This window comes from Notolepis coatsorum (genome assembly GCF_963971535.1).
Source record: "Notolepis coatsorum genome assembly, chromosome: 1".
Classification (NCBI taxonomy): domain Eukaryota; kingdom Metazoa; phylum Chordata; class Actinopteri; order Aulopiformes; family Paralepididae; genus Notolepis; species Notolepis coatsorum.
Window position 1 is genome coordinate 120,680,995 of NC_140165.1, and position 127,988 is coordinate 120,808,982.

Genomic DNA, 127,988 nt, shown 5'->3' on the forward strand with positions numbered 1-127,988 from the left:
AATAACACATGGCGATATACTAAAAAGCTATTTATAATTTTTGGCTGGTAAAAAATTTGTATGGCTGGTAGTTTTTAAAATCTACCAGCCAAATGGCTGGTAAGTCAAAAAGTTAAGTTTGTTCCCTGCACATTATTCGTTTTTGCAGCTGATCATTGGCTAATTAGCTATCATGCTTCATACCACGTTTCAGACCCTGTTGAGCTATCGCTCTGACTGGGGACGCTGAGGGCATGTTGAATGTGATTTGACCAAAGCAGAGTATACACACAGACAGTGGAGCTGTTTGCAGAATGCAGATAGCGAGCATTTTGACTTGTTGCGTGGTGGCGATGTCTCGCAGACAATAAAACTACAAGTATAATTATATAATATATATATTTTATAAAAAAAAATAAAACGTTTTTTTTTTTTTTTTTTTTTATAAAACCAAAAACTATCGGTATTGGCCGATATGGCTCATAGGCGATCGGTATCGGTGGCAAAACACGTGATCGGGACATCCCTAATGTGTAGCAGTGGGATAGTGTGTACCAGGGTTCGAAATTAACGGGGGCTTGGGGCATTAATGCCCTTGAAAATGGACAAAATGCCCTCGGTTAAGGGGGGCACAAAATGCCCCTGACAGTTTACTAATTATATATATATATTTATCCGGTAATGGAGCATCTGTGTATCGTACGATTCAGATGACGTGCAAATAAAAAAAATCATTTGGCGGAGCCGGGAGAGGTGAGCACTGGCTGCAGGCAGCAGCAGCAGCAGCACTGCAGCCAGGTGCTAGTCAGTTTGTGTAAAAATGGCAAGCACAATATAAATCAATCTTCATTACGACTTTAAAAACATAGCCATTAACATTACATAGGCCTACACACATCTTGCCATAGCGTTAGCAGTTTGTACAACACAACGCATGTTGAACTATGGTAGCCCGCATACAGTCAATGAAATGTTACCATAGCTACTAGCTAGCAGAGGAGGAAATGGGAGTCTGAGAGGCGGAGTGTTTAAAGACAATGATAGGCGTTTATTCAACATCCAAGAAGGCTAACATACAACTGTCAACTGTTTTACTAACTCCAACCGGGACTATTGCCGCTTTCCCACTGCATGCCATCACCTCCTACGTTGGCGGAGAGCGTTGATAACATTGCCTGAGCTGGCGGTCCGTGACACTAAAATGTCCGTGGGGACCCGGCGCCAACCCATAGATAGTTCCAACTCACCGAATTACGTAATCCACCACAGTTGCACTCAATATTTAAATAATGTTAGTCTAAATAAATGTAGACAGATGCATAATAATTTCAAGCAGAAAACGAATCTTTCCATTAAGAACTGACAATCAGGGAATTTAAACATGGTTGAGATTGTTTTTTTGTGTTTATATTAAAGAAAGGAAAGTCTAGTGCTGGCTGAGCATATTGTTTGTTTGCACTAAGTTAATACTTTGACAAATGTAGCCTATATTTTTCAGTCAGTTCGGTCTTTGTGTGCCAAACATTATTTAAGGCTGTAAACACTAACTATTTTTTGTATATATATAAATGAGAAACATGTTTAGATTTCTGAGTGTTAACGTATATCGAACCGAACCGAAAACCGTGACCCCAAAACTGTGATACAAACCGAACCGTCCATTTTGTGAACCGTCCCACCCCTACCGTTTATCATAAAAATTCAGTGCCCCCAAAGAAAAAAAAGCCCCCGAAAATCAATTAAGGGGGGCAAAAAAAGTCCTTGACATTTTTTATTTTATTTCTAACCCTGACTTATATGTAAGCTATTGAATGTGTTGTATATTATTATTGAGACATTATTAGGTGGAGTGGTCGCTCTCTTGGGGTGTTTGTCTTGGGGAAGAGTGGGGAGCTCTCAACAACTACTAGCTATTGACTGTTACTAGCTAGCTAGCTACTAGCTACCAGCTCCAGTGCTCCATGCAGACTGGAGCAGCTAGTTGGTTGCTGAGTGGATCGTAAAGTTCTGTTCTGTTTATCAAGTGAAACCAAGCTACTTCACACCAAACCCAATGATGCTGCATCTGATGTGTGTCAACACAGGTGTTACAAAGGGTCAGATTAAACCGAATATATATATTTATTGCCTGAGATCCCATGTATAATATTTGTATATCGTTTGATATCCCTTGTATATTCTTTGTACATATACACGGAATATCCCTTTACCTGGTACAGGACAGACCATAATATTCGTTCTCCTATTGGAAGCGATCCCCTAGGCGCCAGTGACTTACCCCCTAGAGCTGACTTGAAAGCTACCGACATGACTTGTCTTAACATGCCCGCTTCTGCCCATGAATACGGCTACCGAAAGCAGAGCGGCACTATTTGTCCACCGTACGTATAAATATGACCAGCGAATACAGAACTTCCTTTTTCAGTTCGCCTTCAGTTCAGTCTGGTTCAGTTACCAAGTAAAGCCTTACCCACTACGCAACGTGCGGTACAGCAGGGCTCGTATTGCCTCAAATAGAGTCGTGTTTATCCTACTACGTTTGTTTAACGTATCGTTCGCTACTTACTAGTAAAAGCCTTCATTACGAGTCAAAGACCACGTGAAGTGGGTAATTGTGTGTCTACATAGAGCACTTATTGCCGCGTGCTAATAAGGATAGTAACGTCAAATTCAACCGTGGACCACCGCGCACCACGGAGGATATCTACATCGGTGCCAGCAGAGCCACCTTCTGGCAGGATTATTGCTTTTGACTGTGGCTGCTGGAGCAGAGAACCGCCTACCCCGCTGCTACTGTGGGATCTACACCTGCCCATGAGGACATCACTCGAGCCCGTCTCTGTCGGAGCAGAGACTCCACGGCTTCATCTGCGGCGCGCACCCTAGGATTACAGCTGCTGCTTTCCCCGCTGACACAGGGGTGATATCGCCTCCGTGGACCCTTGACTTTCATAGAGCATTGCCTCCCCCTGCTGGCTTACAACCGGTAGTACACCCCTTCCCAGAGTACAATAGAGAATTCCTAATATTCAGTATTGACTTGCCTACGCACATTCTTTGCCTTACAAGTGCATTCAAATGATAAATGTAATAATACCTTTTGATGTAATAAATATTCTAAACAAGTATTTGTGTGGAAACCGTGTTATTGTGGAGAAGTTCTCATCATATACCTGTGTACGGTATTGGCCAGTAATGTACATAAGACGGTAGTAGTTTAATAATACAGTCAGGGAATTGTACCCCTCAGTTACAACAGGTATGGAGATGTTTGTGTCTGTTTCCTTTGAAAACGTTGTTATGTAATCAAAGGCTGTAGGCCTAGTAGCCTTATAGCTAATCCACACCAGTTCATAAGGCGAGTCTGGCTAGTGTGATTGTTATTATAACACAACAGAGTTACATGTTGTTCTAAGGTGACTAAAGCCGTATTTGAATGTTAATGATACTGTGTGATTATAATGTGTTTTTATTTTCATATTTGTTATAGAAGTGAATATGGGTCATATTTAATATTTGTTAAGATTGTTTATCGAATTTAATTTAGTTTCTGCCAAACAGAATATACAGTATAATAGTGTAATTTGTAACACAGTATTTTCGGATGCCTATGAGGTGAAACCAAGCAACTGCACACCAGGCATCTATAGCTAAATGAGCTTCGCAGAGCATCAAATATATTGTACAGAGGGTGGCCTTCAAAAAATTGGTGTTCAATTTAGTATTAGTTCGCTTGGTAATAATGATCTCCAAGGAATCAGGAGGGAGGCCAATCACTGAGCCAGCCTTTTTAATGATTTTATTTATATGGTTTTTGTCACTGACCGTGATGCTACCCCCCCCCCCCCCCCCCCCAGAGCACAGCATAAAACAGGACACTAGCAAGGAGACCTTGGTAGAACACATGAAGAAGTGACCTGCTGATATCAAAGGATCTAAGCTTCCTCAAATGAAAAAGCAGAGACTGGGCTTTCTTGAACACAGAATCTGTGTTCTTCTTCCAGTCCAGCTTGCTGTCCAGGTGGACACCAAGATACCTATAGAACTGGACTATCTCCATTTCTGCCCCCTAATGATGACAGGAGAGACATTCACCGTCTTCCTACTGAAGTTGATGACTAACTCTTTGGTCTTTTTGATATTAAGTTAATTGGCATCACACCAGTGGACAAATTAGTCAATCTCCTTTTTATAGGCTTGGTCATTGCCTTTGTTGATGTGACAGATCAGAGCAGTATCATCTGAGAATTTCTGTATATGGCACATGGCCTCGCTGTGTCTGCAGTCCGCAGTAGGGCTGTCACCATTCGTCGACCTGGTCGACAAGTAAATGTAGTCGATTTGCATATTCATGATCGACACGTCGTATTGTTAATTGTATGTGCCTTTTGCGGTGGCAATGGCAGACGTTCAAAGTCATAACATGCGAAACGTGTAATCTAACTAATGCAGTGAATCACATTCAAAATAGAATTAACTTCTCTTAGACCACTATTTGTGATTCTGCCTAGAGCCAGGACTCGACAGTCACATAGCTTCCATGTTTCGCTCCAGCTGGAAGGGAGGTGCTGAGCCTGGCTGATACCCACACTTTACAGTTTAGAAGCAGCTTGGCAGCTCTTCAGTAGAGCCATATGGAATCTGCGATCACGGAATCGCGGAATTGAGCAATAAAAATGGAATCAACTATAAAAAATGTTTTTTTTTTTTTTTTTTTTACTTTTTTTTTAAACTTTTTTTTTATGTTGTGGGACTTGTACAGCACTTTGTCAGTGCTGTAAAGTTTAAACCTTTTTAAATCTTAGACAAACAAAACACTTTGCTTTCATGAAATATTGTAAGCCGTCATTTGAGGCTTTATAAAAGCAGCACAATGAACACAAATCTGTCAGTGCCGAGTCCGACCTCATCTTAAATAACAAACGGCATTGCTTGTTGTAGTTAACAAAGAGAGGCAGAGTTGATTTTGCAAAAATATATATAATTTTTTTTTTTAAATAATCAAAATTTATTTTCATATTCGAATCCCATGCCCATCGAACGAAGCTTCGAAGTATTTAAGACAGCCCTATTAAATGGACTGTTATATCTTATTAAATTGTGGACATTTATTCATTCCCACTATTTCTGATGGTAAAATGAGCGTACAAAGCAAAATACAGAATTCTGAAATATTAAAACGGAAAAAACGGAATTTGGAAAAAAAATTTATGGAATTTGGAAAAAAATTTAACGGATTTCATATGGCTCTACTCTTCAGCCCTGCGTTCTACAGCCTGTGATAACTCCTCTTGGGAGTCGCGCTGTTTCTATGTAAACTCCGCGAGCAACAGGTCCAATAACTGCGTCTTTAACATGCTTTATATCCTCGCCATTACTATATGCCAGTCGCGTTTAAACACCTTTTTAACTAACTTTAGCTGCTAATTTAGCTAAGCTAGCTCACAGGCACAGGAGAAATCAGTTTCATGGAGTTCTAATAGTGAGGAAAGGGGGGGGGGGTCTCTTTCTCTCTGTACGTTCAATGATGATGATCAATGTAGTAGCCAAAATGTACACTATAAAAACGAACTTGATAGTTGATGATAATAAATATTTCACTTAAAAATTGTAATGATGTTATTGTAACATCATTAAATCTGCTATAATCTATCTAATCTATTCTCCCTCTCGTGTGTGTGTGTGTGTGCATACATTTACTATATGCTACTCTTTTTCACATGGATTAGGCTAATTAGCTTTAACAATCCTGATTCCTGAGCCTATTTTATTCAAAAGGAAGATATGTAAAATATGTATAATATATAAAAAATACATTTTAATCGTATCTCCTGTGCTGGCACAAGCACTACCGTAGCGTGGAGTGGAGAGATAACACAATACATATAATAATTCATGGAAATATACTGAAAAGCTATTTATGGCCGGTAATAATCTCTGGCTGGTATTTCTTTTTATCTAAAGCTAAAAAGGAGGATACACATTAAACATTTTGAAATATTCAATTGAAATAGATTTATTTGGGTAAATTAATGGTTAATGTTTAATCAACTAGTCGATAAAATAATCAACTGATTAATCGATAACAAAATAGTCGTTAGTGACAGCCCTAGTCCGCAGTATAAAGTACAAAGAGGAAAGGAGCCAAAACTGTTCCCTGATGGGCTCCAGTTTTTGTCCAGATGGCATCTGATACTATATCATCCAGCCCAACAAACTGAGGCAGAGGAACAAGATATTTCATGCACCAGGTGCTGGTTGAGTTGTGCAGTTTAAACTGGATATTTCTGTTTGCTAGGATATGTGGCTGGATTGTATTGAAGGCGCTAGAAAAATCAAAGAACATTTCCCTAACAGAGCTGGCAGACGATTCAAGGTGGCTATACATTTGATGCAACATACAAATCAGTGCATCGTCGACTCCTACACTCTTCCTGTATGCCAATTGCAAGGGGTCTAAATAAGGTGCCACCTGCTCCCTGAGGTGGCCCAGCACAACCCTTTCAAAACACTTCATGATGTGGCATGTCCGAGCAATAGGTCTCAGGGTAGTGAGGCTATTACGCACATTGTTCTTTTTAGGAATAGGGACAAGACATCATGTTAACCACATTGGAGGAAAAGCAGGTGAAGACAGAGATAGAGAGAAAATTATGAAAAACATGGCACAACTGGTCACACAGACCTTGAGGGTGCAGTATAAATACCATCAGGCCCAGGGCCCTGTTTACCTTGATGGAGCTTAAGCTCCTGACGAACCTCTTCAGTAGAAATTACAATAGGGGGACAACTGTCCTCAGGGCTGAGCCAGAGAGGAGAGGATACTCTCCTGCTCAGCTGAGAAATAAAAGCTGAGTCGCCACACACACCAGTACAAGAATCAAGAGGTTTATTTGTCACATACATACCAGGGCATACAGTGAAATGCGGGTGGTCTTGCCCGCATTGATTGTGCAAAATACAATAATAAAATAGAATAAAATAGGCATAGAAAAAATTAAATAGATAAGACACAAGATATGCATGGTAAAAAAAAGACATGCTAGGTTCCTGAGAAACTGGTTCTTATATACACCACTATGCAATTTACAATGTTAACTCTTAATGTATCTAAACTATACAGTACCTCCTTCTTTTAAAGTGTTTCTAAAGATTCAATTTTTTAAAGTGACATTTTGTTTCAAATGATTTTTTTTGCGGTTGCCGCATGAGTGGTGTGTGTGTGTGTGTGTGTGTGCTCATGTGTATTTGTGAGTGGAGAGTTCAGTGTTCAGTGTTGTGATGGCCTGGGGGAAGAAGCTGAGTCGGAGACAACACAGACGTAACACACAGGTTACATTTGCATCCTAAAATGGCTTACCTGAGCTTGGTCCACCTTGGTTGGGCTCCTTGTTCTCATGCAAGGCTCTATAATGCCTCAGCGTCGGTGAGGTGTTATTGTTGTATCCAAGTTCTTTTGAACACAACAGACACTTCACCTTTTAAAGTAACAGAAATTAGAACAAGGGATACGCTGTGTTGTCACATTTATTAATATTATTATTATGTGCATACTTAGGAGAGAGATCAGCTCAGTTAGTTGAACAGATAGCAAACAAACGTGCAATAAACACCTAAGTGTTTGAACGGATCTCGGCCTGTCTGTCCGACATCTCCGCCTGGATGACGACCAACCACCTCAAACTGAACCTAAGCAAAACAGAATTGCTCCACCTGCCGGCCAAATCCTCCCCCCTGACCGACCTTTCCATCACAGTCGAGAATGCAGCTGTGACCGCGTCCCCGACCGCCAAGAACCTTGGTGTTGTCCTCGACGACCAGTTGAACTTCTCTGCTCACATCGCAGCGACAACCAGAACCTGCCGATTCCTCCTGAGCAACGTCAGAAGGATCCGCCCCTTCCTGACAAAAGAATCCACCCAACTCCTCGTCCAATCAACAGTCATCTCCCGCCTCGACTACTGCAACGCACTGCTCGCTGGCCTCCCGGCCACTGCCACTAAGCCTCTTCAACTCATTCAGAACGCAGCGGCCCGCCTGATCTCAAACCTACCGAAGTCGGCCCATGTCACCCCACTTCTTAGGGACCTGCACTGGCTCCCCATTGCTGCACGAATCCGCTTCAAGGCCCTCGACCTAGCATACCGTGCGGCAAAGGGAACTGCTCCCGCCTACCTCCGGTCAATGGTCTCTAACTACACACCCTCAAGACCCCTACGCTCTGCTTCTTCTGGCCACCTCAGACCTACTCCTATCCAAGCTCCGGGAGGGTCATCAAAGAGAAGTCGCCTATTCTCAGTCCTTGCCCCACAATGGTGGAATGAACTACCCACCCCAGTTACGACAGCCGAAACACGTCCAATCTTTCGCCGTCGACTAAAGACGCACTTCTTCAACCATTATCTGAATTAAAAAAAAAAATTTAAAAAAAATCTAACCCTAACTAACCATACTGTCATGCACTTGTCCTAATAAACTAACCTACACTGTAGCACTCAACACTTTGACGAACATTGTTACTCAGCTGATAGAGTTGTGCCCTTCCTGATGGCTTGTCGTACAGAACTTGTAAGTCGCTTTGGATAAAAGCGTCAGCTAAATGACTAAATGTAAATGTAAATGTAAGTCGACACAATGTGAGGTCATAGGTAGGGATGGGTACCGACCGAATCACGTCTGTACTACAGAGTACCGATTCACGTGAGAACCACCGGTGCCAAATACATTTTTTTAAAGTCCGATGACGTTTCGTTTACAGCGAAATGAAACCTATGAAGTGTTCCGCACGTTCACGTCAACGTTCACACGGACAATACACGCTTACCTAGGATTTGACTTGATTCAACAACGAAGCAGTCGGGGCAATGGCAAGCCGAGAACGGTCGCAAGTGTTGTTACACTTTAAAAAGCTAGATGCAGACAACGCTCGCTGCAATATTATATATTATATACAGTATATATTAACAAATTGTTCTAAATAAATAATAATGATAATAAATTATTTGAAGTTTGGATTTTTTCTTTTACAACACGTAGATAGATAACATTTTTAGAGACTAAAGTGCAGAAAAAAGGTACCGTTGGGTATCGGTATCGATTGGTTCAAATGTGAAAGGTACCCAACCCTAGTCATAGGAGACTATTGCGCTTCGTTGCCCCTTATATCTCGAATATATATATTTTTACTACACAGTTCTGTATATCTGCATGTCATAAATGTCCTGATGAATTGAAAATGGGGGACCCCGATGTAAACAAGACAAAACAATTTTTCTGGTCTGCATCCTTTTAGCAGTTGTTTTGTATTGAGCCGTACTGTATTGTATAGGGATGCACGATAATTATCGGAAGAAATCCGGTGTGGGTGGATTTGGATGAAGGGCGCTTGTTTTTATTATAGCCTCCTCCCATTTTGCCAGTACTGTGGTAAAACTGATAGCGTGTGGTTTAGGAACAGGGAGTTTTTCACAAATCCAGCGCTCCCTTTCTTGGCTGTGACATAGTCACGTTACATTCGGAGACAGACAGTCGATCTGCCAATGACGTCCCACCGCTTGCACCCACCTCTTCTTCTTACCACCAATCAGAAGCTCTCGTTCGTTTATTTACCTCCGGATTGTCAGCCATTACTCTACTCGGAGCTAACGTTATCTCCCCGCCAGCCACATTGACAAGTACCAGCGCTTATACATTACTGGCAAATGTCTTGTTGCACTTGTGGCATCGACTTTAGTAAAATAGACCCAGACTTTTGAACGTTTCGTTCTGTCCGCCATTATGAGAGCAGAGCTGTCTGTACTCGGCAGCGCAGCACCTGTGTGTGTGTGTGTGGTGTGTGTGTGTGTGTGTGGGAGGGGAAGAGAGGAGAGAGCACAGCACAGCCCGCTCCCCGCGCAGGCAGAGACACAGAGGCAGGAGAGATATAGACAACGGCCAACAAGATTCGTTTGCGACGTTTAAATTCCTAAAAAAAAAACTCCATAATTTCTCGAGTACCGATAGCAGTACCGATGACGTCGGAGCTTATAAATACTACTACTAAAAAAAAAAAAAAATTTATAAAATATATATATATATATATATATATATACATTTAAAAAAAAATATTATAATACAATAAATATCGGTTATCGGTATCGGTTATCGGCTTGAGGAGCATAAAGTTATCGGTATCTATATCGGTGTCAAAAAATCAATATCGTGCATCCCTAGTATTGTACCCATTCTGCAATCTGTTAATAAAGTTTTCAATCAATCAAGGCTAAGCCTTAAATGATTAGCTCTGAGCTAAGCCATGACCCCATTGCTTCATATCTTCAGTATACAATCCAGTTTACAGCATTTGAAGGTTAAACGAAATACGCCTCTCCATAATGCAGAGAGACTATGTTATTTATTGTGACCCCAGTCTTGTGTGTACAGTGAAAAGATGTAACGTTAGACCAGTTCAAAGTACTTCCCAGATCTCCTGTCCGGCTTCTCCAGGACTGTTCGCGCTTTTTGTAGAACCACTGAGCCAATGGATATGACAAAATGTTGACATAAAAGCAGTGGGCATGGCAGACGGAGAACATAAACTAAGCCTTTTTGCAGACGATGTCATGGTGTACCTAACGCAACCCACACAGACAATACCAAAACTAATGAACGTACTAGAAGTATATGGGACGCTTTCAGGTTATAAATTAAATATCCTGAAGACTCAAATTCTTACGTTAAAGACTACTATGACAGACAGATATGACCAAATCAACAGAAAAAGGTATTTCCTACTTTATCTTTCCTTTCAGCCATAGGCCACAACAGGATTAACGAGCAGCATCAAGGCTGCAATGCCAACAGTTGTCTTGGTGCTGGGCAGACTGAAAGGTTATAGGGTGGCAATATGATGGATACTATAAGACTTGAAAGAAACAGACAAAAAGTGATCTTAATTCATGATCTTGATCTGATAGATATATTACAAACAAATGATCAATAGGCTACTCTTTGGCTATTACAAACTAATGATCAATAGGCTACTCTTTGGCTAATCAATACATGGATTAATTGACATGTATAATTGATATTGCTAATATAATATCCATTCCATTGAATATATAATTTCAGACTGAATTATCTGTACTGGTGGGCTGTGTACTCTTAATTGCTCCAAAAAACAACACAAACTAGGAACAACAATGATATTGTTACAAGGACAGATACAACCACAATGTCATATTGCAGGCAACTGCCTCTTGGGATTTATCTCAGTATTTTTTTAATGTTGGCCAGTTTTCAATAACCGCCCTTGGAGCAGATTCACTTTTAAATCACATCAACTAAATTTGGAGCATAAAACATTTTGAGAACTTGAGAAATACAAACTGAATGAATGCAAAATCTGAACTGTTCATTGGTGTACTTCTCTCTTCTCCAGGTACAATTGCTGCATTGCTCCCCAACAACAAGCAGAGATATGAATGAGTCAAGGCCTCACTGCTGTGACCAGTGTGGAAAGAGCTTCATCCAAAAGGCTGCTTTTCTAAAACACCAGCGCATTCATACAGGAGAGAAGCCGTACTACTGTGACCAGTGTGGATCGCGCTTCAGTCACTCTGGACACTTAAAGATACACCAGCGCATTCATACAGGAGAGAGGCCCTACCTCTGTGACCAATGTGAGAAGAGCTTTAGTAGCTCTGGAGACTTAAAGAAACACCAGCGCATTCATACAGGAGTCAAGCCGTACCACTGTGACCAGTGTGAGAAGAGCTTCCGTGAGTCTGGCCACTTAAAGACACACCAGCGCATTCATACAGGAGACAAGCCGTACCACTGTGACCAGTGTGAGAAGAGCTTCAGTGAGTCTGGCAGCTTAAAGAGACACCAGCGCATTCATACAGGAGACAAGCCGTACCACTGTGACCAGTGTGAGAAGAGCTTCAGTAGATCTGGAGACTTAAAGAAACACCAGCGCATTCATACAGGAGACAAGCCCTACCAATGTGACCAATGTGAGAAAAGCTTCAGTGCCTCTGGCAGCTTAAAGAAACACCAGCGCATTCATACAGGAGACAAGCCGTACCACTGTGACCAGTGTGAGAAGAGCTTCAGTGAGTCTGGCAGCTTAAAGAAACACCAGCGCATTCATACAGGAGAGAAGCCGTACTACTGTGACCAATGTGGATCGCGCTTCAGTCGGTCTGAACAATTAAAGACACACCAGCGCATTCATACAGGAGACAAGCCGTACCACTGTGACCAGTGTGAGAAGAGCTTCAGTAGATCTGGAGACTTAAAGAAACACCAGCGCATTCATACAGGAGACAAGCCGTACCACTGTGACCAGTGTGAGAAGAGCTTCAGTGAGTCTGGCAGCTTAAAGGAACACCAGCGCATTCATACAGGAGACAAGCCGTACCACTGTGACCAATGTGAGAAGAGCTTCAGTAGATCTGGAGACTTAAAGAAACACCAGCGCATTCATACAGGAGACAAGCCGTACCACTGTGACCAGTGTGAGAAGAGCTTCAGTGAGTCTGGCAGCTTAAAGAAACACCAGCGCATTCATACAGGAGACAAGCCCTACCACTGTGACCAGTGTGAGAAGAGCTTCAGTGCCTCTGGCAGCTTAAAGAAACACCAGCACATTCATACAGGAGACAAGCCCTACTACTGTGACCAGTGTGAGAAGAGCTTCAGTGAGTCTGGCCACTTAAAGAAACACCAGCGCATTCATAGAGGAACCTAGAAACTCAACATACTTCACAACACATTCATCCTGGACAGCAATCCAACTAATGTGATCTGCATCGGAAGGACTTCTGGTTTGAATAGAGGCCTTGCTCTCTACTCCTCTCTTCCAACATGGCTGCCTGTAACCAGACACGCATAGGGCCCAAGGGGTGCTTGATTATTTTCGATAGAGATTCTATCAAATATGTGCAAAATATAGATGCAAAACAATGCATTTTTAAGTTTTGAAAGATTGCGTCCCTCCCAATTATTCTTTGACATCTGTAAGCTTTGCAATAGGACTCATGAAATACTGCATGTGGTTTAGAGGGGTGGCTTCTAGGTAGAGCAGGGCATGGCGCAGAAAGAAACAATATCTACGCCTGTGTATGAAGATCATCATTTAAATATTTATTTAAAATAAAATATATAGACTACCGATAGCAGTACCGATAATGTCGGAGCTTATCAATACTCAGTTTTTTTCTAATTTAGTACCGGTTCCCGTTTACACAATCATCTTTTATGCTAGTTACCCCTTCCCCTTGACTTACTGGGGTTGTAACACAGACTAAAGAGAACGTTAAAATGATTGTTGATCCATGAAAGACAGTAGCAGTATGCCGTAACTGAAACATACACTACAGCAAAATGCTGACACAACTGAACCCTTACTTCAGTGATACAACGGGGCCATCTTGTGGCCTAATGATGTAACTGCGTAGTTCAATTATGAGAGAATAATTTAGGGCAATATCCACCGGCATTACACCTGAACAATGTGGTGGTCGAATTTCTCTGTTGTGTATTACAAGCCTTATCTCTATTACTTATCTCTAGTACAGAATAATGGTGTCTAAGGCGTTTTATGCTGCCTGCACGTGATCTGAAACCTGTCTGCTCTGCACAAGGCAGGGCATCTCGTCGATACGGCATGGTGGAGGTGTGCCAGCTAGCAGGGAGAGGCTACCATGTGACACGATGACCTCTGACCTCCTCTCACCACCCAGCACATCACCTGTTTGACCTGCTGCCCTCTGCCAGGCGCTTACAGGTCCATCACAGCTCAACTACTAGGAATGTGTGCCCACTAAGTGTGTGTGACTCTTAACCACCTAAACCTGCACGGACAACGTATGACGTATAGCATGCCAGTTAGGGTACCTTGTGTCTACTGCACCTAGTGTGTACTGTGTACTTTTACTCTTACTCATAGTATATATTAAGATTCTAATGATTTGTTGCCTATATTTACTGTAATGTTTAATATAACTGATGGTGCATATAGACCCTCATCTGCACCTTGTTTACACTGTTAATTCAGTTTCAGTTTATTTAAAAAGGACAGTACACATTAATCAACAGTACTGTAAATGTGCCAGTTATAGCCAGCTGTCTTAATTCGCAACTGTAGTCCTTTTGGCAAGATGTTACCATACACCTAAAACAGAAGCATTTAAAGTACAACACAATCCAACATGATAATAGTAAAAGCAATAACAAAATACACAAGGAACTGATTAAAAGTGGGCACATGTTTGATTTGTTAATAGCCAGGTATTGAGTTGTTTTGTAAAGGTGTGGTAGGTAGCACAGTATCTTATTTCAGTTGGTAGGATGTTCCAGAACTGAGTGGCTCTGACTGCAGAACAGGACTGACTGAAGGAGCTGCACCTAAACGGCACAGTACAGTCCCCTCTCTGGGGAGATCTGCACCTAAACGTCACAGTGCAGCCCCCTCTCTGGTGAGATCTGCACCTAAACGGCACAGTACAGTCCCGGCGCCATGGGCGGGCATTAGGGGGCCGGGCCCGCCCACTGAGTCAGCTGTGCCCACCCTGGTAAAAAAAACGCCGCAACTAAGGCCAATTTAATTCAGTTAGCATTTGAGAAGGACTTAACAAAAAAGTTCAGGAATGAGTGTAGGGGCAGTGTTTTAAGAAGATTTCACTCTGTCCCCAAACACTGCTTGCCTCTCTACTAATGATGGTGAGTAGCCTGTGGAGGAATTTTGTTTGCTTTTTTATGCACCTTATTTTTGTCAGTTCAGTTCAGTTTGTCAGTGAATTCAGAAGTGTTGAATAAATGGAGACTTTTCAAAGATATAGAATAGAAATGTATTATCCTGAGGGAAATTTGACACTGCAAATCACTCAACATTAAACATTTAGACAGAACAAGTCACAAATAAGAATAACAAAACAAATGGCCTAAGAATAGAATAAAATGAAATAGAATAAAAGATAACAGTAAATAAATACAGTAAAAATATACTGAAGTCTACAGTAGGTGTAATAATGCACAGTGCTGTTTAAAAATTAAGAGTCCAGGAAGATGGTAATTGTCACTCTGTGCTCAGTGATGCAGTGAGGCACAGTGATGCATTGTATAGTCTGATGGCTGTCGGAATGAAGGACTTCCTGTGCCGTTCAGTGCTGCATTTAGGTAGTGTGAGTCTATAACATGCTCCTCCTGTCAGCCAAGTCTGTGTATAGTGGGTGGGAGGGGTTTTCCCTGATGGCCTGGAGCTTAGCAAGGTTCCTCCTCTCCGCCACCCTCGCTAGAGTCCAGCTCCACCCCAACCACGCTACTGGCCTTCTTGACCATCTTATCCAGCCTGTTTGTGTCCCCTGCTCTCAGTCCGCTGCCCCAGCAGGTCTGTTATATATATCCGTTCAGTCTGTTTTTGTATAAGTGAAAGTTCTTAACACTTTGGCTGCCATGGGTTAAATTCATGATATACCATAGATTGCCAGCTCTATTTGTCTATGGAGAAAGTCCCCTTCTTTGCAGGGCTATAACTTTTTAAATTCTATTGCTACATTGCCATTATTAGGGCCCATTCAAAGTCCTATATGTATTGTTCATTGTGTAGCAACGTTAAACTTTTTCATTCACATATTCATAGTAAAGTATGGTCTAATGTATAAGTATGTTTTCATCTCTTTCTGCAGCTTTCTCCAGAACGTGATATATAGCCCCAAATGCATTATATTGATGATGAAATACAGTTTGATGGCAATCAGCGCGATATAAAAAATTCCAACTAGACGTACTTCTAGAAGTTACTACACGTCATCTGATGTTGACCGGATGGGCGAGGGGGCGTTTATAATTCCGTGGGCAGCGTTATACCAATCATCTAATGTGGGTCAAATGTTGATAATAGCAGTTAGTATCGAAGACGGTAACGTTACACGCTAAAACTCACCCCAGTCTCCGCGCGCCGTTGGGCGATCATCGTAGAGTAGAAATTTTATCATTATGGGATGGCGATTTACCCGGTCCATCTCCAGCTTGTATAATGGTATATACGTCCAAATCATGTTGTTTATCGAGTTATTGGCAATCGTTCGCTAGCGTGACGAGCCAGAGTCCCGGGACATGTACCGAGTGCCCGGAAGCAATACGGCCGTCCAGCCTCTACTGCGCTTCCTGTTAAGCGATTGCGCCGATCGGCCACCAGATGGCGCTCCTGAACCGCCAGAGAGCTCAGTGGGTCCTGCTGGTGGATCTCAGGCCAGCGGAGGGGAAATATGAATCCGATTCCAGATTTTTGAAATATTGATATTAAAGACGCTGTAAAGCGTCATCGGCAACTTGAGCATGGCCGGGAATGACGCTTTAACACGGCTCCTGGCAGCCAAAGTGTTAAGATAGAGAGAAATTCGATTTTTCAATTGCCTCTCTGCTGTTTAGTTCAGCACCGTGGGCAGCGCCAAGCAAGCCACAGCGCCGCTGTCCCAGCTGAAACGTATAAAAGGGAACGTGTTGAAAAACCATTGTGCCCCCCCGAGAACATTTTATGCCCCCCCACTAATTTGTTTCTGCAGCCTGGTCGGTACAGTCCCCTCTCTGGGGAGATCTGCACCTAAACGGCACAGTACAGTCCCCTCTCTGGGGAGATCTGCACCTAAACGGCACCACAGTACAGTCCCCTCTCTGGGGAGATCTGCACCTAAACGGCACCACAGTACAGTCCCCTCTCTGGGGAGATCTGCACCTAAACGGCACAGTGCAGTCCCCTCTCTGAGTAGATCTGCACCTAAACGGCACCACAGTACAGTCCCCTCTCTGGGGAGATCTGCACCTAAACGGCACCACAGTGCAGTCCCCTCTCTGGGGAGATCTTAATGTGGACCTGTTATATTGTTTACACTATTTACTTTTCTCATATTTTTATATTCAAATAAAATTTGACTTCCTGTCTTTATATACATTGTCTGGTATCCCGTTCCCACTTGATCTAATCAGGAGAGAGAACTCCACACTGCAAAAAGATAAGATATAAAAACTATTTTTAAGCAAATGTGTCCTAGAAACAAGTGAAATAATCTACCAGTGCAGTAAGAAAATCTGACTCATTAACATTATCTAGGGTTCTCTCTCCTGATTGGATAAAGTGGGAACAGGATACCAGAAAATGTATTTTCTGTTTACTGCAGAGCTGAGGGACTGGGAGACCCATGTTACTGTCCAGACACTCTATAGCAGTGATGGCTGTTGGAACGTAGAGCTACTTAACACTTATTTTAACAAAAAAAAACACCTTACAGGACCTTTTAATTGCTCGGGTTGAAAGATATTTTCAGGGTAAAAGGTTTGGCCTTGAGCTTATAGGCCCACAGAAAAAGTCCTTAAACGCCTCCGTCTCTCAGTTCGGGGTCTGGATCAGTCTGAGATGGAGGTTCTAGGCCCAAATCGAGTCGTAGAACAGCCTCTCACACACACCGTTAACCAGTAGATCTGATCATCATACGGGTGGCACTGGCAGAGTACTGAGCCAGGCCCTTCCACGTCAGCCAGAGGAGGCCCGACGCACAGCCCAGGTGCTCCCCGGCAGGGGGCCAGAGGAGGCCGGACGCCCAGTCCAGGTGCTCCCCGGCAGGGGGCCAGAGGAGGCAGGACGCCCAGCCCAGGTGCTCCCCGGCAGGGGGCCAGAGGAGGCAGGACGCCCAGCCCAGGTGCTCCCCGGCAGGGGGCCAGAGGAGGCAGGACGCCCAGCCCAGGTGCTCCCCGGCAGGGGGCCAGAGGAGGCAGGACGCCCAGCCCAGGTGCTCCCCGGCAGGGGGCCAGAGGAGGCAGGACGCCCAGTCCAGGTGCTCCCCGGCAGGGGGCCAGAGGAGGCAGGACGCCCAGCCCAGGTGCTCCCCGGCAGGGGGCCAGAGGAGGCAGGACGCCCAGCCCAGGTGCTCCCCGGCAGGGGGCCAGAGGAGGCAGGACGCCCAGCCCAGGTGCTCCCCGGCAGGGGGCCAGAGGAGGCCGGACGCTTTTTACTGTTCCGCAACTGTAGCTACTTCCGGGGTAGGCCTGATTGGCCCCGACAGGCACGTGACAGGCGCGGCCACGCCCCGCGCCACGCGGCCGCCTCAGGACGCGCAACTTTCTCTGCCGCGCGGCACGCTCTGCGGCAGCATTATGTAGTAGTAATACGCCCTTTTTCACTATCCAGAAATAGCTCAATTGGCAGCGCTGCATTGGTGTGGATCCTACCGTCTGTTGCTGGCGAGTTCGATTCCCTTCAATTATTTTATTTTTTTTTTTACGTGCATTCGTTCGCCGTTAAGTTTAGGCATGTTAACTTTAAGCATTGTTTCGGAGTTGGTTAAGGTTAGGCATTGTTTCGGAGTTGGTTATGGTTAGAAAGGTTAAGTTTAGGCGCTGTTAAGGAGCTGGTTAAGGTTAGAGTTTGTCTTAGAGAATGGCAATATTCTTTCGGAGTTGGTTATGCCTTATGGTTAAGGTTAGGCATGGTTAAGGTTAAGGTTAGGCATAGTTTCGGAGTTGCTTAAGGTTAAAGGGTTAAGTTTAGGCGCTGTTAAGGAGCTGGTTAAGGTTAGAGTTTGTCTTAGAGAATGGCAATAGACAGCCTATTTCCGCGTGACAGCTCTCAGCAGCCTCGTTGCGCGTCCTGAGGCTGCCACGGGGCGTGGCCGCGCCTGTCACGTGCCTGTCGGGGCCAATCAGGCCTACCCCGGAAGTAGCTTACTGTTGCGGAACAGTAAGGCAGGCCGGACGCCCAGCCCAGGTGCTCCCCGGCAGGGGGCCAGAGGATTTTAAACATCAGTTTGCGCGTAATTTCGTATCATCCAATTCAACCCTCCCCTGTCATGAACGCTGTTTCTTGCCTCCCACAAGCCGGCTGCAATGTGGACTAAGTCATACATAGCACGAGTCCCCTCCGGTACTTGAGGTAACAGCAGTCGCATCTTTTCACCTGCGCAGCTCGATCTCTCAGTGGCGAGGAGTAACGCGTGGGAAGCTCACGCTGCCCCCGACACTTCCTGATTCTACTGCGCAGGCGCACCAACCGACCTGTAGGAGTCGCTGTCCACAACGCCCGATCCCCACCCATCAGTTTCCCACCCCCTAATACGGCCAATGTGTATTAGTACGGACGACCAGCTAAACTGAAAGCAATTTTATTCTTTATTCTTTATCATTATTATTATTATTTAATTTTTTCTTGTTTAACTGTGGATTCTTTTATAATGGTATAAATTATTATTTGTGTAAATTAGGTTGTACACCGACCATTAAGTAAATACTTGTTAGTTTAGGAATAAGGGGCAGGTAACTATAAGATTTATTCTTCTTCCTGCTCCTTTTGTCCATGGAATGACTATTTACGATTGTGTAATGAAGAAACTATGATTGTATGATTCCATGTGGCAAATAAAAACTCTGAACTGAACAACACAATCTCATGTCTTTCAAGGTGTTGAGCAGAGAAGATGCTCCCAGCAGGTCGGGGTCTCAGTCAGAATCCCGGGTAGCAAGCAGTGATACCCTCTCTCTCTACCTCTCTCTCTCCATCCTCCCTCTCTTTACCTCTCTCTCTTCTCCCTCCTCCCTCTCTCTCCCTCCTCCCTCTCTTTACCTCTCTCTCTCGTTCCTCCCCCTCTCTCTCTCGTTCCCCCCCTCTCTCTCGTTCCCCTCTCTCTCTCTCTCTCTCTCTCTCTCTCTCTCTCTCTCTCTCTCTCTCTCTCTCTCTCTCATGTGGAACACCCTACCCACAGCCGTAAACTAATGTGAATCCCTACCCTCCTTTAAAACCGCTCTCAAAGAGCACCTACGGGTGGTGGCAATTAGAAACTGGCCCCGGTAAATGTCAAACCCTCCAATGTACAGTTGCTTCCCCCTAGAATGTATATATCTTTTTTTAGGATCTCTTTCTCTGAAACAGTACTGTATATTTGTATATCTGTATGTCATAAATGTCTTCAAATGTCACAATCAAATAAAAAGAAGAAACCTACTTTTCCGGACAGATCATCTGAGCTCCACTGTGTTTAAATCCAAATAATCCTCTGCCATTGTTGTAATATGTCATCTGTTCTCTAGTTCAGTCTGGTCGTGAAGCAAAATTCTCTCTGGAAGTGAAACTGAAACTTAGCAAGGATAAGTTTAAAGGGGCAGTAAGATAAGAGATAAGATAAGATATTCCTTTATTAATCGCCTTGGGGAAATTCCAGTGACACACACATACAGCTCATCGTCTCATTAATAACAACATATCACAATCATTACATTTTTACAGTAACAACGGCACAACATAAATTCACACAGACATGTACATTTGTTGACACATGTCATCTACAGAATGCCTGAGACGCCATATGCGATAGTCGGCTGCAACAACAACAAAGTGTCTGAAACAAAGTGTCGTCGCGCCAGGTGGCGGGAGGGAGGGCGGAAAAGACCTTATGTATAAATACGTCGCAGGTGGATACAGCAGCACTTAGTCCACAGTTCATTCAGTTCATCATTCGTTCAAAGTAACGTTAAGTGTTACCCCAATAAGTTGAAGCCTTCACCACGATACAACGTGCTGTGAAGTGGGCCCGTTTTGCCCCGAAATAGAGCCTTGAGACCGCGTGCGAATTGATAGCTGAAGTGTCAGAGTTTAACGCTGTATCGTCGAGTTCGACCTATTCTATTATTAAGTAATAGTCTATTATGTATAGTGTATCGTGCGGCTACCGTTCTACAGTGACCAGCATTACCAACGTTTCATCGTACCGAGCTAGTGTGCTTATCCAGGCTGGGCGGCCTAACCTTGTGCCGTCATCCGAGGAGCCCTAGACGAGAACCGTGTGGATATGTACACTGGATAACCTACACCGACGACTACAGAGCCCTTTTCGGCTGGATTATATTGCTTTGGTCCTGTGGCTGCTGGAGCAGAGAATCGTCTACCCCCACTACCGTGTGGGATTTACCCTGTGAGGAGCACCGTCGAGCCCGCCTCTAGGACTCTGAGGCTGGCTAGCTTTCATCCATGCGGCAGTGCATACCGGAGAATAGCTGTTGCTTTGTCTACGGATCAAGGGATTATTGCACCGTCTCCTGTACCTGGAGTCTCCTTATTCCTCGTTGATCCAGACTTTTGCTACCGACAAATCCTCTCCCCTGCTGGCTTACAACCGGAGGGAACCCCCCTAGTATCTCCAGCTGACCTACGAGTGTACCTTATATAATTCTTATGCTACAGGTGGTATTAATGATCCCCTTCGTAATATGCTCATGGACTTACGCTCTTGACCTATTCATGCACATTCTTCGCCTTACAAGCGCAACTCTAATTCTTAATAAATGTAAGATAATCTTGGTGCTCTTCTAATAAATATTACAAACAGTACTTTCCTTGTTAAGCCGTGTTATTGTGTGGGTGTTCATCTCATATACATGTGTACTGTATGGCCAGTAGTAATCTACATAACTCAGTAGTGGTTTAATGATACCATACTTATTCAATACAGTCAGGGAATTGTACCCCTCAGTTACAATTGGTCCTTCGAGCCGGAGAGTATCAGTGTAATATTTAATATAATATTAATATTGACATGGCCAGCGGTGAACACTCCACAAACGGCTCTCCTAAGCTAGAACGCCCGCAGCGCAGACGGCAGCCACCTCCTTACCTAGAGGACTACGCTGCCAGTCTACTACCTAGCTTTATACAGACGTTAAATGCGGAAAAAGCGGATAGTAAAAGCATGTCAAACCCTACCGACCAGGCGACCTTGCCAGTAGAGACCCTAGTGGGTTCTAACGTAACTGACCAAGCTCACGGGGGGGAACAGGAGGGACATGACATGACTATATCCCCAGACAACGTCAACGGGACGGTCCCCGGAGAGCTCCAGGATAAAGAAAGCGCTCCAGGGACAGAACCCGACCCACTACCAGAAGAGAAGCGCACCCAGGAGACGGACCTCGAGGCGCGCCCAGAGAACAGATCTCCAACGAGCACTGCCAGAAGCCGATCACCTCCGTCGGTGTCTTCCCCCAGCGAAGCGGACAAGATGCTGGCGCAGGCATTCATCGCCACCCTGGCAGCCTCCACCGAACGCGATCGACTTCAGGGTGAACGCGATCGACTTCAAGCGCAACAGACGAGCGAGCGCGAACAAGCTGCAGACCAACGAGAGCGCCTTCACGCGCAACTCCAAGCGCAAGCCCTCAGTGAACGCGAACATTGTGCAACCGAGCGAGAGCGCTTCCAGGCGCAACAAAGGAGTGAAGACGACCGCATAAGACTGGAGACCAGACGCCTTCAGACGGAAGAGAACATTGAAAGAGGCCGCGCCGAAGCGCAGCACGCGCCGCCAATGCACAGCGCAACGCCGCCAATGCACAGCTCCACGCCGCCCATGCCAGCGCCAATGCACAGCGTGACGCCGCCAATGCCCACCGCGAAGCACAGCGCGACGCCGCCCATGCCCAGCGCGAAGCAGAGCGCGACCGGCTGCAGGCGCAGATGGTAGAACAATTGATCGCCATGGCGACACCCCCTCTCTCCGCACGGAGCTCCCGGAGATCATCACGACAAGGGTCTAGGGCACATTCCCCTACCCGACCAAGCGACCCGGGACCCCGCCAACAGGAGGATCCTGTCCACGTCTCCGAACCCCCTCCCCGGCCGGTCCATACGAGACCCAGCAACCGGGAAGAACCGGCCCACGTCGCCGAGAGACTGACTAGAAGACTCCAGGACCTAGCAGAGGAAGAGGAAGAGGAGGCCCAGTACAGCCCCGACCAGCAGCAACGTACTCTGGACCAGGAGGCCCAGTACAGCCCCGACGTCAGCCCCGAGGCCCTGCGTTACAGACCCCCGACTCAACTCAAGGGTGAGTTTGACGCACCGCCAGCCCAGAGGAACAGCACCTGGGTACCCGGGCTTTGGTACCCACCAAGTACCAACCCACGACAACACGTACGGGGAGACTCGCCCAGGAGGCCTCTTCCCCAACGCTCACCGATGTGCCAGCCATCCATGGCATCGTACCTTGGCACACAGACGTTCCCGGATTTTACACGCGAGGACAGAGCACAGTACATTGAGCTACGGATGTGCTTAGAGACTATGATGTCCGACGTCCCCGATGAGACGTACAAATATGCTATCCTCCTCAAGCACCTGAAGGTGCCCAGAGCGCATAATATAGCGCTGGCATATTCCAACTCAAGTACCCCATACACCGCGGCTCTAGTAGCCCTCGACCAACGTTATGGACGCATATGGGACTACGTGATACAGGAAATAAGAGATATCGACCGCCTCCCCCCAGCCAGAGACAATAGAGCATTGGATGACCTCTCTATCAAGGTACAGTCCCTGGTAGGGATGCTGGGGTCCCAAAAGGAGAAAGGGATATATGAACTGTATGCTAACTCTAATGTAGAAAAGATATTAGAGAAGCTCCCTCCCGCCCGCCAAGAGCGCTTTCGGCGGCAGAGAGACCACCGTGACCCCAACGGCCCAGAGGCATCCCTCCTAGACTTATCTGATTTCCTCGCCAGGGAGGTCAGCAGCCTACGACTGGACACGTTCGTGTGGAGTGGACCAAGCCCAAGAGATGGACCTCGGGGATCAAATGATAACCGCCGGTCGGTGACCGTTATGCACCAAGCCGAATCAGTACCGCAGCACAAGAACCACAACACCCCCTCGACGAAAGAGGAGTGGAAGATTGAATGCCAGTACTGTGAAGGGGAACATCGGCTGTATCAATGTGACACTTTCAAGAAGCTGACCACGGACGAGGTGAGTCAGTGGATCAAAGACCACCGCCGCTGCTTCCGCTGCGCGCGCAGCCATATGGCAGCTGAGTGCCGTTTGAAGAAGAAGTGCAGCAGGTGCGGCGGCGCCCACTTGGAGGTCCTGCATGACATCAACAGGCGTCCGCCAGGACAACAAAGTGGGCCCGTCACGGTAATGTACCAGGCCGAGGCGGTGGCACCAGTACCGAAGATCCACCAGACCGCCCCCTGGTGTCCCGACTGCTACAGCAGACACTGGGAGTCACGGTGCTACTCGGACAACCGCGAGTCGGCACCACTCCAGAAGATCCAAGGCAACCCACCAACAGGAGTGCTCCACATAGACCACGGGAGCCCCCGAGTGCTCATCAAACTGGTCAGAGTGCTCCTGAGCTACGAGGACAAGGTCCTGGACACTTACGCCGTCCTAGACGATGGGTCTGAAAAGACTCTCCTCCTCGCTTCCGCCGCAGCCCAGTTGGGCCTGCGGGGTGCCAAAGGAACAATGACAATACGTACCATCAGAAGAGACCAGAAGACCATAAAGGGTGAAAATGTCTCCTTCAAGATAGCAGCGGTGGACCAGCCCGAGAAGCAGTATAGTATCACTAACGTCTTCACCAGCCACGACATAGGCCTGTCGCAGTACACCTACCCCATCCCACAGCTGATGGCGAAGTACGTGCACCTACGCAGACTACCTATACCGCTTATCGACGGCGCCACACCGACCCTGCTCATAGGCTCCGACCACGCGGACCTCATTCTCCCAATTGAGGCGGCCCACATCGGACCCAAAGGATGCCCAGTCGCGGTTCAGACCCGACTGGGGTGGACGCTCCAGGGCCCCCTCTACGGACTTGACAGTCAACCCACGTCTACACGCTGCCTACACACAAAGGTGAGCGACACCGGCCACTCTCTCGTACAGCCCGTTGAGAGGCTATTGACATTAGGCGAGAGGCCTGTGAGAGAACCGTGGGCACAAGAGGGAGTTCCGAACTCCACCCCCCTCAGCTGCGCTCCAGACGTAGCTGACCTCGAACCCAGCACCCCAAGCGACTCCTTGATGGGGCGGCCGGAACCGGCCCCTCCTCAGACGGGGTACAGACCAAACAAGAGGAACAGACGGAGGATGTGGAGGCACAGCCAAGCACAGATCAAAGCAGTCTCAGGCCCGCTTCCTCCTAAGCCCCCTACCATCCCTTCCAGCCCGTCAGAAGCGGGTCAAGGACGGGGACAACTTAAAAGTGGACACAATCGTCATGATCATAGACCAGTCACTACCCCGAGCTGCGTGGCCGGCCGGCCGCGTAAGCAAAGTGATCACCGGTGCCGACGGAAAGGTCAGAGCGGCAGAAGTTCTCGTCCAGGGACGGACATACACCCGACCCGTGGCGAGGCTGATAGAGTTGCCAAGGCTCCATGACTCCCTTGATGACGACCATGACCCACTGACTTTGTGAATTGCCCCACTCCTCACAACGGACATTGAGTAGTGGACAAGACGGTTAATCTGTCTCTGCTTATCTAATTAGGTGCGGACTAATTAGGAGGCGGCTGTTACAAAGGGTCAGATTAAACCGAATATATATATTTATTGCTTGAGATCCCATGTATAATATTTGTATATCGTTTGATATCCCTTGTATATTCTTTGTACATATACACGGAATATCCCTTTACCTAGGTACAAGCCAGACCATAATATTCGTTCTCCTATTGGACAGCGAACCCCTAGGCGCCAACGGCCATACCCCCAATGTCTAGTTCAAAGCCACCGCCAAGGCTTGTCTCAACATGCCCAGGTTTGCGCAGTAATACGAGACAGAACTGAGGTTGGCACTAGATTATTCACCTTACGTATAAATACGTCGCAGGTGGATACAGCAGCACTTAGTCCACAGTTCATTCAGTTCATCATTCGTTCAAAGTAACGTTAAGTGTTACCCCAATAAGTTGAAGCCTTCACCACGATACAACGTGCTGTGAAGTGGGCCCGTTTTGGCCCGAAATAGAGCCTTGAGACCGCGTGCGAATTGATAGCTGAAGTGTCAGAGTTTAACGCTGTATCGTCGAGTTCGACCTATTCTATTATTAAGTAATAGTCTATTATGTATAGTGTATCATGCGGCTACCGTTCTAAAGTGACCAGCATTACCAACGTTTCATCGTACCGAGCTAGTGTGCTTATCCAGGCTGGGCGGCCTAACCTTGTGCCGTCATCCGAGGAGCCCTAGACGAGAACCGTGTGGATATGTACACTGGATAACCTACACCGACGACTACAGAGCCCTTTTCGGCTGGATTATATTGCTTTGGTCCTGTGGCTGCTGGAGCAGAGAATCGTCTACCCCCACTACCGTGTGGGATTTACCCTGTGAGGAGCACCGTCGAGCCCGCCTCTAGGACTCTGAGGCTGGCTAGCTTTCATCCATGCGGCAGTGCATACCGGAGAATAGCTGTTGCTTTGTCTACGGATCAAGGGATTATTGCACCGTCTCCTGTACCTGGAGTCTCCTTATTCCTCGTTGATCCAGACTTTTGCTACCGACAAATCCTCTCCCCTGCTGGCTCACAACCGGAGGGAACCCCCATAGTATCTCCAGCTGACCTACGAGTGTACCTTATATAATTCTTATGCTACAGGTGGTATTAATTATCCCCTTCGTAATATGCTCATGGACTTACGCTCTTGACCTATTCATGCACATTCTTCGCCTTACAAGCGCAACTCTAATTCTTAATAAATGTAAGATAATCTTGGTGCTCTTCTAATAAATATTACAAACAGTACTTTCCTTGTTAAGCCGTGTTATTGTGTGGGTGTTCATCTCATATACATGTGTACTGTATGGCCAGTAGTAATGTACATAACTCAGTAGTGGTTTAATGATACCATACTTATTCAATACAGTCAGGGAATTGTACCCCTCAGTTACAATTGGTCCTTCGAGCCGGAGAGTATCAGTGTAATATTTAATATAATATTAATATTGACATGGCCAGCGGTGAACACTCCACAAACGGCTCTCCTAAGCTAGAACGCCCGCAGCGCAGACGGCAGCCACCTCCTTACCTAGAGGACTACGCTGCCAGTCTACTACCTAGCTTTATACAGACGTTAAATGCGGAAAAAGCGGATAGTAAAAGCATGTCAAACCCTACCGACCAGGCGACCTTGCCAGTAGAGACCCTAGTGGGTTCTAACGTAACTGACCAAGCTCACGGGGGGAACCAGGAGGGACATGACATGACTATATCCCCAGACAACGTCAACGGGACGGTCCCCGGAGAGCTCCAGGATAAAGAAAGCGCTCCAGGGACAGAACCCGACCCACTACCAGAAGAGAAGCGCGCCCAGGAGACGGACCTCGAGGCGCGCCCAGAGAACAGATCTCCAACGAGCACTGCCAGAAGCCGATCACCTCCGTCGGTGTCTTCCCCCAGCGAAGCGGACAAGATGCTGGCGCAGGCATTCATCGCCACCCTGGCAGCCTCCACCGAACGCGATCGACTTCAGGGTGAACGCGATCGACTTCAAGCGCAACAGACGAGCGAGCGCGAACAAGCTGCAGACCAACGAGAGCGCCTTCACGCGCAACTCCAAGCGCAAGCCCTCAGTGAACGCGAACATTCTGCAACCGAGCGAGAGCGCTTCCAGGCGCAACAAAGGAGTGAAGACGACCGCATAAGACTGGAGACCAGACGCCTTCAGACGGAAGAGAACATTGAAAGAGGCTGCGCCGAAGCGCAGCACGCCGCCGCCAATGCACAGCGCGACGCCGCCAATGCACAGCTCCACACCGCCCATGCCAGCGCCAATGCACAGCGTGACGCCGCCAATGCCCACCGCGAAGCACAGCGCGACGCCGCCCATGCCCAGTGCGAAGCAGAGCGCGACCGGCTGCAGGCGCAGATGGTAGAACAATTGATCGCCATGGCGACACCCCCTCTCTCCGCACGGAGCTCCCGGAGATCATCACGACAAGGGTCTAGGGCACATTCCCCTACCCGACCAAGCGACCCGGGACCCCGCCAACAGGAGGATCCTGTCCACGTCTCCGAACCCCCTCCCCGGCCGGTCCATACGAGACCCAGCAACCGGGAAGAACCGGCCCACGTCGCCGAGAGACTGACTAGAAGACTCCAGGACCTAGCAGAGGAAGAGGAAGAGGAGGCCCAGTACAGCCCCGACCAGCAGCAACGTACTCTGGACCAGGAGGCCCAGTACAGCCCCGACGTCAGCCCCAAGGCCCTGCGTTACAGACCCCCGACTCAACTCAAGGGTGAGTTTGACGCACCGCCAGCCCCGAGGAACAGCACCTGGGTACCCGGGCTTTGGTACCCACCAAGTACCAACCCACGACAACACGTACGGGGAGACTCGCCCAGGAGGCCTCTTCCCCAACGCTCACCGATGTGCCAGCCATCCATGGCATCGTACCTTGGCACACAGACGTTCCCGGATTTTACACGCGAGGACAGAGCACAGTACATTGAGCTACGGATGTGCTTAGAGACTATGATGTCCGACGTCCCCGATGAGACGTACAAATATGCTATCCTCCTCAAGCACCTGAAGGTGCCCAGAGCGCATAATATAGCGCTGGCATATTCCAACTCAAGTACCCCATACACCGCGGCTCTAGTAGCCCTCGACCAACGTTATGGACGCATATGGGACTACGTGATACAGGAAATAAGAGATATCGACCGCCTCCCCCCAGCCAGAGACAATAGAGCATTGGATGACCTCTCTATCAAGGTACAGTCCCTGGTAGGGATGCTGGGGTCCCAAAAGGAGAAAGGGATATATGAACTGTATGCTAACTCTAATGTAGAAAGGATATTAGAGAAGCTCCCTCCCGCCCGCCAAGAGCGCTTTCGGCGGCAGAGAGACCACCGTGACCCCAACGGCCCAGAGGCATCCCTCCTAGACTTATCTGATTTCCTCGCCAGGGAGGTCAGCAGCCTACGACTGGACACGTTCGTGTGGAGTGGACCAAGCCCAAGAGATGGACCTCGGGGATCAAATGATAACCGCCGGTCGGTGACCGTTATGCACCAAGCCGAATCAGTACCGCAGCACAAGAACCACAACACCCCCTCGACGAAAGAGGAGTGGAAGATTGAATGCCAGTACTGTGAAGGGGAACATCGGCTGTATCAATGTGACACTTTCAAGAAGCTGACCACGGACGAGGTGAGTCAGTGGATCAAAGACCACCGCCGCTGCTTCCGCTGCGCGCGCAGCCATATGGCAGCTGAGTGCCGTTTGAAGAAGAAGTGCAGCAGGTGCGGCGGCGCCCACTTGGAGGTCCTGCATGACATCAACAGGCGTCCGCCAGGACAACAAAGTGGGCCCGTCACGGTAATGTACCAGGCCGAGGCGGTGGCACCAGTACCGAAGATCCACCAGACCGCCCCCTGGTGTCCCGACTGCTACAGCAGACACTGGGAGTCACGGTGCTACTCGGACAACCGCGAGTCGGCACCACTCCAGAAGATCCAAGGCAACCCACCAACAGGAGTGCTCCACATAGACCACGGGAGCCCCCGAGTGCTCATCAAACTGGTCAGAGTGCTCCTGAGCTACGAGGACAAGGTCCTGGACACTTACGCCGTCCTAGACAATGGGTCTGAAAAGACTCTCCTCCTCGCTTCCGCCGCAGCCCAGTTGGGCCTGCGGGGTGCCAAAGGAACAATGACAATACGTACCATCAGAAGAGACCAGAAGACCATAAAGGGTGAAAATGTCTCCTTCAAGATAGCAGCGGTGGACCAGCCCGAGAAGCAGTATAGTATCACTAACATCTTCACCAGCCACGACATAGGCCTGTCGCAGTACACCTACCCCATCCCACAGCTGATGGCGAAGTACGTGCACCTACGCAGACTACCTATACCGCTTATCGACGGCGCCACACCGACCCTGCTCATAGGCTCCGACCACGCGGACCTCATTCTCCCAATTGAGGCGGCCCACATCGGACCCAAAGGATGCCCAGTCGCGGTTCAGACCCGACTGGGGTGGACGCTCCAGGGCCCCCTCTACGGACTTGACAGTCAACCCACGTCTACACGCTGCCTACACACAAAGGTGAGCGACACCGGCCACTCTCTCGTACAGCCCGTTGAGAGGCTATTGACATTAGGCGAGAGGCCTGTGAGAGAACCGTGGGCACAAGAGGGAGTTCCGAACTCCACCCCCCTCAGCTGCGCTCCAGACGTAGCTGACCTCGAACCCAGCACCCCAAGCGACTCCTTGATGGGGCGGCCGGAACCGGCCCCTCCTCAGACGGGGTACAGACCAAACAAGAGGAACAGACGGAGGATGTGGAGGCACAGCCAAGCACAGATCAAAGCAGTCTCAGGCCCGCTTCCTCCTAAGCCCCCTACCATCCCTTCCAGCCCGTCAGAAGCGGGTCAAGGACGGGGACAACTTAAAAGTGGACACAATCGTCATGATCATAGACCAGTCACTACCCCGAGCTGCGTGGCCGGCCGGCCGCGTAAGCAAAGTGATCACCGGTGCCGACGGAAAGGTCAGAGCGGCAGAAGTTCTCGTCCAGGGACGGACATACACCCGACCCGTGGCGAGGCTGATAGAGTTGCCAAGGCTCCATGACTCCCTTGATGACGACCATGACCCACTGACTTTGTGAATTGCCCCACTCCTCACAACGGACATTGAGTAGTGGACAAGACGGTTAATCTGTCTCTGCTTATCTAATTAGGTGCGGACTAATTAGGAGGCGGCTGTTACAAAGGGTCAGATTAAACCGAATATATATATTTATTGCTTGAGATCCCATGTATAATATTTGTATATCGTTTGATATCCCTTGTATATTCTTTGTACATATACACGGAATATCCCTTTACCTAGGTACAAGCCAGACCATAATATTCGTTCTCCTATTGGACAGCGAACCCCTAGGCGCCAACGGCCATACCCCCAATGTCTAGTTCAAAGCCACCGCCAAGGCTTGTCTCAACATGCCCAGGTTTGCGCAGTAATACGAGACAGAACTGAGGTTGGCACTAGATTATTCACCTTATGTATAAATACGTCGCAGGTGGATACAGCAGCACTTAGTCCACAGTTCATTCAGTTCATCATTCGTTCAAAGTAACGTTAAGTGTTACCCCAATAAGTTGAAGCCTTCACCACGATACAACGTGCTGTGAAGTGGGCCCGTTTTGCCCCGAAATAGAGCCTTGAGACCGCGTGCGAATTGATAGCTGAAGTGTCAGAGTTTAACGCTGTATCGTCGAGTTCGACCTATTCTATTATTAAGTAATAGTCTATTATGTATAGTGTATCGTGCGGCTACCGTTCTACAGTGACCAGCATTACCAACGTTTCATCGTACCGAGCTAGTGTGCTTATCCAGGCTGGGCGGCCTAACGTTGTGCCGTCATCCGAGGAGCCCTAGACGAGAACCGTGTGGATATGTACACTGGATAACCTACACCGACGACTACAGAGCCCTTTTCGGCTGGATTATATTGCTTTGGTCCTGTGGCTGCTGGAGCAGAGAATGGTCTACCCCCACTACCGTGTGGGATTTACCCTGTGAGGAGCACCGTCGAGCCCGCCTCTAGGACTCTGAGGCTGGCTAGCTTTCATCCATGCGGCAGTGCATACCGGAGAATAGCTGTTGCTTTGTCTACGGATCAAGGGATTATTGCACCGTCTCCTGTACCTGGAGTCTCCTTATTCCTCGTTGATCCAGACTTTTGCTACCGACAAATCCTCTCCCCTGCTGGCTTACAACCGGAGGGAACCCCCCTAGTATCTCCAGCTGACCTACGAGTGTACCTTATATAATTCTTATGCTACAGGTGGTATTAATTATCCCCTTCGTAATATGCTCATGGACTTACGCTCTTGACCTATTCATGCACATTCTTCGCCTTACAAGCGCAACTCTAATTCTTAATAAATGTAAGATAATCTTGGTGCTCTTCTAATAAATATTACAAACAGTACTTTCCTTGTTAAGCCGTGTTATTGTGTGGGTGTTCATCTCATATACATGTGTACTGTATGGCCAGTAGTAATGTACATAACTCAGTAGTGGTTTAATGATACCATACTTATTCAATACAGTCAGGGAATTGTACCCCTCAGTTACAGAGAGGGTTAGCTTTATTCTGCTTCTTGAAGAAAATATGCAATCCACTGATTAGATCCATTTAGAGTTGATTTGAGTATAGTCCGGCAACCGGCACGAAGCAGAGCATAGCAGCGTCGGGCTCCATGGAGCAGTAGAGGCGGCGGTAGGAACGGCCTTGAGGAGCCTGGGGAGAGGAGAGAAATGCGACTGTCTCTGGGAAGGGCTGGGAAGGAAAAGGAAAAAAAAAACAAGGATGCCTGAACACAGAATGACACCAGTATCACTAATTACCACGGTAAGCCTATAGAAACGTATTCTATTTAATAATAATAATTATCATAAATATAATATACATTTTAAAAATGAAAAAGAAAAAAAAATTACAAAAAAATGATATTAATAATAATTATAAATATTAGTTTTCTGTTGTACCAAACTCATACCGAACCGTGACCCCAATACCGAGGTACGTACCGAACCGTGGCTTCTGTGTACCGTTACACCCCTACTAAAAAGGGATCATACCCAACTGGACCAATCTAGACCACCATTACTAGTAATTAAAAAGAATATTGCACACAAACGCAGCACTGCACCTCTACAGAGCACACACACGGCACGTCTAATAAATAGGAAGCATCACTGCACTGCTGGATAAAATACACAATAAAATAAAGCGGTCAGATGGCACAGAGGTAAAAATGGAAACTAATTAAAACTCTAAAAAGGAAATCACTTGACGCACAGAGAAGTTAAAAAGAGGAAAAACAGTGGCTGCCCTACAGGCCGTGTCGGTCCAGCCTCCAGCTCCCAATTGCCAGCCAGCAACTGTGCTCCCAGACACCAGGATGGTTGGCCACACAAAACACGTCTTAAAAACCTGTGGGGCAGCACAACCTCCTCTGCAACTGTAATCACTGCAGACCTCATAGGAGAACGGTCTCTATCGCTCACAGCGCCACCCCCACTCAGTGGCTGAATTGGAGTATTGCGACTTGACTGTGATATACATATACAAATGATTATAATTCTATTATTATTATAATATTATTATTATAATATTGAAACATAGCAGCAAATAACTCAGTAGTGCAATACTGAGCATTCTCTCATGTTCCCATTAGACTTCATAGGGTTTAGCTTAGTCGACAACACAGGGCAGTTCTACAAACAGGCTTGTACATACTGTATGAGTAAATTAATAACTATACTGTATTGTTCTTTTATTTTTTGCTCACACAATATCTTAACAATATAAAACTCAAAAGTAGCCACTGCAGCCGTTATCACGAGCTCTGCTCTTCTGTGTTCACATAACTTTCCCAAAACAGTACTGTCATAAATGTCATGATTAGATTAGATTAGATGATTAGATTAGATTTTTATATCTGTATGTTGTGTATGTCAGAAATGTCATAAATTGAAAATGGGGGACCCTGATGTAAACAAGACAAACGTCTTTCTCTGGTCTGCATCCCCTTAACAATTGTGTGTATTGAGCCATACTGTATTGTTTTATCCATACAGTATGTTGTCTACTTGACCCTCAAAGTGCAGATTGATGCATTTAAAATTCTAAATGTTCAACATTTTCACCGGACCACGCCCCAAATGTGTCCCCGCCACCTTTGAAAACAAAATGACGCCCTTGCATGTATACACAGTGGGTAATATCCTGGGCCCCGTTCCCCGTACCTGGATAACTGAGTTAGCCGGATAACTTTCGGTCAAGTCTGACTTAAGCCGGACCTTCCCGTTCCCCGAAGCTCGATTGTCTAAATCACCATGACAACAGATCAAAAAGTTTGAGCCTGGTCGGGAGCAGGGTTAAGTTCAGTTAGCCGGATGAACCATGGCCACGCCCCCGCAAAGAAATCCCAGCTCCCTTCCTGAAATGATTCTCACAGTCTAGAGATCCCATTTATACCATTCTGAATTACGTTTCTGTGCTTCGTTTTCCTAGAGGGGGCTTTTGAAATGTATAATAATAGAACTAAATGCTGATAATAAATCATATTGAGCCTATTGATTTACTTTGTCCTAAATAAAATAATGCACGTCATATACGGCGCTCGGAGTCGCGATACACGCTGCATGTGGTTATTTTAATAAGTGTCTATGCGGGGATTGTGGATTTTGTGTGATATTGTAACTGGGATTAAAATGTCTGATGAGATGCGCTGTTTGACGGATTTGAGAAATTGAATGAGCCGTTGACGTCCCATTAATGCATTTGAGAATAAAGAGATAAAACTTCATTCAAAAGAAAGAATATTCTAAACACGGATCTCTCCTCCATGGATAAACAATGAATTTATCCCGTCTGGCACAGTGGCGCAGCGGTAGTGCTCAATCCTGGCAACCGGGCGACCGGTGTTCGAAACCCCGCCTCTCCAATATAATTTTTTGGAATATAATATTAATGATTATACGCAAAAGTAGCCTAGTTTTAAGTTAAAATATTATAAATCTACATGCATTGAGGATGTCATTCTTTATATAGCTCTCAACGTGCACCAAATTGAATTATTCCTACATTGCAAAAAGAAGGAAAAGACTAGGTTTCGAACCCGGGCCGTCTGCGTGAAAGTCAAAAGAATAGACCGTTACACCACAGTGGAGATAAGTAAAAGATCGACCATACATCAATCAATGGGTAAGAGAGCCGTATCGTTATTCTGTATAACAGTTTAACTAATTATTTTCGCTAGCAAGATCTCATTTGATTATTCAATCCAGCAGGCAAGTTTAAAGAAATATAATCTGATTGATTGAGGTAATGAGGGACTTAAAATTAGCCTATAGATAACGCATTTAACTTGTCGGCGAGGCGATTGAGCCGTACTGCAATATGTTAATAAAGTTTTAAATCAATTAATCAATCAATGCCGTTAGAGAATCAGGATCTCTGCTATCGATACGTACTGGCTTTTCAACTGAAGCGGCCGCGCGCACTTATCCTGGGTCTCAAGTCTGGTTTGAGTTAACGAGACTGAATCCACCTTCGAGGAACAGGAAAATCCCGGCTTCAAACATCGGGTTAACTGAATCTGGATAATGGGACTCTTGATCGACTTAGTTGAACCAGGTACGGGGAATAGGGCCCTGGTTTCCTTTCCATGCTAAATATGCTAAAAGACCGCAGGCTTCAAAGGCTGTTGCCAGGTAACCAGACATGAAAGCAGTTAAACCCAACAGTTATCGCTGGTTGGATACCAACTTTGAAATCAACGAACAGACAGAAAATAACAACAACTTACTGTATCACAAAACTCTATCACAAAAATGAATGTAGTGGAGACACGTAGCCTATATATCGTGGATGGAAGCCATCTGTGAAATGCCATTTTCATACATTAAATATAACTTTAATCTTGAATTCAATTTTTTTGTTTTGATACAAATGCACTGACAAAAGGAGAAGATTATTCACAGCATTTGTCAAAAAACTGTCAGAATAAAACAAAGCATGGGGGGGTAAAGACTGAGATGCCAGTATTTAAAAACCAAAGTCTTCGGTTTTAGAGTGAAAGGTAACATCGAGTTGACTGCAATTCAAATGTCCAAGTTAATTTCTGTCAAATTGAATTAAAAGAAAATATATATCCCCATTTTCAGCAAATGGATCGTTTATCTCAACATACACAATATCTAGGAAACCGTATATTTATATCTAGGAAACCATATCTTCAAGCCTTTAGACAAATTAGCTTACCGTCTTCTCCAGAGAGAGGCAAGAAGATAGATACCAGTCCTCCTCTTAGCACAATGAATGGAAGCGGACATGACCGGTTAGCCTTTGGTAGAGGTGTTAGTTGGACAATGCCTAGGCTAACCGGTCATGTCCGCTTCCATTCATTGTGCTAAGCTAGGCTAACATGCAGCCAGATAGCTTTCTACTGAACGCACAGAGAGGAAACTGGTATCTATCTTCTGGTCTCTCTCTGGAGAAGACGGTAAGAACGTTTCCCAAAATGTTGGCGTGTTCCATTAAAGTAGCGGTACAAAGTGTTGCACGGTGTAATAAACTGTGATAACTTGCCATGTTGGAAAGTCATGGTAAGATATACGGTTAACTTGTAAAATACTGGTAAGGAATACGGGCCAGTTCAATCATAGAGCTGGTGTATTGAGTCAACAACAACAACAACAACAACAACAGAAAAGGAAAACTGAGCAAAAAGAGGAAAATATATTACATGAAGAAGTAAAGTCATTTTGTAAGAGTCCGAGAAGTTAATAATAATATATATCTTCACAACTGAATAAACAAACTGTCGTCAGAGGATAACTGGATCCTGGAACACTGTTTGAAGCTAGAGAGCTACCGGGAAATAAAGACATTTCATTGCTGTCGTTTACAAAGGCAATGGCCCGCAATTTAGTTAACAAACATCCTAGGCTTACGTTTTGTTCACAGTGCCTGCAAATTATTTTTTTGATTTTATGATAACTTAACCCTTTCACTACCACACTACAGAAGGTTAAACCTTTCACTACCACACTAGTGTAGTGTTCACCTTCTGTAGTGTGGATGTGAAAGCGTTAACCATTTGTCGTGTATTGTCGCAGTGAAAGGGTTAACCCTTTGGTAGTGTGGTAGTGAAAGGGTTAAGATGGAATCATTCTTAGGATTACAGTGAAATGTATTTTGCAGGCTCCGCAAACAAACTCCCCCTCTTCTGAAATGGCACAGTGCAGCTTTAACCCTTTCACTACCACGCTACCAAAGGGTTAACCCTTTCACTGCGACAATACAGGAGGTTAACAACCAACACCACCACTACTGTTCTTGACCCAGTGTAGCAACTCCGTGTTTCTTTCTTCAATATAGAAACACTTACTGTTGTGAAGGATCAGATTAAACCGAATATGTATATTTATTTATATATATATTTAATTGTATTTGTATATCGTTTGATATCCCCTGTATATTCCTTGTACAATATGCATTGAATATCCCCGTTTCTACTAAACAGCCCATAATAGTTTCATTCTACCATTGGACGAGAACCTGGCGCCAGGTTGCCATACCCCTAGGTCCAAGTTCAATCGTGCCGCCTAACATGTCGAGGCAAACCCCCGGTTCCGCGCAGTAATATGTCGGGCGAAATACGTGTGGTACTATTTGTTCATAGCGCATATATATATGGCGCTCGTAAAGTAGAACTTTCTTTTAGTCCAGTTCTTTACCCTCCAACAGAGTGACAGACGCAAAAGCCTCCCCACGAAGCACGTGCGGTGTAGTAGGGCCTACTTGGCCCAGAATAGGCATTGAGATATCGTGTAGATTAATAGTTGAATGGTCATAGTTTGGCACCATACCGTCGAGTTGGACGTATTCTATTAAGCTAATAATAGTCTATTTATGTATGGTGCATCGTTCGGTTCGAGTTCTACAGTTATCAGTACCCCCATCGTTCCTGACGTTATCTGGACGCTTATCCAGGCTGGTCAGACCCCTAGTGGTGATTGCATCCGAGGAGCTCCGGGTCAAGAGCGACTGGACCTGTATATTGGATTACTCTACCCGACGACGGCGAGCCTTCCACGGCTCTTGGATTATGCTTTGTGTGCTTTGATTATTCCATGGATAAAGGCCAACACTGTCGAGTGTTGGAATTACCCCCTGGAGAGGACTCCAGGTGAGGCGGCGCTCTACACGTGAGGTCGCACCACGTCTCTCCGTTGTGGACCGGCAGATACCGTTCCACAGAGGGTCCAGCTGTATTCGTCTGCTGCCCGAGGTTCTGTGGGCACTGTGTCTAAGACTTTGGATTCTCCCAAGACACCGTCGGCCAGATGGGATACCGCCAGCGGCTTCTCTAACCCCCCCCTCCTACTGTCTTACAACCAGCGGGACCCCCCCCCCCCCTTAGTGTATCCAGCTATAATCATTTAAGTACCATCGCTATCGTTTCCTAAATATTCCAGGTTGTATACTTACTCCCTGCGCAACCAGAGATTGGACATTCAATGTTGATTTACCTACGAATACTCATTTGCCATAAAAGTGCATATCCAATATTTCAAATCATAAATGTAATTAAGTGAATGTTGTATACACCCTTTGCTGTATTAAATATTCGATTTGGTACATTTGTGTTGGTTCATTTCATCAGGTGGGAAAGTGTTCATCATACTTATATCTTGTACTGGGTGGCCAGAAGTTAAAGTACATGAGGTAGTGGTATTAAATATCATATCTAACAATACAGTCAGGGAATTGTACCCCTCAGCTACACTTACTGATAATATACTGATAACTCCATATTGTCAGATCGAGATATGAAATAAATGTACTTGTAAAAACTCTGCTGGTCCCTAATAGAGATCTGAATATCAAAAAGGTGCACATGACACCCAGGGCAGGGCTTCACGTCGGGCCTGGGGGGGTGAGGGGGCAGGCCTTCAGATCTGACCTCGGAGTGGGGGGGGCAGCTCCAGGGTCTCGGCGATCTCCCCTAATTCATCCAGCAGCTCTGTGAACGCAGGTCGTCTGAAGGCCTCCACCTGGGTGAGGAGGAGAGGAGAGCGGAGATCACTTCATTCAATTCAATTCAAAAAACTTTATTAGTCCCGCAAGGGGCAATTTAAGGCATGATATGACAAACAGCTGCATTTCTATACATTCAAGATAGAACAGGACAAAACAGGGACAAGAGACATACATGACACTTCAAAGCATAAAAGACATGACACTGCGAGAACGGGATCCCTACATTGTTGATCTGTCAGTCCAATAGATAAATAAATAGATTCGGTCGGTATAAAAAGTGCACTTTCGTCAAAAATATTAAAATCAAGGGGTCAAAGGGTGCACGTTTGTAAACGGACCTTTCCTTGTACTGTGGCCACCAGTCGAATGGCCTCTGGAACAAACCCAAATTTCCTTCGGTTTGTTTTGCAGGCAGGCTGTCTAAAGCGCTTTCCTGAGGGCAGCAGGTCAACACACATGAAGGACATGTGTGGAGTCATCAATTATCTTATGTGCTTTCTTGAGCACTTGAGCTGTTAAACTGCATTAGGGATCTTTGTGTTCTGTCGATCATTTTGGAGCTAAGGTTGACAACACCTTGCAGTTTGTTCTTGTCTCTTTGACAGAGGGATGTGAACCAGCATACAAATGAAAATGTTAAAATACTCTCAATAAAGGAAGAATAAAACATTGTCCGAATTCTCTGGTCGACTCCAAAGGAGTTTAGTTTTTCGAAGACAGTACAGACGCTGATGAGCCTTTTTTATGATAACATCTGTGTTGTCACTCAATTTAAGTTTGTCATCAAACACAGTTCCTAAGTATTTGTAGTTCTGGACAATTTCCACCTCAGCTCCGTGGATGGTTGTTGGGGTGACTTCTATGTGTTTTGGTGAGATAATAATTTCTTTGGTTTTGGATACGTTTAGATCCAGAAAACAGCCATCACACTATAGTTTACAAAGTCTTGCATTATGGGTCCGTGTGATTTATCTGACTGACTGAGAAGAGATAGGATAACACTGTTGTCAGCAAATTTTACAATATGGTGATTTGTATATTTGCTAAGACAATCGTTTGTGTATAAAACAAAAAGAAGTGAAGAAAGAACACAGCCCTGCGGTGAGCCAGTGGAAATTATAATTGATTTGAAACTTTTTCCATTTATACTTACTGTCTTCTGAGTTCTATTGGTAAGAAAACTGATAATCCATCTGATGTGTTGGTGATCGAGGTTAAAGTAATTTATACGTTTTTCTACAAGTATGTGAGGCTGCATTGTATTGAAGGCTGACGAAAAGTCAACAAAGAGTAATCTTGCATACGTGTTCTTTTTTTCTAAGTGCTCATGTACAGAGTTCAAAATAAATAACTTGGCATCATCAACACCTCTCTCGGGTCTATATGCAAATTGCATGGGGTCAAGAGCTGATCTGGTTGCATGATTGCATCAGATTTCACAATGTTCTCCAGACTTTGCATTACTAGTGATGTTAGGGCTGTAGGCCGCAGGTCGTTGAGGATTTGGCGTCTGCTGATCTTTGGAATTGGAGTGATGATAGAATTCTTCCAGAGATCAGGAACCACTGCTGAGTCCAAGCAGAGCTGGAAAAGTCTTTGAAACACTTAACCCCTCGTTCCCCGTCTCTTAAATCAACCACAGCACCACCTGCTGTCAGGGAGCCACTGGCACCATCTGAGAGAACCCTGTGAACTTCTGTTTCATGGCGTGTTAGTTTTACCTCTCTCTCTCTCTCTCTCTCTCTCTCTCTCTCTCTCTCTCTCTCTCTCTCTCTCTCTCTCTCTCTCTCTCTCTCTACCTCTCTCTATCTCTCTCTACCTCTCTCTATCTCTCTCTACATCTCTCTCTACCTCTGTCTCTGTGGTCTCTCTACTCACCAGACAGCAGCTGGATGCTAGCTCCACCACCCGCTGAGGACAGCCAATCACCAGCTCCCTGAACGCACTCACATTGAGGCCGTAGTCCTGGGAGAAGGTAACACAAAGCAGGCATCATGTGTCTGTCAGACAGACAGACAGACAGACAGACTGTCACCCCCCTGAACTCTAACATGATGCACTAATAACTCACCCCTGTCCCCCTCCTCCCACACTGTGCAACGTCCTCCCCCTCAAGTGCGATATCCACCCACTGCCGTCTGACACTGGGATTGTTGTTATTTGTGTATTGTTATTTTGTATATTGTTGTTATTTTGTATATTGTACAGTATTGTAACATTGTCTTATTGTATAGTATTTAATGTTTCTTGTATATGTAACGGGGAAGCCCGTGAGTATATCCACAGTCACAGAAACAGGGGTGTTGACAAGTGACTGTGGCATTACGGGCTGGTGAGTTAAACTCACTTCCTCATAACAGGGTTAACAGACGCATAGACGCATAGGTACGGTACATAGCAGTGGATTCACTTCTTAGTGCAGCGGCCTGTGTCGTCGCCCGCGGCGCGGGAGCTCCCCTGTTCGACTCCCCCTCGGGACATTAACATTTAACATCAACACAACGCAGACCAATACGATCCGTCACATATAGTATCTTATGTTTCTGTATAGTATTTTATGTTTCTTGTATGGTATTTAATGTTTCTTGTATAGTATTTTATGTTTCTTGTATAGTATTTTATGTTTCTCTTTTATCACTTGTGTGATTTTATTACTGCACCTTAAATTTTTTTCCGAAATCTCGTCGTATGCAAATATAATGACAATAAAGTACTAATCTAATCTAACATCGCGTGGCCACTTTTCTAAGCAGGGTGCATGCATTCGTACGAATCGACCACGTGATTCTGTGAGGTTCTGCCGGTACCTGTGTCCTGGGTAATATCTCTGGGTCGGCAGGGATGCGGGCCAGTATTTCACACAGCACGATGCCAAAGGAGAACACGTCCACCTGGGAGATACACACACGCAGACAACGTGTCAGTCCTGAACTGGAGCAGCGACCAGTACACTCCCCCCCAAGGTTCATCTGCTGCGACCAGTACACTCCCCCCCCAAGGTTCATCTGGAGCAGAGACCAGTACACTCCCCCCCAAGGTTCATCTGCTGCGACCAGTACACTCCCCCCCAAGGTTCATCTGCTCATCAGTAAGTAAGTAAGTCAGTAAGTCAGTAAGTCAGTAAGTCAGTAAGTAAGTCAGTAAGTCAGTAAGTAAGTAAGTAAGTAAGTAAGTAAGTAAGTAAGTAAGTCAGTCAGTCAGTCAGTCAGTCAGTCAGTCAGTCAGTCAGTCAGTCAGTCAGTCAGTCAGTCAGTCAGTCAGTCAGTCAGTCAGTCAGTCAGTCAGTCAGTCAGTCAGTCAGTCAGTCAGTCAGTCAGTCAGTCAGTCAGTCAGTCAGTCAGTCAGTCAGTCAGTCAGTCAGTCAGTCAGTCAGTCAGTCAGTCAGTCAGTCAGTCAGTCAGTCAGTCAGTCAGTCAGTCAGTCAGTCAGTCAGTCAGTCAGTCAGTCAGTCAGTCAGTCAGTCAGTCAGTCAGTCAGTCAGTCAGTCAGTCAGTCAGTCAGTCAGTCAGTCAGTCAGTCAGTCAGTCAGTCAGTCAGTCAGTCAGTCAGTCAGTCAGTCAGTCAGTCAGTCAGTCAGTCAGTCAGTCAGTCAGTCAGTCAGTCAGTCAGTCAGTCAGTCAGTCAGTCAGTCAGTCAGTCAGTCAGTCAGTCAGTCAGTCAGTCAGTCAGTCAGTCAGTCAGTCAGTCAGTCAGTCAGTCAGTCAGTCAGTCAGTCAGTCAGTCAGTCAGTCAGTCAGTCAGTCAGTCAGTCAGTCAGTCAGTCAGTCAGTCAGTCAGTCAGTCAGTCAGTCAGTCAGTCAGTCAGTCAGTCAGTCAGTCAGTCAGTCAGTCAGTCAGTCAGTCAGTCAGTCAGTCAGTCAGTCAGTCAGTCAGTCAGTCAGTCAGTCAGTCAGTCAGTCAGTCAGTCAGTCAGTCAGTCAGTCAGTCAGTCAGTCAGTCAGTCAGTCAGTCAGTCAGTCAGTCAGTCAGTCAGTCAGTCAGTCAGTCAGTCAGTCAGTCAGTCAGTCAGTCAGTCAGTCAGTCAGTCAGTCAGTCAGTCAGTCAGTCAGTCAGTCAGTCAGTCAGTCAGTCAGTCAGTCAGTCAGTCAGTCAGTCAGTCAGTCAGTCAGTCAGTCAGTCAGTCAGTCAGTCAGTCAGTCAGTCAGTCAGTCAGTCAGTCAGTCAGTCAGTCAGTCAGTCAGTCAGTCAGTCAGTCAGTCAGTCAGTCAGTCAGTCAGTCAGTCAGTCAGTCAGTCAGTCAGTCAGTCAGTCAGTCAGTCAGTCAGTCAGTCAGTCAGTCAGTCAGTCAGTCAGTCAGTCAGCGCCCTTCTGAGCACAGAGTGCTTCACAGCATTTCTTTTAACACATCAGTAGAAAATACAATACAAAAAAAAATACAATACAAGAAATAATACATGTGAAGAGAAAAAAAAACATTAGAAATGAGCTAAAACACCAGAATAGACAACGAAAAACAAAAACTAGAACAAAACAGACGTGAACAGAGAGAAAACGGCTATGGGTGTTCAAAAGGCCTGCCTGTAGAAGTGGGTTTTTAGCTGCCTTTTAAAGATGAGCTCTGAGGGAGCGGTGTTCAGGGCTAAAGAGAGGAGGGCGTTCCAGAGCCTTGGGGCTGCAGTCACCGTGAAGACTCTGTCCCCCTTCTGTCTTGAGTCTGGTCCTGGGCTCCACTAAAACGAATGTGCATCATATTACAGTATGATGCAAAATGTCCCAGATTCACACTTAACCTCACAACACCTCACCAAGTGAAATGGAGACGTGTTAAGGCCTGTGAGTAGCATGCTGCACAGACAGGGGAGTTACTTGTGAGGCCAAGTCACGACGCCGCTGGTCGTCATAATCTTCACCTAAAAGGTTGTTTATGAACCCATCCCTTACCATAACCCTACGCTTAACCCATCTGTGGAACCTCCCACCTAAAATACAGAGGAGACGGATGACAAATAGAGATATTTAAAAAATAAAATGGTGATCACTGATTTGCAGCGTGGCCATTTAGTGGGCGACCCACAGACATATAGTTTGTCTCTATGCCAGGTGCTTTCCTTTTTTATTATAAAACAGTGGACAATTTAAAATGTAATTTTTCAACATCTTTAGGTCCAACGGGCCCCGATGTCACCCGTACACTGAGCTTGTCTGTCTGCCCAGGCTGTCTGTCTGATCAGGCTGTCTGTCTGCCACTGGCTGTCTGTCTGATCAGGCTGTCTGTCTGCCACTGGCTGTCTGTCTGAGCAGGCTGTCTGTCTGCCCAGGCTGTCTGTCTGCCCTGGCTGTCTGTCTGAGCAGGCTGTCTGTCTGAGCAGGCTGTCTGTCTGCCCATGGCTGTCTGTCTGAGCAGGCTGTCTGTCTGCCCCTGGCTGTCTGTCTGCCCAGGCTGTCTGTCTGCCCTGGCTGTCTGTCTGAGCAGGCTGTCTGTCTGAGCAGGCTGTCTGTCTGCCCCTGGCTGTCTGTCTGCCCAGGCTGTCTGTCTGCCCTGGCTGTCTGTCTGATCAGGCTGTCTGTCTGCCCTGGCTGTCTGTCTGAGCAGGCTGTCTGTCTGCCCTGGCTGTCTGTCTGATCAGGCTGTCTGTCTGCCACTGGCTGTCTGTCTGAGCAGGCTGTCTGTCTGCCACTGGCTGTCTGTCTGAGCAGGCTGTCTGTCTGAGCAGGCTGTCTGTCTGCCACTGGCTGTCTGTCTGCCCCTGGCTGTCTGTCTGCCCAGGCTGTCTGTCTGCCACTGGCTGTCTGTCTGCCCAGGCTGTCTGTCTGAGCAGGCTGTCTGTCTGCCCAGGCTGTCTGTCTGCCCAGGCTGTCTGTCTGAGCAGGCTGTCTGTCTGCCCAGGCTGTCTGTCTGAGCAGGCTGTCTGTCTGCCCAGGCTGTCTGTCTGCCCAGGCTGTCTGTCTGCCCAGGCTGTCTGTCTGCCCTGGCTGTCTGTCTGCCCAGGCTGTCTGTCTTCCCAGGCTGTCTGTCTGCCACATGGCCATGGCTGCGTCTCTGACCCTGGTCACCATGGCGATGGAAGAGGGACAGTGTTTGTAATGAAGCTGTTGAATGTAGAAGTGTCAGTGTCTACCTTCCGGTCGTATGGTTCTCCTCGGAGCATCTCGGGGGCCATCCAGAAGGCTGAGCCCACCAGGGAGAGCTTCCTGCCGGGGTCTTGGACCGGCGGCTCCACCACCTCCCTGGCCAGGCCGAAGTCAGTGACCAGGGCCTCCCGGCCTCGCGACGTCACCCTGATCAGACAGTTCTGGAAGGTAGAGAATAAAATGGACAATAGTTGTTAATATTATTGTCAGCATCGATGATGAACAGGAAATCCCCATTGTAAGTTTCAAGTTCAAGTTTCTTTATTAGTTGTCGTTGTCATACAAAAATACAGAATACTTTTATATGAAATGCTTTTTTCTGTTTTGCTCCTGAGAGTGTGCTAGATAAAAAATAGATAAAGTATAAAAATAGAAAGTCAAAAGTACCTAAACAAGTGTAAACAAAAGTGTTCAATATACATATATACAATATACAATACAGAGTAGAAGAAATGTGTAACTGAGTTACAGTACAATATACAGTACAATGCAGAAATGGGATGAGGTACAACTTAGGGGAGGGTGCAATGAGGTATGAGTTGTAGTGCAAATATCTGTATTTTATGTTTATTTAATTTTATTCTTAGTCTTATTTTTATTCTTATTCGTGACTTTTGTTTTGTCCACCTAAATGTTCACTGTTTACTGTGAGTGATTTGTAGAACCAAATTTCCCTCTGGATGAATAAAGTATTTCTATTCTATTTCTATTAACATAGAAGGCAGCTTTCTGATGGTCTAGAGAGGTAAAGAGGCCAGCCAGTAACCAAAAGGTCGCCGGTTCGATCCCCGCCACTGACAGGAGGGTGTATTCCAGCTGTGAGCTGGTGACTGAAGGGTGGCTGGTGTTACAGTACTTCTACGATGCCCACCATCCTGCCTAAGTGCCCTTGAGCAAGACACTGATCCCCAAACCTGCTCCAGGGGCACTGCACTATGTGCCACCTTGCACTCTGACCTCTCTGATGAAATGCATGTGTGTGGGGGACTGTGTGTGTGTAACTATATGCGACAGTGGCTCAGGAGGTAGAGTGTTCTTCTGGTAATTGGAAGGTTCCCGGTTCGATTCCAGCGCCTCCCAGGTAGCGTGTCGAAGTGTCCTTGAGCAAGACACTTAACCCCTAATTGCTCCCGATGAGCAGGTTGGCACCTTGCATGGTTGCCTCCGCCATCGGTGTGTGAATGTGTGAGTGAATGGAGCAAAACATTTTACAGCACTATATAAATGCATCCTCTTCAGCTTTCAGATTGTTTTACAGGTACATTACAATTGCATTGTGATATTCTGCCAGCAGAGGGCAGTGTAGGACTACTGGACTTGCATGGCAAGTGAGGGTGGAATTGGGAGAACCGGGCAAATTAAACACATCATCAGCAAGCACGATTTTTGTTACATGGCAAATTGTACTTGACTTTATTGCTTCTTATTAAACACTTTTTTCTTCCTGAAAATGAAATCACAGCAGACAGAAGTACCTGAGATAAAGAGGAGAGATCCAGCTGTCTTTACAAGGAACAGTGCAACTTGTTCCTGTTTGCGGACGACTCAGCCCTGCTGGTCTCTGACAAGAACAAATTGCAGGTTGAAAAAACCCTCAGCACGGAACTAGGCAAAATCTGCATATGGCTCGCTGATAACAAACTATCATTACACATGGGCAAAACAGAGTCTATTCTCTTCGGTTCAAATAACAAACTCAGCAAGACCGACGGCTTCTCAGTTACAGTGGGTGACAATATTGTCACAAGGAAAGACGAAATTACCTACCTGGGTTCCATCCTAGAGGCAAATCTTTCCTGTGACAAAATGGCATCCAATGTAATAAAAAAAGTCAACCAACGAACTAGATTCTTGTACCGGATCTCCTCTCTGGTAAACAAGAATACCCTGAAGACTCTGGCAGGAGCACTCATTCAGGGGTACTACGACTATGCGTGCACCTCATGGTACCAAAGCACCTCAAAGGCGCTTAAAACAAAATTACAAACATCACAAAACAAACTGGTCAGACTACTACTTGACCTGAACCCCAGAACCCACCTCACCCCTGCCCACTTTGCCAACCTAGGATGGCTTAGAGTAGACAACGGAGTACAGCAACTTGCAATGGGCCTGGTCTACAAGATACACTATATGACCGGGGTGCCCATGTACATGTCAAAATACTTCCCAAAGGTCAGTGAATACCACAACCACTACACCAGAGGAAGCTCAACAAATCATGTTAAACCCAGATTCGGCTCAAACAAGGGACTAAACACGTTTCGCAATTATGCCACAACAATGTGGAACGCCCTACCCAAAGCTGTAAAGGAATGTGAATCCCTGCCCACATTCAAAACCGCTCTTAAAGAGCACCTACGGGAGGCTGCAATTCGAAACTGGCCACCGTAAATGCCCAAAACCCCCACCACCTCCTATAGACAGTCTCCTCACCACCGCATGTATATATTCCCTCCCTGCCGTATGTATATTTCCCTCCCACCCACCCACCCCCTCCTAATGTACAGTCCCCTCCCCATCATATGTATATACTCTGTCAGGATCTAGGGGTAACAGTACTGTATATTTGAATACCGTTATGTCACAAATGTATCAGTACTAAATACCTATATGTCCCTATGCCATAAATGTCATGTATGTTGTGTATGTCATAAATGTCTATATGAATTGAAAATGGGGGACCCTGATGGAAACAAGACAAACGTCTTTCTCAGGTCTGCATCCCCTTAACAATTGTATGTATTGAGCCGTACTGTATTGTACCCATTCTGCAATCTGTTAAATAAAGTTTTCATTCATTCATTCATTCACTCCTCCTCACCTACAATACCACACTACAGAAGGTTAACCCTTTCACTGCCCACGACAAAGGGTTAACCCTTTCACTGTGACAATACAGAAGGTTAACCCTTTCACTACCACACGACAAAGGGTTGACCCTTTCACTACCACACTACAGAAGGTGAACCCTTTCACTACCACACTACAGAAGGTTAACCCTTTCACTGCCCACGACAAAGGGTTGACCCTTTCAGTAACACACTACAGAAGGTTAACCCTTTCACTACCACACTACAGAAGGTGAACCCTTTTACTACCAAATTAACCGTCTGTAGTGTGGTAGTGAAAGGGTTAACCTTCTGTAGTGTGGTAGTGAAAGGTTAACCTTCTGTAGTGTGGTAGTGAAAGGGTTAACCTTCTGTAGTGTGGTAGTGAAAGGTTAACCTTCTGTAGTGTGGTAGTGAAAGGGTTAACCTTCTGTAGTGTGGTAGTGAAAGGTTAACCTTCTGTAGTGTGGTAGTGAAAGGGTTAACCCTTCTGTAGTGTGGTAGTGAAAGGGTTGACCTTCTGTAGTGTGGTAGTGAAAGGTTAACCTTCTGTAGTGTGGTAGTGAAAGGGTTAACCCTTCTGTAGTGTGGTAGTGAAAAGGTTAACCCTTCTGTAGTGTGGTAGTGAATGGGTTAAACTAATAAAAATGTATGAAAAATACAAAACAATAATCAGACGAGAGGCAGACACACAGAAGGGGAGATGTACGGCTGTGTGTGTGCGTGCGTGTGTGTGTGGTGTGTGTGTGTGTGTGTGTGTGTGTGTGTGTGTGTGTGTGTGTGTGTGTGTGAAAGCAGGCTGTGTACCGAGGACTGACGGCTCAGCATCTGGCTCCCATTACAACAGGAACCACTGGAACCTCTCTCTCTCGCTCTCGCTCTCTCTCTCTCTCTCTCGTCTCTCTCTCTCTCTCTCTCTCTCCACTTAGTCAGTAGCCTGTCATTATATTTCTCTCCCAGACCTGACCGCTAAATTTAGCACTGGTCCATCACCTCCATGCAGAGAGAGAGAGAGAGAGTGAGAGTGAGAGAGAGAGAGAGAGAGAGAGAGAGAGAGAGAGAGAGAGAGAGAGAGAGAGAGAGAGAGAGAGAGAGAGAGAGAGAGAGGAGATGAGAGACGAGAGAGAGAGAGAGAGAGAGAGAGAAGAGAGAGAGAGAGGGAGAGAGAGAGATTTAAAAATATGTGAGCTCTTATAATTTGTACGTGTGTAAGGTGATAGTGTAAGGCCTAAGAGAGAGAGAGAGAGAGAGAGAGAGAGAGAGGCCTAAGTGTTTGATTTTGATATTCTGGTAATAGATAAAAGTCTCAGTTCCAGTAAAAAGGGGTGACAGAGAGCTAAGACTAGTACATTCTAGTAATATACAGAACTAACTGCCAGAAACAGTACAGCCTGTCCACCAGACCTGCAGCGACTTGGTTTAATAAGTTTATCTGAAACAAGGAAGTGACGAAGCCTCGTGGCCGCGAGCGTTCCACTAGTTGGATTTACACTGTCCAACGTATTTGGACTGAATCCTCGACCAGTCTTTTAATGAGGTGTCACACGGAACAGAGACATACAGAGGCTCCCGGGCAAAGAAACTGAGCTCATTTATCCCCTTTGAATACATGACAGTTTCTCTCTCTCGTGTTGTCAACTCCCTGGCCGTGAACCCTGCCCTCCCCTGCCCACTGTGAGCTCAGCACCTGGCCGTGAACCCTGCCCTCCCCTGCCCACTGTGAGCTCAGCACCTGGCCGTGAACCCTGCCCTCCCCTGCCCACTGTGAGCTCAGCACCCGTTTGTTCTGCGCTTAAGATAGATGGCCGGGTGGCCGCTGGCCAACACTAATGACACCGGTAGGGGATCCCGGCAAGAGGAACAGTACACCGTAGAAAAGACCAATTATTTCAGTGGTTATTAAATGCCGCAACCGAGGCCGGAGCCAAATCGATTAACCCCCCCCCCCCTTGTGGCCCCCTTGGGTGATGCGGTTGAATGTCAGTAGTACGTAGAAGAAAACGTCATTGGTCACAATTATCATCCATCCGGATGAGGTGTGGGGCGGTTGTGAGGGAGAGGTCACTGCCCACTACTTTGTTGTGACACACAGTGAGATGTGTGTGTGTGGCACGCTGGCACTGGCGCACAAAGGAAGCATGTTTACGCGGTTTGAGAGGATTAACATCACAATAAGCTGCTCTTGTGTTGTGCATTACTAATGGACACTTCTACAGAGCCTGGCAACCAGGAGACACACACAGTTCCACCTCCCACCTCCACCTCCCCCCTCCACCCTCCCCCTCCACCCTCCACCTCCACCCTCCCCCCTCCACCTCCCACCCTCCACCCTCCACCTCCCACCCTCCACCTCCCACCTCCCACCCTCCCCTCTCCACCTCCCACCCTCCACCCTCCACCTCCCACCTCCACCCTCCACCTCCCCCCTCCACCCCCCACCCTCCACCCTTCCACCTCCCACCTCCCACCCTCCACCTCCCCCTTCCACCTCCACCCTCCCACCTCCACCCTCCACCCAGCACCCAAATCAGAGTTCTATAATATATCCCTCCCCACACAAACAGAGAAGAGTCTGTGTCTGAGTCTGTGTGGCGTGGCTGACAGCCCTACACTTATGCTGCTTTGTTCACAACAGTTTGACATAAATTAGCCAACCGGGATGTTATTGCAGGGAGAGAAAACGCTTTTTTTTATCTTCTCTAACTCCGAGCCCGGAACTTCGCCCCGGCCCTCTCGGCGATGCTGACGTCACGTGAGATCATCATCAAAGTGAGATCCATCCTCGAGCAAAATGAAAGTCGAAGGGAGGGAAGCGTATCCTGTCTCCGTAGTTCCGTAAGATTGAGGGGATGATTATTGCCTGATACTCGAGATGGAATTGTCTTCTGTTTCACTAGAATAACTTTAAAGTGTGCTGGAGCGGGAATCCTCTGGTTCTGGATCCAGGCGAGCTTGGGGGACAGCAACATCATAATGCTTAGATAGACGGGCTAAAATAGAGCAGCTAAAGTCCCTTATCTTAGAGTTGAGGTCTATAAAGTTAAAATAGAGCAGCTAAGGTCCCTTATCATAAGAGTTGAGATCTCAAAAATGAAAGTAGAGCAGTTGTGTACTTCTCAGGGGAGATTTAAAAAAGCCTTAAAGGATAAAATAATTCAGGAGTACAGTTATATATTCGTACTGGCCAATCGCGTCTCGCTCTTTGCCATATTGAGATATACCTCATCTCCAGTACCTACTGTACTTCATTAACGAAAACAATGCACCCATGCACTTGACCAGGCCCCGCCCCAGTGTCCCCCTATGAGACACCGGACATGGTCACACTCGCCCTTCCTCTTTTTTTTCATGAACTAGCTGTTATGAAATGCAGAGAGAAATTGAACAATGTTGGGTTTTTGCCGGAGATTTTCCAGCCCCTGGAATCTTCTCGGCACGTTCCAATGGCGCGTCGGCCCTGTCCTGGGGTTTCCTCGTCTTCTGACAGCGGATCAAGGGACGTCGCGCGGCGGCTAGCTGTCAGGCTAAGTCGCGCATAGGTAGGGTCTGCGCCACCAGGCATAACAATGCTGGCGTTAGTGATGCTGCTCGTTGTCCCGTGAGACAACCGAGTTGTGTATTGGCGCAAGGGGCAGGATATCTGGGTAAACGTTGTCGTTTTCCCGGTTATCCTGGAGCTCGCGGCTAACGCTATGCTACGATGCTGGGTTGCGTGAACACTTTGGGCAACGCACATGTACTTCCGCGTTTCTCTGATTGGCCGAGCGCGCGCATGCGCATGAGCCGCGACGCGCTCCTCAGAGGCAGGAATACTAAGCTCCCCCTACGCAAGAACTATGGGTTTTCAGCGAACTACGGGTTTTCAGCCTCTCCTCTCTCCTGGAGTTTAGCGCTCGGCCAATCAGAGAAACGCGGAAGGCGCTCGGCCAATCAGAGAAACGCGGAAGTACATGTGCGTTGCCCAAAGTGTTCACGCTGCTGGGTTACTGTTCTGTTTGATTCCCCGCTGAGGGCTGTCCTTTTAAAAAAAGGTCTTCCCTCCTCTTAACCATTCATGCTGACGGTCAATCGGTGTCTACTGTTGGGAGTGTTGACGGGGGCTTGTTTACCTTTTTCATGGGTGAATGGGCTGAGGCCTAAGGCTGGTGTGCTTTTTGTGAATATTATGAATGGTGTGCGAGACTGGTGTTTCTCTGGTCTGCATCTCCTTAACGTTGTGTGTATGGGCTAGCCCATTCTGCAGTGTGTTAGTGGAGTTTTAGTTCATTTATTCATTAACCCCTTCATGGGTGCACACCACAGTGGAGGTTGCTGGTTGCAACCACCACTGGTGCTCCGTGCTTGTGAAGCAGGTGGCATCAGTCCTTTGCCTCTGGCATGTTGGAACAGTGCCCCGCCCGGCCGACGCCATGAGGTGAGTCGGCCCGGCGGGTGGCTGGTGGGCTGTTAGGCCTATACCGCCACGGTATAGAATTAGCAGCGATTAGTAACTTTGTTCGAATTGCTGTTTTTTTCTGTCAAAAATGGTGTCGGGTGGCGGGGCCTTGAAGGCCAGCCGACGTCGAAACATCGCGCAAGGTTTTGATGTTATTAGCTTTGACCTAACCGCAAGCTATAACCGCAGGGAGGGCTAGGATGCTGTCAACGCTTGTTTACAGACATCTTGGTTGGATTAGTCTCCCTTTGAGGGGGTGAGAAGTTAAAAATAAATGTTTCCCTCCTCAGGGCTCCCCTCTCCGCAGAGGGACTTTGGTCTTTCCGCTGGAGCGCGGGCGGTATTTGACCTAGACCCCACACCTCCTCGCGCAGCCAGAGGTGAGAGCACGGCCTCGCCAGCGGCTGTGGCGAGGCCCTCAACCAGCGGCCATGCTTCCCCCGCCTGTGGTACCCTGGGCACAACGTCAACAGGTGACCGCAAGGCCGACAGCCTTGGCGGTCGAAGGATCGGCTACATTAGATGAGCACGCCCTAAAAAACCGTCGCCGTCTAGCTGTGTGCAGCTCGCTCTCCGGTCACTCCCCCCCCCCAACACCAGCGGGATAAGGGCTCTGATTTGTTTCCTTTGGCTGCGGGCCGCGTGTCTTCAATGAAGCGCAAGCGGCCCCACGTTTCGCTTCTCATGGGGACAGGGGCTGAGACTGGGTCTGTCCATGAGAATGTTGTACTGTCAAGCGGCTCCCACGCCACACGTTCTGCGTCTGTGTTTGGTTGAGCCTGGTGTTACATCTGTCAACTACAAAGGTTGTCAGCAGGGGGGCTCGAGACCTCTTGAAGCAAACAGTGCGGGTTCCCCCGGCCTCGCCTTCGCCAGGCCGGGTATCACGTTAGTGCCTCCCACTCCCGGAAGACCGGCAGTGGTCTGGCAGGCGCGCGTGATTTGGGTGGTAGTAATATCACTGCAAGGCTACGGTGTGTAGGAACCCACCCTATCGGGCAGTGTGGGGGCCTCACACCTTGCATGTCCAGCTGCAGAATAAGTCCTCAGTGGTCCATGCTGGAGGGGTGTTCAGTGGGGGAGCTTTTGTCACCTGGTATAATGTCAGCTTCTCCCGTATCAAACCGGCCCTTTCTGTCACGGTCCCCCTCGTGGGTAGTGTCAGGGACCGATGTCCCGACTCCACGGAACGCTCTGCTCGCACGGTTAGCGGGTCCAGGGTTGGCTACGCACAGCGGGCGGGACCGGGCCGCCTATCTACAGTTCCTAGCGGACCAGCGCCAAATGGCGGCGGGTGCGTTTTTGGAGTATCATCACATATGGCTACAGCAGTACCATATGTCGAGGTGGATGGAGAGAACGCTGAGGCAGGGACTTGTGTTTACACAACCCCACCCGTTTTCAGGTTTGGTACAGACCCTATTGTCAGGGTCACCAGCAGTGACGGCTCTGGCCAACGAGATCCAATCTCTGTGGCCGAAGCAAGCCATCGTCGTGGTCCCAAAGGAGGATGTGATGCGTGGCGTTTCCTCCCGGTATTCTCTGGTGCCCGAGAAATCTGGAGGGGGGGGGGTGTCAGACCCATGCTGGACCTGTCCCATGGAAGGTCCAGCATTTTGGACCATCTCCCACCTGTTGAACACTGTCAGGTGGGGGCCTGGTTCTCCTCCATAGACCTGTAGGATGCGTATTCGCATCCCCGATCTTCCATCCTAGGGCTTATCTACGCTTCCTTTGCAGGGTTTAGCGTATGAGTACCAGAGGCTGCCGTTCGGCTATTCTCTGGCTCCCCGCATCTTCACCAAGGACGGTTACGACGCTGTCCGTGATGCGCCTGCTCGGTATGATGGCATCTGCTCATTCCGTGGTCCCTCTTGGCCTCCTCTTCACCTCATGAGGAGGATACAGAGGTGGTTTTCCACTATGGAAATAGACCCGGTGAGAGGCAAGTGGAAGCGGCTAAGGTTCCCATGGGCAGCAGGCCTGCGGCCCTCACCAGGGGGGTCCCCATGGGCAGCAGGCTGTCACACGTCACAGTCTTCACCGATGCCTCCCTCACTGGGGGGGGGACGCGTCGGGCCAACGCAGTAGGGGGCAGCTGGCAAGACCATGCTGCCCGGTCTGCGCTACATTCAATGTGTTGGAATTGAAGGCAGTCCTTCTGGTCCTCAAACAGTGTTTTGATCAGGATGGACAATACGACGTCAGCGTCGTATATCGACAGACAGGGAGGAGTACGCTCCCCCCGTCTGCACCAAGCGGCGGTCGGCTGGCTATGGGCGTTCTCCATATGCGCAGCCTGAGGGCTCTCCACATCCCCGACAGGGTGAATGTGGGTGCAGGTGTGATGTCGCGGGGCGGTCCTCACCCTGGCGAGTGGGGATTACGTCCGGACATAGTCGGGAAGGTCTGGGACCGATTCCGTGGCCGCCCGGGATTCTGTACGTTTTTCCCCCCATACATCTGATAGGTCAGTTGTTGGTGCGGATACGTCGGGAGCGCAGGACCTTGATCCTGATCGCGCCGGACAGCTGTGTGGTTCCCGGTCCTGATCCAGCTCTTGATAGCCCCGCCGTGGCCTGTTCATTGGTCGTCGCGGGCCCTCTCTCAGGCGCACGGGTCTCTGTGGCAGTTCCCTGTGCTGGGCCTGCTGTTGATGGTTTGGCTGTTGAGAGGGTGAGTCTTGAGGGGATGGACCCTTCTGTGGTCGACACCATCCGGAACGCGCATGCTCCCTCCACTATCGCGGTTTACGCGGGTAGGTGGTGTATTTTCCAAGAGTGGTGTAGAGTGGGGGGCTTGGACCCGGTGTCCTGCCCCCTGGACGCTGTCCTTTCCTTCCTTCAGTCTATTTTGGATAGACTGTCGGTTTCGACGGTGAGGGTATATATATCCTCTTGTCGTGTGGGGTTTGAGGGCGTTACGTTGTTCAACCACCCTCTTGTGAAGCGTTTCCTGCTTGGCGCTCTGCGCCTTAAGCCGGTGGAACGTTCTCTGTCTCCGAGTTGGGACCTCCAACTGGTCCTCGGCCGGTTGTCTGAGGCCCCGTTTGAGCAGGCGTCTTTGGAACAGCTTTCAAGACTGCGTTCCTGCTGGCCATCACCTCCGCTAAGCGTGTGGGTGCGCTTTGTGCTCTCTCGTGCGGCCTGAGTGCTTGTCTATTCAATAGCGGTGCGACTCTGAGGCCTAATCCAGTCTTCGTGCCAAAAAATATCCGGAGCTCTTTTCGCTCCAGGGATATTGTGGTTCAGGCGTTTCATCCGCCTCCTCACGCTGGTGAGTTAGAGGCGAGCCTTCACCTGTCGTGTCCAGTCCGGGCTTTGGGGGTTTACCTCAGCCGGACTCAGGACCTCAGGGCTACCGACCAGCTCTTTGTTTGTTACGGTGGCTCTCGCGCTGGTAAGGCGCTGTCCAAGCAGCACCTGTCACATTGGTTGTGCGAGGGCATTGCCCTTTGCTACACGTTGGCTGGGCTGGCCCCCCCTGGGGGTGTCAGGGGGCACTCCACTCGTGGGGTGGCAGCCTCTGCCGCCTTGTTAGGGGGGGCCTCGGTGGAGGACATCTGTGCTGCGGCCTCCTGGTCCTCCCCGGGTCTCTTCGTTAGGTTTTACCTCATGGACATGACTGGGGGTTTTGTCTCCCAGGCGGTTCTGAGGTCTGGGACCTCCCCTGCGTCCCGCCCTTCGGTGGGTTAGCAGGGGTGTGTGGGTGTGGGCCACAATGTGTTGTGTCACACGTGGTCCCGCCTGTGCTGTGCGTTTTTAGGGGTTCCCTATTTTCCGCACTTTGGTGGAGTTGACTGCCGCCCCCTCTTCACTAGAACGGGCGGGTGGACGGGACTCCCCTCCCCCCTGGTGGTAGGGCTTGCGGGTCCTCAGGGGGTACATTTGTCGGGCCACGCGTCTGCTCTGCCCCATATCTCAATATGGCGATTGGCCAGTACGAATATATAATGAAAGGTTATGTATATAACCTAGTTATATGAGTACTGGCTGAGCGTCTCGCTCTTAGCGCGCCCTGAGGTCCCTTGATTGGGTTTTTCTTGATGGAAAACTTTTCCCGAGGAAGGGCGAGTATGACCATGTCCGGTGTCTTATAGGGGACACTGGGGCGGGGCCTGGTCAAGTGCATGGGTGCATTGTTTTTTTTAATGAAGTACAGTAGGTACTGGAGATGAGGTATATCTCAATATGGCGAAGAGCGAGACGCTCAGCCAGTACTCATATAACTAGGTTATATACTTAACCTTTCGTTTTGAGTAAAACATCAAACATTAGTTTTTTCTTTCAAAAAATTATATCTTGCAGCATATTTTAAGTTTTTCTTTCTTATATTAAAATATATTTAGTTTTTAAGAATTTGTAAAGGATAGGCAAAAATAAGCACGTGCTTCAGCCTATTCCTTTTTTTCGTTCGTTGATTTTGGATTTTTGTGTGTGAGCTTGCCTTGAATATGTACATTTGTGATTTGCTTTACATTTTTTATTTTTTTTTAAGTCCACACAGGTGTGTTTGATTTGTCTGTAAACAAGACCGAAAAAAAAACGTCATTCGTTCATTCATTCATTCATTCATTCATTCATTCATTCATTCATTCATTCATTCATTAATTCATTCTTCATTCATTCATTCATTCATTCGGTTAAGATCTCTTATCTTAGAGTTGAGGTCTCTAAAGTCACAGTAGAGCAGCTAAAGTCTCTTACCTTAGAGTTGAGGTCTCTGTGGTAGATGTTCTTGTAGTGCAGGTAGATCATCCCCCTGGCGATGTCACAGGCCAGGTCCACCTTCTCCCTCCAGCAGAGGGGGAGGTCCTCCCGAGCCAGCAGCTCCTCCAGACACCCCCCGCTCACGTACTGGAACAGTCCAACATATCATCCTGGTTACTATGGACCTCCTTCATGTAGTGGTTAAAGGGGCATTTCACCCATAATATATGCAATCTGATATTTTTTTCTTTTCCTCAGTAAAACGGTTATAAATATATTGTTTAGATTATAATGCGTCCTAATAGTTAAAAAAAAAAAAAAAAGCCATTTTCACTTTATATAAAAACTCATGAACTTTAATATTTCTATAGTCATTGGTGCATGCAAAAAAAAACACAGTATAGTTTCATTATAGTCTCAACTTGAAATGACTTGTTAACGCTCCTTATCAGTTTATTTCAGTGCTTCACACAATGCCTGCACTCACACGTGCAAACAGCGGTGACTCACGGGTGTTAGAACTCACCTCTAGGATGGGGTAGAGTTTGTCCTCCTTCACGCATATCCCAAGGTATCTGGTAGTGACACACAAGAGACAGCAGGGTGGATTTTAAACCTCAGCCCCCAACCCCCTTCAATGTACAGTTTCTTCCCCCTCAAATGTATATATTCTCTTTTAGAAACTCTGTCTGTAAATAAACAGTACTGTATATTTCTATATCTTGTATGTCATAAATGTCTGGATGTAACAGTACTGTATATCTGTATATCTGTACGTCATAAATGTTATGATGAATTGAAAATTCATTTTCGAACATGTAAATTGAGTTATGTTTTGCTTTTGTTTAGTTATTTATTTAGTTTGAGTTATGTTTTGATTTTGTTTAGTTATTTATTTAGTTTGTATTCATTTACATGTTCGAAATAAAGATTTCAAATCGAATCAAATAAAAAATGGGGGACCCTGATGTAAACAAGACGAAAGTCTTTCTCTGGTCTGCATCCCCTTAACAATTGTATGTATTGAGCCGTACTGTACTGTAGGGCTGGACGGTATGGTCTAAAATGTATATCACGCTATAATTTGAAGCATAGACGGTAACGGTATATATCACGGTATATTAACTTATCTTAAAATGTCTATATACATGCTTCTGAAGGGGTAAAACACTGGCAGCTATTACTGTACTATTGTATTACTAGGACATATTTCACATAGTACAGAGGTATTTTAAGAACATTTCTTGTGCAAAACTGCAATAGAAAAATGCAAAACCTTTTCTCAAGTGTCTGCTGGCAGGTAACGCATATCTTGGATCGTGTTTTGACCATGTCTTTAAAGCCCTTTCGATCGACAGTTTGAAAAGGAACCATGTCCTTACACAAGTAAACAGTGACAGCGTTTGCTATGTCGGTCGACCGCTGGCTTTTTTTGTCATTGTTGAAACATAAATAATAATAAAAAAAAAAATTGCTGCTGAGCTATATACTATAGCTAATGTCCATCAATATATTCCTTTGGAATGAAATAGGTTCAAGAATCAAATCAGGATTGTTAGCAGAGAGAGAGAGAGATGGAGAGGGAGGGGGAGAGAGAGAGAGTGAGGGGGAGGGCTGCTAGGGGAGGAGCCGGTGTTGGCTTGCTGAGGCTACATCAACAGGCTGCTAGGAGTAGAGCTAACGTTAGCTTGCTGAGGCTACATCAACAGGCTGCTAGGAGTAGAGCTAACGTTAGCTTGCTGAGGCTACATCAACAGGCTGCTAGGAGTAGAGCTAACATTAGCTTGCTGAGGCTACATCAACAGGCTGCTAGGAGTAGAGCTAACGTTAGCTTGCTGAGGCTACATCAACAGGCTGCTAGGAGTAGAGCTAACGTTAGCTTGCTGAGGCTACATCAACAGGCTGCTAGGAGAGCTAACGTTAGCTTGCTGAGGCTACATCAACAGGCTGCTAGGAGAGCTAACGTTAGCTTGCTGAGGCTACAACAACAGGCTGCTAGGAGAGCTAACGTTAGCTTGCTGAGGCTACATCAACAGGCTGCTAGGAGTAGAGCTAACGTTAGCTTGCTGAGGCTACATCAACAGGCTGATAGGAGAGCTAACGTTAGCTTGCTGAGGCTACATCAACAGGCTGCTAGGAGTAGAGCTAACATTAGCTTGCTGAGGCTACATCAACAGGCTGCTAGGAGAGCTAACGTTAGCTTGCTGAGGCTACATCAACAGGCTGCTAGGAGTAGAGCTAACGTTAGCTTGCTGAGGCTACATCAACAGGCTGCTAGGAGTAGAGCTAACGTTAGCTTGCTGAGGCTACATCAACAGGCTGCTAGGAGTAGAGCTAACGTTAGCTTGCTGAGGCTACATCAACAGGCTGCTAGGAGAGCTAACGTTAGCTTGCTGAGGCTACAACAACATTTAACATTACTTAAGATTTTAGCGCAACGTGGGTATTCCGGAATGGCGAGGATGCAAATCATGTTAGACCATTGGACCCGTCGCAGAGTTTACATTACACATAGAAACTGACCCGTCGCAGAGTTTACATTACACATAGAAACTGACCCGTCGCAGAGTTTACATCACACATAGAAACTGCGCGACTCGCGAGAGAAGTTGTCACACAGCTGTGTGCAACGCAGGGCTGAAGAGCTAGTTTGCTTCTAGAATTGAAGGTCTGCTCTGTTCTGTGTCTATTATGAAATGACAATTGCGCGTTGACGCGACCACTACGCAAAGCCTCTGTGCTCCTAAATAATTTTTCCAGTTCGCACATATCTATTTTTAGGGGGAAATGCGAGTGAAATAGTTGCACTGTGGAGCCCTGTCTTGGCGGGCTAGCGTTGGCTCCGCTCCTGTCAGCCCCCTCCCTCCACACTGTGTTGCTCTACCGGTCACAAGGTATAGTCAAAATCCATACCGTTTATACCGTATACTGTTTATACCGTCCACCCCTACTGTATTGTACCCATCTGTTATACAAAATTTTAATTTTCAATCAATCAGCCTGAAACAGTCCGTCTGGGTCCATGTAGTTGTTATTGCTGTGTACTTGTCAGAGAAACAGTCCGTCTGGGTCCATGTAGTTGTTATTGCTGTGTACTTGTCAGAGAATGTGCTGTGAGTAAGTGCTTTTCACGCTTTTTTCAGAACTTCTTCAGCTTTCAATATCCGTTATTGTTTTAACTTACTGTATGTTTTGAGTGTGTATCAAACTGTATCAAACACAAGAAAAACTAAAATCGGAATCGGATTTGTACAGGTTTTTAGTGAAGTAGACACTGCAATTGAACATCAATTTAACTTTGCACAATGTACATTTTGAACTTGGAACTATTATGCAACTGCAATAAAGTTTGTGAACCCTGGTCTTTTAGATTTATTCTTCTTAACACATTGTGCGCCATAAACGGCGTAAGTCGTTATTGCCCGCCATGCGTTGAACGACAACAACGGCGTACGCCGTTTTTGGGATCAATATTACATTTTTTCGCCATGGCATTCATAATTCATCCAGCCAACGTCCGGACTCCAGCGGGACCCTGTATGAGATTGCAACGCCTCAATACCGCCGCCTGGTGGATGGTCGGCGAGTTACACTCTCGCCAAAACAGGAAGTGGCGATCGGTGCGTCGAGGAAATCCCTCCGGCAGTCACATCTTGTTACGGGACTCCAGACAAACACTATAGTGCATTTGGATCACTTTCATAACGCAATAATCAATATGATTTCGGCGTTTATTGCGCCATACAAACCAGAAATGGATGTAGGAGATCGGCGTCAAATAATTGGGATCGTTCTCCTCCAGTCTCATCGGCGCACGGTAAGAGGACACTAACGTTATTTTCAGCCCGATTGTTTATTAATTTCACTGCAAACCATCTGATCAGCGTATCAACCCATAGTAAATAAAGCCGTTACTGACGATCAAGGAATTATAAACGACCCCCCCCCCCCTTTCCTTCACGCATGATGAAGCATAATGTATACCGATCATATACATTTGAATTTTTTAATATAGCGTGTATAGGAAAGAAACGCCAATCGATAATCTATATGCTTCAGGGCCTATAACTACTGTAACTGAGGGGTACAATTCCCTGACTGTATTGAGAGTATGGTATTATTAAACCACTACTTAGATTATGTACTTTAATTACTGGCCATACAGTACACGGTATATATGGTGAACACCCACACAATAACACAGCTTAACAAAGAAAGTCCTGTTTAGAATATTTATTAGAAGAGCAGCAATAGTAGATTACAGTATTGAGAATTAGGGTCGCGCTTGTATGGCGAAGAATATGCATAAATAGGTCAAGAGCGTAAGGTCGCTTTCACACAGGGGCTGTTTGGTCCGGACTTTCGGACCAGAATTCGATAGTCCGGTTTTTCGGGTCTGTGTGAATGCGCGTCGAACTCGGTCCGCGGACCAAGCAGGCGAACTCTAGTCCGCCTGAAAACGTAGGTCTCGGTTCGGCTTCATCGAACCAAATGCGAACCAAATATAGGAAGTGATTATTATTACCACTGCTCGCAGCACTCACTGCAAAACAAGCACACTGCATCTAATCTCTCTATCTATCTATCTATATATGTCTGTGCATCTTGGGAAGAAGGAAGAAAAAACGCGGCTTATTATTATTACCGAGGCGCGCGGCTTATTATATTATTAAAACAGCTACTTGTGGGCACTCATAAAAACACCGTGGTCTACAAGTTGTTTAGCGAGAGGATGGTGGTAATGTGCTTCAATAGAACAATGGATCAATGCCATGTCAAAACTCGGCTCCGCTGATCTGGGCTCCGCAGTACACACACACGCGCGCACACACAGGATCGCAGCCACACACACATTTCCACTGTCCAATAGACAAGCGCCCTTTTCGACCGCGTGACATTATTCAGAAGGTCTCGGTCCGTCTCACAGAAACCTGTGTGAAAGCAGGCGAACCAAATGAAGAATGCAACAATGTTGCAACTTCACCCCCAGAACCGCACCGAGTCCTCCAAAACTCTATGTGAAAGCGACCTAAGTCCATGAGCATATTAAGATGGGTATAATTGAATACCACCTGTAGCATAAGAACTACATAAGGTACACTCGTAGTCAGCTGGAGATACTAAGGGGGTTCCCTCCGGTTGTAAGCCAGCATGGGGGAGGAATGTTCGGATGCAAAAGTCTGGATCAACGGGGAATCAATAAGCTCCAGCTACGGGAGGCGGTACATATACTCCCCTCGATCGGCAGACAAAAGCAGCAGCTATAATCCAAGTATGCGTGACAGCATGGATGAAAGCCAGCCAGCCTCTTCCTAGAGACGGGCTCGAGTGATGCTCCTCACGGGTAGATCCCACACAGCAGTGGGGTAGACGGTTCTCTGCTCCAGCAGCCACAGTACCAAAAGCAATATAATCCAGCCGGAAAAGGCTCTGCATTCGCCGGTGTAGATTCTCCTGTGCACGGTACTTCACATTAACTATGTTGAACTTGACGTTATTTCACTAAGCTCTGACACTTTTACTATCCTATTCGCACGCGGTTCTAAGTGCTCTATTTAGACGCAAAAAGGGCCCACTTCACAGCACGTTGTATCATGGTGAAGGCTTCAACTTGTTGGGTTAACTAACTGCTGTATCCACCTGCGACGTATTTATACGTAAGGTGAATAATCTAGTGCCAACCTCAGTTCTGTCTCGTATTACTGCGCAAACCTGGGCATGTTGAGACATGTCTTAGCGGTGGCTTTGAACTAGACATTGGGGGTATGGCCGTTGGCGCCTAGGGGGGTCGCTGTCCAATAGGAGAACGAATATTATGGTCTGGCCTGTACCTAGGTAAAGGGATATTCCGTGTATATATACAAAGAATATACAAGGGATATCAAACGATATACAAATATTATACAAGGTATCTCAAGTAATAAATATATATATTCGGTTTAATCTGACCCTTTGTAACAACTACTGTTTATGGAATTACAGCAGAAAAGATTAAAAACATACTTATATTCTCGACGCTAGTAACAACAATGTATCAATGAAAAAATATAACGTTCCCACATCCTGAACGATAGATAATCGATGTTGAATGGGCCATAGTAATGTCAATATAGCAATACAATTTTAAAAGTTATAGCCCTGCAAAGAAGGTAAACATCTCCATAGGCTTTCAACGGTGGCAGACTGGCTATATTGATGGATATAACCCATGGCGACCAATGTGTTAAGCTCCTTTTTACTCACTTTTGTCTAGGCGGAATTTTACCTTGGTGGTTGACCTTGAAGCAGGTAGAATTCTACCTGTGTTCATTTCCTCAATAACCCCCACAGTTTTTGGATTACCGTAATATATGTGAAGGAAGCTCAGCTCCTTGGCTTTCAGACGGCGCTGAGCTTTAGCGCAAATAGTAAAGGGTTAACCTTCTGTAGTGTGGTAGTGAAAGGGTTAACCCTTTATCGTGTGGCAGTGAAAGGGTTAACCTTCTGTGTTGTACAATACTTATTCTGTTCAACCACAATCCAAAAGCATCCAAAATGTAACAAAGCCTCAGATTGGCTCCACACAGCACACACATAACTCAGCAAAGTAAAGTATCGAAAATCGTTTTTTGGTATCAGTCAGTATCGGATCCCACGTATATTATCGTATTGGCATTGGTATCGAAAATTATCAAATGACACCCAGCCCTAGGCATGACTACAGCAAGATGTACAATTATTCAGTCATGGAAAATCCTTATTCCTCGGGCATATGAAGAATTTGACAGTGTCGACTCGTAATGCATTCTGTGGGTTCAGTGATCCAGTGTCGTAATGCATTCTGTGGGTTCAGTGATCCAGTGTCGTAATGCATTCTGTGGGTTCAGTGATCCAGTGTCGTAATGCATTCTGTGGGCTACAGTAAGCAGAGACGCTGAGGTGAGTCATTTTTTTTTAAATCCAGAGGTTACTTCTAGTTCCTGGTTTGCTGATACTAGACTGATTCATGCCACATCACCCCCATCCCTGCGTCCCTGCACTCACTGGCTCCCGGTAAACTACAAGGTGCTGGTGTGTGTCCTCCTACAGAGCCCTCCATGGGCAAGCCCCCCCCCCCCCTAAACATTTATTTATTGTATTTTTACTGATGTTTTAAAATGCTGTGAAGCACTCTGTGCACTCATGGTGAGAAGGGCGCTATAAAAATAAAGTTTTATTTACTTACTGATTAGACTAGTCACTAGACTAACCTTGTGATATTAGACTAGACTGACCTTGTGATATTAGACTGACCTTGTGATATTAGACTGACCCTGTGATATTAGACTAGACTGACCTTGTGATATTAGACTAGACTGACCTTGTGATATTAGACTAGACTGACCCTGTGATATTAGACTGACCTTGTGATATTAGACTAGACTGACCTTGTGATATTAGACTGACCTTGTGATATTAGACTGACCTTGTGATATTAGACTAGACTGACCTTGTGATATTAGACTAGACTGACCTTGTGATATTAGACTGACCTTGTGATATTAGACTAGACTGACCTTGTGATATTAGACTGACCTTGTGATATTAGACTGACCTTGTGATATTAGACTAGACTGACCTTGTGATATTAGACTGACCTTGTGATATTAGACTAGACTGACCTTGTGATATTAGACTGACCTTGTGATATTAGACTAGACTGACCTTGTGATATTAGACTGACCTTGTGATATTAGACTGACCTTGTGATATTAGACTGACCTTGTGATATTAGACTAGACTGACCTTGTGATATTAGACTGACCTTGTGATATTAGACTAGACTGACCTTGTGATATTAGACTGACCTTGTGATATTAGACTAGACTAACCTTGTGATATTAGACTGACCTTGTGATATTAGACTGACCTTGTGATATTAGACTGACCTTGTGATATTAGACTGACCTTGTGATATTAGACTAGACTGACCTTGTGATATTAGACTGACCTTGTGATATTAGACTGACCCTGTGATATTAGACTAGACTAACCTTGTGATATTAGACTAACCTTGTGATATTAGACTAGACTAACCTTGTGATATTAGACTAGACTAACCTTGTGATATTAGACTAGACTAACCTTGTGATATTAGACTAGACTAACCTTGTGATATTAGACTAACCTTGTGATATTAGACTAGACTAACCTTGTGATATTAGACTAGACTAACCTTGTGATATTAGCCACAATAGGGTATCGGCATCTATGGAAAGCCTTTGTTTTATTTTCTGTCTTTTTCACACAGTGAAGGGTGTTAGATTTCTTTACTGATAAAAGTATATCTTAACCCTTTCACTACCACCAAATGTCCACATTTCTGTATAAAGAGATTTCTGTATACAACCATTGAACTTTAAAAAACCTGTGATGAAAACAAACCTGAACATAATGTATGTCTCCTCTTATGGAGCCACCCTGGGCTAGACTGCTAGAGCAGTGGTTCCCAAACTGTGGTGCGCGCACCCCTTGTGGTGCGCGAGCGCCCTCTAGGTGGTGCGTGACATGAAAAGGCTAATGGTGGTAAAAAAAAAATATTACAATAAAATTTCATACAAATCTTAGTCAAACCTTTAGTATTATGGATATTAAACATGCTGGCAGAGTACATGCATCCATGTTGTCGTGAACATTTTAATTAAATAAGGAAATTCCCTATCCATAGTCGCCGTGGGAAGAGATAAAATAGAAAATTTAATCTGTGCACGGCGACCAGCAACAATTCTTTCTAACAGAAACCCATTGGGGGGTGCGTCAGCTAGGTCGGGAGGTAACAGGAGGTTGGGAACCGCTGTGCTAGAGGAAGAACTAAAATATTGTGAAAACATAAATCAATTCAAATCTAGACAAAAAAAAAAATCGATAGGTACAGAAGGGAAGAAGAGCTTTAATTGCATTTAATTAATAAAAAAAAATACATATGATACTGTATTGTACGTTATATCATATTACATTATATAATCATATTATAATTAATTTGTATATTATATTAAACAATATTTACACTACAGTGTTTCCCTTATATGCATTCAGCAGCGGCGCTTTATAAAGTATATATAAAGTTTAGTAGTCGAATTGGTTCACATCACAAGGCATTACCAAATCGACAGAACAAAACCCACCAGAAGCAGATTCTCTGACGTCAGGAGTGTGAGAACATCGGCTTCCACAAACACCAGAGAGAGAGAGAGAGAGAGAGAGAGAGAGAGAGAGAGAGAGAGAGAGAGAGAGAGAGAGAGAGAGAGAGAGAGAGAGAGAGAGAGAGAGAGAGAGAGAGAGAGAGAGAGAGTGTGATAACTCGGCCAACGTGACCTTGCAAAGTGTCTCAAATCAGATTGCTTAGACAAACACTGCACCCGTCTGGGCTTCACACAAGGCATCGCCTCTTTAGATGGTGAGAAATGCAATGAACGGCGCCAAGGTGCTATTTCATTAGTGGGCTTTCCACCCCGCTCCCACCCAACCCGAGTGTGACGTAACAGCAAAATGGCCGCCGTGTGATTATAGTCAATCGTTTTCATCATTTTAAGTAAGGGGCTATTAGACAAAGGCGCTATAGACAAAGGTGCTATAGTCGAAGAAACATAACTGTACATATTTTGCACATAATCTGAGACATAGTGGGACACATATCGCAAAACAGTTTTGCACACATTCATTTAGTTTGACAGTTATTGAGAGGTAATGAGTTTGAATACATCGTTCCAGTCATGTCATCCGGGGACACCTTGAATCGTTTTAATTACAGCTCAATGGAATGATGTAGATGAAAGAAGAGCAATAGGGATTGCTATTTCTTCACCTCCGTAATTTCATTGAGCTGTAATTAACACAAAAATTCAGTGTCCTCCGATGACATCAATAACCGTCAAGTTAAATGATTGTTGTTGATAAGTCGGGCTTGTTGATAAGTAGGGCTTGTTGATAAGTAGGGCTTGTTGATAAGTCAGGCTTGTTGATAAGTAGGGCTTGTTGATAAGTAGGGCTTGTTGATAAGTCAGGCTTGTTGATAAGTAGGGCTTGTTGATAAGTAGGGCTTGTTGATAAGTCGGGCTTGTTGATAAGTAGGGCTTGTTGATAAGTAGGGCTTGTTGATAAGTAGGGCTTGTTGATAAGTCAGGCTTGTTGATAAGTAGGGCTTGTTGATAAGTAGGGCTTGTTGATAAGTCGGGCTTGTTGATAAGTAGGGCTTGTTGATAAGTAGGGCTTGTTGATAAGTCAGGCTTGTTGATAAGTCGGGCTTGTTGATAAGTCAGGCTTGTTGATAAGTAGGGCTTGTTGATAAGTCAGTCTTGTTGATAAGTAGGGCTTGTTGATAAGTAGGGCTTGTTGATGAGTAGGGCTTGTTGATAAGTAGGGCTTGTTGATAAGTAGGGCTTGTTGATAAGTCAGGTTTGTTGATAAGTCAGGCTTGTTGATAAGTCAGGCTTGTTGATAAGTAGGGCTTGTTGATAAGTCAGGGTTGTTGATAAGTCAGGCTTGTTGATAAGTAGGGCTTGTTGATAAGTAGGGCTTGTTGATGAGTAGGGCTTGTTGATAAGTAGGGCTTGTTGATAAGTCAGGTTTGTTGATAAGTCAGGCTTGTTGATAAGTCAGGCTTGTTGATAAGTAGGGCTTGTTGATAAGTCGGGCTTGTTGATAAGTCAGGCTTGTTGATAAGTAGGGCTTGTTGATAAGTAGGGCTTGTTGATAAGTCAGGGTTGTTGATAAGTCAGGCTTGTTGATAAGTAGGGCTTGTTGATAAGTAGGGCTTGTTGATGAGTAGGGCTTGTTGATAAGTAGGGCTTGTTGATAAGTCAGGCTTGTTGATAAGTCAGGTTTGTTGATAAGTCAGGCTTGTTGATAAGTCAGGCTTGTTGATAAGTCAGGCTTGTTGATAAGTAGGGCTTGTTGATAAGTTTGTTGATAAGTTTGTTGATAAGTAGGGCTTGTTGATAAGTAGGGCTTGTTGATAAGTAGGGCTTGTTGATAAGTAGGGCTTGTTGATAAGTCAGGCTTGTTGATAAGTCAGGCTTGTTGATAAGTAGGGCTTGTTGATAAGTCAGGCTTGTTGATAAGTCAGGCTTGTTGATAAGTAGGGCTTGTTGATAAGTTTGTTGATAAGTAGGGCTTGTTGATAAGTAGGCCTTGTTGATAAGTAGGGCTTGTTGATAAGTAGGGCTTGTTGATAAGTAGGGCTTGTTGATAAGTAGAACTTGTTGATAAGTCAGGCTTGTTGATAAGTCAGGCTTGTTGATAAGTAGGGCTTGTTGATAAGTCGGGCTTGTTGATAAGTCAGGCTTGTTGATAAGTCAGGCTTGTTTATGAGTAGGCCTTGTTGATAAGTAGGGCTTGTTGATAAGTAGGGCTTGTTGATAAGTAGGGCTTGTTGATGAGTCAGGCTTGTTGATAAGTAGGGCTTGTTGATAAGTCAGGCTTGTTGATAAGTAGGGCTTGTTGATAAGTAGGGCTTGTTGATGAGTCAGGCTTGTTGATAAGTAGGCTTGTTGATAAGTCAGGCTTGTTGATAAGTAGGGCTTGTTGATAAGTCAGGCTTGTTGATAAGTAGGGCTTGTTGATAAGTCAGGCTTGTTGATAAGTAGGGCTTGTTGATAAGTAGGCTTGTTGATAAGTCAGGCTTGTTGATAAGTCAGGCTTGTTGATAATCAGGCTTGTTGATAAGTCAGGCTTGTTGATAAGTAGGGCTTGTTGATAAGTAGGGCTTGTTGATAAGTCAGGCTTGTTGATACGTTTGTTGATAAGTCAGGCTTGTTGATAAGTAGGGCTTGTTGATAAGTCAGGCTTGTTGATAAGTAGGGCTTGTTGATAAGTCAGGCTTGTTGATAAGTAGGGCTTGTTGATAAGTCAGGCTTGTTGATAAGTAGGGCTTGTTGATAAGTAGGGCTTGTTGATAAGTAGGGCTTGTTGATAAGTCAGGCTTGTTGATAAGTCAGGCTTGTTGATAAGTAGGGCTTGTTGATAAGTCAGGCTTGTTGATAAGTAGGGCTTGTTGATAAGTCAGGCTTGTTGATAAGTCAGGCTTGTTGATAAGTAGGGCTTGTTGATAAGTCAGGCTTGTTGATAAGTAGGGCTTGTTGATAAGTCAGGCTTGTTGATAAGTCAGGCTTGTTGATAAGTAGGGCTTGTTGATAAGTCAGGCTTGTTGATAAGTTAGGCTTGTTGATAAGTAGGGCTTGTTGATAAGTCAGGCTTGTTGATAAGTAGGGCTTGTTGATAAGTCAGTCTTGTTGATAAGTAGGGCTTGTTGATAAGTAGGGCTTGTTGATAAGTAGGGCTTGTTGATAAGTCAGTCTTGTTGATAAGTAGGGCTTGTTGATAAGTAGGGCTTGTTGATAAGTCAGTCTTGTTGATAAGTAGGGCTTGTTGATAAGCAGGGCTTGTTGATAAGTAGGGCTTGTTGATAAGTAGGGCTTGTTGATAAGTCAGGCTTGTTGATGAGTAGGGCTTGTTGATAAGTAGGGCTTGTTGATAAGTAGGGCTTGTTGATAAGTCAGGCTTGTTGATAAGTAGGGCTTGTTGATAAGTAGGGCTTGTTGATAAGTAGGGCTTGTTGATAAGTAGGGCTTGTTGATAAGTCAGTCTTGTTGATAAGTAGGGCTTGTTGATAAGTAGGGCTTGTTGATAAGTCAGTCTTGTTGATAAGTCAGTCTTGTTGATAAGTAGGGCTTGTTGATAAGTAGGGCTTGTTGATAAGTAGGGCTTGTTGATAAGTCAGGCTTGTTGATAAGTAGGGCTTGTTGATGAGTAGGCCTTGTTGATAAGTAGGGCTTGTTGATAAGTCAGGCTTGTTGATAAGTAGGGCTTGTTGATGAGTAGGCCTTGTTGATAAGTAGGGCTTGTTGATAAGTAGGGTTTGTTGATAAGTAGGGCTTGTTGATAAGTCAGGCTTGTTGATAAGTAGGGCTTGTTGATGAGTAGGCCTTGTTGATAAGTCAGGCTTGTTGATAAGTAGGGCTTGTTGATAAGTAGGGCTTGTTGATAAGTCAGGCTTGTTGATAAGTAGGGCTTGTTGATAAGTAGGGCTTGTTGATAAGTCAGGCTTGTTGATAAGTAGGGCTTGTTGATAAGTCAGGCTTGTTTATGAGTAGGCCTTGTTGATAAGTAGGGCTTGTTGATAAGTAGGGCTTGTTGATAAGTAGGGCTTGTTGATGAGTCAGGCTTGTTGATAAGTAGGGCTTGTTGATAAGTCAGGCTTGTTGATAAGTAGGGCTTGTTGATAAGTCAGTCTTGTTGATAAGTAGGGCTTGTTGATAAGTAGGGCTTGTTGATAAGTAGGGCTTGTTGATAAGTCAGTCTTGTTGATAAGTAGGGCTTGTTGATAAGTAGGGCTTGTTGATAAGTAGGGCTTGTTGATAAGTAGGGCTTGTTGATGAGTAGGGCTTGTTGATAAGTAGGGCTTGTTGATAAGTAGGGCTTGTTGATAAGTCAGGCTTGTTGATAAGTAGGGCTTGTTGATAAGTAGGGCTTGTTGATAAGTAGGGCTTGTTGATGAGTAGGGCTTGTTGATAAGTAGGGCTTGTTGATAAGTAGGGCTTGTTGATAAGTAGGGCTTGTTGATAAGTAGGGCTTGTTGATAAGTAGGGCTTGTTGATAAGTAGGGCTTGTTGATAAGTCAGGCTTGTTGATAAGTAGGGCTTGTTGATAAGTAGGGCTTGTTGATAAGTAGGGCTTGTTGATAAGTCAGTCTTGTTGATAAGTAGGGCTTGTTGATAAGTAGGGCTTGTTGATAAGTCAGTCTTGTTGATAAGTAGGGCTTGTTGATAAGTAGGGCTTGTTGATAAGTCAGGCTTGTTGATGAGTAGGCCTTGTTGATAAGTAGGGCTTGTTGATAAGTAGGGCTTGTTGATAAGTAGGGCTTGTTGATAAGTAGGGCTTGTTGATAAGTAGGGCTTGTTGATAAGTCAGGCTTGTTGATAAGTAGGGCTTGTTGATAAGTAGGGCTTGTTGATAAGTAGGGCTTGTTGATAAGTAGGGCTTGTTGATAAGTAGGGCTTGTTGATAAGTCAGTCTTGTTGATAAGTAACGGCTTGTTGATAAGTAGGCTTGTTGATAAGTAGGGCTTGTTGATAAGTAGGGCTTGTTGATGAGTAGGCCTTGTTGATAAGTCAGGCTTGTTGATAAGTAGGGCTTGTTGATGAGTAGGCCTTGTTGATAAGTAGGGCTTGTTGATAAGTAGGGTTTGTTGATAAGTAGGGCTTGTTGATAAGTCAGGCTTGTTGATAAGTAGGGCTTGTTGATGAGTAGGCCTTGTTGATAAGTCAGGCTTGTTGATAAGTAGGGCTTGTTGATAAGTAGGGCTTGTTGATAAGTCAGGCTTGTTGATAAGTAGGGCTTGTTGATAAGTAGGGCTTGTTGATAAGTCAGGCTTGTTGATAAGTAGGGCTTGTTGATAAGTCAGGCTTGTTTATGAGTAGGCCTTGTTGATAAGTAGGGCTTGTTGATAAGTAGGGCTTGTTGATAAGTAGGGCTTGTTGATGAGTCAGGCTTGTTGATAAGTAGGGCTTGTTGATAAGTCAGGCTTGTTGATAAGTAGGGCTTGTTGATAAGTCAGTCTTGTTGATAAGTAGGGCTTGTTGATAAGTAGGGCTTGTTGATAAGTAGGGCTTGTTGATAAGTCAGTCTTGTTGATAAGTAGGGCTTGTTGATAAGTAGGGCTTGTTGATAAGTAGGGCTTGTTGATGAGTAGGGCTTGTTGATAAGTAGGGCTTGTTGATAAGTAGGGCTTGTTGATAAGTCAGGCTTGTTGATAAGTAGGGCTTGTTGATAAGTAGGGCTTGTTGATAAGTAGGGCTTGTTGATGAGTAGGGCTTGTTGATAAGTAGGGCTTGTTGATAAGTAGGGCTTGTTGATAAGTAGGGCTTGTTGATAAGTAGGGCTTGTTGATAAGTAGGGCTTGTTGATAAGTAGGGCTTGTTGATAAGTCAGGCTTGTTGATAAGTAGGGCTTGTTGATAAGTAGGGCTTGTTGATAAGTAGGGCTTGTTGATAAGTCAGTCTTGTTGATAAGTAGGGCTTGTTGATAAGTAGGGCTTGTTGATAAGTCAGTCTTGTTGATAAGTAGGGCTTGTTGATAAGTAGGGCTTGTTGATAAGTCAGGCTTGTTGATGAGTAGGCCTTGTTGATAAGTAGGGCTTGTTGATAAGTAGGGCTTGTTGATAAGTAGGGCTTGTTGATAAGTAGGGCTTGTTGATAAGTAGGGCTTGTTGATAAGTCAGGCTTGTTGATAAGTAGGGCTTGTTGATAAGTAGGGCTTGTTGATAAGTAGGGCTTGTTGATAAGTAGGGCTTGTTGATAAGTAGGGCTTGTTGATAAGTCAGTCTTGTTGATAAGTAACGGCTTGTTGATAAGTAGGCTTGTTGATAAGTAGGGCTTGTTGATAAGTAGGGCTTGTTGATGAGTAGGCCTTGTTGATAAGTAGGGCTTGTTGATAAGTCAGGCTTGTTGATAAGTAAGGCTTGTTGATAAGTAGGGCTTGTTGATGAGTAGGCCTTGTTGATAAGTCAGGCTTGTTTATGAGTAGGCCTTGTTGATAAGTAGGGCTTGTTGATAAGTAGGGCTTGTTGATAAGTAGGGCTTGTTGATAAGTCGGGCTTGTTGATAAGTAGGGCTTGTTGATAAGTAAGGCTTGTTGATAAGTAGGGCTTGTTGATAAGTCAGTCTTGTTGATAAGTAGGGCTTGTTGATAAGTAGGGCTTGTTGATAAGTAGGGCTTGTTGATAAGTAGGGCTTGTTGATAAGTAGGGCTTGTTGATAAGTAGGGCTTGTTGATAAGTCAGTCTTGTTGATAAGTAGGGCTTGTTGATAAGTAGGGCTTGTTGATGAGTAGGGCTTGTTGATAAGTAGGGCTTGTTGATAAGTCAGTCTTGTTGATAAGTCAGTCTTGTTGATAAGTAGGGCTTGTTGATAAGTAGGGCTTGTTGATAAGTAGGGCTTGTTGATAAGTAGGGCTTGTTGATAAGTAGGGCTTGTTGATAAGTCAGGCTTGTTGATAAGTAGGGCTTGTTGATAAGTCAGTCTTGTTGATAAGTAGGCTTGTTGATAAGTAGGGCTTGTTGATAAGTAGGGCTTGTTGATAAGTAGGGCTTGTTGATAAGTCAGTCTTGTTGATAAGTAGGGCTTGTTGATAAGTAGGGCTTGTTGATAAGTAGGGCTTGTTGACAAGTCAGTCTTGTTGATAAGTCAGGCTTGTTGATAAGTAGGGCTTGTTGATAAGTCAGTCTTGTTGATAAGTAGGGCTTGTTGATAAGTAGGGCTTGTTGATAAGTAGGGCTTGTTGATAAGTCAGTCTTGTTGATAAGTAGGGCTTGTTGATAAGTAGGGCTTGTTGATAAGTCAGTCTTGTTGATAAGTAGGGCTTGTTGATAAGTAGGGCTTGTTGATAAGTAGGGCTTGTTGATAAGTCAGGCTTGTTGATGAGTAGGCCTTGTTGATAAGTAGGGCTTGTTGATAAGTAGGGCTTGTTGATAAGTAGGGCTTGTTGATAAGTAGGGCTTGTTGATAAGTCAGGCTTGTTGATAAGTAGGGCTTGTTGATAAGTAGGGCTTGTTGATAAGTAGGGCTTGTTGATAAGTAGGCCTTGTTGATAAGTAGGGCTTGTTGATAAGTAGGGCTTGTTGATAAGTCAGGCTTGTTGATGAGTAGGCCTTGTTGATAAGTAGAGCTTGTTGATAAGTAGGGCTTGTTGATAAGTAGGGCTTGTTGATAAGTAGGGCTTGTTGATAAGTCAGGCTTGTTGATAAGTAGGGCTTGTTGATAAGTAGGGCTTGTTGATAAGTAGGGCTTGTTGATAAGTAGGGCTTGTTGATGAGTAGGCCTTGTTGATAAGTAGGGCTTGTTGATAAGTCAGGCTTGTTGATGAGTAGGCCTTGTTGATAAGTAGGGCTTGTTGATAAGTCAGGCTTGTTGATAAGTCAGGCTTGTTGATGAGTAGGCCTTGTTGATAAGTAGGCTTGTTGATAAGTAGGGCTTGTTGATAAGTAGGGCTTGTTGATAAGTCAGGCTTGTTGATAAGTAGGGCTTGTTGATGAGTAGGCCTTGTTGATAAGTCAGGCTTGTTTATGAGTAGGCCTTGTTGATAAGTAGGGCTTGTTGATAAGTAGGGCTTGTTGATAAGTAGGGCTTGTTGATGAGTCAGGTTTGTTGATAAGTAGGGCTTGTTGATAAGTCAGGCTTGTTGATAAGTAGGGCTTGTTGATAAGTAGGGCTTGTTGATAAGTAGGGCTTGTTGATAAGTAGGGCTTGTTGATAAGTAGGCCTTGTTGATAAGTAGGGCTTGTTGATAAGTAGGGCTTGTTGATAAGTCAGGCTTGTTGATGAGTAGGCCTTGTTGATAAGTAGAGCTTGTTGATAAGTAGGGCTTGTTGATAAGTAGGGCTTGTTGATAAGTAGGGCTTGTTGATAAGTAGGGCTTGTTGATAAGTAGGGCTTGTTGATAAGTAGGGCTTGTTGATAAGTAGGGCTTGTTGATAAGTCAGGCTTGTTGATAAGTAGGGCTTGTTGATAAGTAGGGCTTGTTGATAAGTAGGGCTTGTTGATAAGTAGGGCTTGTTGATGAGTAGGGCTTGTTGATAAGTAGGGCTTGTTGATAAGTCAGGCTTGTTGATAAGTAGGGCTTGTTGATAAGTAGGGCTTGTTGATAAGTAGGGCTTGTTGATGAGTAGGGCTTGTTGATAAGTAGGGCTTGTTGATAAGTAGGGCTTGTTGATAAGTAGGGCTTGTTGATAAGTAGGGCTTGTTGATAAGTAGGGCTTGTTGATAAGTAGGGCTTGTTGATAAGTAGGGCTTGTTGATAAGTCAGGCTTGTTGATAAGTAGGGCTTGTTGATAAGTAGGGCTTGTTGATAAGTAGGGCTTGTTGATAAGTCAGTCTTGTTGATAAGTAGGGCTTGTTGATAAGTAGGGCTTGTTGATAAGTCAGTCTTGTTGATAAGTAGGGCTTGTTGATAAGTAGGGCTTGTTGATAAGTAGGGCTTGTTGATAAGTCAGGCTTGTTGATGAGTAGGCCTTGTTGATAAGTAGGGCTTGTTGATAAGTAGGGCTTGTTGATAAGTAGGGCTTGTTGATAAGTAGGGCTTGTTGATAAGTAGGGCTTGTTGATAAGTCAGGCTTGTTGATAAGTAGGGCTTGTTGATAAGTAGGGCTTGTTGATAAGTAGGGCTTGTTGATAAGTAGGGCTTGTTGATAAGTAGGGCTTGTTGATAAGTCAGTCTTGTTGATAAGTAACGGCTTGTTGATAAGTAGGCTTGTTGATAAGTAGGGCTTGTTGATAAGTAGGGCTTGTTGATGAGTAGGCCTTGTTGATAAGTAGGGCTTGTTGATAAGTCAGGCTTGTTGATAAGTAGGGCTTGTTGATAAGTAGGGCTTGTTGATGAGTAGGCCTTGTTGATAAGTCAGGCTTGTTTATGAGTAGGCCTTGTTGATAAGTAGGGCTTGTTGATAAGTAGGGCTTGTTGATAAGTAGGGCTTGTTGATAAGTCGGGCTTGTTGATACGTAGGGCTTGTTGATAAGTAGGGCTTGTTGATAAGTAGGGCTTGTTGATAAGTCAGTCTTGTTGATAAGTAGGGCTTGTTGATAAGTAGGGCTTGTTGATAAGTAGGGCTTGTTGATAAGTAGGGCTTGTTGATAAGTAGGGCTTGTTGATAAGTAGGGCTTGTTGATAAGTCAGTCTTGTTGATAAGTAGGGCTTGTTGATAAGTAGGGCTTGTTGATGAGTAGGGCTTGTTGATAAGTAGGGCTTGTTGATAAGTCAGTCTTGTTGATAAGTCAGTCTTGTTGATAAGTAGGGCTTGTTGATAAGTAGGGCTTGTTGATAAGTAGGGCTTGTTGATAAGTAGGGCTTGTTGATAAGTAGGGCTTGTTGATAAGTCAGGCTTGTTGATAAGTAGGGCTTGTTGATAAGTCAGTCTTGTTGATAAGTAGGCTTGTTGATAAATAGGGCTTGTTGATAAGTAGGGCTTGTTGATAAGTAGGGCTTGTTGATAAGTCAGTCTTGTTGATAAGTAGGGCTTGTTGATAAGTAGGGCTTGTTGATAAGTAGGGCTTGTTGACAAGTCAGTCTTGTTGATAAGTCAGGCTTGTTGATAAGTAGGGCTTGTTGATAAGTCAGTCTTGTTGATAAGTAGGGCTTGTTGATAAGTAGGGCTTGTTGATAAGTAGGGCTTGTTGATAAGTCAGTCTTGTTGATAAGTAGGGCTTGTTGATAAGTAGGGCTTGTTGATAAGTCAGTCTTGTTGATAAGTAGGGCTTGTTGATAAGTAGGGCTTGTTGATAAGTAGGGCTTGTTGATAAGTCAGGCTTGTTGATGAGTAGGCCTTGTTGATAAGTAGGGCTTGTTGATAAGTAGGGCTTGTTGATAAGTAGGGCTTGTTGATAAGTAGGGCTTGTTGATAAGTAGGGCTTGTTGATAAGTAGGGCTTGTTGATAAGTCAGGCTTGTTGATAAGTAGGGCTTGTTGATAAGTAGGGCTTGTTGATAAGTAGGGCTTGTTGATAAGTAGGCCTTGTTGATAAGTAGGGCTTGTTGATAAGTAGGGCTTGTTGATAAGTCAGGCTTGTTGATGAGTAGGCCTTGTTGATAAGTAGAGCTTGTTGATAAGTAGGGCTTGTTGATAAGTAGGGCTTGTTGATAAGTAGGGCTTGTTGATAAGTCAGGCTTGTTGATAAGTAGGGCTTGTTGATAAGTAGGGCTTGTTGATAAGTAGGGCTTGTTGATAAGTAGGGCTTGTTGATGAGTAGGCCTTGTTGATAAGTAGGGCTTGTTGATAAGTCAGGCTTGTTGATGAGTAGGCCTTGTTGATAAGTAGGGCTTGTTGATAAGTCAGGCTTGTTGATAAGTCAGGCTTGTTGATGAGTAGGCCTTGTTGATAAGTAGGCTTGTTGATAAGTAGGGCTTGTTGATAAGTAGGGCTTGTTGATAAGTCAGGCTTGTTGATAAGTAGGGCTTGTTGATGAGTAGGCCTTGTTGATAAGTCAGGCTTGTTTATGAGTAGGCCTTGTTGATAAGTAGGGCTTGTTGATAAGTAGGGCTTGTTGATAAGTAGGGCTTGTTGATGAGTCAGGCTTGTTGATAAGTAGGGCTTGTTGATAAGTCAGGCTTGTTGATAAGTAGGGCTTGTTGATAAGTAGGGCTTGTTGATAAGTAGGGCTTGTTGATAAGTAGGGCTTGTTGATAAGTAGGCCTTGTTGATAAGTAGGGCTTGTTGATAAGTAGGGCTTGTTGATAAGTCAGGCTTGTTGATGAGTAGGCCTTGTTGATAAGTAGAGCTTGTTGATAAGTAGGGCTTGTTGATAAGTAGGGCTTGTTGATAAGTAGGGCTTGTTGATAAGTAGGGCTTGTTGATAAGTAGGGCTTGTTGATAAGTAGGGCTTGTTGATAAGTAGGGCTTGTTGATAAGTAGGGCTTGTTGATAAGTAGGGCTTGTTGATAAGTAGGGCTTGTTGATGAGTAGGCCTTGTTGATAAGTAGGGCTTGTTGATAAGTCAGGCTTGTTGATGAGTAGGCCTTGTTGATAAGTAGGGCTTGTTGATAAGTCAGGCTTGTTGATAAGTCAGGCTTGTTGATGAGTAGGCCTTGTTGATAAGTAGGCTTGTTGATAAGTAGGGCTTGTTGATAAGTAGGGCTTGTTGATAAGTCAGGCTTGTTGATAAGTAGGGCTTGTTGATGAGTAGGCCTTGTTGATAAGTCAGGCTTGTTTATGAGTAGGCCTTGTTGATAAGTAGGGCTTGTTGATAAGTAGGGCTTGTTGATAAGTAGGGCTTGTTGATGAGTCAGGCTTGTTGATAAGTAGGGCTTGTTGATAAGTCAGGCTTGTTGATAAGTAGGGCTTGTTGATAAGTAGGGCTTGTTGATGAGTCAGGCTTGTTGATAAGTAGGCTTGTTGATAAGTCAGGCTTGTTGATAAGTAGGGCTTGTTGATAAGTCAGGCTTGTTGATAAGTAGGGCTTGTTGATAAGTCAGGCTTGTTGATAAGTAGGGCTTGTTGATAAGTAGGCTTGTTGATAAGTCAGGCTTGTTGATAAGTCAGGCTTGTTGATAATCAGGCTTGTTGATAAGTCAGGCTTGTTGATAAGTAGGGCTTGTTGATAAGTAGGGCTTGTTGATAAGTCAGGCTTGTTGATACGTTTGTTGATAAGTCAGGCTTGTTGATAAGTAGGGCTTGTTTATAAGTCAGGCTTGTTGATAAGTAGGGCTTGTTGATAAGTCAGGCTTGTTGATAAGTAGGGCTTGTTGATAAGTCAGGCTTGTTGATAAGTAGGGCTTGTTGATAAGTAGGGCTTGTTGATAAGTAGGGCTTGTTGATAAGTCAGGCTTGTTGATAAGTCAGGCTTGTTGATAAGTAGGGCTTGTTGATAAGTCAGGCTTGTTGATAAGTAGGGCTTGTTGATAAGTCAGGCTTGTTGATAAGTCAGGCTTGTTGATAAGTAGGGCTTGTTGATAAGTCAGGCTTGTTGATAAGTAGGGCTTGTTGATAAGTCAGGCTTGTTGATAAGTCAGGCTTGTTGATAAGTAGGGCTTGTTGATAAGTCAGGCTTGTTGATAAGTCAGGCTTGTTGATAAGTAGGGCTTGTTGATAAGTCAGGCTTGTTGATAAGTAGGGCTTGTTGATAAGTCAGTCTTGTTGATAAGTAGGGCTTGTTGATAAGTAGGGCTTGTTGATAAGTAGGGCTTGTTGATAAGTCAGTCTTGTTGATAAGTAGGGCTTGTTGATAAGTAGGGCTTGTTGATAAGTCAGTCTTGTTGATAAGTAGGGCTTGTTGATAAGCAGGGCTTGTTGATAAGTAGGGCTTGTTGATAAGTAGGGCTTGTTGATAAGTCAGGCTTGTTGATGAGTAGGGCTTGTTGATAAGTAGGGCTTGTTGATAAGTAGGGCTTGTTGATAAGTCAGGCTTGTTGATAAGTAGGGCTTGTTGATAAGTAGGGCTTGTTGATAAGTAGGGCTTGTTGATAAGTAGGGCTTGTTGATAAGTCAGTCTTGTTGATAAGTAGGGCTTGTTGATAAGTAGGGCTTGTTGATAAGTCAGTCTTGTTGATAAGTCAGTCTTGTTGATAAGTAGGGCTTGTTGATAAGTAGGGCTTGTTGATAAGTAGGGCTTGTTGATAAGTCAGGCTTGTTGATAAGTAGGGCTTGTTGATGAGTAGGCCTTGTTGATAAGTAGAGCTTGTTGATAAGTCAGGCTTGTTGATAAGTAGGGCTTGTTGATGAGTAGGTCTTGTTGATAAGTAGGGCTTGTTGATAAGTAGGGTTTGTTGATAAGTAGGGCTTGTTGATAAGTCAGGCTTGTTGATAAGTAGGGCTTGTTGATGAGTAGGCCTTGTTGATAAGTCAGGCTTGTTGATAAGTAGGGCTTGTTGATAAGTAGGGCTTGTTGATAAGTCAGGCTTGTTGATAAGTAGGGCTTGTTGATAAGTAGGGCTTGTTGATAAGTCAGGCTTGTTGATAAGTAGGGCTTGTTGATAAGTCAGGCTTGTTTATGAGTAGGCCTTGTTGATAAGTAGGGCTTGTTGATAAGTAGGGCTTGTTGATAAGTAGGGCTTGTTGATGAGTCAGGCTTGTTGATAAGTAGGGCTTGTTGATAAGTCAGGCTTGTTGATAAGTAGGGCTTGTTGATAAGTCAGGCTTGTTGATAAGTAGGGCTTGTTGATAAGTCAGGCTTGTTGATAAGTAGGGCTTGTTGATAAGTCAGGCTTGTTGATAATCAGGCTTGTTGATAAGTCAGGCTTGTTGATAAGTAGGGCTTGTTGATAAGTAGGGCTTGTTGATAAGTCAGGCTTGTTGATAAGTTTGTTGATAAGTCAGGCTTGTTGATAAGTAGGGCTTGTTGATAAGTCAGGCTTGTTGATAAGTAGGGCTTGTTGATAAGTCAGGCTTGTTGATAAGTAGGGCTTGTTGATAAGTCAGGCTTGTTGATAAGTAGGGCTTGTTGATAAGTAGGGCTTGTTGATAAGTAGGGCTTGTTGATAAGTCAGGCTTGTTGATTAGTCAGGCTTGTTGATAAGTAGGGCTTGTTGATAAGTCAGGCTTGTTGATAAGTAGGGCTTGTTGATAAGTCAGGCTTGTTGATAAGTAGGGCTTGTTGATAAGTCAGGCTTGTTGATAAGTAGGGCTTGTTGATAAGTCAGGCTTGTTGATAAGTAGGGCTTGTTGATAAGTCAGGCTTGTTGATGAGTAGGGCTTGTTGATAAGTAGGGCTTGTTGATAAGTCAGGCTTGTTGATAAGTCAGGCTTGTTGATAAGTCAGGCTTGTTGATAAGTAGGGCTTGTTGATAAGTCAGGCTTGTTGATAAGTAGGGCTTGTTGATAAGTCAGGCTTGTTGATAAGTCAGGCTTGTTGATAAGTAGGGCTTGTTGATAAGTCAGGCTTGTTGATAAGTAGGGCTTGTTGATGAGTAGGGCTTGTTGATAAGTAGGGCTTGTTGATAAGTCAGGCTTGTTGATAAGTCAGGCTTGTTGATAAGTAGGGCTTGTTGATAAGTCAGGCTTGTTGATAAGTAGGCCTTGTTGATAAGTAAGGCTTGTTGATAAGTAGGGCTTGTTGATAAGTCAGTCTTGTTGATAAGTAGGGCTTGTTGATAAGTAGGGCTTGTTGATAAGTCAGGCTTGTTGATAAGTAGGGCTTGTTGATAAGTAAGGCTTGTTGATAAGTAGGGCTTGTTGATAAGTAGGGCTTGTTGATAAGTAGGGCTTGTTGATAAGTCAGTCTTGTTGATAAGTCAGTCTTGTTGATAAGTCAGTCTTGTTGATAAGTAGGGCTTGTTGATAAGTAGGGCTTGTTGATGAGTAGGGCTTGTTGATAAGTAGGGCTTGTTGATAAGTAGGGCTTGTTGATAAGTAGGGCTTGTTGATGAGTCAGGCTTGTTGATAAGTATGGCTTGTTGATAAGTAGGGCTTGTTGATAAGTAGGGCTTGTTGATAAGTAGGGCTTGTTGATAAGTCAGTCTTGTTGATAAGTAGGGCTTGTTGATAAGTAGGGCTTGTTGATAAGTAGGGCTTGTTGATGAGTAGGGCTTGTTGATAAGTAGGGCTTGTTGATAAGTCAGTCTTGTTGATAAGTAGGGCTTGTTGATAAGTAGGGCTTGTTGATAAGTAGGGCTTGTTGATGAGTAGGGCTTGTTGATAAGTAGGGCTTGTTGATAAGTAGGGCTTGTTGATAAGTCAGTCTTGTTGATAAGTAGGGCTTGTTGATAAGTAGGGCTTGTTGATAAGTCAGTCTTGTTGATAAGTAGGGCTTGTTGATAAGTAGGGCTTGTTGATAAGTCAGGCTTGTTGATAAGTAGGGCTTGTTGATAAGTAGGGCTTGTTGATAAGTCAGTCTTGTTGATAAGTAGGGCTTGTTGATAAGTAGGGCTTGTTGATAAGTAGGGCTTGTTGATAAGTAGGGCTTGTTGATAAGTAGGGCTTGTTGATAAGTCAGGCTTGTTGATAAGTAGGGCTTGTTGATAAGTAGGGCTTGTTGATAAGTCAGGCTTGTTGATAAGTAGGGCTTGTTGATAAGTAGGGCTTGTTGATAAGTCAGTCTTGTTGATAAGTAGGGCTTGTTGATAAGTAGGGCTTGTTGATAAGTAGGGCTTGTTGATAAGTCAGTCTTGTTGATAAGTAGGGCTTGTTGATAAGTAGGGCTTGTTGATAAGTAGGGCTTGTTGATAAGTAGGGCTTGTTGATAAGTCAGTCTTGTTGATAAGTAGGGCTTGTTGATGAGTAGGGCTTGTTGATAAGTCAGTCTTGTTGATAAGTCAGTCTTGTTGATAAGTAGGGCTTGTTGATAAGTCAGTCTTGTTGATAAGTAGGGCTTGTTGATAAGTAGGGCTTGTTGATAAGTAGGGCTTGTTGATAAGTAGGGCTTGTTGATAAGTAGGGCTTGTTGATAAGTCAGGCTTGTTGATAAGTAGGGCTTGTTGATAAGTCAGTCTTGTTGATAAGTAGGCTTGTTGATAAGTAGGGCTTGTTGATAAGTAGGGCTTGTTGATAAGTCAGTCTTGTTGATAAGTAGGGCTTGTTGATAAGTAGGGCTTGTTGATAAGTAGGGCTTGTTGATAAGTCAGTCTTGTTGATAAGTCAGGCTTGTTGATAAGTAGGGCTTGTTGATAAGTCAGTCTTGTTGATAAGTAGGGCTTGTTGATAAGTCAGTCTTGTTGATAAGTAGGGCTTGTTGATAAGTAGGGCTTGTTGATAAGTCAGTCTTGTTGATAAGTAGGGCTTGTTGATAAGTAGGGCTTGTTGATAAGTCAGGCTTGTTGATGAGTAGGCCTTGTTGATAAGTAGGGCTTGTTGATAAGTAGGGCTTGTTGATAAGTAGGGCTTGTTGATAAGTAGGGCTTGTTGATAAGTAGGGCTTGTTGATAAGTCAGGCTTGTTGATAAGTAGGGCTTGTTGATAAGTCAGGCTTGTTGATAAGTAGGGCTTGTTGATAAGTAGGGCTTGTTGATAAGTAGGGCTTGTTGATAAGTAGGGCTTGTTGATAAGTAGGGCTTGTTGATAAGTCAGGCTTGTTGATGAGTAGGCCTTGTTGATAAGTAGGGCTTGTTGATAAGTAGGGCTTGTTGATAAGTAGGGCTTGTTGATAAGTAGGGCTTGTTGATAAGTAGGGCTTGTTGATAAGTCAGGCTTGTTGATAAGTAGGGCTTGTTGATAAGTAGGGCTTGTTGATAAGTAGGGCTTGTTGATAAGTAGGGCTTGTTGATGAGTAGGCCTTGTTGATAAGTAGGGCTTGTTGATAAGTCAGGCTTGTTGATGAGTAGGCCTTGTTGATAAGTAGGGCTTGTTGATAAGTCAGGCTTGTTGATAAGTCAGGCTTGTTGATGAGTAGGCCTTGTTGATAAGTAGGCTTGTTGATAAGTAGGGCTTGTTGATAAGTAGGGCTTGTTGATAAGTCAGGCTTGTTGATAAGTAGGGCTTGTTGATGAGTAGGCCTTGTTGATAAGTCAGGCTTGTTTATGAGTAGGCCTTGTTGATAAGTAGGGCTTGTTGATAAGTAGGGCTTGTTGATAAGTAGGGCTTGTTGATGAGTCAGGCTTGTTGATAAGTAGGGCTTGTTGATAAGTCAGGCTTGTTGATAAGTAGGGCTTGTTGATAAGTAGGGCTTGTTGATGAGTCAGGCTTGTTGATAAGTAGGGCTTGTTGATAAGTCAGGCTTGTTGATAAGTAGGGCTTGTTGATAAGTCAGGCTTGTTGATAAGTAGGGCTTGTTGATAAGTCAGGCTTGTTGATAAGTAGGGCTTGTTGATAAGTAGGGCTTGTTGATAAGTCAGGCTTGTTGATAAGTCAGGCTTGTTGATAATCAGGCTTGTTGATAAGTCAGGCTTGTTGATAAGTAGGGCTTGTTGATAAGTAGGGCTTGTTGATAAGTCAGGCTTGTTGATACGTTTGTTGATAAGTCAGGCTTGTTGATAAGTAGGGCTTGTTGATAAGTCAGGCTTGTTGATAAGTAGGGCTTGTTGATAAGTCAGGCTTGTTGATAAGTAGGGCTTGTTGATAAGTCAGGCTTGTTGATAAGTAGGGCTTGTTGATAAGTAGGGCTTGTTGATAAGTAGGGCTTGTTGATAAGTCAGGCTTGTTGATAAGTCAGGCTTGTTGATAAGTAGGCCTTGTTGATAAGTCAGGCTTGTTGATAAGTAGGGCTTGTTGATAAGTCAGGCTTGTTGATAAGTCAGGCTTGTTGATAAGTAGGGCTTGTTGATAAGTCAGGCTTGTTGATAAGTAGGGCTTGTCGATAAGTCAGGCTTGTTGATAAGTCAGGCTTGTTGATAAGTAGGGCTTGTTGATAAGTCAGGCTTGTTGATAAGTCAGGCTTGTTGATAAGTAGGGCTTGTTGATAAGTCAGGCTTGTTGATAAGTAGGGCTTGTTGATAAGTCAGTCTTGTTGATAAGTAGGGCTTGTTGATAAGTAGGGCTTGTTGATAAGTAGGGCTTGTTGATAAGTCAGTCTTGTTGATAAGTAGGGCTTGTTGATAAGTAGGGCTTGTTGATAAGTCAGTCTTGTTGATAAGTAGGGCTTGTTGATAAGTAGGGCTTGTTGATAAGTAGGGCTTGTTGATAAGTCAGGCTTGTTGATGAGTAGGGCTTGTTGATAAGTAGGGCTTGTTGATAAGTAGGGCTTGTTGATAAGTCAGGCTTGTTGATAAGTAGGGCTTGTTGATAAGTAGGGCTTGTTGATAAGTAGGGCTTGTTGATAAGTAGGGCTTGTTGATAAGTCAGTCTTGTTGATAAGTAGGGCTTGTTGATAAGTAGGGCTTGTTGATAAGTCAGTCTTGTTGATAAGTCAGTCTTGTTGATAAGTAGGGCTTGTTGATAAGTAGGGCTTGTTGATAAGTCAGGCTTGTTGATAAGTAGGGCTTGTTGATGAGTAGGCCTTGTTGATAAGTAGGGCTTGTTGATAAGTCAGGCTTGTTGATAAGTAGGGCTTGTTGATGAGTAGGCCTTGTTGATAAGTAGGGCTTGTTGATAAGTCAGGCTTGTTGATAAGTAGGGCTTGTTGATGAGTAGGCCTTGTTGATAAGTAGGGCTTGTTGATAAGTAGGGCTTGTTGATAAGTAGGGCTTGTTGATAAGTCAGGCTTGTTGATAAGTAGGGCTTGTTGATGAGTAGGCCTTGTTGATAAGTCAGGCTTGTTGATAAGTAGGGCTTGTTGATAAGTAGGGCTTGTTGATAAGTCAGGCTTGTTGATAAGTAGGGCTTGTTGATAAGTAGGGCTTGTTGATAAGTCAGGCTTGTTGATAAGTAGGGCTTGTTGATAAGTCAGGCTTGTTTATGAGTAGGCCTTGTTGATAAGTAGGGCTTGTTGATAAGTAGGGCTTGTTGATAAGTAGGGCTTGTTGATGAGTCAGGCTTGTTGATAAGTAGGGCTTGTTGATAAGTCAGGCTTGTTGATAAGTAGGGCTTGTTGATAAGTCAGTCTTGTTGATAAGTAGGGCTTGTTGATAAGTAGGGCTTGTTGATAAGTAGGGCTTGTTGATAAGTCAGTCTTGTTGATAAGTAGGGCTTGTTGATAAGTAGGGCTTGTTGATAAGTAGGGCTTGTTGATGAGTAGGGCTTGTTGATAAGTAGGGCTTGTTGATAAGTAGGGCTTGTTGATAAGTCAGGCTTGTTGATAAGTAGGGCTTGTTGATAAGTAGGGCTTGTTGATAAGTAGGGCTTGTTGATGAGTAGGGCTTGTTGATAAGTAGGGCTTGTTGATAAGTAGGGCTTGTTGATAAGTAGGGCTTGTTGATAAGTAGGGCTTGTTGATAAGTAGGGCTTGTTGATAAGTAGGGCTTGTTGATGAGTAGGGCTTGTTGATAAGTAGGGCTTGTTGATAAGTAGGGCTTGTTGATAAGTAGGGCTTGTTGATGAGTCAGGCTTGTTGATAAGTAGGGCTTGTTGATAAGTAGGGCTTGTTGATAAGTAGGGCTTGTTGATAAGTAGGGCTTGTTGATAAGTAGGGCTTGTTGATAAGTCAGTCTTGTTGATAAGTAGGGCTTGTTGATAAGTAGGGCTTGTTGATAAGTAGGGCTTGTTGATGAGTAGGGCTTGTTGATAAGTAGGGCTTGTTGATAAGTCAGTATTGTTGATAAGTAGGGCTTGTTGATAAGTAGGGCTTGTTGATAAGTAGGGCTTGTTGATGAGTAGGGCTTGTTGATAAGTAGGGCTTGTTGATAAGTAGGGCTTGTTGATAAGTCAGTCTTGTTGATAAGTAGGGCTTGTTGATAAGTAGGGCTTGTTGATAAGTCAGTCTTGTTGATAAGTAGGGCTTGTTGATAAGTAGGGCTTGTTGATAAGTCAGGCTTGTTGATAAGTAGGGCTTGTTGATAAGTAGGGCTTGTTGATAAGTAGGGCTTGTTGATAAGTAGGGCTTGTTGATAAGTCAGTCTTGTTGATAAGTAGGGCTTGTTGATAAGTAGGGCTTGTTGATAAGTAGGGCTTGTTGATGAGTAGGGCTTGTTGATAAGTAGGGCTTGTTGATAAGTAGGGCTTGTTGATAAGTAGGGCTTGTTGATAAGTAGGGCTTGTTGATAAGTAGGGCTTGTTGATGAGTAGGCCTTGTTGATAAGTCAGTCTTGTTGATAAGTAGGGCTTGTTGATAAGTAGGGCTTGTTGATAAGTCAGTCTTGTTGATAAGTAGGGCTTGTTGATAAGTAGGGCTTGTTGATAAGTAGGGCTTGTTGATAAGTCAGTCTTGTTGATAAGTAGGGCTTGTTGATAAGTAGGGCTTGTTGATAAGTCAGTCTTGTTGATAAGTAGGGCTTGTTGATAAGTAGGGCTTGTTGATAAGTAGGGCTTGTTGATAAGTCAGTCTTGTTGATAAGTCAGTCTTGTTGATAAGTCAGTCTTGTTGATAAGTAGGGCTTGTTGATAAGTAGGGCTTGTTGATGAGTAGGGCTTGTTGATAAGTAGGGCTTGTTGATAAGTAGGGCTTGTTGATAAGTAGGGCTTGTTGATGAGTCAGGCTTGTTGATAAGTAGGGCTTGTTGATAAGTAGGGCTTGTTGATAAGTAGGGCTTGTTGATAAGTAGGGCTTGTTGATAAGTCAGTCTTGTTGATAAGTAGGGCTTGTTGATAAGTAGGGCTTGTTGATAAGTAGGGCTTGTTGATGAGTAGGGCTTGTTGATAAGTAGGGCTTGTTGATAAGTCAGTATTGTTGATAAGTAGGGCTTGTTGATAAGTAGGGCTTGTTGATAAGTAGGGCTTGTTGATGAGTAGGGCTTGTTGATAAGTAGGGCTTGTTGATAAGTAGGGCTTGTTGATAAGTCAGTCTTGTTGATAAGTAGGGCTTGTTGATAAGTAGGGCTTGTTGATAAGTCAGTCTTGTTGATAAGTAGGGCTTGTTGATAAGTCAGGCTTGTTGATAAGTAGGGCTTGTTGATAAGTAGGGCTTGTTGATAAGTAGGGCTTGTTGATAAGTAGGGCTTGTTGATAAGTAGGGCTTGTTGATAAGTCAGTCTTGTTGATAAGTAGGGCTTGTTGATAAGTAGGGCTTGTTGATAAGTAGGGCTTGTTGATGAGTAGGGCTTGTTGATAAGTAGGGCTTGTTGATAAGTAGGGCTTGTTGATAAGTAGGGCTTGTTGATAAGTAGGGCTTGTTGATGAGTAGGCCTTGTTGATAAGTCAGTCTTGTTGATAAGTAGGGCTTGTTGATAAGTAGGGCTTGTTGATAAGTCAGTCTTGTTGATAAGTAGGGCTTGTTGATAAGTAGGGCTTGTTGATAAGTAGGGCTTGTTGATAAGTCAGTCTTGTTGATAAGTAGGGCTTGTTGATAAGTAGGGCTTGTTGATAAGTCAGTCTTGTTGATAAGTAGGGCTTGTTGATAAGTAGGGCTTGTTGATAAGTAGGGCTTGTTGATAAGTAGGGCTTGTTGATAAGTCAGGCTTGTTGATAAGTCAGGCTTGTTGATGAGTAGGCCTTGTTGATAAGTAGGGCTTGTTGATAAGTAGGGCTTGTTGATAAGTCAGGCTTGTTGATAAGTAGGGCTTGTTGATAAGTCAGGCTTGTTGATAAGTCAGGCTTGTTGATGAGTAGGCCTTGTTGATAAGTAGGGCTTGTTGATAAGTAGGGCTTGTTGATAAGTCAGGCTTGTTGATAAGTAGGGCTTGTTGATAAGTAGGGCTTGTTGATAAGTAGGGCTTGTTGATAAGTCAGGCTTGTTGATAAGTAGGGCTTGTTGATAAGTAGGGCTTGTTGATAAGTCAGGCTTGTTGATAAGTAGGGCTTGTTGATAAGTCAGGCTTGTTGATAAGTCAGGCTTGTTGATAAGTCAGGCTTGTTGATAAGTAGGGCTTGTTGATAAGTAGGGCTTGTTGATAAGTAGGGCTTGTTGATAAGTCAGGCTTGTTGATAAGTAGGGCTTGTTGATAAGTAGGGCTTGTTGATAAGTAGGGCTTGTTGATAAGTCAGTCTTGTTGATAAGTCAGGCTTGTTGATAAGTAGGGCTTGTTGATAAGTAGGGCTTGTTGATAAGTAGGGCTTGTTGATAAGTAGGGCTTGTTGATAAGTAGGGCTTGTTGATAAGTCAGTCTTGTTGATAAGTCAGTCTTGTTGATAAGTAGGGCTTGTTGATAAGTAGGGCTTGTTGATAAGTAGGGCTTGTTGATAAGTCAGGCTTGTTGATAAGTAGGGCTTGTTGATAAGTAGGGCTTGTTGATAAGTCAGGCTTGTTGATGAGTAGGCCTTGTTGATAAGTAGGGCTTGTTGATAAGTAGGGCTTGTTGATAAGTAGGGCTTGTTGATGAGTAGGCCTTGTTGATAAGTCAGGCTTGTTGATAAGTAGGGCTTGTTGATAAGTAGGGCTTGTTGATAAGTAGGGCTTGTTGATGAGTAGGCCTTGTTGATAAGTCAGGCTTGTTGATAAGTAGGGCTTGTTGATAAGTAGGGCTTGTTGATGAGTAGGCCTTGTTGATAAGTCAGGCTTGTTGATAAGTAGGGCTTGTTGATAAGTAGGGCTTGTTGATAAGTAGGGCTTGTTGATAAGTCAGGCTTGTTGATAAGTAGGGCTTGTTGATAAGTCAGGCTTGTTGATAAGTCAGGCTTGTTGATAAGTCAGGCTTGTTGATAAGTCAGGCTTGTTGATAAGTAGGGCTTGTTGATAAGTAGGGCTTGTTGATAAGTCAGGCTTGTTGATGAGTCAGGCTTGTTGATAATCAGGCTTGTTGATAAGTCAGGCTTGTTGATAAGTAGGGCTTGTTGATAAGTAGGGCTTGTTGATAAGTCAGGCTTGTTGATAAGTAGGGCTTGTTGATAAGTCAGGCTTGTTGATAAGTTTGTTGATAAGTCAGGCTTGTTGATAAGTAGGGCTTGTTGATAAGTCAGGCTTGTTGATAAGTAGGGCTTGTTGATGAGTAGGGCTTGTTGATAAGTCAGGCTTGTTGATAAGTAGGGCTTGTTGATGAGTAGGGCTTGTTGATAAGTAGGGCTTGTTGATAAGTCAGGCTTGTTGATAAGTAGGGCTTGTTGATAAGTAGGGCTTGTTGATAAGTAGGGCTTGTTGATAAGTAGGGCTTGTTGATAAGTAGGGCTTGTTGATAAGTCAGTCTTGTTGATAAGTAGGGCTTGTTGATAAGTAGGGCTTGTTGATAAGTAGGGCTTGTTGATGAGTAGGGCTTGTTGATAAGTAGGGCTTGTTGATAAGTAGGGCTTGTTGATAAGTAGGGCTTGTTGATAAGTAGGGCTTGTTGATGAGTAGGCCTTGTTGATAAGTCAGTCTTGTTGATAAGTAGGGCTTGTTGATAAGTAGGGCTTGTTGATAAGTCAGTCTTGTTGATAAGTAGGGCTTGTTGATAAGTAGGGCTTGTTGATAAGTAGGGCTTGTTGATAAGTCAGTCTTGTTGATAAGTAGGGCTTGTTGATAAGTAGGGCTTGTTGATAAGTCAGTCTTGTTGATAAGTAGGGCTTGTTGATAAGTAGGGCTTGTTGATAAGTAGGGCTTGTTGATAAGTAGGGCTTGTTGATAAGTCAGTCTTGTTGATAAGTAGGGCTTGTTGATAAGTCAGGCTTGTTGATAAGTAGGGCTTGTTGATAAGTAGGGCTTGTTGATAAGTAGGGCTTGTTGATAAGTAGGGCTTGTTGATAAGTAGGGCTTGTTGATAAGTCAGTCTTGTTGATAAGTAGGGCTTGTTGATAAGTAGGGCTTGTTGATAAGTAGGGCTTGTTGATGAGTAGGGCTTGTTGATAAGTAGGGCTTGTTGATAAGTAGGGCTTGTTGATAAGTAGGGCTTGTTGATAAGTAGGGCTTGTTGATGAGTAGGCCTTGTTGATAAGTCAGTCTTGTTGATAAGTAGGGCTTGTTGATAAGTAGGGCTTGTTGATAAGTCAGTCTTGTTGATAAGTAGGGCTTGTTGATAAGTAGGGCTTGTTGATAAGTAGGGCTTGTTGATAAGTCAGTCTTGTTGATAAGTAGGGCTTGTTGATAAGTAGGGCTTGTTGATAAGTCAGTCTTGTTGATAAGTAGGGCTTGTTGATAAGTAGGGCTTGTTGATAAGTAGGGCTTGTTGATAAGTAGGGCTTGTTGATAAGTCAGGCTTGTTGATAAGTCAGGCTTGTTGATGAGTAGGCCTTGTTGATAAGTAGGGCTTGTTGATAAGTAGGGCTTGTTGATAAGTCAGGCTTGTTGATAAGTAGGGCTTGTTGATAAGTCAGGCTTGTTGATAAGTCAGGCTTGTTGATGAGTAGGCCTTGTTGATAAGTAGGGCTTGTTGATAAGTAGGGCTTGTTGATAAGTCAGGCTTGTTGATAAGTAGGGCTTGTTGATAAGTAGGGCTTGTTGATAAGTAGGGCTTGTTGATAAGTCAGGCTTGTTGATAAGTAGGGCTTGTTGATAAGTAGGGCTTGTTGATAAGTCAGGCTTGTTGATAAGTAGGGCTTGTTGATAAGTCAGGCTTGTTGATAAGTCAGGCTTGTTGATAAGTCAGGCTTGTTGATAAGTAGGGCTTGTTGATAAGTAGGGCTTGTTGATAAGTAGGGCTTGTTGATAAGTCAGGCTTGTTGATAAGTAGGGCTTGTTGATAAGTAGGGCTTGTTGATAAGTAGGGCTTGTTGATAAGTCAGTCTTGTTGATAAGTCAGGCTTGTTGATAAGTAGGGCTTGTTGATAAGTAGGGCTTGTTGATAAGTAGGGCTTGTTGATAAGTAGGGCTTGTTGATAAGTCAGTCTTGTTGATAAGTCAGTCTTGTTGATAAGTAGGGCTTGTTGATAAGTAGGGCTTGTTGATAAGTAGGGCTTGTTGATAAGTCAGGCTTGTTGATAAGTAGGGCTTGTTGATAAGTAGGGCTTGTTGATAAGTCAGGCTTGTTGATGAGTAGGCCTTGTTGATAAGTAGGGCTTGTTGATAAGTAGGGCTTGTTGATAAGTAGGGCTTGTTGATGAGTAGGCCTTGTTGATAAGTCAGGCTTGTTGATAAGTAGGGCTTGTTGATAAGTAGGGCTTGTTGATAAGTAGGGCTTGTTGATGAGTAGGCCTTGTTGATAAGTCAGGCTTGTTGATAAGTAGGGCTTGTTGATAAGTAGGGCTTGTTGATGAGTAGGCCTTGTTGATAAGTCAGGCTTGTTGATAAGTAGGGCTTGTTGATAAGTAGGGCTTGTTGATAAGTAGGGCTTGTTGATAAGTCAGGCTTGTTGATAAGTAGGGCTTGTTGATAAGTCAGGCTTGTTGATAAGTCAGGCTTGTTGATAAGTCAGGCTTGTTGATAAGTCAGGCTTGTTGATAAGTAGGGCTTGTTGATAAGTAGGGCTTGTTGATAAGTCAGGCTTGTTGATGAGTCAGGCTTGTTGATAATCAGGCTTGTTGATAAGTCAGGCTTGTTGATAAGTAGGGCTTGTTGATAAGTAGGGCTTGTTGATAAGTCAGGCTTGTTGATAAGTAGGGCTTGTTGATAAGTCAGGCTTGTTGATAAGTTTGTTGATAAGTCAGGCTTGTTGATAAGTAGGGCTTGTTGATAAGTCAGGCTTGTTGATAAGTAGGGCTTGTTGATGAGTAGGGCTTGTTGATAAGTCAGGCTTGTTGATAAGTAGGGCTTGTTGATGAGTAGGGCTTGTTGATAAGTAGGGCTTGTTGATAAGTAGGGCTTGTTGATAAGTCAGGCTTGTTGATAAGTAGGGCTTGTTGATAAGTCAGGCTTGTTGATAAGTAGGGCTTGTTGATAAGTAGGGCTTGTTGATAAGTAGGGCTTGTTGATAAGTCAGGCTTGTTGATAAGTAGGGCTTGTTGATAAGTCAGGCTTGTTGATAAGTAGGGCTTGTTGATAAGTCAGGCTTGTTGATAAGTAGGGCTTGTTGATAAGTCAGGCTTGTTGATAAGTAGGGCTTGTTGATAAGTCAGGCTTGTTGATAAGTCAGGCTTGTTGATGAGTAGGGCTTGTTGATGAGTAGGGCTTGTTGATGAGTCAGGCTTGTTGATAAGTAGGGCTTGTTGATAAGTCAGGCTTGTTGATAAGTCAGGCTTGTTGATGAGTAGGGCTTGTTGATAAGTCAGGCTTGTTGATAAGTCAGGCTTGTTGATAAGTAGGGCTTGTTGATGAGTAGGGCTTGTTGATGAGTCAGGCTTGTTGATAAGTAGGGCTTGTTGATAAGTCAGGCTTGTTGATAAGTAGGGCTTGTTGATAAGTCAGGCTTGTTGATAAGTAGGGCTTGTTGATAAGTCAGGCTTGTTGATGAGTAGGGCTTGTTGATAAGTAGGGCTTGTTGATGAGTAGGGCTTGTTGATAAGTAGGGCTTGTTGATAAGTAGGGCTTGTTGATAAGTCAGGCTTGTTGATAAGTCAGGCTTGTTGATAAGTCAGGCTTGTTGATAAGTAGGGTTTGTTGATAAGTAGGGCTTGTTGATAAGTCAGGCTTGTTGATAAGTCAGGCTTGTTGATAAGTAGGGCTTGTTGATAAGTCAGGCTTGTTGATAAGTAGGGCTTGTTGATAAGTCAGGCTTGTTGATAAGTCAGGCTTGTTGATAAGTCAGGCTTGTTGATGAGTAGGGCTTGTTGATACGTTTGTTGATAAGTAGGGCTTGTTGATAAGTCAGGCTTGTTGATGAGTAGGGCTTGTTGATAAGTGTGTTGATAAGTAGGGCTTGTTGATAAGTCAGGCTTGTTGATAAGTCAGGCTTGTTGATAAGTCAGGCTTGTTGATAAGTCAGGCTTGCTGATAAGTAGGGCTTGTTGATGAGTCAGGCTTGTTGATAAGTTTGTTGATAAGTCAGGCTTGTTGATAAGTAGGGCTTGTTGATGAGTCAGGCTTGTTGATAAGTTTGTTGATAAGTCAGGCTTGTTGATAAGTAGGGCTTGTTGATAAGTCAGGCTTGTTGATAAGTCAGGCTTGCTGATAAGTTTGTTGATAAGTCAGGCTTGTTGATAAGTAGGGCTTGTTGATAAGTCAGGCTTGTTGATAAGTCAGGCTTGCTGATAAGTTTGTTGATAAGTCAGGCTTGTTGATAAGTTTGTTGATAAGTAGGGTTTGTTGATAAGTCAGGCTTGTTGATAAGTTTGTTGATACGTAGGGCTTGTTGATAAGTTTGTTGATAAGTAGGGCTTGTTGATAAGTTTGTTGATATGTTGGGGTGAGACAGCCTACCTGACTATGTTGGGGTGAGACAGCCTACCTGACTATGTTGGGGTGAGACAGCCTACCTGACTATGTTGGGGTGAGACAGTTTCTGCAGCAGGCTGATCTCTCGTATGATGCTGTCCTGGTCGACATCATTCTTATAGATCTTCACCACCATCACCTTGCGACTTGTACTGTGCATCACCTACAGGGGGCGATAGAGAGGGGTCAAGATAACACAAGTGGCATTATTATTCATCTGAATCTGAATCTGAATATTGATATTGTCACCAGTACTTTCTAGCTCATTTCATCAGGGACAAAGCCTACAGTAGATGTGTGAGATTCTCCCTCTTCTCTCTCAATTGCTTTGTTTCAGAACTGATTTTCATCAGACCCTATTCCCCGACCGTACGCGGCTAACTGAGTTAGCCGGATAATCTTCAGGATAACTTGACATAAGACACAGACGTTCCCCGAAGCACGTTTGTCTAAATCACTATGGCAACAGATCGAAAAGTTTGAACCTGCTCCAGCGCAGGGTTTAGTTCAGTTAGCTGGATAAACTGGCCACGCCCTCGCAAAAAAATGCCAGCTCCCTTCCTCACCATTATACCATTCTGAATTATGCTTTTGTGCTTCGTTTTTCTAGAGGGGGCTTTTGAAATATAAAATAATAGACCTAAAATGCTGATAATAAATCATATTCAGCCTATGGATTTACTTTGTCCTAAATAATGCACGTCATATCTATACGCCGCTCGCGAGTCGCGACACACACTATGTGGTTATTTTAATAACGGAGCATTGCAAATGTGAATCCGGCAGGGATATTTTTAATGAATGAAACTAGTGCTGTCATGCGATTAAAAAAATTTATCTAATTAATTACAGGATTTGTAATTAATTAATCTAATTAATCTCATTTTAATCGCATAACCATTTTAGGCCTGATATTCTATATTCTATAATCATATTTCAAATAGCATCTGTCCGGTTGGCAGAATTCAGCACTGTATCTACAAAACCTTCTGTTTAATCATCTTCCCTTTATTCATTTGCTTAGATTTTTCAAGTCTGGTAAATTTTAGCATGGTGTTATTCACAGTCAAAGATAAAAAAAAAAAAATTATTGATATTCTCATTTTGGTTCATTACAATTTACTCAAGCCTAGTAACAGACACAGTATTTCTGACACTGGGAATACATTCCCTGAGATCCATAGGTGTCCCAACAATCAGATACCAAGAACATGCAAATAAAAAAAAATATTTGTAAATGTGTATTCTACGTTCTTGAATGAATGAGATAAACAAATATTTTTAAAAGAAAATAGATTTTCTTTGTATTATTCATTTTGAGTACATTTTCATAACGCGATAATTTGCTGTGTAATTAATTAATCTAATTAACGCGATAAACTGACAGCCCTAAATGAAACCTCTGGCGTTTGGCTCTGATTCGTTTCATATTCTTTGCTGTGGATGTATTTGCTTAACGGAGCGCCCGGATTGTGTTTCATTCAAGCATACATTGAAGCGTCTTTATGCGTTGATTGTAGATGTGAATTACGAGGAATCTGAATCTGTGGATTGTTGAATTGTATCACTGTCACTCACACGTTATTGTGATATTGTAACTGGGATTAAAATGTCTGAGGAGATCCGCTGTGTGACGGATTTGATGACGTGGACGTGACTTGAGAAAAGTGAATGAGCAATTGCAAGCCTTTGACGTTTTGATGAATGAATTTGAGAAAATGCATTTATCTGTTCAAGCACTGTTATCTGATGATGAACAAGAGGGTGATGAACATGACTGGTATACTCCCCTGGTATACATTGGGAACCGCTTCCTAATTGTCCGATTCCTGGAATCGCATGCCTCTGTGACTATCGATTCCTCTTATCGATGCCATGTTTTTCCGACAGTTGCGCATTTTAAAACAATAACGTTAGCGCCACGCATGCAGCCATAGCAGACTATTTGATTCCTTGACTAGGAAAACCTAAAGGGCTTGAAATTGTGACCGTTTTTCGTCGCATATGGTCCCGAAATGCTCCCGCTGTTTCTATGTACAGTGAAAAGTGAAAGTGGTTTGCGTCATTCATTTACATTAGCGGCTAGCTAGCTAAAATAGCCATGCTCATGATAACAGAGAGACCACTGAGCTGTGTGTGTGCGTGTGTGTGTGTGTGTGTGTGTGTGTGTGTGTGTGTGTGTGTGTGTGTGTGTGTGTGTGTGTGTGTGTGTGTGTGTGTGTGTGTGTGTGTGTGTGTGTGTGTGTGTGTGACATCAGAGGAGGTAGAAGCCTCGGAATTTCTGTAGGTGAATTGCTTTCCTAGATGTTTAGGGTTGGGCATCGTTTGGATTTGAACGATTCCGGTTCCGATTCCGATTCTCCATATCGATTCCTGTTCTGAACGATTCTCGCTTCCGATTCTTTGAGGTGCAGGTCACAGCTTATTTTGCAGGAGAATATATTTTTTTGTGGAAATTTTACATTTTTTTCATACTATTCACATTTTCAGTTGACTTGATACAGTTTAATTTGGTTGCTGTACTGTAACTAGGGTATTAATTAACAAAGTAAACGAATTTCAAAAGAAATTCGATTTTAAGAATCGAAATGTAGATATGTTACTTCCGGTTCCAGAACCGGAAGTTAGGAACCGGTTCCTAATTAGAACCAGTTTTCGGGGCCCAACCCTAGTCATGTTACTTATGTGTCAGTTATGTTTAGACTTTTAACCTTTATTTATACAGGTAGGTTATTGATAACGAATTATCTTTTGCAATAACGACCTGTTGAATGCAACTACAGTTCAATAGATTAAATTAGTTTAAGAGAATCTCTTCCTACCCCTCCGCTCTGCATCTTCTGGCCGTCTCAGACCTACTCCTCCTATCCGAGCTCCGGGAGGCTCATCAAGGAGAAGCCGCCTATTCTCAGTCCTTGCCCCACAATGGTGGAATGAACTACCCACCCCAGTTAGGACAGCAGCCGAAACCCGGCCAATTCGCCGTCGACTAAAGATGCACTTCTTCAACCATTATATAAAATAATTAATACATAAAGTCTAACCCTAACTAACCTTACTGTCATGCACTTGTCCTAATAAACTAGCCTACACTATAGCACTGGACACTTTGATGAACATTGTTACTCAGCTGATAGAGTTGTGCCCTTCCTGATGACTTGTCGTACAGAACTTGTAAGTCGCTTTGGATAAAAGCGTCAGCTAAATGACTAAATGTAAATACATTATTTTATTTAAGTGTATAGTTCATTTATTTTTTACAGTTTTTGTATTTTTCTGACATGGGGGCTCAACAATAAATTATAAATGACAATCAGAAATGTCAAGTTGCATCTAACCAGCTTAGTTCTGTTGCATTTCCAATTTCTTTATTTAAAATATAAAGTGATCAGGAATCGATAAGGGAATTGATAAAGAATCGCACCGATAAGCAGAATCGATAATGGAATCGTATCGATAAAATCTTATCAATTCCCATCCCTAGGAACGGGTGGGGCGGTAGGGGAGAAGGAGGTCAGTCAGGTAGGGGGGGGGGGCAGGCTATGGAGGGCTTTGAAGGTGAGGAGTAGTGTTTTGAAGTTAATGCGTTCCTTGATCGGGACCAGTGGAGGGAGTGGAGGACAGGAGTGATGTGGTCGCGGGACCGGGTGTTAGTGAGGAGGCGGGCGGCTGAGTTCTGGACCATCTGAAGTTTATGGAGGGAGCGGGAGGTGATGCCAGTGAGGAGGGAGTTACAGTAGTCCAGGAGGGAGGAGATGAAGGCGTGGATGAGGGATTCAGCAGCGGGGGGGGAGAGGCAGTGACGGAGATGCGACCGGTCGGTCTGGGGGAGAAGAGCGGTAGGTACCTTGTAGGGCTGAGCCCAAACGTCTAAATCAACATTAGAATTTATTCTTTTTATTAAATTTTTTTTTCTTTTTTTTTTCTATTAATTCTGTTTAAACCAATGGGGTTTTTCTTCACAGTTGCAGATAAAGATTAGGCTACACTAATATTATAGTATTAACTGATAGAAACTGATGAGTTATATTCATTAAAGAAAGTTGATTTAATTGATTTAGTTGGGCTGGGGCTTCTCCCTGGGCTGGGTCTGGGGCTGGAACGTTGATTTAATAAAAATAAATGACTAATTTAATCAGATTAATCACTTTATTAAAATTGAGGATTCAGTTTGAGTATAAAAAAGAAATAATAATAATAATTTTGTAAATTCTGGGCGGCTAGGTGGTGTAGTGGGCAAGGCACTCGCCACCAGTGTGGAGACGCTAGGATTCGCGTGTTCGAATCCAGCTCTCCACATTGTTTTCAGTTTAGCTGGTCGTCCGCAGTAATACACATTGGCCGTATTACGGGGAGGGAAACTGAAGGGTGGGGATCGAACGTTGTGAACAAGCGACTCCTACAAGTCGGTTGGTGCGCCTGCGCAGTAGAATCAGGAAGTGTCGGGGGCAGCGTGAGCCTCCCACGCGTTACTCCTCGACACTGAGAGATCGAGCTGCGCAGGTGAAAAGATGCGACTGCTGTTACCTCAAGTACCGGAGGGGACTTGTGCTATGTATGACTTAGTCCACATTGCAGCCGGCTTGTGGGAGGCAAGAAACAGCGTTCGTGACAGGGGAGGGTTGAATTGGATGATACGAAATTGGGATGGGAGAAAATATAGAAAAAAATGGGAGAAAAAGTGGATCAAAAAAAAAATTTGTAAATTCTTTTATAATTTCTTTATTTTTAATTAAAAAACGAAGGTTCGAACGTTCGTTCGGAAAAACCCTGACGAAGTTCGAGTCCCGAAAACAGGGTTCGGGGAAACAGCCTCAGTACCTTGTAGACTCTGGAGAAGAAGCCTCAGTACCTTGTAGACTCTGGAGAAGAAGCCTCAGTACCTTGTAGACTCTGGAGAAGAAGCCTCAGTACCTTGTAGACTCTGGAGAAGAAGCCTCAGCCTCAGTACCTTGTAGACTCTGGAGAAGAAGCCTCAGTACCTTGTAGACTCTGGAGAAGAAGCCTCAGCCTCAGTACCTTGTAGACTCTGGAGAAGAAGCCTCAGCCTCAGTACCTTGTAGACTCTGGAGAAGAAGCCTCAGTACCTTGTAGACTCTGGAGAAGAAGCCTCAGCCTCAGTACCTTGTAGACTCTGGAGAAGAAGCCACAGCCTCAGTACCTTGTAGACTCTGGAGAAGAAGCCTCAGTACCTTGTAGACTCTGGAGAAGAAGCCTCAGCCTCAGTACCTTGTAGACTCTGGAGAAGAAGCCTCAGTACCTTGTAGACTCTGGAGAAGAAGCCTCAGCCTCAGTACCTTGTAGACTCTGGAGAAGAAGCCACAGCCTCAGTACCTTGTAGACTCTGAAGAAGAAGCCTCAGTACCTTGTAGACTCTGGAGAAGAAGCCACAGCCTCAGTACCTTGTAGACTCTGGAGAAGAAGCCTCAGTACCTTGTAGACTCTGGAGAAGAAGCCTCAGCCTCAGTACCTTGTAGACTCTGGAGAAGAAGCCTCAGTACCTTGTAGACTCTGGAGAAGAAGCCTCAGTACCTTGTAGACTCTGGAGAAGAAGCCTCAGTACCTTGTAGACTCTGGAGAAGAAGCCGCAGCCTCAGTACCTTGTAGACTCTGGAGAAGAAGCCTCAGCCTCAGTACCTTGTAGACTCTGGAGAAGAAGCCTCAGTACCTTGTAGACTCTGGAGAAGAAGCCTCAGTACCTTGTAGACTCTGGAGAAGAAGCCACAGCCTCAGTACCTTGTAGACTCTGGAGAAGAAGCCGCTGCCTCAGTACCTTGTAGACTCTGGAGAAGAAGCCTCAGTACCTTGTAGACTCTGGAGAAGAAGCCTCAGCCTCAGTACCTTGTAGACTCTGGAGAAGAAGCCACAGCCTCAGTACCTTGTAGACTCTGGAGAAGAAGCCTCAGCCTCAGTACCTTGTAGACTCTGGAGAAGAAGCCTCAGTACCTTGTAGACTCTGGAGAAGAAGCCTCAGTACCTTGTAGACTCTGGAGAAGAAGCCTCAGCCTCAGTACCTTGTAGACTCTGGAGAAGAAGCCTCAGTACCTTGTAGACTCTGGAGAAGAAGCCTCAGCCTCAGTACCTTGTAGACTCTGGAGAAGAAGCCTCAGCCTCAGTACCTTGTAGACTCTGGAGAAGAAGCCTCAGTACCTTGTAGACTCTGGAGAAGAAGCCTCAGTACCTTGTAGACTCTGGAGAAGAAGCCTCAGTACCTTGTAGACTCTGGAGAAGAAGCCTCAGCCTCAGTACCTTGTAGACTCTGGAGAAGAAGCCTCAGTACCTTGTAGACTCTGGAGAAGAAGCCTCAGCCTCAGTCCCTTGTAGACTCTGGAGAAACAGCCTCAGTACCTTGTAGACTCTGGAGAAGAAGCCTCAGCCTCAGTACCTTGTAGACTCTGGAGAAGAAGCCTCAGTACCTTGTAGACTCTGGAGAAACAGCCTCAGTACCTTGTAGACTCTGGAGAAGAAGCCTCAGCCTCAGTACCTTGTAGACTCTGGAGAAACAGCCTCAGTACCTTGTAGACTCTGGAGAAGAAGCCTCAGCCTCAGTACCTTGTAGACTCTGGAGAAACAGCCTCAGTACCTTGTAGACTCTGGAGAAGAAGCCTCAGCCTCAGTACCTTGTAGACTCTGGAGAAACAGCCTCAGTACCTTGTAGACTCTGGAGAAGAAGCCACAGCCTCAGTACCTTGTAGACTCTGGAGAAGAAGCCTCAGTCTCAGTACCTTGTAGACTCTGGAGAAGAAGCCTCAGTACCTTGTAGACTCTGGAGAAGAAGCCTCAGTACCTTGTAGACTCTGGAGAAGAAGCCTCAGCCTCAGTACCTTGTAGACTCTGGAGAAGAAGCCTCAGTACCTTGTAGACTCTGGAGAAGAAGCCTCAGCCTCAGTACCTTGTAGACTCTGGAGAAGAAGCCTCAGCCTCAGTACCTTGTAGACTCTGGAGAAGAAGCCTCAGTACCTTGTAGACTCTGGAGAAGAAGCCTCAGTACCTTGTAGACTCTGGAGAAGAAGCCTCAGTACCTTGTAGACTCTGGAGAAGAAGCCTCAGCCTCAGTACCTTGTAGACTCTGGAGAAGAAGCCTCAGTACCTTGTAGACTCTGGAGAAGAAGCCTCAGCCTCAGTCCCTTGTAGACTCTGGAGAAACAGCCTCAGTACCTTGTAGACTCTGGAGAAGAAGCCTCAGCCTCAGTACCTTGTAGACTCTGGAGAAGAAGCCTCAGTACCTTGTAGACTCTGGAGAAACAGCCTCAGTACCTTGTAGACTCTGGAGAAGAAGCCTCAGCCTCAGTACCTTGTAGACTCTGGAGAAACAGCCTCAGTACCTTGTAGACTCTGGAGAAGAAGCCTCAGCCTCAGTACCTTGTAGACTCTGGAGAAACAGCCTCAGTACCTTGTAGACTCTGGAGAAGAAGCCTCAGCCTCAGTACCTTGTAGACTCTGGAGAAACAGCCTCAGTACCTTGTAGACTCTGGAGAAGAAGCCTCAGCCACAGTACCTTGTAGACTCTGGAAACAGCCTCAGTACCTTGTAGACTCTGGAGAAGAAGCCGCTGCCGACGAGCTCGGAGGTGAAGTTCTCCCAGAACTCCAGCTTGCGGACGGCGGTGCGCAGCTTCTGCCAGCGCTCCACGTGGTGGTACTGGTCCGACGACTCGCCGTGCAGGGTGGGGCTGGCGGGCTCCACGTGGTGGTACTGGTCCGACGACTCGCCGTGCAGGGTGGGGCTGGCGGGCTCCACGTGGTGGTACTGGTCCGACCACTCGCCGTGCAGGGTGGGGCTGGCGGGCTCCGGGTGGTGGTACTGGTCCGACGCCCCGCCCACTGGACCGGTGGGCTCCGAGTGGTGGTACTGGTCCGACGAGCCGCCCACTGGACCGGTGGGCTCCGGGTGGTGGTACTGGCCCACTGGACCGGTGGGCTCCGGGTGGTGGTACTGGCCCACTGGACCGGTGGGCTCCGGGTGGTGGTACTGGTCCACTGGACCGGTGGGCTCCGGGTGGTGGTACTGGCCCACTGGCCCGGTGGGCTCCGGGGACACGTCACACATCCTGGAGACGTCCGCTGACGGGGTTCCACACAGACATCGCAACATTTTATTCAAGGACTTTCAAGTACTTTTACAAGCACTGTTTTTCATTTTAAAATGGCATTTATTAAAAGGATACGATTCACTTTTAAATGCTGTTTTTTATAGAAAAAGATATGGGATCCAATATTGATGGCTTAAAACCAATTTCCGATAATTAGTTACACTTGAAATAAAAAGATACAATTTCTTGATTCATAAAATGCTTATCATGGATGAACAAAACTTTCAATGTGAATGGTTGATTTGAATTTCAAGGACTTTTTAAGCACCTTTTGCTGTTTTCAAGGATTCCAGGCCTTGACTTTCTTTTGTAAAAAAATCAAGCACTTTAAGCACTTCAAGGACCTTGTGCGAGCCCGGCTGTGACACACACACACACACACACACACACACACACACACACACACACACACAGGGCCGCCTCAGGGGGTGTGCGAGCAGTGCGGTCGCACAGGGCCTCGCGGGAAGGGGGGCCTCGCACAAAAAAAAATAAAAAAAAAAAATCTATTTTTTTTTGCGAGGCCCCCCTTTCCGCGAGGCCCTTTTTTATCACAGACCTAAAATCTAGTTTTGCTTATATGCTTATATATTTCACATTAGACACGTTTGTAGAATGTGTCTGACTTGTTCCTGGGTCTGCGGCTCTGCAGCAGACATACTCACTATTGGAGCTCTGGGGCTCTGCAGCAGACATACTATTGGTTTCAACGAAGGGAGTGGTTACATCATGTGTACGCCGGCGTGCGTCAGCTGCGTTTGACTATTTCGCGCGTGCAACTTTGGAGGTTATGCTTAGTTATGCCAGCCAAGACGAAGAGGTCGGTCATTATCAGTCGGTCGGTCACCAAGGAACGTTGACGAAAGGCCTCTCGCTGGCGGGACAAAAAGAAGCTATGGCCGGAGCCTTGTCATGGTGCAGTCGGGATATAGCCATGATGATGTCGGCTAGTAGCTAGCTTAGCTAAAGGCTAACTAGCGTTAGCTAACCTAGAGACAGCGCATGCAGCCAAGATGAAGAGGATGGTCGTTTGGCAGATGAACTTCGTCAACTCCACGCGGTTGTCTCCATCCTCTTGGACGTTTGGTGAGTTTTTAACCTATTCTATTAACTCTATTCTATTCCCGCCGTGAATCTCTCTCTCTCTCTCTCTCTCTCTCTGGAGCCAAACTGGCCGACTAGCTGTTGTAGTACTAGTAGCTAACGGTGTGTGGCCTGGTGTCAGCACCTGTATTGCTTTTCTCGCGTTGTACAGTTTTTCAGTGGTAGCCGCATAGCTTGCTTCTGCGTTAGCTAATGGTTAGCGATAGCCGGGTTGAGCTAACTGTTAGCCAGTTAGCTGTTTAGCTACGACGTTAGCTGCCGGCTGCGCTCGGCTGGGAACGTTAGCTTGATGCTATCAGTTAGCCTAGAGTTAGCTGTTAGCTTGTGCTACGACCATTGACATTAGCCGTGAGAATAGCAGGGGGTTCTGGCACTCTGACTACGACATCATCTTTGACAGAAGATGTAGTCGGGCCTGCACCATGACAAGGCTCCGGCCATAGCTTATTTTTGTCCCGCCAGCGAGAGGCCTTTCGTCAACGTGGAGACCTGTGTTGCGGCCTTTCGCCCTGCGTTCCTTGGTGCAGGTAAGATGAATGAAAATGTCATGACATTACCCCACTCTTCCTTCCTTCCCCTCCCGAATGTTTTGTTAATAACGATGTTTTTTTCCAGGCAAAACATATGTTACTTCACAACATTTGGAGATACGACATGTGCTGTGTGAATTGTCTTGGTTGTTTGTGTAGCTTGGGTAGCGTTGGGCCGTTGGCCAAAGCTGTGTGTGGCCTGGTGTCAGTAGCCTACCTGGCTAGCCTTTAGCTGTCGGCCATTGGCTCCTTGCTGCTTTGTTTTCTCTGGTATAGACCCTCTTCTCTTTGGATTTAAGTGTTGATCTTTGTCCTTTTGGATCTATGTATATTCATGTTGCCTTTGTGAAGTTATCTTTTCCTTCTGTTTTGTTCTTTCATTAAAAGTTGAATATCCTTTAGGGGGTCATCTTTGCTTATCTCTCTCATATATGCTCTCTCTCTAACACACACACACGACAAACACACATGCTCTCTCTCTCTCTCTCTCTCTCTCTCTCTCTCTCTCTCTCTCTCTCTCTCTTTCTAACACACACAGTCTGCCTATGGCGGCCTTTCTCGATGGCTAGGCTGTGCTCGCTGAGTCTGTACCTAGTCAAGGATCTTCAGTCACAGTGCTCAGGTATTCTGCCACTGTGTACTCTCTGTTTAGGGCCAAATAGCATTTCAATTTCTTTCCAATGTGTGTGTCTCTCTCTCTCTCTCTGTACACTGTATATCAGGGGTCTCAAACTCAATTTACCTGGGGGCCGCTGGAGGTAGAGTCTGGGTGAGGCTGGGCCGCATCAAATATTCCACAAAAAAAGGGTTTCAAGTATTCCAAAAAAAAGTACAACTGATCCAATCGTCTCAATCTTTAGCAATAACAATTCAGAACATGAACAGTTCTTCAGAACATGAACGGTTCTTCAGAACATAGGCTTCTCAGTGGTGTCAGTGGACTCATCCACAGCTATGGAAATGCACTGTGCATTTTTTTTATTCTATCACAAAGCTGTTTATTCTGGTTGCTGTGCGATCTGAGGGGGATTTGCTTTTGTTTGCCTTCAAACATGGCCTCCATCACTTCAGTCATACACTATTTTATTATGTATGCATCAGAGAGAGAGAATGGCTTCTTGCCACTGAGTGAGGACTTGGTATCTGTATGTCATATATGTCCTGATGAATTGAAAATGGGGGACCCTGATGTAAACAAGACGAAAGTCTTTCTCTGGTCTGCATCCCCTTAACAATTGTGTGTATTGAGCTGTACTGTATTGTACCCGTTCTGCAATCTGTTAATACAGTTTTCAATCAATCAATCAATCAATACACATCAATTCTAGCCTCCGATCCCATGACGTAATTTATCTCCTGCGGAGTGAGGATTATAAAATGAACGTGTTTTAAAGTGTGATGCTGTTTGTCATTTTAACAGCAGATACACTTTCTTAAATTCCATTGTCCCCGACAGAGCGTGTGACGGGGAGCTCGGACGGGATGTGTTTTGCTTGGTGTTATTATAGCATTAGCTGAAAAGCTAGCGTTAGCTACGTTACATCAAATCAGATGATGGCCTGTCCTTTCTCCAGGACCTGACACTCTGTCCGTCTATCAACAATAATGCACCCACGGTGAATCGTATTTAAGTCAAGTAGCTACTGACTAGCGTTAGCTGACTAACGTTATCAAATGTCAATGTGAAAACCTTGCGGGGAAGACAAGCTAGGTCAGCTAGCTTAGCTTGACAACGGTCCCGTGGCTAAAGTTGGTGCTATTCATAACCCAGCAATAATGGCTGCAGACCTGCAAGCAAAGTACAGCAAGTTCCAAGTGCCAAAGGATAAGAGTCTCTGAGGCGGAGTCTCAAAAGAGAATGTTGAATATTTATTTTGCATCGAAAATCACAACATTCGAACGTCACTACTAGCCAGAGTCTCTGCGACTGGTACAGACTGGGTAGCGAGTGCAACACCGTCTAATGTCCGTGCGGATCATTGGAGTAGGGTATATCTGCAGTGCCGCAGCCCCATAAAACGTCCAACTCTCGCGCAACGACTCAGCAAACAGTTGCGTGCGGGCCGCATTAACACTACACTTTGACGTCAAGTAGGGGGCCGCAAAATATCATCCCGCGGGCCGCAAATGGCCCGCGGGCCGCGAGTTTGAGACCCCTGCTGTATATTGACTGTAGAACGGGAGCTCTCTCTCGCTCTCTCTCTTGCTATATGTTGACTGTATCATGCCCAGCCTCGGGCAGCGCTATTATTTAAGAATGTTGACTGTATGAACAAAAAAAATAATAATATATATATATATATATATACATATATATATATATATATATATATTTTTTTTTTTTTTTTTTTTTTTTACCTTTTGGGGGGGGGGGGGGGGGCTCGCGTTTAAATCTCGCACAGGGCCTCGCATATCTCCCAGGCGGCCCTGCACACACACACACACACGATCAGGTGTGTGTATAACACGAATGTATTAGATTAGATTAGATTCGAATTTAGCACAAAGTTTGGCATCTAACCAGAGTGCAAAAGTCAAGTTAGACCGCGCTCTCAAGATACGACACTGGGTGCTGAAATCCCATTAAGTATTATATAAAAGAAGCAGTGAAGCCAGACCAGCACTCTCAGGTTCAAGCTATAACACTGAAGAAGGAATATGTAATTCAGAAACATGTCTGTTTCAGGCTGCCATTAAATTTTGAACCTGAAAGTGCTGGTCTAGCTTCACTGCTTCTTTTATCTAACCAGAGTGCCAAATGTAATGTAAAATAAAGTGCAATATACAATGTACAGGTGATTAAACTGGATATAAAATATATAAATGAGTACTACTGAGTAATAGTGCTAATCAAATGTATGTACAGTGTTATAGTATTATTATGTACAGTGATAAAGGACAGATGTGGATACATGTAATAGTGTGCTCTAGATAAATCACTGTATGAGACACGATGCGTCATCATGATCATGCATTAGAAAACAAATGTTATTATGCTGGTTGTGTCTTCATCTATGAGAGACTCAGATTATCATCATCATCATCATCATCATCATCATCATCATCATCATCATCATCATCATCATCATCATCATCATCATCTTTACTGTCAAAAATCGAATTCCAAGAGTCACCTCATACAGTTGCTTTCAACATTCTACTCATTCAGCGCCAGTCACAATGATAGTCGGGTTAACGCGCCATCGCTTGAGTATGGCGCGTATTTCTTTTATTAGTGACATCCATTCATTTTCATCCATCCAGCCTGATGTTATCGTTGGGAATGGGTCTGAGCTCGCAAAATGGCAAATACCGCCACCTACGCCTTCCAGCGGCTATTGCACTCCACTGGGAATGGTGTAGTTTATTTTCTGGGACGATCCGAGGCGTGCGGGTGAAGTTTAAATACTCAAGCGAGGTAGTCGGATACAACGACGCATTGGAACAATAACCCCGCCCGCCCGTCAGTGTGTAACGGTCGGTAGTGTGGTACGGACCTCCACAAGCAGTATTTGGAATGGCGATCAGATAATTGGATTACTTCTTTTGCATTACATCAGATACAAGGTAAGAACACTATATATACATTTGATCGTTGATCTGATATTTATTTCTACCCCTGTAACTGAGGGGTACAATTCCCTGACTGTATTAATCAAGTATGGTATCATTAAACCACTACCGTCTTATGTACATTATTCTGGCCATACCGTACACAAGTATATCAGATGAGAACTCCTCCACAATGATACGGTTTCCACACAAATACTCGTTTAGAATATTTATTACATCAAAGGTATTATTACATTTATCATTTGAATGCACTTGTAAGGCAAATGAGTACTCGTAGGCAAATCAACACTGAATGTCCAATCTCTGGTTACGCAGGAAGCAAGTATACAACCTGGCTCTTAGGGAATTACATCTATGGTACACTTAATGATATAGCGGGATATTCTGGAAGGGGTCCTCCCGGTTGTAAGCCGGTAGGGGGGGTAGGAGAGCCGTCGGTAGTAGACCGTCTGGTCAACGATATCTATGGAGACTTCAAGTACAGAAGACAGTGCGATAGACTCTTGATCCGCAGATGAATACACCTTGGTTCTCTTGTAGGCTGTAGCTCCACAGTGAAGAAGAAGCTAGGCGACCTCAGTCTCTCTGAGCGCCGACTCAACTTGACTCCTGTCGGGGGTAAATCCAACACTCACAGGCGTCGGCGATTATCCGCTCCACAAATCACAGTACCAAAGCAAATATATATTCCAGCCGCATAGGGCTCAGCAGTCGTCGGGTAGGTAATCCAGTGTACATGTCCCTCGGTCCTCGCCTAGATCTCCTCGGATGAAAGCGCCATGTGGTCGGCCCAACCTGGATAAGACTCTAGATAACACGAGGAAGCGTTGGAGATGCTGGTCACTTTAGAACTCTAACCGCACAATGCACCATACACGATAGACTATTATTACTTAATAGAAATACGTCGCACTCGACGGTACAGTGCCAAACTCTGACAATTCAGTTATTAATTCGCACAAGGTCTCAATGCTATTCTAAGGCCAAACAGGCCATACTTCACCGCACGTCGTATCGTGGGTGAGGCTTCACGTTCTGTTACTAAGTTGGGAAGAAGGGTAAGGGACTAAGGGTCTTCTACATTTACTTGCGCCATATTTATATGCACGGTGAACAAATAGTGCCACTCTCATTTCGGTAGCCGTATCCCTGAGCGGAGCCGGGGCTAGTACGGACATGTCTCGTCGGTACCTTTGAACTTGACGCCAGGGGCTGGTCCCCTGGCGCCTGGTCCTTTGTCCAATAAGAGAATGAACTATTATGGGCTATAGTAGGCTAAAGGGATATTCCGTGTATATGTACAAAGAATATACAAGGGATATCAAACGATATACAAATATTATGCAATATATATCAATCAATAAATACATATATTCGGTTTAATCTGACCCTTTGTAACAGCCGCCCCCTAATTAGTCCCACCTAATTAGCTAAGCAGAGACAGATTAACCGCACTGTCCACTACTCAATGTCCGTTGTGAGGGGTCGGTCAGTTCACAAAGTCATGGGTCATGGTCGTCATTAAGCGAGTCGGGGAGCCTTGGCGACTCTATCAGCCTCGCCACGGGTCGGTTGTAGGTCCGCCCTTGGCCGAGCACTTCTGCCACTCTGACCTTTCCGTCGGCACCAGTGGTCGCTTTGCTTACGCGGCCGGCCGGCCACGCAGCTCGGGGTAGTGACTGGTCTATGGTCATGACGACTGGACGGGATGAAGGGGGGCTTAGGAGGAAGCGGGCCTGAGACTGCTTTGATCTGTGCTTGGCTGTGCTTTCTCCTCCTCCGTCTGTTTCTCTTGTTTGCTCTGTACCCCATCTGAGGAGGGGCCGGTCCCGGCCGCCCCGTCAAGGAGTCGCTTGGGGTACTGGGTTCGAGGTCAGCTACGTCTGGAGCGCAGCTGAGGGGGGTGGAGTTCCGAACTCCCTCTGGTGCCCACGGTTCTCTCACGGGCCTCTCGCTTAATGTCAATAGCCTCTGCTGTACGGGGGAGAGGCCGGTGTCGCTCGCCTCTGTGTGTAGGCAGCGTGTAGACGTGGGTTGACTGTCAAGTCCGTAGAGGGGGCCCTGGAGCGTCCATCCCAGTCGGGTCTGAACCGCGACTGGGCATCCTTTGGGTCCGATGTGGGCCGCCTCAATTGGGAGAATGAGGTCCGCGTGGTCGGAGCCGATGAGCAGGGTCGGTGTGGCGCCGTCGATAAGCGGTATAGGTAGTTGACGTAGGTGCACATACTTAGCCATCAGCTGTGGGATGGGGTAGGTGTACTGAGACAAGCCTATGTCGTGGCTAGTGAAGACGTTAGTTATACTATACTGCTTCTCGGGCTGGTCCACCGCTGCTATCTTGAAGGAGACCTTTTCACCCTTTATGGTCTTCTGGTCCCTTCTGATGGTGCGTATGGTCATTGTATCTTTGACACCTCGCAGGCCCAACTGGGCTGCTGCGGAAGCGAGGAGGAGAGTCTTTTCAGACCCATCGTCCAGGACGGCGTAAGTGTCCAGGACCTTGTCCTCGTAGCTCAGGAGCACTCTGACCACTTTGAGGAGCACACGGGGGGTCCCGCTATGCTGGTCAATGTGGAGCACTCCTGTTGGTTGATTGCCTTGGACCTTCTGGTGGGCTCCGCACCGTGCTGCGCGGTAAGCGGCTCCTGCCTGGGCCGCCCCTGCGTGGTAAGCGGCGCCCGCCTGGGCCGCCTCACGCCACTGGTCTACTTGGACGGGGTTCAGTGTCTTATATTTGGCGCACTGTGCCAGCCAGTGTCCGCCGTCGCAGTAGGTACAGTAGGGAGCGGTCTGGTGGCTCTTCGGTACTGGTGCCACCGCCTCGGCATGGTACATTACCGCGACGGGCCCACTCTGTTGTCCTGGGTGACGCCTGTTGATGTCATGCAGGACCTCCAGGTGGGTGCCACCGCACCTGCTGCACTTCTTTTTCAGGCGGCACTCAGCTGCTAGGTGGCTGCGCGCGCAGCGGAAGCAGCGGCGGTGGTCCTTGGTCCACTGACTCACCTCGTCCGTGGTCAGCTTACCGAAAGTGTCTCATTGGTACAGCCGATGTTCTCCCTCACAGTACTGGCACTCAATCTTCCACTGGTCCTCTTTCGTCGAGGGGGTGTGGTGGTTCTTGTGCTGCGGTACTGATTCGGCTTGGTGCATAACGGTCACCAACCGGCGGTTATCCGTTTGTCCCCGAGGTCCGAGTCTTGGGCTTGGTCCACTCCATACGAACGTGTCGAGTCGTAGGCTACTGACCTCCCTGGCGAGGAACTCAGATAGGTCTAGGAGGGATGCCTCTGGACCGTTGGGGTCGCGGTAGTCTCTCTGCCGCCTGAAGCGCTCTTGTCGGGCGGGAGGGAGCTTCTCTAATATCCTCTCTACATTAGAGTTAGCGTACAGTTCGTAGATACCCTTTTCCTTTTGGGACCCCAGCATCCCTACCAGGGACTGTACCTTGATAGACAGGTCATCTAATGCTCTGTTGTCTCTGGCTGGGGGGAGACGGTCAATGTCTCTTATCTCCTGTATCACATAGTCCCATACGCGTCCATAATGTTGGTCGAGTGCTGCTAGAGCCGCTGTGTATGGGGTAGTAGAGTTGGCATAGGCCAGCGCTATATTGTGCGCTCGGGGCACCTTGAGGTGCTTCAATAGGATCGCATACTTGTGGCGTTCATCAGCTACATCAACCATCATTGTCTCTAAGCACATCCGTAGCTCCGTGTACTGTGCTCGGTTCTCATGGGTGAAGTCTGGAAACGTCGGTGTGCCAAGGTACGATGCCATGGATGACTGGCACATCAGTGAGCGTTGGGGAAGAGGCCTCCTAGGCGAGTCTCCCCGTGCGTGTCGTCTTGGGCTGGTACTTGGTGGGTACCGAAGGTCGGGTACCCAGGTGCTGTTCCTCGGGGCTGACGGTGCGTCAAACTCACCCGTGAGTGGAGTCGGGGGTTTGTAGCGCAGGGCCTTGGGGCTGACTTCTGGGCTGTACTGGACCTCCTGGTCCAGAGTACGTTGCTGCTGGTCGGGGCTGTACTGGGCCTCCTGGGCCAGAGTACGTTGCTGCTGGTCGGCTTGACATTCCTCCTCTTCCTCCTCCTCTCCCTCTGCTAGGACCTGGAGTCTTCTGTTCAGTCTCTCGGCGTGGTCCGGTTCTTCCCGGTTGCTGGGTCTCGTATGGACCGGCCGGGGAGGGGGTTCGGAGACGTGGACAGGATCCTCCTGTTGGCGGGGTCCCGGGTCGCTTCGTCGGGTAGGGGAATGTGTCCTAGACCCATGTCTTGACGATCTCTGAGAGCTCCGTGCGGAGTGAGGGGGTGTCGCCATGGCAACCAGTTTGTTCATCAGCTCCGCCTGCAGCCGGTCGCGCTCGGCCTCGCGCTGGGCATGGGCTGCGTCGCGCGCTGCTTCGCGCTGGGCATTGGCGGCGTCGCGCTGCGCATTGGCGCTGGCCTGGGCGGCGTCGCGCTGTGCGTTGGCGGCGTCGCGCTGGGCATTGGCGCTGGCATGGGCGGCGTGGAGCTGTGCATTTGCGACGTCGCGCTGTGCATTGGCGGCGGCGTGCTGTGCATCGGCGCGGCTTCTCTCAATGTTCTCTTCTGTCTGGAGGCGTCTGGTCTCCAGTCTTATGCGGTCGTCTTCACTCCTTTGTTGCGCCTGGAAGCGCTCTCGCTCGCCTGCAAAATGTTCGCGCTCGCGCGTCTGTTGCGCTTGAAGTCGATCGCGTTCGGTGGAGGCTGCCAGGGTGGCGATGAGTGCTTGCGCCAGCATCTTGTCCGCCTCGCTGGGGGAAGACGCCGTTCGGGGCGATCGGCTCCCGGCAGTACTTGTTGGAGATCCGTTCTCCTGTTGCGTACCGAGGAGATCCATCTCCTGGGTGCTCGTCTCTTCTTGTGGTGGGTCGGGTTCCATCCCGGGAGGGCTTTCTTTATCCTGGAGCTCTCCGGGGACTACCTCGTCGACGTTGTCTGGGGATAAAGTCGTGTCAGTTCCCTCCTGGTCCCTACCGTGAGCTTGGTCAGTTACATTAGAACCCACTAGGGCCTCTGTTGGCGGGGTAGCCTGGTTGATAGGGTCGGACATAATTTTACTATCCGCTTTAGTTATTTTATCCGTATTTAATTTCCCTTTAAAGCTAGGTATTGGACTGACAGCGTATGCCTCTAGATAGGGAGGTGGCTGCCGTCTGCGCTGCGGGCGATCTAGCTTAGGAGAACCGTTTGTGGAGTGTTCGTCATCGGCCATGTCAATATTAATATTATATTAATATTACGCTAATTATTATATCCGGGGCTCGAAGGACCAATTGTAACTGAGGGGTACAATTCCCTGACTGTATTAATCAAGTATGGTATCATTAAACCACTACCGTCGTATGTACATTATTCTGGCCATACCGTACACAAGTATATCAGATGAGAACTCCTCCACAATGATACGGTTTCCACACAAATACTCGTTTAGAATATTTATTACATCAAAGGTATTATTACATTTATCATTTGAATGCACTTGTAAGGCAAATGAGTACTCGTAGGCAAATCAACACTGAATGTCCAATCTCTGGTTACGCAGGAAGCAAGTATACAACCTGGCTCTTAGGGAATTACATCTATGGTACACTTAATGATATAGCGGGATATTCTGGAAGGGGTCCTCCCGGTTGTAAGCCGGTAGGGGGGGTAGGAGAGCCGTCGGTAGTAGACCGTCTGGTCAACGATATCTATGGAGACTTCAAGTACAGAAGACAGTGCGATAGACTCTTGATCCGCAGATGAATACACCTTGGTTCTCTTGTAGGCTGTAGCTCCACAGTGAAGAAGAAGCTAGGCGACCTCAGTCTCTCTGAGCGCCGACTCAACTTGACTCCTGTCGGGGGTAAATCCAACACTCACAGGCGTCGGCGATTATCCGCTCCACAAATCACAGTACCAAAGCAAATATATATTCCAGCCGCATAGGGCTCAGCAGTCGTCGGGTAGGTAATCCAGTGTACATGTCCCTCGGTCCTCGCCTAGATCTCCTCGGATGAAAGCGCCATGTGGTCGGCCCAACCTGGATAAGACTCTAGATAACACGAGGAAGCGTTGGAGATGCTGGTCACTTTAGAACTCTAACCGCACAATGCACCATACACGATAGACTATTATTACTTAATAGAAATACGTCGCACTCGACGGTACAGTGCCAAACTCTGACAATTCAGTTATTAATTCGCACAAGGTCTCAATGCTATTCTAAGGCCAAACAGGCCATACTTCACCGCACGTCGTATCGTGGGTGAGGCTTCACGTTCTGTTACTAAGTTGGGAAGAAGGGTAAGGGACTAAGGGTCTTCTACATTTACTTGCGCCATATTTATATGCACGGTGAACAAATAGTGCCACTCTCATTTCGGTAGCCGTATCCCTGAGCGGAGCCGGGGCTAGTACGGACATGTCTCGTCGGTACCTTTGAACTTGACGCCAGGGGCTGGTCCCCTGGCGCCTGGTCCTTTGTCCAATAAGAGAATGAACTATTATGGGCTATAGTAGGCTAAAGGGATATTCCGTGTATATGTACAAAGAATATACAAGGGATATCAAACGATATACAAATATTATGCAATATATATCAATCAATAAATACATATATTCGGTTTAATCTGACCCTTTGTAACAGCCGCCTCCTAATTAGTCCCACCTAATTAGCTAAGCAGAGACAGATTAACCGCACTGTCCACTACTCAATGTCCGTTGTGAGGGGTCGGTCAGTTCACAAAGTCATGGGTCATGGTCGTCATTAAGCGAGTCGGGGAGCCTTGGCGACTCTATCAGCCTCGCCACGGGTCGGTTGTAGGTCCGCCCTTGGCCGAGCACTTCTGCCACTCTGACCTTTCCGTCGGCACCAGTGGTCGCTTTGCTTACGCGGCCGGCCGGCCACGCAGCTCGGGGTAGTGACTGGTCTATGGTCATGACGACTGGACGGGATGAAGGGGGGCTTAGGAGGAAGCGGGCCTGAGACTGCTTTGATCTGTGCTTGGCTGTGCTTTCTCCTCCTCCGTCTGTTTCTCTTGTTTGCTCTGTACCCCATCTGAGGAGGGGCCGGTCCCGGCCGCCCCGTCAAGGAGTCGCTTGGGGTACTGGGTTCGAGGTCAGCTACGTCTGGAGCGCAGCTGAGGGGGGTGGAGTTCCGAACTCCCTCTGGTGCCCACGGTTCTCTCACGGGCCTCTCGCTTAATGTCAATAGCCTCTGCTGTACGGGGGAGAGGCCGGTGTCGCTCGCCTCTGTGTGTAGGCAGCGTGTAGACGTGGGTTGACTGTCAAGTCCGTAGAGGGGGCCCTGGAGCGTCCATCCCAGTCGGGTCTGAACCGCGACTGGGCATCCTTTGGGTCCGATGTGGGCCGCCTCAATTGGGAGAATGAGGTCCGCGTGGTCGGAGCCGATGAGCAGGGTCGGTGTGGCGCCGTCGATAAGCGGTATAGGTAGTTGACGTAGGTGCACATACTTAGCCATCAGCTGTGGGATGGGGTAGGTGTACTGAGACAAGCCTATGTCGTGGCTAGTGAAGACGTTAGTTATACTATACTGCTTCTCGGGCTGGTCCACCGCTGCTATCTTGAAGGAGACCTTTTCACCCTTTATGGTCTTCTGGTCCCTTCTGATGGTGCGTATGGTCATTGTATCTTTGACACCTCGCAGGCCCAACTGGGCTGCTGCGGAAGCGAGGAGGAGAGTCTTTTCAGACCCATCGTCCAGGACGGCGTAAGTGTCCAGGACCTTGTCCTCGTAGCTCAGGAGCACTCTGACCACTTTGAGGAGCACACGGGGGGTCCCGCTATGCTGGTCAATGTGGAGCACTCCTGTTGGTTGATTGCCTTGGACCTTCTGGTGGGCTCCGCACCGTGCTGCGCGGTAAGCGGCTCCTGCCTGGGCCGCCCCTGCGTGGTAAGCGGCGCCCGCCTGGGCCGCCTCACGCCACTGGTCTACTTGGACGGGGTTCAGTGTCTTATATTTGGCGCACTGTGCCAGCCAGTGTCCGCCGTCGCAGTAGGTACAGTAGGGAGCGGTCTGGTGGCTCTTCGGTACTGGTGCCACCGCCTCGGCATGGTACATTACCGCGACGGGCCCACTCTGTTGTCCTGGGTGACGCCTGTTGATGTCATGCAGGACCTCCAGGTGGGTGCCACCGCACCTGCTGCACTTCTTTTTCAGGCGGCACTCAGCTGCTAGGTGGCTGCGCGCGCAGCGGAAGCAGCGGCGGTGGTCCTTGGTCCACTGACTCACCTCGTCCGTGGTCAGCTTACCGAAAGTGTCTCATTGGTACAGCCGATGTTCTCCCTCACAGTACTGGCACTCAATCTTCCACTGGTCCTCTTTCGTCGAGGGGGTGTGGTGGTTCTTGTGCTGCGGTACTGATTCGGCTTGGTGCATAACGGTCACCAACCGGCGGTTATCCGTTTGTCCCCGAGGTCCGAGTCTTGGGCTTGGTCCACTCCATACGAACGTGTCGAGTCGTAGGCTACTGACCTCCCTGGCGAGGAACTCAGATAGGTCTAGGAGGGATGCCTCTGGACCGTTGGGGTCGCGGTAGTCTCTCTGCCGCCTGAAGCGCTCTTGTCGGGCGGGAGGGAGCTTCTCTAATATCCTCTCTACATTAGAGTTAGCGTACAGTTCGTAGATACCCTTTTCCTTTTGGGACCCCAGCATCCCTACCAGGGACTGTACCTTGATAGACAGGTCATCTAATGCTCTGTTGTCTCTGGCTGGGGGGAGACGGTCAATGTCTCTTATCTCCTGTATCACATAGTCCCATACGCGTCCATAATGTTGGTCGAGTGCTGCTAGAGCCGCTGTGTATGGGGTAGTAGAGTTGGCATAGGCCAGCGCTATATTGTGCGCTCGGGGCACCTTGAGGTGCTTCAATAGGATCGCATACTTGTGGCGTTCATCAGCTACATCAACCATCATTGTCTCTAAGCACATCCGTAGCTCCGTGTACTGTGCTCGGTTCTCATGGGTGAAGTCTGGAAACGTCGGTGTGCCAAGGTACGATGCCATGGATGACTGGCACATCAGTGAGCGTTGGGGAAGAGGCCTCCTAGGCGAGTCTCCCCGTGCGTGTCGTCTTGGGCTGGTACTTGGTGGGTACCGAAGGTCGGGTACCCAGGTGCTGTTCCTCGGGGCTGACGGTGCGTCAAACTCACCCGTGAGTGGAGTCGGGGGTTTGTAGCGCAGGGCCTTGGGGCTGACTTCTGGGCTGTACTGGACCTCCTGGTCCAGAGTACGTTGCTGCTGGTCGGGGCTGTACTGGGCCTCCTGGGCCAGAGTACGTTGCTGCTGGTCGGCTTGACATTCCTCCTCTTCCTCCTCCTCTCCCTCTGCTAGGACCTGGAGTCTTCTGTTCAGTCTCTCGGCGTGGTCCGGTTCTTCCCGGTTGCTGGGTCTCGTATGGACCGGCCGGGGAGGGGGTTCGGAGACGTGGACAGGATCCTCCTGTTGGCGGGGTCCCGGGTCGCTTCGTCGGGTAGGGGAATGTGTCCTAGACCCATGTCTTGACGATCTCTGAGAGCTCCGTGCGGAGTGAGGGGGTGTCGCCATGGCAACCAGTTTGTTCATCAGCTCCGCCTGCAGCCGGTCGCGCTCGGCCTCGCGCTGGGCATGGGCTGCGTCGCGCGCTGCTTCGCGCTGGGCATTGGCGGCGTCGCGCTGCGCATTGGCGCTGGCCTGGGCGGCGTCGCGCTGTGCGTTGGCGGCGTCGCGCTGGGCATTGGCGCTGGCATGGGCGGCGTGGAGCTGTGCATTTGCGACGTCGCGCTGTGCATTGGCGGCGGCGTGCTGTGCATCGGCGCGGCTTCTCTCAATGTTCTCTTCTGTCTGGAGGCGTCTGGTCTCCAGTCTTATGCGGTCGTCTTCACTCCTTTGTTGCGCCTGGAAGCGCTCTCGCTCGCCTGCAAAATGTTCGCGCTCGCGCGTCTGTTGCGCTTGAAGTCGATCGCGTTCGGTGGAGGCTGCCAGGGTGGCGATGAGTGCTTGCGCCAGCATCTTGTCCGCCTCGCTGGGGGAAGACGCCGTTCGGGGCGATCGGCTCCCGGCAGTACTTGTTGGAGATCCGTTCTCCTGTTGCGTACCGAGGAGATCCATCTCCTGGGTGCTCGTCTCTTCTTGTGGTGGGTCGGGTTCCATCCCGGGAGGGCTTTCTTTATCCTGGAGCTCTCCGGGGACTACCTCGTCGACGTTGTCTGGGGATAAAGTCGTGTCAGTTCCCTCCTGGTCCCTACCGTGAGCTTGGTCAGTTACATTAGAACCCACTAGGGCCTCTGTTGGCGGGGTAGCCTGGTTGATAGGGTCGGACATAATTTTACTATCCGCTTTAGTTATTTTATCCGTATTTAATTTCCCTTTAAAGCTAGGTATTGGACTGACAGCGTATGCCTCTAGATAGGGAGGTGGCTGCCGTCTGCGCTGCGGGCGATCTAGCTTAGGAGAACCGTTTGTGGAGTGTTCGTCATCGGCCATGTCAATATTAATATTATATTAATATTACGCTAATTATTATATCCGGGGCTCGAAGGACCAATTGTAACTGAGGGGTACAATTCCCTGACTGTATTAATCAAGTATGGTATCATTAAACCACTACCGTCGTATGTACATTATTCTGGCCATACCGTACACAAGTATATCAGATGAGAACTCCTCCACAATGATACGGTTTCCACACAAATACTCGTTTAGAATATTTATTACATCAAAGGTATTATTACATTTATCATTTGAATGCACTTGTAAGGCAAATGAGTACTCGTAGGCAAATCAACACTGAATGTCCAATCTCTGGTTACGCAGGAAGCAAGTATACAACCTGGCTCTTAGGGAATTACATCTATGGTACACTTAATGATATAGCGGGATATTCTGGAAGGGGTCCTCCCGGTTGTAAGCCGGTAGGGGGGGTAGGAGAGCCGTCGGTAGTAGACCGTCTGGTCAACGATATCTATGGAGACTTCAAGTACAGAAGACAGTGCGATAGACTCTTGATCCGCAGATGAATACACCTTGGTTCTCTTGTAGGCTGTAGCTCCACAGTGAAGAAGAAGCTAGGCGACCTCAGTCTCTCTGAGCGCCGACTCAACTTGACTCCTCTCGGGGGTAAATCCAACACTCACAGGCGTCGGCGATTATCCGCTCCACAAATCACAGTACCAAAGCAAATATATATTCCAGCCGCATAGGGCTCAGCAGTCGTCGGGTAGGTAATCCAGTGTACATGTCCCTCAGTCCTCGCCTAGATCTCCTCGGATGAAAGCGCCATGTGGTCGGCCCAACCTGGATAAGACTCTAGATAACACGAGGAAGCGTTGGAGATGCTGGTCACTTTAGAACTCTAACCGCACGATGCACCATACACGATAGACTATTATTACTTAATAGAAATACGTCGCACTCGACGGTACAGTGCCAAACTCTGACAATTCAGTTATTAATTCGCACGAGGTCTCAATGCTATTCTAAGGCCAAACAGGCCATACTTCACCGCACGTCGTATCGTGGGTGAGGCTTCACGTTCTGTTACTAAGTTGGGAAGAAGGGTAAGGGACTAAGGGTCTTCTACATTTACTTGCGCCATATTTATATGCACGGTGAACAAATAGTGCCACTCTCATTTCGGTAGCCGTATCCCTGAGCGGAGCCGGGGCTAGTACGGACATGTCTCGTCCGTACCTTTGAACTTGACGCCAGGGGCTGGTCCCCTGGCGCCTGGTCCTTTGTCCAATAAGAGAATGAACTATTATGGGCTAAAGGGATATTCCGTGTATATGTACAAAGAATAAACAAGGGATATCAAACGATATACAAATATTATGCAATATATATCAATCAATAAATACATATATTCGGTTTAATCTGACCCTTTGTAACAACCCCGATCGATGCTGTCTCTGTGTCTGTATGTGTGGCTGCTGCCGTTGGGGGGTGGGGTGGGGGGGGGGGGGGGGGGGACGCCGGTCTAAACCACATTGCATGCTTGCACGAGGAAGGATAATAATGATGATCTAGCGTTGATTTCAGGAAGATTCGATAATCAGGCGAAAAATGTCAACGTGTTTAGTGTATTCCACTAAAACGCTATTATCGCGTCTTTCTCTGGAATTACTCAGAAGGACCCAAAGTTATACTCATATTCAAAAGGCTATAAAACGGAAATGTACAGATGAAAAAACTATCCGTTTCGTACATGTTGACTGGAAGCAACTCACTGATAATCGACGGGTGTATTAGACCCATAGCTTTAATTTAAAGGATTTGCCATCTACCCTGGAGTTAGAAAAGGAGATACATAACCTTTTTTCTTCTCTGTGCATGCAGTAGGAGTAGGAAGACGCACACCGTTAGCCTAGCTTAGCATCAGTCACTGGAAGTATGTTCCTCCATTAGCCTAGTTCCCAACGTCTTCCTACTCCTACTGCATGCACAGAGAAGAAAAAGGTATGCATCTTCTTGTCTAACTCCAGGGTTCCCAAAATGTTCGAGTGTTAAGATACATACCTTTTTCTTCTCTGTGCATGCAGTAGGAGTAGGAAGACGCGCACCATTAGCCTAGCTTAGCGTCAGTCACTGGAAGTAGGTTCCTCCATTAGCCTAGTTCCCAATATTTTAAGGACTCGCAAATCTTGCAATACCCCCATTGACTTACAGCGGTGGCGTACTAGCGCCATCTCGTGGATTAAGCGATGGCGCAGAATGAGTTAATACCATGATAAGCCACCCACAGAAGCTGACAGGCACAATGACATACAACGACCTGCCCAGAAACAGTTATATGATAAATGGACTGCATTTATATACTATAGCACCTTTATCCAAAGCACTTTACAATGTATGCCTCACATTCACCCATTCACTCACCGAGGGCAGAGGCGAGCGCGCAAAGTGCCAACCTGCTCATCGGGAGCAGTTAGGGGTTAAGTGTCTCGCTCAAGGACATGGTAAATGCAGTCCATTTACTATTTAACACACACACACACACACACACACACACACACACACACACACACACACTTTTGTTTTTTACTTCTAATTTTACTATGTTATTTTATTTCATACTTATCTTGTCTTGCACAGTCTCTGGAGCGTAACAGTAAGAAGCATTTTGTATAAAAGTATTCTGTACTTCTGTATGACAAATATTAAAGAAACTTGAAACTTGAAACACACACACACACACACACACACACGTGCATGCGCACATACAAAAACACTTTTTAATACAGTGAAATGACAGCAAAACTGATAGAATAATCATAATAACATCCACACACAACAGACTACAACACCCCCCAAAAGGGCCCTTTACGCCATTTTGAAGTACAGTCGGTAGAAGTGTCCTACTGGATGAAAGAGAAGCTTACAAAGGCCTGATGTCACTCTCCCACTCATTCACTGCATGAGAGACAGTAAGAGCCTCCTCTCCACAGAGTGAAACAAAGACATGAATAATGTGGCCGTGGAAGAGAGAGGTTCACGTTGAAGAGCGCGGTGACAATGAGATGTAGAGGCGCTGTCCGGTGGTCTTACCAGCTGTCTATCTTCCACGGGACAAAATAATGCAATTGGGGGCTCATTTCTGGAAAGAGGATGATAAATAAATATACGCTCTGCACAGTAGATTAAATATATATATATATATATATTAGTGCTGTGAGGCGATTACAAAAATTTATCTAATTAATTACAGGATTTGTAATTAATTTATCTAATTAATCGCATTTTAATCGCATAACCATTTTATGCCTGATATTCTATATTCTATAATCATATTTCAAATTGCATGTGTCCGGATTGGCAGAATTCAGTGCTGTATCTACAAAACCTTCTGTTTAATCATCTTCCATCTACTGTATTAATTTTCTTGTCTGGTCAATTTGAGCATGGTGTTATTCACGGTCAAAGATTAAAAATGACAATTTACTCAAAATAAATCTTTCATTCAATCAATCACCGCGCAGATTGATTGATTGAATGAAAATGTTATTAACAGATTGCAGAATGGGTACAATACAGTACAGCTCAATACACACAATTGTTAAGGTGCTGCAGGCCAGAGAAAGACTTTCGTCTTGTTTACATCAGGGTCCCCCATTTTCAATTCATAATGAATTATAAATAAGGGTGCAACTTGCACCGTGCAATCCATTCTTTGTGGATCTAACCCACAGTAGTTCTGACACTGGGAATACATCCCCTGAGATCCATAGATGTCCCTAGAATCAGATACCAAGAACATGCAAATGGACCATATTAAAAAAAAAGTCTGTAAATATGTATTCTACATTCTTATGGAATGAATGAGATACAAAATACATTTCTTTAAATTTTTTTTTAGTTAATTTTCATAACGCGATCATTTGCTGTGTAATTAATTAATCTAATTAACGCGATAAACTGACAGCCCTAATATATATATAAGTGAAATGGTCAGAGGTACCACACTGACGAGGGAACAAGGCTTTTTATATTAACCCTTTCACTACCACACTACAGAAGGTTAACCTTTCACTACCACACTACAGAAGGTTAACGACGGGACGCTCAGCCAATACTAATATAACTAGGTTATATACACGGCACGGTGGTGCAGTGGTTAACACTGTCGCCTCACAGCAAGAAGGTCCAGGGTTCGATTCCCGCTTGGCGACCAGGTTTCCATGATTCCAGGTACCCAGTTGGGGTATCTCCCAGGCCTTTCTGTGTGGAGTTTGCATGTTCTCCCCGTGCTCGCAAGGGTTTCCCCCCCGATAAGATAAACCCAATGGAAAAACATGCACAACAACAGATCGCTAACGCTGTGGCGTCCTTGACGAAGACGGACAGGAGCACTTGGATTGGTCCCCTGGCGCGGCTCACGTTGACGCCTGTCTGCTCCCGGCTGCCCTTGGGGGGGAAGGACGACGGGATGGGTTAATCGCAGAGACGAATCGCATCGGCGATTCTAAAGAGACAATGCATGCGTGTGTGTGTTCCGGTGTGTGTGCTAAAAACTAACCGCTGTGTGTACCGCTAAAAAACATTGAGTGTCGTTGCATGCCGAATAAAGACCGCTGCAACAGGTCCTGCATTATTATTATTATTATATTATTAAAATAACCTATCGTTATATATCGTATTTGCTTATCGCGTCCCGCTCTGAGCCTTATGAGATATGGGTTAGAGCGGACGCGAGACCCGACAGATGTACCCCCTGAGGACCCGTAAGCCCACATCAAGGGGTGCGGGGAGCCCTGTCACCCCATCCTTCCTAGTGAAGGGGGGGCGCAGTCAACTCCACCTGAATGCGAACAAGAGGGAACTAGAACCCCTTGAACACACCGCACAGGCGGAACCACGTGTGACTCAACACACTGTGGCCCATACCCACACACTCCTGCTACCCTACCAAAGGACGGGAAGCAGGAAGGTCACAGACCCCAGAACCGCGTGGGAGACAGAACCCCCGGTCATGTCCATGAGGTAAAACCTTACAAAGGGGCCCGGGGAGGACCATGAAGCTGCAGCACAGATGTCCTCCACCGAGGCCCCACCCAGGAGAGCGGCAGAGGCAGCCACCCCACGATTGGAGTGCGCCCTGACGCCCCCAGGGGGATCCTGCCCAGCCAACGTGTAGCAGAGGGCAATGCCCTCGCACAACCAATGGGACAGGCGCTGTTCGATAGTGCCTTACCGGCATGAGAACCACCGTGACAGACAAAAAGCTGAACGGTGACCCCGAGGTCCTGAGTACGGCTGAGGCAATTCCCAAAGCACGGACCGGACATGACAGGTGAAGGCCCGCATCTAACTCACCACCGTGAGGAGGCGGATGAAACGCCTGAACCACAATATCCCTGGAGCGGAAGAACTCCGGATATTTACAGGCACGAAGGCAGGATTAGGCCGCAGAGTGGCACCGCAATCGGAACGAAAGACAGGCACTCTGGGCGTACCGAGAGAGCACAAAGCACACCCACGCGTCAGCGGAGGTGACGGCCAGCAAGAACGCGGTCTTGAACGACAGCTGTTCCAACGGCGCCTGCTCGAGCGGCTCAAACGGGGCCAAGGACAACCGACCAAGGACCAGTTGAAGATCCCAAGTCGGAGCCCAGGAGCGTTGCACCGGCTTAACGCGTCGAGCACCAAGCAGGAAACGCTTCACAAGAGGGTGGCTGAACAAGACATCCCCTCAAACCCCTCATGATAGGAGGATATAGCTGCTGCATATACCCTCACCGTCGAAGCCGACAGTCTATCAAGGAGAGACTGGAGGTAACTAAGGACAGCATCCAGGGGGCAGGAGACTGAGTCCCGGCCCCCCGCCTTACACCACACTTGGAACATACGTCATCTGCCCGCGTAAGCGCGACAGTGGAGGGAGCATGCGCATTCCGGATGGTAACACCATCAGGATCAAGAACCTGCGCCCCTCAACGTACCCGTCCCAACAACTGACCTAACAGATGTATGGGGAAGAATCCCTGGCGGCACGGCATCGGCCCCAGACCTGCCTGGCTATGTCCAGACGTAATCCTCACCCGTCAGGATGAGGACCGCCCCGCGACAGTACACCTGCACCCACATTCTCCCTGCCGGGGATGTGGGGAGCCCTCAGGCCGCGCAGATGGAGGACGCCCATAGCCAGCCGCCCGCCGCCTGGTGCAGACAGGGGGAGCGTACTCCTCCCTGTCTGTGGATACACGACACTGACGTCGTATCGTCCGTCCTGATAAACACCATTTGTGGACCAGAAGGACCGCTTTCAACACCAACACATTGAACGTAGCGCAGACCGGGCAGCATGGTTTGCCAGCTGCCCCCTACTGCGTTGGCCCGACGCGTCACCAGCGAGGGAGGCGTCGGTGAAAACGCGACGTGAAACAGCGCCGTAACTGTCCTAGGACGGAACCTCCCGAGCGTGTTGACAACACGCTCTGAGAGGGATGCCCATAGCCCTCCAACCGTTGACTGGGAAGAGGAGTACTCTACATCCAGTCTACAGCAACCCCAGGCTGGTAGAGACCTGCCTGGTACGAGACCTGACGATCGACCTTGACCGCGAAGGACCAGAACGTCATCAGGGCAGAACACTCCGTAACCCCTGACGACGCAGAGGCCCCAGTGCGGCCTCCACGCACTTGGTGAAGATGCGGGGAGCCAGAGAAAACCGAACGGCAGCCTCTGGTACTCATACGCTAACCCTGCAAAGGAAGCGTAGGTAAGCCCTAGGATGGAAGATCGGAGATGCGCATACGCATCCTACAGGTCTATGGAGGAGAACCAGACCCCCACCTGACAGTGTTCAACAGGTAGGAGACGATCCAAAAAATGCTGAACCTTCCCATGGGACAGGTCCAGCCTGGGTCTTACACCCCTCCCTCCCGACTTCTCAGGCAGAGAACACCGGGAGGAGAACGCCACGACGATGGCTTGCTTCGTCCAGAGATTGGATCTCGTTGACCAGAGCTGTCACTGCTGGAGACCCTGACAATAGGGTCTGTACCAAACCTGAAAACGGGTGGGGTTGTGTAAACACAAGTCCCCGCCTCAGCGTTCTCTCCATCCACCTCGACATATGGTACTGCCGTAGTCATATGTGACGACACTCCCAACGCACCCGCCGTCACGTGGCGCAGGTCCACCAGGAACTGTAGATAGTTGGCCCGGTCCCCCCGCTGTGCGTAGCCAACCCTGGAACCGTGCGAGCAGAGCGTTCCGTGTCGGAACATCTGACCCTGACACCACCCACGAGGCAATCGCACCCAAGGGGGGACCCCGACAGAAAGGGCCGGTCTAATACGGGGGGCTTCCGATGAAAAAAGCCCCCCCACTGAACACCCCTCCAGAACATGCTGAGGAGTTGTTCTGCAGCCGGACATGCAAGGTGTAAGGACCCCATGGGTTCCTACACACCGTAGCCCTGCAGTGATATTACTACCACCCCAAATCACGTGTGCCTGTGACCACTTGCCAATATTTCAGGAGTGGGAGGCACCAACATGATACCTGGCCTGGCGAAGGCGAGGCCGGGGAAGCCCGCACTGTGTGCCTCAAAAGGTTTCGAGCCCCCCTGCTGACAACACTTAAGTTGACAGACGTAACACCAGGCTCAACCAACACAGCTTATGGTGTGGGAGCCGCTTGACAGCACAACATTCTCACGGACAGACCCAGGCTCAGCCATCAACTGGGTGTCAGCCCCTGTCCCCATGAGAAGCGAAAGGGGGGCCGCCCGCGCTTCAACGAAGGCACGCGGCCCGCAGCCAAAGGAAACAATCAGAGCCCACTTTTTCCGCTGGTGTTGGGGAAGGGAGTGATCGGAGAGCGGGCTGCTCGCGGCAGGACGGTGACGGCTTGTTTGTTCAAGCCGAACCCATCCTACATGGCCGATCCCTCGGCCGCCAAGGCTGTCGGCCTTGTGGACACCTGTCGAATCAACGCCCAGGATACCTCCGGCGGGGGAAAACATGGCCGCCTGTCGAGGGCCTCGTCATCGCCGCTGACGAGGCCGTGCTCTCTCTTCTTCTGGCTGCGCGGTGTGAGGCGGTGTAGGGCCTAGGACAATACCGCCCGCGCTCCAGCAGAAGACCAAAATCCCCTGCGGAGAGGGGAACCCTGAGCGGTTATAGCTTGCGGCTGGGTCAAAGCTAATAACGTCAACAACCTCGTGCGATGTGTCGACGTCGGCTGGCCCTCAAGGCCCCGCCACCAGACACCATTTTTTTAATAGAAAAAAACAGCAATTCGAACACAGTTCTAATCGTTGCCAATTCCATACCGTGGCGGTACAAGCCTTAACAGCCCACCAGCCACTCGCCAGGCCGACCCACCCATGGTGTCGGCCGGGCGGGGCATTGTTTCAATATATCAAAAACAAAGGACTGATGTTAACACGGAGCACCAGTGGTGATTGCAAACAGCACCCTCCACTGTGGTGTGCACCATGAAAGGGTTAAATGAATAAAAGAGCTAAACCACAAAATACTGTAGAATGAGCAAATCCATACACACAAAGTTAAGGGGAGGCGGACCAGAGCGAACTAGTCCTGCCTTCATTCAAAATATTCACAACAGCACACCAGCCCTAGCTTAGCCCATTTACCAAAAAAGGTAAACAAAGCCCCCCCCCCCCGCACTACTCCCCCAGTATACCGATTGACCGTCAGTATGAATGGTTGAGAGGAGAGAAAGCTGTAGCAAGACAGACCTTCTCATAGCAGAGTGACAGAACGAAACAATAGCCCACTACACAGGGCCGCCTCAGGGGGTGGGGGGCCTCGCGTTTAAATTCGCACAGGGCCTCACATTTCTCCCAGGCGGCCCTGCCCCTATACTACTACAGCCTAGCGTGAGGCGATGTGGGACCCAGATCAACAACCGCCTGCGCACAGACATGCAACATGTTTACCATGTCGGCTGGACCCATAGCCCCACTACCAGGGGAAGAAACTAACTTTTTGGCTTACCAGCCAACTGGCGAGTAGCTGATTTTTTTTACCAGCCAAACAGATTTTTTACCAGCCAAAAAAAAATCGCTAATTGTGATAATTACTTCTTTGTATGTCTTCGTCTCAATTGATTTTCAATCATAGTAATAATCACACCGTGTCTCTACTCTTTAAAATATTTATTAGCATAAAACATTAATAACAGTGTCTCTACTCTTCACAATATTAGCATAAAACATATTAACATGAAAGAGGGATCTATTCTGGACTGGGTTGGGCTGAACTGGGCAGTGAAAGATGCTGGGTTGGACTGGGTTGGGCAGTGAAAGAAAAAAACCAAAGTATGTTGTGAAGTGTATAGATAGATGTGAAATGTATAGATGTAGCAGTACTGTCTATCTGTATGTCGTGTATGTCATATGTTATGATGAATTGAAAATGGGGGACCCTGATGTAAACAAGACGAAAGTCTTTCTCTGGTCTGCATCCCCTTAACAATTATGTGTATTGAGCCGTACTGTATTGTACACATTCTGCAATCTGTTAATAAAGTTTTCAATCAATCAATCAATCAATCAATCAATCAATCAATCAAGTTAACTTTGAACCTCGGTTGTCAAGCCGCGTCAATGTTGTGTATGCATCTGGGTGGGTAGGCATCACAACGGTGTTCACTGTGCCTTTAAGACAGCACGGTGGGCTGGACAATAGGAGCCTCGTATGGGTTCTGCAGCCCTGCAGCTGGATGCATCTCGGGCTGGACGACAGGGCTGTGAAATATGTTGTGGTATCGTCAGTTCGGTTGGTGTGTTGTTGTGCACTGGTTGAGCATGCAATAAAACATATAACCTTACGTCGTAGTCCGGTGCGTTTTTGGAAACATTATAGTCATAACAGATACACGGCTAACATGGGGCTGGCTGCTTTGAGCACACACACACTAATGTTAGCTAGCAAGCAGCTATATAGCTAAAACGCTAACTAGAAGCTAACTACTGTATACAGTTCCAATAGACTAACCTCTGTGATTTAAATGTGTCCTTGCCTTAGACTCGAGGGTTGTACTAGGGTTGGATGCAGTTCCCCGTTGGTCAGTCTGTCTGTTTTACATCTTCTGCTGTGTTTAACGTACCGCGGGACTTTTATTCAACATTATATATGTCCGCCGCGGGTTGGCCAGTAGCCTACTGCGGGAACTTTTATTAAACATTATATATGTCTGCGGGTTGGCCAGTACTGCGGGAACTTTTATTAAACATTCTATATGTCCGCGGGTCTTGTGCAGTGCTCTCGTGGCACTGTCAACTAAAGCGAGCACTCAGGAGACGTGCCAGTGACCGTGATTGCAGAATGTTTTTTTTTGTTTTGTTTACTAGTCGCCAGACTGGCGAGTGGTCTTCATGAATCACTCGCCAAACCTAAAAAATACTCGCATTTGGCGAGTAAAGTGGCCTAATTTCCTCCCCTGCCCACTACCCGACGCCAATGTGGATAGGAACTAGCCAGCTGAGCCATAACCCGCCGTTAAGTCCCATCCTGCAGTAATATAGCTCTACTGCTACACCGCCGAGCTCACGCATCGGCCCCAGATGGGGACACCGTTCCATAGACCCCGCCGGAACACAAGGTAACATACCTGGCTAGGGTACCTAGCCACGGCCTACCCTGTTGTCAACCCATTTACCCGAAAAAAGGTAAATAGGACTCAGCAAAAAAAACCACAACAGCTACCGACTGACCTTCATTGATGAACCGGGCAAGAGGAGGGAGAAGTGACAACATCTCACGGCGGAGACATTAGAACAGCGTAGCAGTTAGTATGTAGCAGTAGTGGTAGCATGTGGCATTAGCGATAGCATGTAGCATAGCATTAGATGTTTAGCAGCACGCTCAAGACAGTTTGGAAACCGTTCCCTGCAGTGAACGTTCACCAAACCATCCTGCCCCCGGCGCCAACACACAACATGGTTGTGTAACAAAACAAACCAGCATTACTAACACTAATACCCATGCATGAAGACACAGGGCCTACCTGGGTACAAGCTGGCCCGACAGCCAATCTTGTACAGCTGAACCTTGATCTGCTGTCATCAGACGAGGAACATCAACATAGGCCCGTCGTGTCGCCGAAAACATGCGTTGAAGATGCCAGGGGCCAGCAACCTCCGGTAAGCTTTCAACATTATGACTCTGATCTTTTTCATCCTGCTAGTTACGTATGGTGCACGCAGCCGATACGATGGAACGAAAATAGAGGAAGAGTGTTTGGTGACCAGAGTCATGGTTATATAGGCTACGCCTCCATAGGGGCGGGGCCCCATTCAGGTGTGGGTGCATGTAGTTGTTTGTTGGGATACAGTAGGTATCATAGGAGATAAGGGGTATCTCATAAGGCTCAGAGCGGGACGCGATAAGCAAATACGATATATAACCCTTTCACTACCACACTACAGACGGTTAACCTTTCACTACCACACTACAGAAGGTTAACCCGTTCACTACCACACTACAGACGGTTAACCCGTTCACTACCACACTACAGACGGTTAACCTTTCACTACCACACTACATAAGGTTAACCCTTTCACTACCACACGACAAAGGGTTAACCCTTGCACTGCCACACTACAGAAGGTTAACCTACCACACTACCACACTACCAAAATTAACCCTTTCACTGTGACAATACAGAAGGTTAAACCTTTCACTGCCACATGACAGACGGTTAACCCTTTCACTGTGACAATACAGAAGGTGAAACATTTCACTGCCACA

General features: G+C 46.2%; 1 protein-coding gene across 1 annotated transcript; it reads right to left on the bottom strand.

The window, feature by feature from the left end:
- Positions 1–37,759: 37,759 nt before the first annotated feature.
- On the bottom strand, positions 37,760–100,515 carry LOC311248866 (dual specificity testis-specific protein kinase 1-like; the record flags this gene model as incomplete). Its single annotated transcript, XM_084338095.1, has 8 exons — positions 37,760–38,381; positions 40,246–40,332; positions 41,175–41,258; positions 44,427–44,600; positions 56,412–56,561; positions 56,941–56,989; positions 92,508–92,629; positions 99,994–100,515. 8 exons carry the CDS (start codon positions 100,513–100,515, stop codon positions 38,280–38,282), a joined length of 1,290 nt encoding a protein of 429 aa, XP_084194221.1. The 3' UTR covers positions 37,760–38,279.
- Positions 100,516–127,988: the final 27,473 nt, after the last annotated feature.